This window comes from Rhinichthys klamathensis, unplaced genomic scaffold (genome assembly GCF_029890125.1).
Source record: "Rhinichthys klamathensis goyatoka isolate OS25496 unplaced genomic scaffold, OSU_Roscu_1.1 h1tg000003l_1, whole genome shotgun sequence".
Lineage (NCBI taxonomy): Eukaryota > Metazoa > Chordata > Actinopteri > Cypriniformes > Leuciscidae > Rhinichthys > Rhinichthys klamathensis.
The window spans coordinates 3,102,290-3,223,476 of NW_026606556.1; the positions used below are offsets into that span (position 1 = coordinate 3,102,290).

A 121,187-nucleotide genomic window follows, 5' to 3' on the forward strand; every position below is an offset into this window, starting at 1 on the left:
TTTCTTAAATATAATGTCATTTTTTTTTCTTTTGAAAGTTTTTGACAGGTTTTGTGATCTTCACCCCATTTCTTTTTCTTTTTACAGGCCTAGATTTATAAATAAAAAAAATTAAAATGTTTTGTTGAAGAATTTGTTGAAATATGCCCTATGTGTTATCTCTAATATTCTCTCCACTATATTTTTAGTCTGATATTAGCTTTGCTTAGCATTGAAAGAGGATATTTAGCTCTAAATTTGCAAATGTGTAAATGTGTGGTAGTTTTGGAGCTTTGTGCCTAATGGCAGCATGCAGTTGCAGATAATGCACATCTAAGCTCCTGCCACTGGAGGGCAGCACATGCATTCTGTCAAAGAAAAAAAAATAAGTACAATGATATTGTTTACATGTTGTTCACATGTAAGGAACAACATATGATGAATGGGCGATGGCATTTAATTACAGTTACCATTTGCACAAAATGTTCAGGTAAATAAACACTGTCTTTTTAACTTTTTTAACAGAATTATCAGATGATTTTTGTCAGATGCTGCTTTTATCCATCTGATGTTTACTTATCAAAAGAGCCATATCAGATATGGGCATTTTTGATTTGTTGCTTAGTTGGCAACACGGCATGTAAAAATCTGATCGTTCCTAGTTTGATTTTATACTGTTGTTGAGACTTTTATACTGCTGGTGAAAAACATTTTACAGGTTTGTTCCTTTTACAGCATGTAATACATGCCTTATTCACATAAACATGTCAGTAATTGAAGCTTTTTTGTAATGCAGTGTCAAATAAATAAATGTCCCTGCTGAACTGTCTTCATGTGACATTACTTACAGGACAATTCATGGTGTCAAATGATTGCAGCGTGTGGCCTTCAGTTTGTCTCACTGCTGTGTCCTTGTCTTGATAGAAACAACAATATAGATATTCTAGAATTTTTACAAGGCCATTTTGGTGTTTGTGGCTGCTGTGCCCAGTGCATTAGGGAATGTGATGAGAAGGACTTCTTCAATAACCTGTGCATGTCTCCTCATAGCCATATCTTGTTTTTGCAATGCAAGGTTGTTAAGATGCTACTAACTTGTTTGCTTGCTAGATGTTCGCTAATGATTTTCTCTCAGTTGGTATGTGTAAATAACCTGATGATTCTACATTACACTAACTATTTTCCCACATGAAGGAGCAAAGGTAAAAGAGGAAATATTTTGACAGAACTGCAAATAGAAGAATACACGTGGAATATGCGATTAAGAGGTTTAAATTATATAAGCCGTTGACATAAACCCTTCCAATCAGCCTGACACCAATCCTGACAATATGTGTGGCTCTGTAGTTTATTTGCACAGATCCATGGTGCAGAGAAATAAACCAAACTCTCTGTCATTTATTTGGCTGCCTATGAAAAATGCAGCATTTTCAACAAGCGCTTTTTTTGGCCAACTTCTCATGAAGCATTGCATTTATTTTTACATAGAAGACAATCCCATGATGCATTGTGACAAGTTCATTGAAATAAATCCATCATAGAAAGGAACTTAGAATTGGAAGGGGTTTTTTTTTCATCCTGATGCCGAAATGTATTGAAGTGTGAGGGGAGTCTCCCATGTGCTTTATATGTGGAGTGCTGTGTGATTTGCCTATAGAGTTCCAAATGAGCTCCATTAGGTTCTGACAGGATATTGTCAATATAGGGAATAGACAGCAAGACAACTCACTAGCATGATTTTGCAGTATGTTCGATCGGCCATCCCTTTTTTTGTTCATCAAAGTTCCACAATTGATTTGTAAGAATGTTTTTATTTTATTTTAAAGACAGGTGAATAGGGTAAAAAAAAAACTAATAGAAATCACCATACTTTTCCAGTTGATTGATTACATTAGGAATGGCAAAAAAAAGTTATATATGAACAAACCCCTCTGTAAAAACCTTCAGAATGTAGGAATAAAACTGTAAAGTTTGGTGTATGCAAGTGCTGCTGAAGTGGAGATTTCTTAGCCTGACTTCGTACTTCCACTCTATTTCAGTTCGCTTCTGTACTCAGTCTGAGACATCGACATGTCTCTTAGTTTTCCTTCCTGAAATCAGCCGGCCAATCAACGAAAAGAGGGCGGGCTGAGAGCCGTGACGTAGCATAAACTGACGTAAGCACCGAGTTTAAGATTGTAACCGCGGATATGGAGACACGGGATGCAATGCGCTCTGTTGTGGAGAATATTCCCGGCATTTGCAAACTGAAGCCCGAACAAAAAGAGTGTTTGTTAAACATTTTGAATGGAGGTGATGTTGTGGCCCTACTCCCGACAGGTTTTGGGAAAGTTTAATTTATCAACTATTACCGATCGTCAGCGAGAAACTGGGCAGGCCAAAGGCCGGCAAGGCGATAGTTGTGATTGTGTCCCCCTTGGTTGCACTCATGAGCCCCTTTCACACAGAGATTCCGGAAAATACACGGATAAAGTGACCCGGGATTTGACCCGGGTTCGTTTGATTTTGGTTCATTCACACTGCCAGTGATTTTCCAGAATCAGAGAGTGCGTTCACACACAACCCGTAAAAATCCCGTAAAGACACGTGACATCGATGTGACATGTAATGTCTCAGCAGCGTGTATAGTTTGCTTATGAGCTGCGATTTCTCTCTGGAGAAACCACGCTTGTGCATTTTTTTCTCTGATTCGATCATAAACTAGCCCATTACGTACCGTTTCACTAGCCTGCTTTCACATCACTTCAGCGTCATAATTACGACACGGCATTGGTTACGGCTTTTGTTCACACAGCGCGCGTTCCGGGACTGATCCCGTCAATGTTACTAAGTCCCCAACCTGGCATCGATCCCGGCATCAATCCCGGGTCGTGTTTGCGTTCACACAGAAGGCGTTCTGGCAATTTACCGGCAATTTACCGGGATCAACGCGCTGTGTGAAAGGGGCTATGGAGGATCAGTTTAAGGAGGCAGCAAAACTCGGTCAGCCATGTTCACTCCGGTATTTCGCTCGATGGTTTCGTTTTCGCATCATACATGTGTTTACAGTGGAAGTTCAATGCGGCGAGACACAGTGGGAACACCAATGCTGTGGACAATCAGTCCAATGGTATGACGAGACGTCATAGGCGGGTGACGTCACAGACCAGAGCTATAAAGCATACCCGAAAACAGACCGAGCTAGCTTCTGATGGGCTGAAGCAAGTTGACGACAGGCATGCAGGGAGTATAGCAAGGTGACGCAGTGTCTTGTTTCCTCTTCAGGGAACCAGTGTTACATACGTAACCTGAGAGGGAACTCGAGCTACGACGCCATAATAACCCATGCTTGTCTGTGTGAAATCATAACGCACGCTAAGATACAAGCACTCTAGACCCCAGAGTGTAGCCTAAATCTAGGTTATAAAATCTCACAAATGTGTGTGCTGAGGACTAGCCTGCCGCATCACAAAATGATGTTTTATTAACACAGTTCGGGAGAAGCACTTTCAGATAATTAACACGAGTGGAGAGCACTCAGCAATTAACGATAAGAGGTGTATATATATTCAGCAGTCTCACCTCAATTCATTGACAGTTTAGCAGCATCCCTCCACCACCCCTTCTCCACACTTCTAGTCCTAACCATTTACATACAGGGGAGTACTCTGGATTCGGGCCGAACTCCGAGCTCGGAGCCCTCCCCTGGACAGCATGCCAAATACGCATTAAACTTTACTCCCTCTAATTGTATGTAAGTGTGAACTTGTGAATGTCAAGAAGGGAAACCCCCGATAACAGAGCTTTAGAGGCAGCCATACTCCTAGTAGAATGGGCCCGGACAGCCATAGGTGAAGGCTGACCAGCCGCTTCATAAGCAATTGAGATAGCCTCAACCATCCACTTGCTCATTCTCTGCTTAGATGCAGGGTACCCTTTTCTGGGTGACCCGAAACAGACAAATAGTTGATCCGACTTTCGCCACAGGGCAGCTCTGTGGACATAGGCATCCAAAGTCTGAACAGGGCATAGCAGATTACGTTTTTCCTGATCTGAAGATAAGAAAGATGGAGGACAGAAGGCCTGCAGCATAATGGGACCCACAACAGTAGTAGGGACCTTAGGGACATAACCCGGCCTAGGGCGAAGGAAGGCTTTAACCATACCAGGTGCAAATTCCAGGCACGAAGGAGCAACCGACAGAGCTTGCAAATCTCCAATTCTATTTTTGTAAGAAATGGCAAGGAGAAATAAGAATTTTTCGGAAACCTCTTCAATAAGCTCGTAAGGAGCTAAAGTCAGGCCTTCCAGTACAATGGCCATATCCCATGCCGGTATGCTAGTGCGCAATGCAGGCCTCAGCCTCTGAGTGCCACGGAGAAAACGAGTAATAAGATGATCTCTAGCCAAAGATGCGCCACCCAAAGGAGTGTGGTAAGCAGATATAGCCGCCATGTACACCTTTAAGATGTAATCTAGCAGAGAAACGCTCTTGCAAAAGATCGAGAACTGAACCAACAGGGCAGTTGACAGCATTCAATTGATGTTCTCTACACCAAGAAGAGAATAGTCTCCACTTCAATGCATACAGTCTTCTCATGGAAGGGGCTCTGGCCTGGAGTATGGTCTCCACGACCTCGGTCGTGAGACCTGATTCTATAAGCTGGGCCCCCTCAGGGGCCAAGCCCACAGCTTCCATAACTCCAGGCGAGGGTGATAAACCGTGCCCCCTGCTTGGGACAATAGGTCCCTCCTGATCGGAATCTCCATCAGAGAGCCTTCTAGAAGGGACATCAGGTTCGAGAACCAGACTCAGGCCAGCCAGAACGGGCCTACTAACAAAAGACGGGGCCCCGTCCCAGCGAACCCTCTCCAGAACCCCCGGGAGCAAAGATATCGGGGGAAGCGTGAGGTATAGCCTTGGCCATTCCTGAACCATCGCATCCAACCCCAGTGGAGCTGGATGCATGAGGGAGAACCACATGGGACAGTGAGTTGTCTCTGAAGATGCAAATAGATCGACTTATGCTTGACCGAATTTCTCCCATAGGAGCTTCACCACCTCGGGGTGAAGTCTCCATTCCTGGGCATCAGCCCCTGTCTCGACAGGATATCCACTACCTGGTTTTGGTGCCCCGGAATATATACTGCAGTGAGAGACAGTAATTTCCCCAGGGCCCATAGGAGAATCTGATGGGCCAGCTTGCATCAGTGACGTGACCTCAGACCCCCCGAAGGTTATATAAGAGACCACCGATGTGTTGTCGGTGCGGACAAGCACATGATGGCCCCTCAGGTCTGGGAGGAAGTGTTTGACAGCCCAAAACACCGCCATCATTTCTAGACGATTTATGTGCCAAGAAAGTAGATGGTCCTCCCACAGACCTTTCGCCGAGCGACCACTCATGATCGCCCCCCAACCTGTGAGGGAAGCATCCGTCGTTAGTGTGACGCAGAGAAAACCCCTTGGTTCTGAGACACCACTGCAGGGGTCTCATGTACAGAAGGCCAAAAGTTATTACGTTGGACATAAGACAGCTCTCATAAGACCCAACAGTCTCTGGAACTGTTTCACAGTGAGTGACTGGCCTAGTTTTACCCCATTCACGGCTGAGAATCGATATTATACGAGCAGGGGACAGTTGTGCCTGCATCATCGCCAAATCCCAAACCACGCCTAGAAAAGTGGTCCTCTGAGATGGAAGGAGCACACTCTTTTTGGCATTCAGCCTCAAACCCAACTCTTTCATGTGGGACAGAACGACATCTCGATGCCGAACTGCCATTTGCTCGGATTGAGCTAAAATCATGCCCTGGAGTCTCAATGGAGCCAGAGCTGCATCCACGCATTTCGTGAAAGTGCAGGGTGATAAACCTAGGCCGAACGGAAGAACCCGATATTGGTACACTTCGCCCCCGAAAGCTAACCTCAGGAACTTCCTGTGATGAGGATGGATGGCTACATGGAAGTACGCATCCTTCAAGTCTATCGTGACAATGAATCTGTGACACGATCTGTTTGAGTGTAAGGGTGCTTTCACACCTGCCTCATTTAGTTCGGTTGAATCGCACTAGAGTTCGTTTTCCCCCTTGGTGCAGTTCGTTTGGGCTGGTGTGAATGCAGCAATCGCACTCGGGTGAGCACCAAAAGCGGACAAAACAAGCGTAGGAGGTCTCGGTACGCTTTCAAACGAACTCTGGAGCGGTTTGTTTGTGGTGAGAACGTGATCCGACCTTGAACAGACCCAGCTGCCAAAGAACTGCACATTTTTGGACTAAACCAGCGGCCGTAGTCAAACAAAATTATTATTTAGATTGTCAATAGCGCTCCCTTTAAGCCATGACTGACTTAATGCATTCTCCACTCTCACTCTCATCATAAACACTGAAGTTGTCACAGTGAATCTCTAATTTATATCGTGTCTAGACTTTGTTGTTTATGAGAGGATTTGCGAAAGGATAAAGTTCGTGCTGATTCTGAACATACATTGTAAGCGAATTCTCCGCATGTCTGCCAGATTTTCCTCCTCTTTGTTTACTTTCGGGAGTTCTGTTGGAATTTTCAGAATTTTCCCGCACGTTAATTCTGACCAATCGAAGTGTGGAAATATGTGTGATGTGTCAGCGTGCCAACGAGTGATGTGGATGTTGTCAGGTGACTGTATTTTGGTTCGTTTCATCAACTCATCAACTGATTCGGACCAGAGCAATCAGTGTGGTGTGAAAAGGAACCAAAACGCCTGAAATGATACAAAGTATAATTTTTCGCCCTTAGTCCAGACCAAATGAACCAAACTACAGATATGAAAGCACCCTAAGCATCTTGAACTTGAGTTTCTGAACCCTGTGGTTTAGTTGGCACAGGTCTAGAATAGGACGCAACTCTCCATCCTTCTTTGGAACAATGAAGTAACTGCTGTAAAACCCTGACTCCCTGCTGGGAAGAGGAACCCTTTCTATAGCCTCCTTTCGTAGAAGAGTCTCTACTTCTTGCTCCATAACCAGAGCCTGCTCGGGGTCCACCACCGTAGGGAGGACCCCTAGAAATCTGGGCGGACGAGAACCGAACTAAATTCTGTAACCCTTTTCTATTGTGAGTAGGACCCAGCGAGGTATATTTGGCAGTAGCTTCCACGCTGCCAGAAAATCTACTAAGGGAACCAGTCTCTCGAGATTGGCCACTGATCCTCAACAAACCTGTCTCCATACCGGCGTGATGAGTCCAATCTTAAACCAGATGGAACTGGATAATATTCTGATTGTCCCAATCCAATCTGACTTCTGACCTATAATGCTGCCTGAATCATAATCATACACTGTTCGTTCGTTGGCCAGAGGAGAACTGGCCCCTGACTGACCCTGGTTTTTCCCAAGGTTTTTTTCTCCATCCTGCCACATGATGGAGTTTTGGTTCCTTGCCTCTGTCGCCTTTTTTCACCTTTGTTGCCATTGGCAGGGAACAACCAAACTGACTGCTTTATGAACCTCCTTGGAGGATCGTTTGGGGATGCTGAGACCTCGGTGCCCTGAAGCGGCGAACCGGCAGGGAACAACCGAACTGGCAGCGCTGCGACTCTCCCGGTGACCGTGAGAAACGGTAACTGTGTTTTGATGAGGTGGAAGCAGTTTCTCCTCGGAGGGGACTGCCCTCAGAAGTCTGACGGGCTCGGTGTCAGGACTTCTTCTTAGTCGAAGCCTTCTTGGAGATAACGACAGTCCTCAGATCTTGTCTATCTTTAGATGGCTTCCGCCACACAGACCCCCCTGAATGTGGAGGAGCCCAGAGTGGCGACACTTTGTTTTTGTTGGACTCTGTGCTGTGAGGAGCTCGTAGACGGCCGAGACTGCTCCCGCCCAGTAGTCTCTGGGACCATAGATCGGCGAGAAAGAAACTTCTGAAACGCCGCTGCTTGTTTTTTCGCCTCCTGAAACCTCTCGACGACAGAAGAGGCCCGAAGAGTCAGATCTGTAGTGTGATGCACTTCCTCACTCTCATCCAGGTCCCTTAGCAGGTCAGCTTGATATGCTTGTAATATCGACATAGTGTGTAAGCAAGCCTGATCTGCTGCCGAATACGCTTTACCCACCAGCGTTGTTGCATGAATTGTTCTGTTGTTCCTAATTGTTTTACTCTGTACAGAAAATCACTTTTTAGTTGTTAAATAGCAATAATACATTTTATAAAACACTTTTCTTTAGCTATGTTTACAATAGTAGTCTACCATTGGTAGAAATTCCTAAAAGCGCCCTGTTGTCAAAAAAATTTTTGTTGTCAAGACATTCTATGTGCCTATATAGAAACTGACTTAACAATAAACCCACCCTGAAATATTCATTGGAGTAAAATGTGGATCAATGATTAATAACGATTGGTTTTATTAGTAACAAATACGATTTCTCTGACCCATGGGAGCAGATCTACTAGTGAAATAAGTAGTGCATTTACTTTGAACACAAATTAAGGCAATTTCTTTAAAAAAAACTACGAGTTCATTACACAGAGTTCCTGCCGATTCAGTGTGTCTTTTTGTTTTTAGGCAGATTACTTGCAAAATCAACTGGGTTCATAAAAACCTCTGTTTTATTGAATGTGTGGAACGATTTTATGTTATGGAATAACACCATAGACAATGTCTTTTTGCTCCAGATTTCACTGTTTCTGTCCTGCTGTAAAACCACAAACCCTTTAAACACTCAAATTCCATGAAATCTAGTTTACCTCACTTAATCCCTTAACATTAACGTCGGAGAGCTTTGAAGATTTTCAGACAAATCCTTGAACTAGACAAATGACAAAATAGAATTGTAAGGTAACTAGATGCAGTTTATAAAGCTCTACATCCATCACTTACATGTTCACAGTATTTATTTATAAATAAATTCACTGTTTTTTTATTTATTTATTTACTTATTTTTGTCAAGCCAACATTGTTTTTGTTTTTTTTATAACTGTAATATGTGATATCACAAAGAAAATAAGTTTTAGGATGAAAAAAACAGAATTAGGATGTACTTCACATCAAATATATTTTATTCTGAGTTTATATGGATAGAATGTGAAATTCAATTTGTATTCTACATTTGTATAGGCTACAGTAAAACAAACAATATATAAATATGTCTAATGTGTGTTAGTGTTAATTTATTTTGATGTGTTGTAAAAACATTATTTTCTATTATTTTATTTATTTTTTATTTATTTATTTAAAGATATACTCTATTTACATATTTTCTTATGAAGCATTGCTTATTATATGTTTGTGTTTATTATTAATTTACTCGTGTACTGTTTTTACATTTTTAAAGCCACTTATAAACTCATAGATGACTGAAGTTATGTTCCTCTTTGTAAAATTAAACAGACCTAAAAGGTACAAAACAATATCATGAAAGGTCCTCTATGTTTATGGTACGATTAATAGAAAGGGATAAATGTGTTCTTTGAAGTACAGGATTTGTCTACTTATGCACCTTTTGTTCTGAGAGAGCACACTTACTGACAAAATACATTGTTTTTGACCTCCTGAAACTGCAGATAAAAAATGTAACAGTGAGTGTCTGAGAATGAATGTCTGCTCTTGCATCCTGTCTCACTCTTTCACTCTCTGAGAGAGAGGGAAACAGAGATTATGTCAAAAAGACTGAATTAAACAGCTCTCTCCTGTCTGATGGATTACTTTCAATATGAATGGAATCTGCAGTGAACCTGTAAGATAACCCGGAGCAGTGACAGACACAGTGGGTGGAGTTCTTTCCGGGCCTTTATCTCATCTGCCAGAACACCATCACTCTCAGGGATGTGCAGCATTTTGAAATGAGAAGGCCTTTAAAGTTCCAGTTCAACTCCTGAATTTGAATTTAGAGAGCAAGCCAAATGCAGATTTGTAATTCAAATTTGAATTTAACTTTTTATTACAAAAATATTTCATGACAATTCTCTGAGAGTTTGGCATTGTAATGGATATGACAATCTTGATATGTTTGGTCTTGGCATAATTGATCTGCAACACTGCTGCTGCTGTTATTGCTGCTGCTGCTTCAGAGCAAGAACGGGTCTTGCTACTGCCAATACACACACGACATGCTGAATAATAAGATTACTATAAGACCCCCAGGGAAGGTACGTCCACGCGTGTCCTCATAACTGATTATATGAGGGAGCGAGGGTTGGTGCTCTGGAGGTGGATGAGCGGCCGCTGCAGAGCAGGAAACAGGCAGGTATGCTGACAGAAGAAACCAGGGTGGTTGGAGGTGCCATGGATGGAAGGACCCATGGAGGAGCACAGAGCGACACAGGAGACAGCCAGGAGGAAGGTGACCCAGGGCGGAACTGATGGAGGGAGGAGATATGGTGAACTCTCGATCCTAACCGACCGAGGTGACGCCGGGAGATGTGGAGACCTAGACAGGGTCCGATGGACCGAGAGACCAGGCGACACATATGGACCAGGGGCACTGGACGTAAAAAAGTGGGTGTAAGCTCTACGCTGGACTTAATTACAGCTTACCGATGAATATTTACACCTGTTGCACCATCTAAAACTACGATTAGGCGCAGCTACGCTTAGCGTAGACGATGCGCGTACACGCTGACATGTTCTACCACACTGATAGTTGAGATGCCGTTCGTGTTACTATGGTTACAAATTTGAATTTATTGGCTCCAACGAATAGATGACAAAATGACTGCTGAGCCCCAAAAAAGAAAATTCAAGTACTCAGATTGTAAAACAAGAAAAACGATTGAGCTATTCAATAAGTATATGCATATTTTTGGTATGCAAGCATTAAAATCGAAGAGAAATTAGCACCTGCAGCGTTGGGGACAGCGCTCCGTTCCCGTATGTTACGTACGTATTGTAACTGCGGTGATAACTCCTTAATTAATTCTAACAATTTAACCCTGCTGAAATGAATGTGGTGATGAGTGGCCTGAGGTAGAGCCACAGTACCAGAGGACTGAGGCAACGCCGGTGTAAGTGAGGACAGAGGCAGAGCCGGAGAAAATTAGGAGCCCAACGGAGCCACAGGGGTCGAGGGATAAGGCACAGCTGAAGACCCTGGAGTATGTAGCGATGGTAGAGCAATGACTGACCAAGGTGGAGCCAGTTGGAGCCGGAAGGACGATGGTTCCAGGTGGAGCCAAGGAGGCAAGAAGCTTAGGAGGAGCCGACTGGTCGAAGGGCCAAGGTTGAGCTGAAGGCTCAGAGACGAGGAGGAGCCAGGGAATCCCCATGCTATGGCAGAGCTGGTGACTGGAAACTCAAGGGCGGATTCGAGTTGCATGGCGGAGCCAATAGGGGAGCCTAAGGGCTGAAGGGAGCCAGCAGAGGAGAGGCTCACAGTTCCTTTTGGGGCTTCCTCATCGGGGCAACATTTATGGATGCTATATACATTTCATTCTTGGTCTGTTACGTTTTATGGTGTGTTCACACTTGGCATGTTTGGTTCGATTTAAACAAACCCTGGTGTGATGGCTCTGTTAGTGCGGTTCATTTGAACATGTGTGAACGCTGCCATCCGAACCTTGGTGCGCACCAAACACACAGAAAAGATGGGGCTCGGTCCGCTTCCAAACGAACTCTGCTGCGGTTCAAATGATTTATGAACACAACATGAACCAAATACATGTAAACAAACCAAAAACAGGAAGATGAGACCCTAAAAAGGTCAGAATGCTCACGCATATAATTTTTTTTCAGTCATAGTCACGAGTTTGCCCATCACAGTTCAGTACAGGCATCAGAACCGCATCTCTTCGCAGCAGATCATTGTTTGTGTGTGTGACAGAGGGATTCCTGCCACTGTTTTGACTCCTTTACACAGTTTATAAGCTCTTCACGAGTTCTCAGCTGGTCAAAATAACATCATATGCAGGCTACGCACACACAACAAGCGCATTTATCCACCACACAGCATTGTTTTGAATGTCCAGTAAGTTCAGTCTCAAAATAGGTAATATGTCATAAAAGCCGACCAATCAGGTTGTGAACATATCCCTATACCTTTAGGTTCGGTGTCTTTTGGTTCGGTGATAAAAATGACAATCTGAAAGCTAATCGGATCAGGACAATTAGTTTTGTCCGGACCAAACGAACCAAACTACAAGTGTGAACATACCCTTAGTCAGATGGGTTATTAACTAAATCAAAACTCAGGCAATCCAATATGATATAATACAAACGAACAGTGTGCATTGCACAAACAATACCAGACAATGAACTGAGAAAACTGCAGGGCTTAAATACACAGGGTGATAAACTGTGTAACAGGGTACAGACAGCTTTGCTAATTAAATAAATATCCATGGCAACTAAGGACTGACGAGAACAAAGGAACACAGTAAACAGATAACATAACTAAAAGAAACAAATGTAACAAAAGTCCATGAAAACAAAAGTAAAACACAGGCAGAACGTGAAATAAGAACTGTTCAGTAAAAGGTTATTTGGGGTTTTTAGGAAAATAATTTTTAAGAGTGTTAAAAAAAATAACAATGATCACGGAAGACCGTTCCCACCTCAGAATAAGAAATAAGAAAGTAATAGTGACATAATATGCATAATAATCAAAGTCACATTGTGTGACCCTGATACATAAAGTAGCATTTGTAGGCTACGATATAAAGTTGAAATGAGACAGGCAAGTTGGGAAATATTGGGAGAATTAAAGTCGTAATTGCGGGCAATAATGTTAATTTGTGAGATTTAAAGCCGAAATTACCCTTTTTTTTTTTTTTTTGACTGAAACGGTTTTCCATACAGTGTTTTTTTTTTTTTGTTTTTTTTTTTTTTTTTGTGCATAACAAAAATGATTATCTGCCCATCTGGCTACTGTTCTTTGTAGCCTAATGACATTTTGCAAAAATAATACATTTATGCACACTTATTTACAGTTACTGAGATTAATCAACACTGGAATTTTTCCCTGTGCTACCTTTGGAAAATAATAGAGATGGTCCTCACTGCAGAACATGAAATCCACGGGGAGGAGTCGGATCCAGATCCAACTCCTCCCACCTTACATATACCTAAACCTACCCATCTCCGCCCCCTGATCCCTAAACACACCCCTAATCCCTAAACCCACCCCTAATCCTACCCATCTCCACCCCTCGGATCTTGATCCGACTCCTCCCCGTGGATCTTATGTACTGCATTGAGGTGCTACTGAAATAATAAGCACACTGCCCTTGGTATAACCACACTACACATTATTGTTTGAGCAAATGTTGCGTTTTCATACGCAGCATTTCTTACATTTGCTGCTTGACTTCAGAGCTGAAGATAATTTACAGTATCCGTATCTTTAAACCTCAGAGCTATTACAGACAGACAGTGTACTTCCAGCCCCCACAGGCACATTATCCCACAGCAGGAGTTACACATCATTACACACATTAACGGCTATGAATGTGTGTGTGCTGCAGAATGGTCCACTTAGCGCAGGTGTTCTGTACAGATGCCTTTATGCAGCAACTTCACCAGGCAGAAGACTCCTGAAATTCCCCTGAAGGACCACTTCATGTCTCAAGCCTGATTTAACGGTGCTAATTGGCTTTTTTCTGCGATACATCAGGGCAAAGAGTTTACTCCGACAGGAACTCAAACAGTCATTTGCCCAACTTTTCAAACCTTTTTAAAAGTATGCATCCCCTTTCATGTACATTCTTAAATGTATCCAATGATAAATGTTGATGTTGGGAACTTTTGTTGGCGAAATAAAGCAAAAACAGTCAGTATTGACAATATTGTGTCTAAAATACATCAATATCAAACACTAAAACTCTTAATATCAACTTAATCAACCTATTAATTCATTCATTGTTCTAAACCATTGGATAAAGTATAAAATAGTGATGATCTTATAAAACAAGGACAAATGAGTGTCTGGCTCAAGGCTGCACCAGCAGGCGGACATGGTTTTTCAAAAACGACTGTCCGACCTAAATTAGGTCTTTTCTTGGAGAGAATTGGCTTCTTTGCTGCCTTTCTTGACACCAGGCCGTTGTCCAAATTATTCGCCTCACTTTGCTTGCAGATGCACTCAAAACCACCTGTTGATATTGAGCAAGCTCTGGTGACACGATTAGGAGATGGCTCTCTGCTTTTCATGATCCAGTTAATGGTTCTTTCAGGTGCAACATTCCGATTGCAAAGCATTGATGGCTGCATGTCTTACTTTGGAGGTAACATAAGGGGCCCTATGATACACCTGGCGCAATGCAGCGCCAGGAGCGACACAAGTGTTTTTTGCTAGTTTCAGCCTGATGCAATTATCATTTTCACGGTCTGCGCCACGTTGTTTAAATAGCAAATGCATTTGCGCCCATTTGTGCGGCCATGTCTGAAAACGAGCTGTGTTCAGGCGCATTGTTGGCGCGTTGCTATATTGAGCATTATTGTCCCCCATGTAAATAGCGAATCCGCCATGGCGCAAACACAAATGGTTTTTAAAGGGAATGGGAGATGAGACTGATTGTTTTTTTTTGCACGTTACGCCCAAAACACACCCATTACTCATTAATAGGGACAACCCTTTTAGACCACGGGCAGGGTGCCCAGACCTTTTTTTCCCGTTGTTAAACTAGCAGAAGTGGATTCGGACACGGCCTAAGTGCACTTGCCCCTTGCTCTTTAGACCATGAGCTTAGATCTATCTATCCATCCATCCATCCATCCATATATATATATATATATATACGTCTGTCTGTCTGTCTAATGTATTGTAATAATAATAATGTATTATTATAATTTTTTATTGTATTGTTTTTTACAAGAAATAGTCTTTCTATTAAACAAATGTATGTTTAATTATGTGTGTTACTTGTAGTTTCTTTGTGATCATTTCTGAAATGTACTAACAATTTCTTTAGTGAATATTATAAGTAAATCCTACACCATTTTCCCCCCTTTTTGCTACCTGAGGCTTTTACAAAGAGAGGTGTGATATGTGACACCTTATCTATCATGTTGTGATGATTTCTTTTAAAGAAAAGTTGCTTACAGCACCTTTAAGCATTGAGTATAATTCACAACTAAGGCTGCAAGTACCACCGGGCGTCTGAAGATGTCCCTGCTCAGCTTTTCAAAGCAAGATTAGCCCATGAAGCCAGGTCAGTCGTGTCTATTTATAGAGCACAGCCAGCTCTGTCTTCAGTGCCGCTGATGACTCAACTCCTCATTTAGACAGTCAATATAAAACTCACGAAACACATTCAATCAGTGTCATAAACTACTAATACAACTATGTTATATATATATATATATATATATATATATATATATATATATATTATATGACAAATTAGGTGTGATGAAAATTCAGCTGAATGCGGTTGAATAGGCCAATAAGGCTATTTTCTCATTTGTAATTGGCAAGAAAACCTCTTCTTATAAATTGACAAAACAATGTAAGTGCAGACATGTCTTTTATGCAGCTTGATAAAATACAGTCAAGTAAATGCCCAAAAAGCAACTAAATGAATGCAGGGTAAAATAAGCACCACTGTTATAAAACAACATGTTTTCACCTCTAAACTGTTCAAGGGGGGTTGTATCAATGCATTCTCTCCTTTGCTCTCAGCACAAAAACCCCCGCGGCTAAAAAGAGCTGCGGTCAGAGCACTTACCTCCTGGCATAAACGGTTTAAACACTCCAGGCATCACAGAAACACTGCTGCAATAAAAGAAAAATTCATTTCAATGGATTCACTTTGATTTTAGTGCACAAACTATTGCTGTATAGTTCGCAGTAGCACTAGCATATCATTTCATGTAATTTACACTGAGGTTTATCAAAGCTTTTGGGTTCTCTCGCAAAGATATTTGCGTTCTCTCGCAAAACCTTCCTGTTTAATGTCCCACTGGCAGTGTTTCATTCAGCTGCGTACGTTAACAATGGAGTGGTTTAGAGTTTTATTTTGATCTTGGACTTAAGTAGGCTATAAAGAAATACGGTCAGTGCTTAGTTCAAGGAGAGCAGTAAAGTTAGCAATATATTCACAGATTCGAACTTCCCGGATTAATAACTCGTGAGCTAAACGTTGTAAAAACACAAATGACTCCTCTTTCCAATCATAGTAATGTAGACACCAAGCTACAACCCAATTTTCCTTACAATGAGCATTATAATTGATCTCTATGAGCAGGCGGATGAGAGGCTACTACAAAAATAGTCATTAAAGGGGTCATATACATGCACTTTTACAAGTTGATTGTACTGAAATGTGTGTTGGCAGTGCCTGTGCACAACCATATGATAAAAATCCATCCAGTGTTTTTTTTTATTATCTCCTTATATGTTTTCCCCTGTCTTAAATTGAGCCGTTCGTTTTTGTGACGTCAATAAAACGGAAGCCCCTCCCACGATTGTTGATTGACAGCAGCGTTTCAACACAGACCCGCCCTCGCTCGTGAGCGAGCTGTCAATCATAATCCGCGCTGACCGGCGCGGTCATTGTTGATACGCTGGAGCACTGTCTATGAGCAGAATGGCGTCTAAGCGATTGTGGTGTTCTGTTCTTGGGTGTAATAACGAACACAGTCATTTTGATGTTCCTAAATCCGAACCGCTGAAGACACAGTGGCTGAGTTTGTTTTCGAAGGGAATATTCCCCACGAGCAACGTCAATGCTTTCATGTTTGCGCGAATCATTTCTCACCAGACTTCTTTATAAACGAGGGTCAGTATGAGCTGGTTTTGCTAAGAAGCTGCTCCTTAAAGTCCCTGTAAAGTCACAATTTTGTATGTGTTCTGAGTTTGTCACACCACAGAAAAATGTGTTATTAGCCACCCTGCCAAATTTGAATGATAAAAAAGCCAGCAAGTACATAAAATAAGCTATCAAAATCTTGAAAAAATGAGCAGTAGTCTCTGCTCTCAAACGCTGGGGGCGTGTCCGCTGGCTGCGCTGAAACCACGCCCACTCGCGGGAAAGCTGCCGTCGCCACACTCAACTCTACAGCCAGAATAGATGCTCGCACAGTGGGCACGCACTGCCGATGATGGCACCAGTTGTCGGCGCGACGGGAGGATGAAGGCTGAGGTGGAAGATAGTCGGTTCGGCCCCATTCACCAGTAACAGCGGATTATCAGTGAATGTCTCAATTGTCTTCGACGAAAGTTTATAAAACTATCCCGTGTAAAATGATAACTTACAGAGGCGGGTTTTGGCAGTGATCCTCAGCTCTCCATCAAGGTTGGCTCTTCACAAAATTAATCCACTTCTTCTTGATGTAATCGTTTTTCGGAAATTTAAATAAGGACACCGATCTGTTTTGTATGTGATCCGGTGATCGCATCCGGTACGCTTTTCTGTGACGAAGGCATAGCTAGCTAGCAATCTGTAGGCTGCTGTAGTAACTAATAGTACTGACCGTAACTCACGATTGAGCGGCAAAACTGATGTGAATGTGCTCTATATTGTTAGGGGAGCGGACAGCCTCAGTGGCTCCACTGCGTCATCAAGTAGGGGCGTGTCCAGGAGCTCAGGGGCTCCAGTGCGTCATCGAGCCCCATTTTAGCCCCGCCCAAAAAATCCGGAAAATATCAATGGTGAAAAACTGTTTAACGGTCTAACTCCACAATTCAGTACTTCACAGTTCACAGTCTTTGTAATATGTTTTAGCAATACATTTCTAACATTTATAATGTGTTTAGAAATGTTTTAATTGCCTTTACAGGGACTTTAATAAAGGATCGTTACCAACTATTCGTGTTCCTGCTGAACCTCCAGAAGAACTGAAGTGAGTGTAACGTTTTATTAACCGTTATATTAATACTTATATTAATCTTTGCAAATCGCTTGCACGCTTCACCATGAATGCGTCTAAATTACACTTAGGGTACATTACGGCATGTTTTCTATGTACGATGTTCTCAATATAATGCATAATCCCACGTTTATAATGAACAACGCGTTATGGTTATTGTGTTATTGTGTTACAAACGGTGTATGCACAGAACAGAGAGGTGGGGTGAGCAAAGCTCATTATCATTTAAAGTCATATGCACTGAAACGGCGTGCTGAAAACAGAGCTGTTTTTGACCAGGTAAAATAAGTGTTTTCTTACAATAATGATGAGAATTTTTAATTAAAGTATATTACAAACTTTTAATTTAGACCCTAACGAATCATATTAGCTTGTACAAAAATGGCATTATATGACCCCTTTAAAGGGATACTCCACTTTTTTTGGAAATAGGCTAATTTTACAACTCCCCCAGAGTTAAACTGTTGAGTTTTACCGTTTTTGAATCCATTCAGCCGATCTCCGGTTCTGGCGGTACCACTTTTAGCATAGCTTAGCATACATCATTGGAGTGGACAAGACCATTAGCATTTCTAAAAACAAAAATGACCAAAGAGTTTCGATATTTTTTCTATTTAAAACTTGACTCTTCTGTAGTTACATCGTGCACTAAGACCGACGGAAAATGTAAAGTTGCGATTTTCTAGGCTGATATGGCTAGGAACTATACTCTCATTCCTGCGTAATAATCAAGAAACTTCACTGCCGTACCATGAGTGCAGCAGGCGTAATGATATGACGCAGTGCCTGAAAATAGGCTACCTTCCGTCAACACAACGGAACTATTTTCAGGCGCTGCGTCATATCATTACGCCTGCTGCTCTCATGGTACTGCAGTGAAGTTTCTTGATTATTACGCAGGAATGAGAGTATAGTTCCTAGCCATATCAGCCTAGAAAATCGCAACTTTACATTTTCCGTCGGTCTTAGTGCACGATGTAACTACAGAAGAGTCAAGTATTAAATAGGAAAAATATCGAAACTCTTTGGTCATTTTTTTTTAGAAATGCTAATGGTCTTGTCCACTCCAATGATGTATGCTAAGCTATGCTAAAAGTGGTACCGCCAGAACCGGAGATCGGCTGAATGGATTCAAAAACGGTAAAACTCAACAGTTTAACTATGGGGGAGTTGTAAAATTAGCCTATTTCCAAAAAAAGTGGAGTATCCCTTTAACTTCAATGTTACACACTGTAGTGTCACCAAATTCAATGTACACATCAATGGTCTCCTACTGGTCATACTAGTCAAGTCAAGTCACGTTTATTTATATAGCGCTTTTAACAATATAGATTTCAATGCAGCTTTAGAGTGATAATAGGGAATTAAAGTAACAGAGATTGTTTTGGCTTTACATCAGCTCTAGAATAAAGTTAATTGTCTAGCTAAAATTAGTTTTGATTGATTCACTTCCGTTGCAAAGATCATTAGTTATTAACTTAGGGGCCGTAACTATTCTTTACACAAATGATATTGGTACGCAGCTAACATAATAGTTACAACCGTAGCTTTTGCATGATAATTGCTTACTGAATTTGATGGCATTACACTGTATAACAGTGAAGTTATTGAATATTTTTTCTAATAACAGTGAATTTATTGATTTTATTTCATAGATCAATTATAATACTCGTTTTGAGGAAAATTAGGTTGTAGCTCGTTGTGTTACTATGATTGGAAATATGTGTCATATGTGTTTTAAGTAAGGGATAATGTACATCATTGTTATCGCAGAATAAACCCTGACAGAGTGATCAGGATCTTGCATTTAGACACATTCACATTCGAAGGGTGCAATTAGACATATTCGAGACACATTTTTGGCGGAAGCGTTGTTAATTTAGAAATTATTTTGTGTAGGCTAATTTGTTTTTCTTGTAATTCTTTTATAAGTTTAATTTCTTTTGTAACTGATGTTCCAATGTAGGAGGGGACGTTCTCGCGAGCTTGCCTAAAAGTTGTCTAAAAGTGAAGAAAATCCAGAACCTTTACAGAACATTAGGGACGGTCCTAAAAATGTCTTCTTTTGGTTATAAAAGTGCTGCAGTTCAAGGTTCCTTTTATGACTTTATGGGGACATTACATGTTGGATATTTTATGATCACATAAGTACGTTACAAAGAGGACATTTGGGACGTTAACAGAACGTTCCCACATTGTCCTCTCTTGGTCATATAATAACGTTCCCGATACTTTAGGGGGATAAAAAAAGATAAAAAGAGTTAGTCTGGAGCCCTGCGCTTAGATAAACACGGAAGAGACTGAAAGCAGCTGCCTATTAGTGGGTACCGAATATACCCGGTACTCGGTACAGAAATGCTGGTATCGTCACATTTTCAAAATTTCAGTACCGACTTTGTCCCAAAGTACCAGTACTTTTGACAACCATAGTAGAGACCAATAGTAATAGTCCCCTAAACGTTTAGAGATCACCCTGAAGGTCCACCAAATAACGTCCCCCAACCATTAAAAGTGCACATTGTGACCGTCTCGGAACGTTCTGGGAATATTACCAGGTGACGTCGTTGACACTAGCGGGGACATTCTGAGAACGTTCGGGGAACATCAAAGTTCCAAATAAAATGTGCCCTAAATGTTCTGAGAACGTCCTGAATGTTCCGTGAAGATCCGCCAAATTACGTCCCCCAACCATTAAAAGTGCACATTGTGACCTTCTCGGAATGTTCCGGGAACGTTACTAGGCGACGTCCTTGACACCAGCGGGGACGTTCTGAGAACATTCTGGGAACGTAAAATTTCTATATACTTCTTTAATTGTTACTTTAATAAACATGTATTTTTGAGTTAATTTAATCTGTGTGTGGCATTAATTGTTAAACCACTCTGAGCCATGCGGGTTAACAAATGGTAATCAATCCGCCAAAAAAATAAACATGGTTACTATACTTTTATTATAAGACTTACTATAAGTTTAACATTCGTAAAGGAAAAATATGACTCAAGATAATGCAATAACATGTTCAGTATTAGGATCTGTGTATAAAGATACTGTCATGATGTATAGTTATTAGTATAGGCTACTTTGACATTTAGGCAATTTAGAAAATATAGTTTTGCTAAATCTAGAGTATTTAAGTCATTTTAAAATAAAACGATAACACGGTAGTAAATAATGTAATAGCCTACTTTAATTTTAACTAAAATAAATGTAATAATGTGCAAACAAGTTACAATGCGATGTGGTTGTTTTGCAGCAAGGTGGAGACAGTAACTGTTCATAACAGACATGCTAATGAAAAAGTGACATGTAGCACACAAGAAAAAAGTAAACACACACACACACACACACACACACACACACACACACGTGAGAGACAGAGATATCAGTGAAAATTAAGAGACTGAAAGGGAAATGGAAGTGAAGGTGCAGTCCAAGAGAAAACTTTTAATTAGCTATTTGCACAGCCCCATCCTAAGGATTTAAACCTTTTTTTATGTGATGGCCATACAATTTTTTTTTTTTTTTTTTTTTAAAGGGTTGTCCTGGTTTCAGAATTTGTTGTGGATGACCTGGAGTGTGAGATTTAAAAAAAAAAAAAAAAAAAAAAAAGATAGTTCTGCCCCAAACCCATTAATTGGTGTTTGTGACAATGTTAACATCAGAGCAATGTTTTTATAGCACAGAAGAGCCACAACAGTATTAAAAAAAATTCAAGGGAATTAACATGGCTTAGTTCCCTCAGCATATATTTAAACATATAGACCTATATAAAAAAAAAAAAAAAAAATTTGAACATAAAAACGACGCTTCAGCTTTAAGGATCTCAGTGATTGGGGAGGGTTCTTCAGGCTATACAGCTCGAGTGTGAAGGTGGTTCTGAGGAGGACAGCTCCCGTCATCTCTCCCGTGCACAACCGAACGAACGGGTCAGCGTCAGCAACCGTGACTGCATGCTTGGCTTGGTCATGGCCTCACCCCCTCATAATAAGTGAGCATTATGGATTAGGCTAGTGGAGGGGAGGCGACTGTAAATCCCCACTGTTGTGCTGATCTGGATTTAAACGCTGGACAGATAAATTGTCTTTTGAGTATAGCAGCCGAACCGGGACAATGGATACGAACATGCGCAAATTTACTGTTAGAAGATGGTTTTCCGTCTACCTGCGCAGAAAGTCGCGATCTAAAAGCTCGAGTTTATGCAAACTAGAGGTGGGTATCGCTTTATTTGTTTCGTATACTACCAACATGTGTGTTAAATCATTGAATTAAAGGTGCGGAGACAGACAGTGCATGTAAACAATGTCGAAATCTGACCGTTGCGGTGTAAAGTTGTGCTGAAGTGCGAAATGTGAAAACGCAACGGCAAATATTTCAGTTCAAGATTTAATAACAAACCTTCTTTTTTCAAACATGCGTTGTATTTTCCATCAGATTTTTAATTGCTTCGGTTGGAAATAGTCTGAACTAGTCAATAAAAGCATGCTATAGGAATGTGTCCAGGATTCCTGTTGGAATTTCTATCATAATTTGGAACCCATTCTATCCTAAAGGATCCTGGAATCAAATAATTCGATAAGAATAATAGTAATAAAAATCCACTGCAGTTTTTACAGTTTGATATTGTTTATCTTTGCACCCTGCACACGTTATATGGATAAATTGCTGCAGGACACTTTTGCAAAGCTGCAGAAGTTGTAAAATCTTAGAAGAGTTTCTTTACATTTTCTTTACATTTGTCCAGGATCATTTTATTGCTTTTTATATCTAGGCCTAGCGGTTATTAACCCGATATAGTGTGATTGGTGTTGGTACTTACACTGTATAAAAAGGAAAGAAGAATGCAAACAATAATAATTATATTATAAAAGCAGCATGTTTATTGTACATTTTTAACATAAAAGATTGGTAAACAAAAAGTTGTTTTTATAGGTAAAAATATGATTTGTGTCCTTAGTTTGAGAAATGGCTATTTCCCTGCACAAAACCCATCGCATTTGTTTATGGTGTATATTTAAAAAGCTTGTTTTTTTATTATTGTTATCATGTAAATTTAGAGTGTTTATGTTGTGTGTAGCATAGCCTACTCAGGTTTTTTATCTTCTTGTGGGCATTGCTTTTACACTCACTATAATATTATTATTGCCCTCAATTTCTGGGGAGTCTTTGTGTACCCTTTATCACCTTAACAGTACAATTTACTGTAAGAGGATTTTAACAGCTAAAATAACTTGTTCTACTTACATTATACAATTTAATAACAATTAGGATATTTACAGTATGCTCCTCAAAAGTATTTTCCATAATGTCTAACAATATCACTGTATTTTTATGGTGAAGTTCTGTGGGGTTTTTCTCCTACTGCACAAAATTTCCTTTAGCTAAAACATATGATAGATATTCTTGGACTATAATTCGGCTCAAGTCTAAACTGCTTTTTTATTGTACAATTTTAGAAGCACTGCAATATGAATCTCATCAGAGGCATTACACACTAACATCAGCAGTAAACATCAGCATATCTTGTTTGGTTTTCAAACAGCTGTGGACCTGTGTTGTTTTTGCTGAACCCTCAAATGTCTGCTGCCGGCAACAATGATCAAACCTGACATACCTGTCTCTCAGTATTAATGGTCAAGGCCTCAAAAGAGTTCCATTCTATGAAGCATCTGTGCCTCCAATGGATGATAAAATGGGCCTAACTTTTATTTCTGATGTCTCTAATACCTGTATGCTAAATTGATGAACGTGTAGTGTAATGTCAACAACAGAACATGTTTAGGCTAGCAGGTTGTTACAAATTGTGTACACTTTAGTATCTCTTAGAAAGGTTTTTCCTGCTGTCAGCTTAAAATAGGCTATAAGGACTTTTTAGTTTTTGTTACTTTATTGCAGAGGTGTATAAAGAGTACCTGAAAACTAGCCTAGAAATCTAGACGCACCCTAGCGGCAGCAAAAATTATTTTGCAGCAAAGTGTGGTCTAGCAACTCTCCATAGACTTTTGAGCTGGAAAAACCCAAAACTGGTCCGGCCAATCAGATCGTGTAGAGTTGGTGGGCGGGCTTAACATAATGACGGCAGAGTTATGACGGTTCCGCGTGATTTCCATAGGTGATTTGATTCCCTCTGCTTGAAAACAAAGAAGATGCTGCTGGCGAACAGCGGTCTTTCGAATCGGCTTTGCCCGCGACTCTGGATGACTTGGAGTTAAGAGAACGTCACTTAATTCATTCCTAAAAAAGGAAGATGTGTTCTGAGTTTTGACGACCGGATACGGCAAACGTTTAATATACCAACTAGCTGGTTCACTGGTGGAAAAACGCATGGGACTCACTCAGCCACAGCCGTTTGTTGCTCTGGTTGGTTATAGCGCTATCCTATTGCGTGCCGAGGGATATTGAAAGACAACCGTTTATCCCGCCCCTCGGATTGAGGTATGCCAATTGTGAGTTCCCAGACCTAACATCTTGATGTAGGTCTGGCTTGCCAGGCTACCTGAAAACCATACTTGAGTAAAAGTACAGATAGATACCTTACAGCGAAAATGACTCCATTGCAAATTACAAGTCACCAATTCCAGTACGACTTGAGTAAAAGTCTTAGAGTATCTGATTTTAACAGTACTTAAGTATGTTACTCATACTAAATGTAGACTCAAAGATACACTAGTCCTCAACACCTAAGAGACATGGCAGTCAAAAACAAAAACATTTTTGAGGAGAGAAATCACATTTATTTTCAAAGCCTACTTGCACTGTACGTGCTGGTTTCATCCTCATCTCATAAATTAAAAAACCTGCAATTCAGCAGCTACCTGCTAATGCACTAGCATTCACGTAAAGTAGCCTTGTTGACAAGTTTGGGTGAGTAAGGGCAAAAACGCACACGAACGATATAGTACCTTAAATTCCCTGTAGATGGCGATATCACTTCTTTTGTAGCAGAATAAACAATGCTATCTCACAACCGATTCGTACGAATGAGTATGAGGTGGCTAATTCGTACGATTTGTGGGTAGGTTTAGGGGCGGGGTCAGGGGTAGGTCATTCGTATGAATTAGCCACCTCGTAAAATACGTACGAATTGCCGTGAGATCGGGTTGGAATAAACTGCTGCAGAAAAGGTTAGGTGCCATGCAAAATGTAACGAGTAATTGCAATACTGATCATAAATGTGTTGGAGTAAAGAGTAGGCCGTGAGATTAGTCGACGAATTGGTCGCGAGATAGCGTTGTTAATTCTCATTCAACATGAGTACCAGATTATAATAATTAGATTAATATAACCATATGTCTTATTCAGATTTCTAGAAACTGGAATATTAATCAGGTTATGTATTTACAAGACACACTTAATACATAATATGAATATGACCAAATTGTTAAATTGCATGTTAACGTGTGATACTCAGTAAAGCTCAAAAGTAGCCAAAAAGATAATTAAGTACAGTAACTAACTTTATTTACTCAAATACTTTACACCCACTGCTTTATTGCTTAAAGTAACACCAGGTTACTTTTGCTCTCGGGGTGGGGTCCCCCTACAGTTGGGAAACAGTATTGTCCTCTAGACCTCTACTACTGTCGTAAACTCTGTCATCCTAAATGCACGTGCAATTGTTGACAAGACAACCATGATAGCCCTGAACACTGTAGGAGGAGGTCACATGCAGGTGTTCTGCTTGCGTCGCGTGTGAAATGTCTTCATCCCAGGTACAGTGGCATATATTTCAGCATGTCATATGAATATAATTTCATGGGTTTTATTTTTTTTCTAACGACAAATGATCGCGATGATCACGTTTACAAGCCAGCGTCATTATAGTAGCCTAGTCTATTGGTTACCGTTTTACTGAATCTATATGATACTTCAATGCAATGTTTGAGTGGTAGATAATAACCATATATCGTCAAAATTATAATATCAAGCTACCAATAAATGAATCTGCAAATTTTACAAATCGATTTGCATTATAGCTTGAAGCAAGACAAATAAACAAATATTACAGACATGTTAGGTATCCTAAAATATGTTTTTGTACATCTTATATATTTACTTGCAAGAATGTAGCCCCTACCAAACTTGTACACGCCGTTTAGACATAGGCTTTCATTTGATTTTTTTTTTGTTGTTGATTTTTTTGCCAAGTCGGCATCGGTCGGGCACCCCTCCTCCTCCTTCAGCTCACGCCAGCGAGAAAAGGCTGGCCCAATGTTGATCCTCGTTCTGCCTTTAACGCGATCACTTTCTCTTTTTCTCTTTTTGCTTTGCTCCGATAAAACCTTTGCTTTCTTGTTTTTCTGTGCTGCTTCGGCCTTGACTATAACATTTGGCTCGCACGTCCGATTTTAAGGAAGCGGGGGTGGTGGTGGAACTGACGTATAAGCCGTAAAGCAGTCGAATTTTGTAGTTCTCTTTGTTCGCCGGTTACTACCCGAAACCCGAAGTTTAAAAGTACGATTAAAAACGCTACAGACTCCGTCAGGCTATGGCAGACGTGTCATTCAACCTATTGTAAGTCGATGTACCATCACAAGAGACTTGGAAGTATATTATGAAGGTTGAAAAGTTACCTGGTGTTACTTTAACATTAGTCTGTCTTTTCGAAAGTATTTTTTTTTAAAGAGACAAGCTCTCTAAATCGAGTCAGCATGTTTTGTGTCCCTAAAGCAGTGTTGCAGCTAAATGCTGCCTCTGTTGTCAGAAATTCATTTGATGGACAGATAGCCCTCTTTTGATTTGATGGGAAAGGTTAAAGCTCTGTGAACCACTGAACCCAACAAAACATGGAAATGACAGGTCATGGAATGTACAATTGCCAGAACAGGATTGAAATATTGGAAATCCATATGCTGCTTATTTTTAGATTGGCAAAGTACTGCATGTAGGCTACTGTACGCTACAATCTCAATGATCACATTTACATGCACATCATTTTCATCAAGATCCATATTTTGAATGTTCTTTATTCTGAAAAGACATGTGCATGACAGTTTTCCGAATATTTCAAAGATTGGAGATCTGGATATTCCAAATAAAATACTTCACGCACATTCTTTCTCCACTAAATGTCTTCTTATTTTTAGTAATTCTGCACAGTAATTAAACCAACTCATTAATTCCAACCCGATCTCATGGCAATTCGTACGTATTTTACGAGGTGGCTATTTCCTCACTCGTACGATTTTTGCTCAATCTTACGTATTTTACGAGTTGCCCAATTCGTATGAATTCGTACGAATGACCTACCCCTGACCCGCCCCTAAACCTACCCATCACTGGGGTTTAGACAAACGAATTCGTACGAATTAGCCACCTCGTAAAATACGTACGAATTGGTCGTGAGATAGCGTTGTTAATTCTCATTCAACATGATACAGAAGTAGATTAATATAAGTCTTATTCAGATTTCTAGAATATTACTGGAATATTAATCAGGTTATGTATTTACAAGACACACTATACATAATATGAATATGACCAAATTGTTAAATGCATGTTAACGTGGTCATGACAGTGGATTTCCTCATACATCCAACAACCAAAACATTTTTTTTAAATAGAATCATCTGACTGCTCTAGGTTATTATCTTCAGGCTATAATAAATTCCCACTGTGTACAAAATATATTTTTCATAATAAATGTATTAATTGTAGATTTGAAGTTACAGTAATTCTGAGCATTATGAGTTTAGATGCTCATTCTCAGGGTTTTAAGAAGGTTCTGGTAACCTTTACTGCAGATAAATACAGTCTGCAGTCAGAGAGGCCCGGAGAGCTGATTTTATTTCAACACAGTGATAAGTGTAGTCAGCATAACAAAGGCCGGGAAATGAAATTGCTGGAGTAATTTAGTTAGTGCTAGCACAGGCCCAGCGTCACTAAGCTTAGCTTTGAAGTCATCAGGTTTGGCAAAAGCAGTCATGTGGGGGTAACCTGATAAAAAGACAAGTTTAATTAAATGTGAGATCAGTAATCAACATTGCACACTGCAAGAGGAAAAGATCAATGATGTCAGTCTGTGATGTCATTGCAAATAAAACGGCACAATGTGACGCTTAATACATGCAATATATTAAAGTTAGTGGTTTTTGATTAATGACTAAATAAAGGTCCGTAGTCAACTTTATCTATAAAAACATTCACGTTTTGTTGGTACATGGTCATACCTCAAATGTAAAGCCGAACAACATGAGGAAAAAATAAAATTATGTATTTAGTTTTTTTATTTTGTGCAAAGAGACTCCTGAGAGGATCCTAAGCAATCAAGAAGAGGTTCAATCTCTGAGTGCCTCATGTGGTTTCCATCAGACCTGCAAAAGCATCCAAAATATCAACCCAGCAATTTCAATGTGTGAGATAGCGTAGGCCGACTAAGTTTTTGAGGCAAGAGTGGTCACATATTTATCTCTGAAGATTGAATGATTGAAAATAATAGCAGCAACAGGTTTAGAACAACACGAAGGTGAGAACTAGCCCTGTATCAATAACAAAGCATAATGTTATAACGGCACATCATGTAATAAGTATTATATTATCAATATAATAGAAGGTTAATAATGTAATAATTTTCTTAGAACGTAATGAACATCTTTAGCTCATAATGCAATAAAATGTTTTCACATAATGTAATTGGTTATTGTATGAAAAATGTATTACATTATGAACACACTGTATAGCATTAGCAACTTATAATGTAATCACAGTTCATAAGGCAATACCAGCACATATAATAATAAATATACATTATACATAAAGTCAAACAATGCTTACAATATAATAATTATCGGTTACACTTTATTTTTACGTGATGTGGATTGTACTTAATCAAATAAGTACTGAATAATATTAATTAACTACATGTTACAGTTAGGGTTTGGTTTAGGTTTAGGGTCAGTTGTAATTATGCATAACTTACTGTTATTACTAGAGTAAGTACATGTAGTAACGTGTAACTACGTCACCTTAAAATAAAGTGCTTCCTAATTATCTTTCAACATACTAAATTTGAGCACATTGTAAAATCAAAATTTTCATAAAAATAGTAGCCTACTAATTTTGTGATAACGAAATGCTCCATCATTTTGAGTTGCTTGGACCCAGACACACATTTTTAGTTGTATGCACTAAATTAAAAAAGAAAGTTTCTAAAAAGTTCTACTTGTTGAAGTATAAGTTTTTAATAATGTTTGAGATATAGTCGTTTAAATGGTTGTCATAAAAACTTGCTTAGTTTACAAAAATGTATAATGTATGTGTCAGAATATGATTAGAGACGGTTTTGATTTTTCTAGATAACTAATTAACTAAAGACATGTCCGAGTCTTCCTGAGGTAAACGTAATGTTAGGTAACAAGTTCTTCACATTTCACAGTTTTTTACTTTTGCTATATTGATACTGTAATTTTTTTACAACATAGGCTATACTTTGTGCACAGTGTTGGTATTGTACACTGTCATTTAATAGTACCTTTTTGTTGTCAAATTGAAAAACATGTAACATTCTCGTTTAACTAAAGCCTACAAGTGTATCTGGCTTATGTATATTTAAGAAGTACTATAATAGTAGAAATATCAACATCAATAATAATACTAGTAGTAATAATAATGTCACGGCATGAGGGAAATGGGATGAGGAAGCAGGATCTAAATGCAGCAATATTTATTGATAACACAAAACAAAGAAGATAATCCAAAACAGGAGACATAGCAGGAGCAAACGTGTGGCAGTGCAAACAGCACAAGACAAAGAACGGAACAAACTGAGGGCCATATATAGTATACACACAAACTACACTGTAAAAAGTGATCAGTTGACTTTACTTTCAGATTTAGTAAACCCGTTGCCTTAAAATGATTAAGTAAATAAACTTCATGGTTAATCGAAAAAATTAAGGAATGTGGAATTGTCAAGTTCACATAACCTTTTAATTTTCAATTAAGCATTAGGTTTATTTAAGGCAATGGGGTTTCAAAAAAAAAATTAAGTAAGTGAACTGAACACTTTTTACAGTGAACAGCCTATTAACCTTACACAAACTTGTTTTCCTAATCTGTATTGATGATAGCTATTGACATATCACATGACTCCTAATAGACGATTGCATTACTTCTTTTTTTAAAGTACAGCCATGCATTTCTGCTCTCACCATTCTATATTCAGGGTTACGTACTCTACAGATTCATCAATAATTTGATAATTTGATGTTGAGTTTATTAATTCATCATATGGCTACTTAAATGCTGAAGTCAAATCTAAGATAAAGTCCTGGCATGTAGGTCTATGCAGGGATCTAACAGATCTATATCCATATCAGGTTATGTAATGCTGTCCAGGTTGTCACGTGTCAGATTTTCATCTATAGATTATGACACATGCGCTAGCCTGGAGTTACTTCAGTGCACCAAAATGTATCTACTTAAATCTGTACATGCCAAGAACTACTGGGAATGTTGTAAATATAATATGAAATAATAGTACTTAGGAGTGTATTTAATAATAAAAGCTCTAATTTGTCTGAAAGAGAGGATGAGCACAATGATTTTACAGTAATACACGTGTTGACTGAAAACAACTGTTTCGCTAAAATATGAGTGTTTGGATGGCAGTGCTTATTGATTTGAGAGCACTGTGTAAAAATAGAAATGTGTAAAATATATCCAGGACTACGTGAAAATATATCTTATAAAACAGATTTTTCCGACTGCAAATTCTGATTGGATAAAGCAGTGTTGATAAATGCATATACATACCACATTTAGATCACCACAAATTCTATATTAATGGTCAGCAGCTGTTAACAACCTAGTTAGACTAATGAAGTATATTTCTTGTCTGAAAAAAAACAACGTTTATTTCAGTTATTTGTGGTGTTTGCTAAGGTGTTTGACCTCAACATTTAATATTTAACCCCAAATATTACAATTTGTTGTATAACTTGTCCCACAACATGAATTATACCTCAAATTGTGCAGCTTGTTGAGGTGTGCTATTACTTTTCTACGCAATTAACATACGATTTTGAAATTAAAAACTGTATTGAATTGAAATGTTATGTTTTTTGCAAAATATGTATATTAAATTCACAAATATATACGTTTTTTTAGGAGGGAGACTGACTCTTAATCATTCGTGGTGCTTATGAGCGAGTGGGCTTTAAAGTGTTCTTTTGGCATGCATTTCTAATTGCAATTCTCTGATTGGTAGAGATTTATCTGCAGAATCATGGGTATTCTGCCAATGCATATAACATCGATTAACAACCTTATAGCTCACTGCAGGTCTTAAAGACTTAAAGGTTTATGTATATAGCTAAAATGATGCCACAAAGATTTGCATGCGCAGGTTTAAAAGGGTAAAAAAAAAAGAATCTGCAAAATAAATGAATCCAAAATAAATATGAGTTTTTTTTACAAAACAAAAATTGTTCATCACAAATCCTATTTATTTTTAGTTTACGATTGCCATCTTATGTACACTTTCACAAATTTTACCCTCTGCATGCAAATCTTTTAGGCATAATTTCTACTTCATATGTATAAGTTCCCTTATAAAATCAATTCCCTTATGGAGGGACTCAATGCCATGCATTACAGAGATTTTACCACAGTGAAGGAAGTTTTACCTTTACTTTGCGTTGTGCCAAAGACCTACTTTTGCCTGTGGAAAAATCATTGCGGCGCACAGAACGAATTATTGCTTCATTTTGACAAATTAAAAGGACATAAAGCAATGATCATTGAATATGTGTAATTAGAGTTATAGCTTGTTATAGCAATGTCATATTGCTTGTGCTGCAGAGCTCCATTCAAACACATTAAAGTGAGTTTACAATACTTTTTGTGGCAGATCGTGAGCTTTCATGTGCAGACAGAAGTCGTGTAGGCTGGTGTTGAGCATCTCTGATATTACGATACACTCACCTAAAGGATTATTAGGAACACCTGTTCAATTTCTCATTAATGCAATTATCTAATCAACCAATCGCATGGCAGTTGCTTCAATGCATTTAGGGGTGTGGTCCTGGTCAAGACAATCTCCTGAACTCCAAACTGAATGTCAGAATGGGAAAGAAAGGTGATTTAAGCAATTTTGAGCGTGGCATGGTTGTTGGTGCCAGACGGGCCGGTCTGAGTATTTGACAATCTGCTCAGTTACTGGGATTTTCATGCACAACCATTTCTAGGGTTTACAAAGAATGGTGTGAAAAGGGAAAAACATCCAGTATGCGGCAGTCCTGTGGGCGAAAATGTCTTGTTGATGCTAGAGGTCAGAGGAGAATGGGCCGACTGATTCAAGCTGATAGAAGAGCAACTTTGACTGAAATAACCACTCGTTACAACCGAGGTATGCAGCAAAGCATTTGTGAAGCCACAACACGCACAACCTTGAGGCGGATGGGCTACAACAGCAGAAGACCCCACCGGGTACCACTCATCTCCACTACAAATAGGAAAAAGAGGCTACAATTTGCAAGAACTCACCAAAATTAGACAGTTGAAGACTGGAAAAATGTTGCCTGGTCTGATGAGTCTCGATTTCTGTTGAGACATTCAGATGGCAGAGTCAGAATTTGGCGTAAACAAAATGAGAACATGGATCCATCATGCCTTGTTACCACTGTGCAGGCTGGTGGTGGTGGTGTAATGGTGTGGGGGAAGGTTTTCTTGGCACACTTTAGGCCCCTTAGTGCCAATTGGGCATCGTTTAAATGCCACGGCCTAGCTGAACATTGTTTCTGACCATGTCCATCCCTTTATGGCCACCATGTACCCATCCTCTGATGGCTACTTCCAGCAGGATAATGCACCATGTCACAAAGCTTGAATCATTTCAAATTGGTTTCTTGAACATGACAATGAGTTCACTGTACTAAAATGGCCCCCACAGTCACCAGATCTCAACCCAATAGAGCATCTTTGGGATGTGGTGGAACGGGAGCTTCGTGCCCTGGATGTGCATCCCACAAATCTCCATCAACTGCAAGATGCTATCCTAACAATATTTGCCAACATTTCTAAAGAATGCTTTCAGCACCTTGTTGAATCAATGCCACATAGAATTAAGGCAGTTCTGAAGGCGAAGGGGGGTCAAACACAGTATTAGTATGGTGTTCCTAATAATCCTTTAGGTGAGTGTACAGTTTGCCATATTTCAAGATCTTTATATTACGGTTTCATCACAGCAGTCGCATCAGCCGCAGACTTTTGACACCATCATTACACGAGAGCTAAAGAAAAAAACGTATTTACTAAGGGGATGTTTAAACAACAATGTAATAGTAAAAAAAAGTACAAAACGATCCCAATTCACACGGATCCACGAAAACGACTTAAAATGCTTTAATATTTATGCCAGGTCAGTAGCTGGCGATGCCACTTTGTAAAGAAACACTATGCGCCTATAGACTGAACGCATGTGCATGAATTCAGCATTTTCACAAATTCATGTTTTTGTAGTTTACACGGAAACGATAATGGTATCATATTGAAAAGCTAGCACTTTGAAACCCGTTTTCAAAAGTTTGTTTTCATGCCGCCAAAAGGTCATTGTCTTCATGTAAATCAACGACAAAAACGCCTAAAAAGTTTTCTATTCTAGGTGAAAAGGGCCCTAAACGGCCCCTAACAGTCACAAAACATAACAAAAAAAAGGAACCAGTGACATGAGTTAAGTGTTACCAAAATTAATATTTCCCCTCATTTGATCAAGCACCGCAGCAGATTTGAAATGCATGTCACACCAGCTCACTTTCATCATGGTGTTAATTTCCTGTAGTGTGTCTTGACAGGGTTCTGATTTACAGTGTTTACCATTTCTTCTCAGATATTTCATCTGGCCCCACTGAGTATGATTTATTCATATCATATTTCATCAAGACTTTCCAAAATGAGCCTTATGTGAAGGAAGTGTATTTATGCAGAAAATAACACCAGAAGTTTTCTTGGCTTTTAAGGCAGATTCTCGAAAATGAAATGGAACCTAATCGGTGACTAATTTTGAAAGATATAGGTAGCAGTTCTGTATTTCATACACACAAAGCACATGTTTATGTTGCTAAAGTATAGTACGTAGCATTTCAAAAAAATTTGTCACGACCACCTGACCAAAGAAAAACATAGAACGTGACTTAAAAATAAAGAAAAACTAACTATTTATTATAAAACATTGGACATTAACTGGATTTACATCATTTCATGTTCATGCAACTTTTTCTTTTGAATAATGCAATTTTTTATTGAAAAAAAGCATATACAGATGAAACATAAATATTGTGTAAAATCATCATCAGTTATATTGAATAAAGTATATATATAATCAAATGAAGCACTCTTTCTTTGTCTTGGATCCAATAAAGCCAAAAGCATTTATCTTTAGAAGGCGATGTCATAAAATTCACTCTAAGGGTTTGTATTACACCTCAGTTAGGGGAGCAAAATGAAATGAATTTAGTATTTATTTGCATATGATTGCTTTAGCACAGCTTTCACGCAATCAAAAAACAATTCTTTTGTGAGGAGGGTCTGAAAATGGAACCACTGAGGCCGAATCCTAAATTGAAAACTAAATCGAAAAGCCTGTTTGGTCTGTTGAAGGTTTTTTCTCTTAGAAGTGACAAATTCTTTGTAGATCATTTCCTTGCATTTCAATTGAATTCAGAATATAAGAGTCATGTTATTATATAAAGTGGAGACCAGGCCAAGTTGTCACACTTTTTACTCCAGTTAATATTTCTCAAGGTTATTTTATATATATATATATATATATACATATGTATAAAGAAAAAAGAAAAAAAAATGCTGTCATATTGGACCACAATTCAACCTTTCAGTTAAAATGTAGCCTATCTTAATTATTCTACGTATCATTAATGTTGAGACTTTTCTCAATGTTTGTCAGTTTGGTTTTATTTTTGTTAGCAAGAGCTATTAACAAAATAAGAGGATATTGGAGTTTTGATTTGAAGAATAAAATTCTCTAAAATATTATAAAATGTCCCACGTGACAACTAGCCCCAGCCTCTCCTCTATCAGAGACTGACACACCATCCCCATGATCTGAAGGTGAATTATCACCGAAGAAGAGTTTATAATTCTTCATCATATCCTGATGACGATCGTGTTGAGGTGTCATGCGGCTCTTTTGCTTGGCTCGGCTTTTATGCGCATATAGCTCAGCAAGAGCCGTCAGAATTGGTAACCAGGCCCCTGTGCTGAGGTTGAAGATTGTATATCCTCAGTGTACTCATCATCATGTCACAGGAGTGGCCTGGGCTGGACTTTGGTTATGTAACACGGCTGCACATTTATTTATTGGTTTGCATGGCATGCGTGACATAAGCTGGTTTAAGGGCTCTGAGCTGTGTCAGTCTCAGTGCGGGGTACATTATTCAGCTGTGATCAGCATTTGAGTTTACAGGCACGTGTCTGCAGTGTGGCAGTCCAGACTGGCAGAGAGAGAGAGAGAGAGAGAGAGAGAGAGAGAGAGAGAGAGAGAGAGAGAGAGAGAGAGAGAGAGAGAGAGAGAGAGAGAGAGAGAGAGAGAGAGAGAGAGAGAGAGAGAGAGAGAGAGAGAGAGAGAGAGAGAGAGAGAGAGAGAGAGAAGGCTATACTGCAAGATGATTGCATTTGGGACACAATTGACCCTTCACAACTTTACTGTAAAAAAACTATAGTAGCAACATTTTGTTTTACCTAAATTTACAGTAAAAAAAGACATAATTCATTAACTGAAATACTGTTAATATAACAACATACTTTGACAACCATCACACACCACAGGTGGTAATGAGAAAGCCACATGAATCAAAAGTTCATCACAAGTAGAGATTTTCCACAAGCTTGTTGTGTCAAACTTCAGATTGCTCCATGTAAACTATCACTAATTGTATTGTAAATCACTCACAGCCTGCTATTTACTTAATTTGAATATCTTTATTGATATTTAACACTGCTGTACACTGTAAAAAAATAGGTACCTGCATTTGTTATTTTAAAATAGGGAAGGCAATTTGTTTTATAAGCACTTTTTGTTATCCTTGTTAAAACTCTCTTCACATCCTGATAGCAATCAATAATAGAAGTGGTCTAAATATTAAAGGCACACTATGCAAGATTTGTACATTAATATAACAGCTTCGGAGTCATTTCGATGGTAAACAAACCAAAGCGGGGGGGTGTGGGGGATGCCAAATCTCGCCAAATCTCGCAAGAATCATGACTTGCTTTACGGCAGAGGCCTGCATTTCAGCCCGAGCCCGACGGGCCCCGACTTATTTATGCTCCTAGGGCCGGGCTTCGGGCCAATTTTCACGTCATAGTTCACACGCGGGCCCGGGCCTCGGGCCTGTTTTAGGCTTATCTTTTTTATAGCCTATTTTAGACATTAATTAAAATAAAACATGAGAAGATGACGATTGAAAAGCAAACATAGAAAGACGTTTTATAACCTATCACACTGACATATGACTGACACATGACAGTCTGCTCATGCTCACGCTCACGCACACACACACACACACACAGGTTTCCCGGCAGCGCGATCTGAGATTCGCGCGACCGGCTCGTTCTAGTGTCCCGCTATGGTAGCGAGCGTGACTTCAGCGCAGCTGGAAAAAGTACGACTGGATTAAAACCTTCCACTGTGGATGCTGTGCTTTTTCTTCACGATGATCTGAGACTGTTCTTAGCCATGTTAGGAGGAGGTTGTTTTTTGTTTGATTGGACTTTATTTTCATGAGTCTGTTGGAAACTATTGGAAATGGCCATGTTCTGTAGTGAAGACTTGATTTTTGAGGTAAGATAACCTGCATGTTTGTTTTAATGTAATTTATTTGATTTGTTTAGATTGCATTCTCTGTATTGTAGCCTATATTATAAATTCATTTAGTTTGCGAGCGCTGTTGCGACTGAGCAGCAGAGCAGTTTGCCTCAGCTTTTCAAAAATGACAATAAACGTTTAAACTAACGTTAACTGTCTGTGTGATATGCTTAAGTTGTTTTATATCTATGGATTTTATTGTAGCCAAGTAAAGTGTTGATTTGAGAGGCTATAAATCAATCAATGGATCAAACATGTTTAACTCGCTGTCGGCTGCTTGGTCGTCATAATTTTTTTTGTTGTTTTTTCTTAATTAACTTTATAAAGAAATGAAAATAAACTTACCGGTAAATACTTTGCCATTGAAAACAAAATATATCTGGTTTACTGACTGCAACATAGGTCAGGCTGTTTATCTTTCTTTTTTTTTCTTTTTTTTTTTACGGGCTCGGGTCGGACTCGGGCTGATCATTCTGATGAGCTGTCGGACACGGGCCGGGCTAGGGCCTGAGCGTCTCGGGGCAGGGCCGGGCTAGGGCCTAGATTTGAGGCCCGTGCAGGGCTCTACGGCACGATGTCACATACATCAACAACATATGAATCAGCCTCTATGGAAGACACTGTACAAGGGCAAAGAACTTATATTGTTCTTCTATACTCTTTGACAGGGGGGAGGGGATCAGGCCGTGAGTGCAGAGACGGCTTTGCATGAGTGGTATTTACGACAGTAACGTTAAATACAAGTACTCCACAGCGACTGTTATTAAGAGATGGTAACCTGTGACGTTCTATTTATGCATTTCTATAAACACTATCAATTCCGTACTATCAATGGTACAAATAAGAGCTCTGTAAGTTTAGATTCATTATTATTGTAATATTATGTGCTTTGAGACATGAGGTAATTTAACGCCGTCTCTCATCTCGTGGCGCTTTGCAAACTCTGTTGTGTGCGTTCATGTGTTTTGATGGAGGCGTGGCTTTGGAGACGCTCTGAAGGGAGGGTGGGATCTCATGCTTTCAAAGCTAGCTAGCTATTGCTAGCCGGTCCGAAATTACCTACCCTACCTTTAAAGGCCCCCTTGAAATCAAAATTTAAGTTTTTTAGCTTTTAGTATGAATATGTTAGGCTTAAGATTATGAATAAGCTGGTGTGTTTCAAAACAGTGTCAAAATGTGCATTTAGGAGGTATATCCATTTAAAACTTAGAGTCTCTCAATTCCGCTAAAATGGATCACAGATTTTTATGACATCACCACGGACTTCAGCTTTACATCACATCTTCTGTCCAATCAAATGCTCTCTAGAATCTAAAGCGTCCCGCCTCTATGCTATAAATACCACCTGGCCAAAGCGACCGTTGACACGTCACAGAGCAATATGGGTTGGAGATATGAGTTTTTTCCGTTTTTTTATTCCGTTTTCCAACAGAAAGGGTTAGGGTTAGTTTATTTTTTTAATTTATTCACACCTCTACTATTGAATCCAATATATTATCAGCGCTCGGATTCGCTTCCATGGTGCTGTCAAGTACTACTCGCAGTCTGTGAGGTAAACTAAACACTATTGGCTATTTGAAAAGGGGGAGGAGCCAATCAATATGTCCCTCCTTAGCTTCCTGTTTCAGTGGAAATTATGTCAACGCATCATACAAAGTTGCGCGTTCCAAGGCACTTCAGTGGGCCTTTAAGGGTCTATTTCTACCAGATATGAAGGTGTCATGTCATGTAAGACTTTTTTCTTTTGATGAACATGATCGAATGCCATTGTGCTTATGAAATTTCATAACTTTTCACCAGGCCCAGAAAAAAAAGAAAAAGCAGACTTTTGCTACATTTTCTATACCAAGTTTGAGGAAAAAATCTACTGAATACATTATGTGAAAGTGCCAATGAATCGAAAGCTGTGGTAGATCTTTTTTTCCTTACTGTCAAGTGCCTAGGAAATAAGATATGTCATTTATTGATCCACATTGTCTCCAGCTAAAAGAAAATCCCAATCCATTATTCAAGATCCTATAATCGTCCTGGCCATAAACTGTTCTGCCTTTCGGCCTTCAGGAAAGTGATATCATGTCATCAAATCTAACTGAAGAACAACTTCTACCCGACTGCAGTTTGAATTCTCATTATAATGAGCAATTGGCAATTGGTATATACTATAGTTTAGTCAGTTTTCCACACTGGCAGTGTATGTCACCATACTCTACAACTGTTGGTAGCTCAAAGTACTATCAAATTAGCCAAAATACTTGATAAAAACTGAAATTTCTACTGAAATCTGTGGATCTTTCTGCATTCCAGATGGATCTGCTTTTTGCACTCAGTAATTTCAAAGTACCTTGATTCTTATTATTTTTATATTGCACACTTTAATATTTGTCATTTGCTTTGTGAGAATTAGACTGCACTACTGATCACACCATCTGAACCTTTTTTCTTGACCTGTTTACTACTGTTATTCATAATCCCTGCTGGCATCATATTGCCAAATATGCTTAAGCATGGCAAAAGCATTTGTTTATTTCTCTCTGAGCTGTGCCATCTGTTGCCTTTGCAGGACGACAGCATCTTAAAGGAATTTGATATCAGCGATCATGTGAAAGAGGGCTTTGAGAAAGCAGACCCGTCGCAGTTCGAGCTGCTCAAGGTGTTGGGTCAAGGCTCCTATGGAAAGGTGAGCTTTAAAAATGCTGCATCTGATTGATCCTCTGTGTGTTACTGTTATGCAGACTGCTACCGATAACTGAGATTATGTGTGCCATTTGTTTGGATGTAATTTTGTTAATGCAAGTGGTGTTTAGGTTTGGGGTAATGGATGTAAACCCCCTTTCTGTGTCCTTATACTGTAAACCCTTCAGTTGACCCGAGTGTATTTTGGGATGTGAAAAGGTTTAGAAAGAGAGGATCAGTTGTTGCAGGATTTACATTGCATAGTTTAAAATTATTATCTCGTGTCCCGAAACTGAAATTTCCTGCCTGTTCTAAAACCTAAGCTTCATGTAGGCAGCATTAAAAAGTCATCATAATGACACTCTCGATACAAAGGCCTTACAATAAGATTGGCCGCATAATCAGAGATACCTTTGGAGAAAATTTAAGTCAGTATTGCATGTATTTTTAAGCAGAAAAGGCAAAGGAGGTGGACAACATGAGAAATTATGATTATGAATATACTTATAATTCATACAATACTGAAAAGTATCAACAGAAAAAAAAATTACCCAATATTTATGCATTTTGCTTAGTAGAATACTGAATTGTTAGCTTAGCAATATGCTAATGCCAAATTCCATTGAAATCAATTGTGAGTTGAGTCTATTTGCTTCCTATCTAGAATGTTTCAAATTGATCACTCATGTTCCATTTTAATTAGGATGTTGCCTTAGCTTACTAGTTTTTGGATAAAAAAATTCATACAGTCAGTATTTATACTCCCATTTAATCCCAAACCTGTTTTTTTTTTCTTCTTCCATGAACACAAAATATGTCAAGCATGTTCAAAATTGGAAAAATGACACAACAAAGTATCATACGACACATTTTCTAACACTATGTCCTAACCAGACAAGACTTGACACCCCAAACGTGATAAAAGGTATCTTTTCTGATTTTGTTAATCATAGTTTTTGTCCTAACCACAGCCTTGATGGCGATATGCAACAAATCTGTTTTAGAAACGGTTTCTATTTCTGTGATGTTGCAGCTGGAAAATCAACGTACAAATTATGACATGATAATCTCAGGTACTGATTATGTGCTTTATTTAATGTTGGATGGGAGTTTGAATGTCATTTTGCGTGATCTTTATAGCCATACTGAAAGCGATAATTGATAATTCATCACATCAGAACAAAAAGGTTCAAACTGTGTGAACTCAATGTGAACAAACAATATATTTAATGACAAAGATTGTATCATTATGTTTTTTTTATAATAATTTGTATGAATTTGATTATGTATTTACCCATTTTGTTGAGAGCGCAGTGCTCTTGCAGAGAGACTTCACCCACACACTCTTCTGATTACCTGTGATTTTTGATTGATTTTCACGAGTTCACACTTACATAATCAGATAGAGTGAAGGTTATGCGTATTTTTCGTGCTGTATGATGGGAGGGCTCCGAAATCGGAATTTGGCCCGAACCCAGAGTACATAAAATACAAAAATAAAGTGCCGGTACTCCCCCTCCCCTCACAAATCTTTGTTTCACAAAGATAACAAAATTGTATGTTATGTTCAGATAACATAATATTTTGAGTTTCTGTTGAATAAACGGTTTGTATAAACTCAAATTTTTTGTTTAAATGAACTCCAAATTTTAAGGCAACCAGGTAAGCCTACTTTAATTTAAACCAACAAATTGAAGTTTACAGTGTGATTGTGTCTTTTATCATTTCTATGCATGTTGTTAATCTAATGCCACATACACATTAATACGTTTTGATTAAAAAAATTAAATATTAAAAATATTTTTCAAATGAAAAAAACAATTTCTAAATAGTCTCTATTCTGTTGCCGCTTGAGGAAACATGTGAGAAGTGCCGGTATCGTACACAAGAAAAATGAGGGTATGCTACAGCTTAAAATATAGAAGTGCCTGTACTGCGTACCAGTGCATACCGGCCCACTTCGAGCTCTGCCTTTGTGTGAAGAAGACTGTTAAAATTTAAATGCTGGCTACATACTGTAAGCAGAACAGAGCAGGAATATCCCCCCATCCCCCCCCCCCCCCCCCCCCCCCCCCACCACACACAAAAAAAATGTCTGTCAGTCTTCACACAAAGCTGTCACATGGCTGAAGACAACTTCAGATGTACTGTAATGTTAGATATTTTTATATTTCCCTCTTTTTGGATCTTCACAGCCCCTGGACACAGACTTAGATGTGAATATTGTGGGGTGTTGACCTTACTTTTCATTTACAGGTGTTCTTGGTGAGAAAAATCAAAGGTTCAGATACAGGACAACTCTATGCCATGAAGGTCTTAAAAAAGGCAACACTAAAAGGTAAAAGATACTTCAGCCCTTATATTATTATTATATGATTCCTACTCTATAATTTACATTTACATTTCTCGATCTCTCCCTGGTATGTGCTGATGTAAAACCTGCAGTTATTATTTCAGCTCAGCATGACATCTAACCTGTGAGTCATAGCTAAGCTGATAGGAGGCCTGAAGTGCTCTTTGGTTGATTTTTTAAAGGGTGTCTGAATCATCAGATTGTTTAACATGGGGAAAAGGTCCCACTCAGACAGCCAGGTGATTTTTCGGAATGACAGTTTTTCAGTATGGGTATACTTAAGATCCATAGCAGCTTCCCTGGAAGAAAAAATAAATACATTAATCTCAGAAATGAACTAAGCAGATAAACCTGAAATCTTAAGCAGCTAACTGACTTTCCTCATCATTTATTCATTTTTGTGATTCATCCCATTGTTTTTACACAACAAACACAAATTTAAGCAGTTATCGTAGTGATTCACAATGCTCAGTTTGGAGTGGTAATCTATTTCACAACCCACATAACTTATTCACTCAATGTAACCATGGTTACTTACTAAAGTCTTTGCTCTCAGCGGATGATGTTGTGAAAGTTCTTCATGTACTTGTGAATGAAAATAACAGTATTAGTGACTGTGGCACCTCACTGTCAGACCACAGCAATGCTGCAGCTGTTACATAAGACAAACCATTCAGAGTGAAGGATCCTGTGTGAATACAACATCCATCATGCTGCTTTTGTTTTGAGACTTGTCAAAGATTTGTAGTTAAGTCCTGCTGGCTTAAAGGTGAAGTATGTATTTTTAGATGTTAAAATGTGCTGAGACAACTACTATATGAGTATTTAATTCATGTAACTTCATTCATTCATCAGGGCTCTCAAGTGTCACGCATTGAGCGTGACAGTCACTCATTTCGGTCTTTTGTCACGCTCTCCCGCCACACATTGTATTTCTCACGCTGAAAAACTATTTGTAATATATTTAATATGCCGCAGCGCCCAAAACTCTGGCCGCGCTGCTCTCACTGTGGAACCGGCATGAATCAAGCGCGTTTCCTCTGGTGTTGTTCGTCGAGCTACACAATAGCCAATCAGAAAATAGCACTATTGTATCTGGGTAAGATTTAACGCAACAACCAATGACAAAAATGGCTGGGTGTCACTCTTACCTGTCTTCAAAACTTGAGAGCCCTGATTCATTGACTTTATGAAGCTAACAAAGCTGTTTGTTTGAGTGTCCAGCCTGACAAAGTGGCAATGGCTCAACAAATGGCAGTCTGGAGTCGAACTACATGTTTGGCACAACAATAACAGATGTGTTTGAAACCTGTCATTCATTTTGTAATTATGTTGCTTTGGTGATGCTAGTGGAACAAAAACTACACACTTCACTGTTCAGATTACTATATAACTAAAAATCTTTCTTACACTGCCAACCAAAGTCCCTTTTTAAGTCCCTTTTGAATTGTATCTGGCACAGAGCATTTACATTACATTTTCATTTAGCATTTAGCAGACGCTTTTATTCGACTTACAAATGAGGAGAACAATAGAAGCAATCAAATCAACAAAATGGCAACAATATGTAAGTGCTGTGACTAGTCCCAGTTAGTCTAGCACAGTACACGTAGGATTTTTTTTTAAAAATAGATAGAAATAGAAATATAATAGAATAGCTGCTTGGAACAGACCAGGTAAAGACCTGTGAAAGTGATTTTGTGCCTCTTTGGGATGGTATCAGAAGGCGCCATTCACTTGCAGAACGCAAGCTTCTGGAGGGCATATTGAATTAGTGAGTTTAGGTATAGGGCTGCAGAGCCAGTGGTTGTTCTGTAGGCGAACATCAGTGCCTTGAATTTGATGCGAGCGGCTATTGGGAACCAGTGTAAATTGATGAAGAGATGTGACATGCGTTCTCTTCGGCTTGTTAAAGACCACTCTGGCTGCTGCATTCTGGATCAGTTGCAGATGTTTAACAGTGGATGCTGGAAGGCCTGCTAAGGGAGCATTACAATAGTCCAGTCTGGATAGAACAAGAGCTTGGACAAGGAGTTGTGTAGCATGCACCGATAGGAAGGGTCTGATATTCCAAATGTTGTATTAGGCAAATCTGCAAGACTGGGCAGTTCTAGCAATGTTGTTTGTGAAGCTTCATGGAATGGGTTTCCATGGCCGAGCAGCTGCATGTAAGCCTCACATCACCAAGTACAATGCCAAGTGTCGGATGGAGTGGTGTAAAACATGGCGCCACTGAACTCTAGAGCAGTGGAAATGTGTTATGCACAGTAACGAATCACACTCGTCTGTTTGGCAGTCTGATGGGCGAGACTGGGTATGACCATTGCAAGAAAACCGTTACCTTCCCGACTGTATTGTGCCAACTGTAATGTTTGGTGAAGGAGGGATAATGGTAATGGGGCTGTTTTTCAGGGGTTGATCTAGGCCCCTTACTTCCAAATCTTAAAGCTGCAGTCCGGTGTTTTTCCTCTTTGTCGCCATCTCTGTTTGAAATCTGCAATTGCAGTCATTCGCGGAATTATCAACTTTACGTGAGTTGTACTTTAACACCCTCGACACGGCACAGTTGAACACAATGTTTGAGGAGACTGTGAGGCTGTCAGTCACCGCCGGTGTAGAGACTGGCATTCAGAATCACAGATTCTCCTTTTTGGAAGTATGACCAACATAAGAATTTTCACCGGAAAATGTCATCTGAACTAGTAAGAAACATCCACTTTTGTTCTGGTTCTGACATTGCAGTAAATCGCGCTGATTAAATCTAACAATCGCTTATAAGTTATCATATCACGCAAAACCGTGCAAATTATACTTTGTTCTCAAATTGTTAATGTTAACAACGTCAGCATTGCGTGACTACATGTAATGTCCTTCCGATATGTATCCTTGTTTTCGCATGGGTCCGGTTGCAGTCTCTTTTTTTCTGTAGCCACTCCGAGGTCCGAACGAAGTCTTTTGTATTTTACAGCGGGTGAATCTCTAGTTGTCACTGGTGATTGTCGTTTGAACCTTTCTGGATCCGCCATCAAATTGATAAGTTTAATTATATCAAGTGCTGTGAGAAAAGGCCATTAATCTCCACCTCCAACATCCTCACTCGCAATATAGCCTACTAGCCGAGACTCCTTCTTTATGTGTACAGATGTGACGTAATGACTCAATATAGCTTATACTAGCCGAGACTCCTTCTTTATGTGTACAGATGTGACGTAATGACGCAAAGACATGCTCGAATCTCCCGCGGACATCCACCAGTACCACTGGAATTAAAAACATTATTACAAGCTTACCGCTTTGAATCGAGCTAAGGCAAGCAGAGAGTTTTGAACACTGGCTGGTTATGTATTTTCTCAAATATGTATTTTGGAAATTTTTTAACCCCAAAAAAGCTACGGACTGCAGCTTTAATGCTTCAGCATACCAAGACATTTTGCACAATGCTATGCTTCCAACAGTTTGGGGAAGGTACTTTTCTATTCCAGCATTACTGTGCCCCAGTACACAAAGCAAGGTCCATAAAGACATGGTTGGATGAGTTTGGTATGGAAGAACTTGATAGTTGCAACAAGGAGACCAATCATTATTAATTTTAGTTTTTCCACTTTGACATATTCAAATTTAAAAGTTAATATCAAAATGTGATTATATTCCAGTTATTTATGGTCAAATAAACCTGTAAACCCAATTGCCAATACTTGGTTAAGCCTGATCTGGTTATGTCCTAAGTAAATTATATTCACAAGGGTCACGGCACAAAAACACTTTTTTTGAAAAGCAGATTCTTCAGATTCTTTTCATCCACTTTTAAAAAAGAAATATCAATAGGAATATAAATCAATATGTATTTGTAATGAATTTTGCGATTCATTGTGCACTTTTATGCTTTTGCCAAGGGAATGAATGAGAATTAATGAGTTGAAACATTCACGTCTTTTTGTCTCTATGTTTTATCTCTATATATTTTAAGTGCGGGACAGAGTGAGATCGAAAATGGAACGAGACATTCTCGCAGAAGTGAATCATCCCTTCATTGTCAAACTCCACTATGGTGAGTTGTTCTCTCAGGAGATTGTAAACACAAACATTAACATCAATTTCTGAACCACCAATGCTCTATTTCAATGACAAACAGAAAACAAAATTCCTCATTTTTTACTTTTGATAGGTGAAAAATACTGCTTAAATGTAACCTTTGTTGCTTTTCCCCCACAGCATTTCAGACAGAAGGAAAGTTGTACCTTATATTGGACTTTCTCAGAGGGGGAGATCTTTTCACACGCCTCTCCAAAGAGGTCAGTTTTTATAAAACGAAATAACAGGCAACAGGCATAAATGGTGTGCTTGTTTAGTTAGCTTGTTTCTAATAGGAATAATTAACTAAAAATGATGTTGTCCCAAACCCAAAATACTTTCTTTTCTCTGTGGAACAAACAAGGAGATGTTTTTTAGAATGTTCATGCTGCTCTTTTCCGTGCAAAAGAAAGTGAAGGGGGAAAACGCTGTCATTCTCCAAAACTAACAATGTTCTCATGTTCCTCTAAACCAAATGCAACATGCTAAGTTTGAATATGCGAAAATGCAAAGGAGATTTAAGAGCACACAAGTTGAATGGACTTCTTTTATGATCATTTTATTGTACTTTTTTGAGGATTGACAACATTCTCATTCACATTCTATGCAAAAGAACACCTAAAAGGAGAGATTCTTCTAAATTTCTCCTTTTATGTTCTATGAGAGTCATATGGGTTTTGGGCGACATGAAAGTGAGTAAATGAGAAAAACAGATATAATACCAATATAGTTGTGTCCACTCATTGTACACTTGTGGTCTTCAGCTGAGTTGCAATTGCTTTCTGATTGATCATTTAGTAATTGCAAGACATCGACCTGCAATAACAGAGGTACATCCAGACTGAATTGTAATGGAGACGTCATTTTGGTCCAAATGCCTTGGTAATTAAAGGCATGTCTGGCATCTATTCTCTGACGGATGGTGTAATTGGTCCCTCTTAACACTCACTGTACTGTAATTCTCCTTAATGGAGTGTTTGGTTTTCTTGATCACATCACTTTCTAATCTCACAGACTCAATAAAAGCTTCCCTCGAGGATCTGTTCCCTTCGTACATGGGGAGCAAATCTCATTATTGATCTATTGACTGCAACTTTTGCTGAAGCCTGTAGTTTCTGAATCACACATTACAGCATCAGAGGTGATCAGTGGAAAAACAGTGGATAATACACTACTGTCTATGTCTTGGCAAGGATTAAGGGGAAATAATGTGTTTTATATTGATTAGCAACACAGTTTGTGTCTGGCGGTTGTGTTGAGTTTGAAAAAAAAAAACCTGAAACCAACGTCATTCTTTATTGTTGCTACTACAGAATAAAGGCAGGTTCACACCAAAAACAATAGCTATAAAGATAACTATAGCGACAACTATATTAGCGTCAGCACTAATGCACGATAATGTTCTGTTTATTATAAGCATGCTGCAGTTTTGTCGTCTGCCGCTTTAAATGCTCGAGCTCTTTAAAGCAGGATGGATTCTGATTGGCTGTCTGTTTTTATAGTTCATCAGCTGGAAGAAAATCATTCTGAAAGTGATTCCAACAATATCATTTCTCTGTGTCGTTATCGTTACAGTTGTGGTTTGGACTCTGCTATTCTTATATATTTAAAGGTTCTCTAAGCGATCCTGGGTGACGTCACTTCTTGTAGACGTTCGAACTATTGTCAAACAAAATGGAGGCTAGCTAGACCCTCCCTCCTCCTCATCCGCACACTAACCCCCCAAACCCTTCTTGTTGGTCATTGGCTGGAACAGTTTGTTATGTTTCGTGGTGCGGGTAAGCCCAGTTTATTTTTGTTGCCGTTTGTGGAGCCTGGGGTGTCTGCAGAGACCGCGTTTTTTTACAGTGTGTTCAGGGGACAGGCAGCTAGCGGATAGTGAGGAGATGTTTGCTGTATGTGACAAAAAAAGTTTTGGCCTAAAAAACGCGTGACATCGCTTAGAGCACCTTTAAAATGATTTTTAGAACTATCTTTATCGTTATCTTTATAGTTATCGTTCTTGGTGTGAACAGGACTTATTGCTGTTATTATCAATACACTAAGCTCTTCTGGATCTTTCCTGTTATCCAGTACCTTTCCCTTGGCCTATGTGCTTGTTGTATTTGGAGTATTTATATTAAACAAATAAAAAATACATTTTACATAAATGTACGCCTATTTTGACATTATTTTGATATTGTGATAAAAGAAAAATAACTCATGTTTAAACATTTTTATCCGTGAACATTTTATAATAACTGCATGGTTATTAATCATTAGTTAAGCAATAATAAACAGTTAATTTATCCTTTATAAAGCATTAACATTAATAAGCAGTTTATAAATACAGCTATAAATGCTTTATTCTTGATTTATAAGCATATCTATAATGTGTTTAATAATGATCAGTCTATCATTTCTAAATGAAGTATTGCATTATTTGTTAGTGATTCATAAGATCACTTAGAAAGTGTAAGTAAATGATTAATCAACTATTTAAATGTACATTCATACATCTTGTTATTCAGACATATAGTAATAGTTACTTAGTGTGTTAATAAATGCTTTATTAACATGTATTTCTACTCTAATTCATGGTTAATTCAGGTAGTTATAAAGCATTTAGTAGTGGTCAGTTAACTATTTTTGTGAGCTCATCTAAAGTGAGGACTATTTATGCCTTGTAAAGCATTAACAAAGGAGATTTAAAGGCTCATTTATCTTCTAAACAGAAAATGGGAACAAACAACACGGTGATACAGAACATAGAAATATTTAAGATGTATGAATATACATTTAAATAGTGTATTAATAATTTACTTACACTTTCTAAGTGATCTTATGAACCACTGACAACTAAATAACTGGTTTGTAAATAATGCTATACTTCATTTAGAAATGATAAATTGAGCATTAATAAAGTATGAAAATACAATTAAACTCATTATAGATATGCTTATAAATCAAGATTAAAGCATGTATAGCTGTATTTATAAACTGCGTATTAATGTCTATTAATGCTTTATAAATGATTAATTACTAATGCAAAGCAAATGATTAATACTGTGCAGTTATTATAAAGTGTTACCATTAAAGGCAATATATTAAGACATAAGAATTACCTTTCTTAAGTTTCACACTTAACATTATAACAGCCTCTGAGTTCTCTAACCGATAAGTGAGAGGTTTGAATCTATAAAAAGTACACGCAGCAAACCACCAAGAATAACTTTGTTGCTGTGGTGATCGGAAGAGAGATGGCAAGGATTATTTAAAAACGTAAAATTGGGCTTTTAAGATGTGACATCATTTCTTGTTCCTATACTGATCTAGGCTATATACTGTTTTATCCACTTTATCTATGCCTGTGCTACAAACATGTACAGTATTTGAAGTTTCAAAGCACAGAAAGAAAGAAGGAATTATGTATTCGCATTATCTATGACAAGACTGCTGTCTTATTCTAAAAAGCTCTACAGATGCTTCACATTAAGTGCATTTGCTTTATCTTGATGTAGCTTTTATGGAAATCCGTAGTTGTTGACTCACTCATGCACCATTATTACTGTTGCTCATCTTTACAGTTTGAACAAACCCATAAGCCTAATAAGCATGGAGGATACATCAAACCATGCGACTTACTGAGGAGAGATATGCTACTTCATTTACTAAGCAATCAGATTTGGGATTTTTGACTGGTGGATGATAAGAATATCATAGAGACTGGGCACTTTTGATTTCATTAGGCAGCAACCCCGTCAATTCTATAGAAACCACTCAGGGTGGAGTAGTACATAACAGAAAATATGATGCATATTTTAAAAATACGTCACATTAAACATTAAGGTCTATCGAATTTGTCTTCAAGTAACTTAAGTTAAACATTGGCTAACAAATTGTTTTAGTGAATTCGTTTTATCTTAAAGGCACACTATGTAAGATTTTTGGATCAAAATATCCAAAAACCACTAGAACAGTGTTATATATTTTGTTGATTTGTGTACTTACGTTATCCAAAATGTTTCTGATAATGTTTAAATCCAGAGAAATAAGCAGTTTTAACCAGGTCACTGTGTCAGTGTGTCGCCTATGAAATTATGGAAACACCAAAGACGCTTTAATATATTATGTGTTTTATTAGACAGGTGAGCAACTGTTTGAATATATTCGTCGACAGAAATCTAATCATTGTTATACAGCTCAACACAGTTAGTCTTTTTGTTTAAATCTCGTTTTCTTGATTTACTGCGAATACCATATTTACCATGCCTAATATCGATCTAGCTCACTGCAGTGTGCAACAAGTGTCTCATATAGTAGCCTTATGTAGTAGCATTATAACAACTTTCAACACACTCAAATGTATCTAAAATGATAATATTAAATCTAGGGATGTACGATATTGGATTTTGGCCGATATTCGATATGCCGATATTTTCAAACTAAATTTGCCCGATGCCGATACCGATATATTTGTATTTTTTTTAAGTGCAAAAAAAGCTTATTACAGCTTCTATTAAAGTTCTCAGTCAAGAGCAGTGAGTGATTTCCTCTTTGGGTTTTGTTGTTTTATTAACATTAAAGGGATAGTTCTCCCAAAAATTTTAATTGTCATCATTTACTCTCTCAGGTTGTTTTAAACCCAAATAAATTTCTTTCTTGTGTTGAAAATAAAAGTTATTTGGAAGAATGTGGCTAACCAAACAGTTGCTGTACTCCAGTGACTTCCATAGTATATTTAAGCACAAGAAAGAAATTAATACAGGTTTGGAACAACATTAGAGTGAGTAAATAATGACAGAATTTTTATTTCTGGGTGCAGTATCTCTTTAAGGACAAGCGGCAGCATATTATTACTGTCTCTTTAAGAGCTGCACGCGACGCGTCTAATATACACACAAGCAGATTTTCTCTGTTTGCTTTCACTTTAGACATAACCAACTTTGTTTATGTAAACCTTGTGTGTATTTGACAGTATTAGCGCAATAAGACTCGAAAGGCGCTGTGACAGGCTTTTAGTTCCTGTGAGCGTCGGGTGTACGCGCTCAGAAAAGCGCATGTTAGAACAGCGCATCAGCACGTGAATGACATGTTTAACTAGCAAGACTTTGACGAACATGCAAATAATGAACTTTTGTGAATTGCAGTGTCCCGTGAGTGTAACTCTACCTCTGCGTTTACATGTGATGTGAATGTACGTCGCGTTGTACAGTATGTTGAGATGAAGGCGCCAGAATTGAACTGATAGAATGCACGATACTATGATTTTTCTTCAAAAGCAGATCATGGAGACATTTTAATCATCCACGATCAAAAACTGTGAGACGCACACCCCTAGTTGAAAGTTTATGTTGCGGCGCTCATGCTTCGTTCACGGTCGTCACGTGCGCATAGGAAAGATGCCACCCTATCGGCAAGGCTCATCAGCAGTCATATTCATATCTGCCGATGCCGATGATGGTCATTTTCAGCTTTTATCGGCCGATACCGATGTTGTCCCGATATCATCGTACATCCCTAATTAAATCTAAATAAATATAATAAATATATTTTGAGAATATATATTAGTGCATTATGGCATGTAGTATTATAGCATTATGGCACATGCTCATATTTTCCTCCGAATATCTAAAAATCGAATTAATATTTTGTTTAGAAAACACTTCACATCAATCGATCTGTCAATCCTTAATGGCGATTCTAATGTGTTCTGTACCATCATGGATTCAGTTTAGATCATGTTCACACACATTATTCCTGTGCAACTCTCCCAGTCAGGTTGTGATGCTTTTATTGTTGCCTATATTTTTAAATCTTCTGCTAAGCTCCAGCACGTGATGCCTTCAACCCAGTAAAAGAGAGTTGAGATATCTGGACGCTCTGATGAAAACAGCCCCACACTTATCTGGAGCAGACTTTTCCTTCAGACTTTGATTAATGTCACTCATAGGCCATGCTCAGCTAAATAGCCCGTTTTTTCCACCTGTCTAGGATTTATTGCACACTTCATCTGTCACATTGTTCAGTCTTTATTCTGGTTGCGTAGATATAGTTGTTCTTATTAATTGCTTGTGGACCACTTTGTTTCATTGTACATCATATTGGTCACTTTGCTTTAGGATAACAAGATTATATAGAATCAGGGATGAATTGTTAAAACCACTTCTCTCCTCGGGGTGTCTTTCAGTGAATAATTAATTGCTGTAAATTTAGAAAGTGACAATTATGTGCCAAGTAATTGCACTCAGCAAAAGGTGACTGAATCACATCCACGATCACTCACAGGATATCAAGAACGTCTCGGTTATGTATGTAACCCTCGTTCCTTGAAGGAGGGAACGGAGATGTTACGTCAGTGACTGACGAAATGGGGGTTTCGCTAGAGAGCCCTATCACCTTAGAGTATTAGAAAACGAGCCAATGGTATGAAAACGAGCTTGCAGGGTGGAATGTTTCAACCTCGAGATGGCAAGAGGGGTCTTTCCGAGGGAAAGACACGTGCTCGGAGGAGACTTACCATGGAAATACACGTGGGGGTTGCTCAACCAGGGAACCATGCACATGGAGGCACCTAACCGATCACGAGGGCTGACCAACCGGGCATGCACTCTGGTGATGGCATCGACAGTGCAGGAGGAACTCAGGGTCTATGGAGAACTCATCTGAGTAGAATAGTGCACGTATCCAGTCCGTGGAGTGGAATGGCGCGGCAAGCGATGACACCGAGCAGGTCCTACTTACTGGCTACTTGAAGCGAGTACACGAGAGGACACTGGCTCTACACGGAGATTGTAGAATCTCGCAAAAGTGTTAAATGTCGCTCAGCCTTTCCCTTTAGCTTCCCACCGTAACAGACAAAGAGCTGGTCTGAGGTCCTGAAACACCATGTACTGTCTACATAAGCACGAAGGGCGCGTACTGGACAGAGCAGTGCCAAGGTTGGGTCTGCCTCACTGAGGGCAGCGCTTGCAGGTTCACCACCTGATCCCTGAAAGGAGTGGAGGGAACCTTGGGCACATATCCAGGCCGGGGTCTGAAGATGACGTGAGAGTTAGCCGGCCCGAATTCCAGGCACGCTTCGTCAACCGAAAATGCCTGCAGGTCCCCTACCATCTCGAAGGAGGCCAAAGCAGCAAGGAGCGCCGTCTTCATAGAGAGGTACATGAGCTCAACTGAGTGCAATGGCTCGAAGGGAGCTATCTGCAGTGCAGATAGAACCACTGCGAGGTCCCAAGAGGGCATATGAGGGGGGCGGGGAAGATTTAACCTCCTGGCCCCCCTAAGGAACCTGATGACCAGGTAATGCTGTCCTACCATCTTAGACTCCACAATGTCGTGGTGCGCAGAGATCGCAGCCACATAAACCTTTAGGTTGGAAGGAGCAGCCTTCGTTCCAACCCCTCTTGGAGGAAGGAGAGCACAGACCTGATTGGGCATTTTCTGGGATCTTCTCGGCGAGAAGAACACCAGGTGACGAAGAGGTTCCACTTCAGAGCGTAGGCTTGTCTCGTGGACAGGAATGGACAGCTCTCCCAGGAATGTGAATGGCGCAAAGCGACCTCAGATGCTTTTGACTCAATAAGAGGAGATGGTGTGCGAGTTGTGACATACGGCGGGAGCGCAGACCACCCTGATGGTTGATGTATGCTACTGTCGCCATGTTGTCTGAACGGACCAGTACGTGCTTGCCCTCCAGCAACGTCCGAAAACAGTGCAGAGCTAAACGTATGGCCAGCAACTCGAGGCAATTGACATGCCATAGGTGCTGGGGTCCCAGCCCATGGTGGAGGCATCTGTTGACACACAACATGCCAGGAAACCCGGTTTTCTCGAGAACTGAGCCCTAGCTCCGAGCTGCCCGTCTCAGGAGCGCCGCTTAGCCTGGCTTTTGGCAGGCTTAGGGCCGGAGACGGGCTGTGCCGCCTTCCTGCGACCACCTCCTTGCTTTGGCCCGGTGAAAGCTGCTGCTTGCGCCGAGCAGGAGGGGCGGGAGCCACAGGAGGGCAGCCCCAGCGGGAAGCAGACTGAGGGGGCTGCACCGATGGCTGGGTGGAGGCAGCAGCTGGCCGTCGGGGCAGGATATGCTTTATCGCCTCAGTCTGCTTCTGGGCGGACTAAAACTGTTGGGCGAAGCCCTCGACCGCACCGCCGAAGAGCCCAGCCTGGGATATGGGGGAGTTGAGAAAACGAGTTCTCTCAGCCTCCCGCATATCAGCCAGGTTGAGCCACAGATGACGTTCCTGGACCACACAGGTGGACACCTGACCCAGGGATCGCGCAATGACCTTCGTCGCCCGTGGAGCGAGGTCGGTGGCAGTGCCCTCATGCATGTCCCTGAGCACCTTTGCCTTGAAGGATGGTCATGGCATGCAGGGTGGAGGCACGAGAGTGGCGGAGAACCTACAGGCGTTGGATGGGTGCTTTGGGTCGCCACGCCTGATGGAGGCGCTCTGGGGACACAGTTGCATCGCCACAGCGCACTCCACCGGTGGGACCCCAGTGTACCCGTTGGCCGCCGCGCCATCGAGCGTAGAGAAGGCGAAGGACGCCGCCGGGCCGCGAGAAGTCAACTGGGACTTCCACGAGCTGGTGACCTCCTGATACAACTCCGGGAAGAAGGGCACTGGGGGGTGCCAGCACGTGCCGCCCCCAGGAACCAATCATCCAGCCATCCAACAGGCACCACTCCAACCCGATGCTTTCAGCTGCCCGGGCAAGCATGGCCGTCAGTTCTGCATCAGACTCGGCTAACGCTGGCACTCCCAAGGGAGGCAACGCAGCCGAATCCTGAATCAAGCCCGCCTTTTGACGCTGTGAGCGACATGGCGTCATCCGCCGGAGCCCCGAATGAAACACTGGGTCCCCGAGAGGAACCAGATTCACCCGGAAGCTCCAGGGTGTGCGATATGCAGGGAGGCTTGGCCCGAGGAAGACTCGTCGGGTTTTTCCACACCGTAACCCTCAGATCACCCTGGCCACCAGCCAAAGTATCCCCTCTCAAGGAAGAGATAGATTGGGGTGTGGTAGAGGGGACTCTACCCCCACGGAGGTCATTGAGTCTCGATCTTAACACCGCGATGGTCATGTTCCCGCAATGAGAACATGGCTCATCCACAAGCGCTGTCTGAGCGTGATTAAAGCCCAAACACGCTAGACAGCGCTCGTGACCGTCAGGCGGATGGATCATGTGCCCACATCCAGAAACACACGGGTGAGACATCTTTAAAAAGACATGCCCGTGCAGCTCTTTTAGAAAAGAGAAGCTCTCTCACTTAGCATGCAATTCCAAAGGATGAGAATGCGAACATTTCATCTATAATGTAAGACAATCTAAAAAAAAAACGAACAAATTAGAAACGTCATGCTCAAGCCGTTCTTCCGATTGGTTTAGGTTGATCAGCTACTTCTTCCAATGTTTCATTATGGTACTCTGACTCAAATTTATATGGTAGAATCGACACCATTGTGACTGTTCATGTCACTGTGTGTACACAAATGCTGAGGAAGTTTCCAGAGCTAAAATTCAGATATAGCAATGGGTGTTTCATTTCTGACATGTGCTGTAAGCTGTAGACCAATCACAGCAGACCGGGCCATCTGACCAATCAGAGCTGAGTAGGCGCTTGGAAAGGAGGGGTTTAGAGAGACCGGATCGATGATTGAAACGTTTCAGACAATGTGAGAAAAGATGCGATCCTGCAGTGTACAGAAAAAAGTGTTTTTGACCTTAAATGCATGCAAACCTATTGGAGGGGACCTCCAAAACAAAATTAGTAACTTTTAAAATAACATAATAGATGCACTTTAACATTTGCAGTCTTCATACAATACAATAAATACATACAATAAACATATAATGAATGTCTCTTTTGAACTGGTTTAAGGAATCAGTCAAAAAGACTCACAAGTATATGTTTAGACCCCATGAAAAGGCTTGACATGCACAGTTTTCTTTCCTGCATTGCAAAACATTCCAATTCAAACAGGAAGTTGAAATGGGATATATCAAAGAGCTTGTTATGGAGTGCAAAAGTCGGGTTCCGGAAGTAAAAATGCCATTTATTTTCTCTGTAGAGAAAGTGATTTTTAATGATAACTTAATTGAATCCATCAGCCTGCATTATTTCAACTTATTTTTTTAAATAATCATATTCAACAGTGGAAGTCCAGGAGAAAAACTACATTGCATGATTCTGCAAAGAAATTTTTACCAATCAGAGAATAGAAACAAGGAAATTATGCCGAAAGAAGCCCTGTGAATGATGAAATAGTCTCCCTTTGCTCTCAAACTAATTGAATAATTGTGTATATATTTGCATACTTTGCGATAAACAATACAGTATATACGTATATAATGTTTCTATATACATAATTAACATATCGTCACCTTCCTAAAATAATTGGCCAAGTCCTTTTCATTTTCAAATGACTTAGGCAATTATTTTAGGAAGGTGACGATATTTAAATCAATTGTTTTATCCATCGCTTTTGTTTTGATTGTCATTCGCAATGCTTCATGTGATTGTAGTTCTTAGCCTCACTAAAGCCATTAAGTTTACAGTCATGTACCTTTGACATTTTGTCCAATTTTCCAATACTTTTTTTTGCGTCAAATCAAAGGTAGTAATGTTATAATTCTTATAACGCTGGTTGGCGTGATACATGGCTTATAAGTCTTAAACAAAGACCTACAAAACAAAAATAAATGGGAAAAATTCCAGAAGCCCACAAAGTGGGTGGGCACTTTTGCACGCTATTTTTGTTTTTAAATAGTCAATAGCCTTTAAATAACAGCCATAAACTTTGATTGGCTATTTGCTAATGCTAGTCAATGGTATGTGGTTTTGAGGTGAGGGACATTCTCATCTCACTAGAGATTTCATTGGACAAAAAGGTTTATAGACCAATTACAGTTGCATTGCACTGTAAGAGCAACTCCTGCACATTTACTTCTAATCAGTCCCTCGGAATTAAAAAAAGAAACTGGAGCACTTCCACCTAGAGATTTGTGCTCTTGATTTAATCGTGATTCTCCGAGCAGAACCATGCTTGGGAAGTGAGACGTAAATTAATTACCGCTGGTGCTCAAATGTCTCATCTGGCTGCAACAGCTGCTGCTCTCCTGGCTGGAACTTGTTACGCCAATGTACGCTCCTCAATATGGCACTGTCTCTCCCCTGATGCTCTCTACGCAGTCTAAATAAATCTTCCCGTGATTAAAATTAGCTGTGAAAAGAGCAGTTTCTGGTCTTCCAAATACAATAACACTCTGTGTTCCTGTAGTTTTATTTAAGATCTGTCTCTGGGCAGGTCCTGCATTAAAGGAATATGCTGGGTTATTTGCAACCAGCTTTTGTTTTAAATTCTAAGTGTATTACCGTAAATATATTTCCCATTTTACAAACTGCAGGTTGAGTCTTGCTAAATAGTCATTAAGTTATAACTCAGAACATAGCGAATTGATAATACTATTTTAAGAAGTGATCTGGAATATTTTTAAAGCAATATCGCAATGACTGATCATCATTTCACATTGAGGTGAAAACTAGTGTTTGAGACAGACATTTATCTACAAAAGCCCAAGAGGATTGTCTTTGTAATAACCTTTACTGTAAGTTTTGAGGAAAAGCATCAGGTAATTGAAAAACTAGATTTTTATATCACAAGTGGTGTTGTGGATGGTTGCCAGGGAGTTGCTATGGGGTTGCTGGGTGTTTGCTTTACAAAATTCAAAAAGAGCCCACCCACAAGTCTGTAGTGTGTGGGATATTTTTCATCAGGCGAAAGTCATAAGTCTGATTTCTGAGAAAAAGTAATAACACACCTCCCCTCAATAAGCTGCATGGTTTGAGGTATCATTGATGTCCATAGCACAAACTGTGCCGGACGAGTTACATGACGAAATGTACTGGTCTTGTTCAAATCCCTAATCCTAAGAGGATTTGTATTTCTGTAAAAGCAACAGCTAAATGAAAAATTAGTTATGATATTTTTTTCTCTCTAGGTTATGTTTACCGAAGAAGATGTGAAGTTCTATTTGGCTGAGCTGGCCTTGGCTTTGGATCATCTTCATAGTCTGGGCATCATCTACCGAGATCTAAAACCAGAGAAGTAAGACCAAGCCCCATGTATATTATCAGTAAATAGCTATCATGTGTTCTAATTTACACTGTAGCCTATTTAAGTGCCCTAGCCTAGATAGTGACCTTATGCCTGTACGGTCACAAGAGTGACCTTGTGTTGATAACCTCAGCCGAACCTTGATAGGACGTGATGTTCAGGAGGGTTTAAGTCCTGTTTTTTCAAGCAGCAGTATAATCCACATCTGGATTAGAGTCAAAGAGATCTCTGTGAAACTCTCATGTAATTACAGTCATAATTCAGAGGTTCAAACTGGGTGATGCAACTAACCAGAGAGCTTCCTGTGCTGCTCCTGCTTTTATGCAGTTACATCTGTCTTCTGTCCTTCAGAGTGCTTGTCAAAGCTTTTCCCCTTACATTAGACTGAAATATGTACAGGGCTCAACAATAAGGATGACAGTGAGAGTGAGAGTTTTATTGGTGTTGAAGGTTATTGATCATACTTGTTTTTGATCCTTAAACATGTGTTCTGTAATCTGTATAATGTGTATGCCATCATTTACCTTCTTGAGTTACGAAAAAAAGGAAAAATGTTAAAAGAAAGTTATAGTATTTTTTTTTTCTGACAGATATACATAAATGTGGTAATAATGAAAAATAAACCTTTTGGTGAAAATGCTGTCAGGGCAAGTACATTCTTAGGAAATAACATTCTGAACTACTATTTTGTAGAAAAAAAAATGTATTGGGTTGTTTTAAATATTAAGCATTACAGCATTATAAAACTAGCAGCATTCACTACTGTTCAAAAGTTTGGGCTTAGTAAGATTTTTTTAAGTAATAACTATTAAATATAATGTTTATAATGTTACAAAGGATTACATTTCAAATTTGCTGTTCTTTTGAACTTTCTATTCATTAAAGAATCCTGAAAAAAATGTATCACAGTTTCCATTAAAATTGTATCACGGTTTCCATTAATTATTAAGCTGCACGACTGTTTTCAACATTGATAAAACAAAGAAATTTTCTTTGAGCACAAAATCAGCAGATTATAATGATTTTCTGAAGGATCGTGACTCTGAAGACTGGAGTAATGATGATCAAAATTCAGCCGTACTATCACAGGAATAAAATACATTTAAAATGTATTAAAAATAGAAAAAAAAAATTTAAATTCACAATATTACTGTTTTTACTGTATTTTTTGATTAACTAAATGCAGCCTTGGTGAGCAAAAGAGACTTGTTTCAAAAATGAACAAATCTTACATTCTAAACTTTAAAACTATTATATATAATGCATACTACTATAATATTTTATAATTTAGCACTCCTGTAGAAAAAAAAATTGTATTCAGCAGATAGAGAGCCTGAGAGAACTCTTAAAGAAAAGGATGAATTTATCATTAAGCTTTTACAGTGTTGAAGTATTGAATTTATTGTAATAGACAAGGCGACCACATGAGTAGGCTAGTATGTCAAATCATGTCATATTATTCTTATCAAGAATATTAAGATGTCCATAAGAAAGAAAATTTTACTTCCTCAGACTCTTATAATGTACCATTAGAACTTTCTTATTTTGAAGAACTTTTATTGCATCCAGCACCTACTGGCCTGGGGTGCGTTTCCCAAAGCCAACTGGTCGCAAGTTCCGTCGTTACCAATAGAGTTCAATGGAAATTGCGACCATATTGGCTAATGATGCTTTCGGTAAACGCACCCCTGACCGACCAGCGGGAAAAAATCCTTATTGTTGAGCCGTGTACGACTACTATCCCTTTAATATAATCCTTCCTATACAGTAATGCTCTTTCAGGGCTTGTCTCTCTCATATCTACTCAAAAATTGGACTAAAACCATGCTCACCTGCACACTGAATTGGCTCTTGTGGGAAATTCATTGTTGGGAATAATACAAGTCAGAATGATATAAGAGATATTCTGTCTGGTTCTCATCTTAGAAGTTGAAATGGAGGTGGCCTCAATGGAGGGCTCTATATTCCTTAAGGGCACGCTGTTCTGAGACCTGTCATAGGTGATTAATGGCAAATAGGCAAAGGCAATCCTAAAGACACTGCACCAGTACATTCATTAAGAACATATGGTCCCACTTTATATTAAGTGGCCCTAATACCTGTGAACTTACATGGTACCTAGATATGTACTTAGTATGTAACTACAGTGTAAATACACATTGGTACATAGTATTTACAACTGTAATATTTGTGTAACTACACATATGTAACAACCCACGGAAAGGTATGTGTAAGTACAAATGTGTAACAGGACATTGGTAACAACACTTTTTCCACTAAAGTAAGTACACATGTGTAACAGGCATTATGTAACTACATTTTGTAACAACAATATGTATTCACACAAGTTGTTCCACTTCCACAAGCAGTCTTCCATACTGTAGTTACCAGTTAAGAACACACTGAAACCATGATGATTCCAATGTGTATACCATGTATTTACTATATGACCGGCAGGACTTATGTTGAATTACAGCTAAAGTTTTCCCTTGTGGTACCAGTGTACATACATGGTCACTCCTCAGGCAACATCTTGATACAATGTGTTAAACTGTCATAACTTACTGTGTATTATGCAAAACCCAAACCTCTGTGCAACTGTACTAACAGTGTACTAACATGGTAACTCCTCAAGAACTGTCCACTTAATATAAAGTGTAAAATGGTCATAACTTACTGTGTATTATGCAAAACCCAAACCTCTGTGCAACTGTACTAACAGTGTACTTACATGGTAACTCCTCAGGAACTGTCCACTTAATATAAAGTGTAAAATGGTCATAACTTACTGTGTATTATGCAAAACCCAAACCTCTGTGCAACTGTACTAACAGTGTACTAACATGGTAACTCCTCAGGAACTGTCCACTTAATATAAAGTGTAAAATGGTCATTACTTACTGTGTATTATGCAAAACCCAAACCTCTGTGCAACTGTACTAACAGTGTACTAACATGGTAACTCCTCAGGAACTGTCCACTTAATATAAAGTGTAAAATGGTCATAACTTACTGTGTATTATGCAAAACCCAAACCTCTGTGCAACTGTACTAACAGTGTACTTACATGGTAACTCCTCAGGAACTGTCCACTTAATATAAAGTGTAAAACGGTCATAACTTACTGTGTTTTATGCAAAACCCAAACCTCTGTGCAACACTGTATTAACAGTGTATTTACATGGTAACTCCTCAGGAACTGTCCACTTAATTTAAAGTGTAAAACTGTCATAACAGAGACCATCTCAGCAAACCCAAACCTCTCATAGTTTTAATAGCATTAAACTATATTTTGAGCCACTAATCCTACTCATACCCCTAAACCTACCCATAACCATTCCTTAAAACTACGTAGGCTAACGTTACACTTATGAAGAAAATAAAAACATAACAGACAGACAAGTAACGTTATAAATTTCACAATAATTTGTTTATTGCGAAAATGTAAACAAACCGGTACCAAAAGTCGTTCACATGATGATGCGTTGCAGCCGCAGTCCTCTCTGGCAGTATTATAATAGTTGTGTATGAGGTACAGATCAGAGTATAAATTATTAATCCATGAAAATGTTAATCCGGTTTTGGTTCGCTCTGTGAAGGCAATGGTGAAGGCGCGCGCGCTTCTCCATTTCAAATGTACTACTACACCGACTGAAACACGGCATGTCGCAATCTGTGACGAAGCAGGCGAGAGCCAATGAGCGTTTGACATCACAGCCGTAAAACATGTCGTAACGCTTCTTGAAGGCGCATTTTTTTTATTTGAATTCATCACCAGCGCGCCTGAGCGCGGGATTTGACGTTTGCGGTCGCTGCTGAGAAATGGAGATGATTCAAGATCATAAAGGGCTGAATTTGGATCGGTTTCTTGCAAACAACGTATGGATTCTAAAGATTTGGATTACATCAGGCTAATACAATTTATGTTTTTTGTGAATTTATGTTGTGTTTTATTGGAGAAAACGCTTTTTGTGTCTCACGGTAAATGAACTAAATACTACAAAATGGTTAAACGATTAAACAAGGTATTTTTAAGGTTTTAAAGTGTAGGCTATTCTTGTTTATTGTTTACAGAACACTGTAATTTACTGTAAAGGCAAATAGGTCACCACAATGTCAAATAAAAAAAATCTAAAATAAAGAGTAATTCTTTAAAAGTGCTATGCCGTAATATCCCAGAATCTATCAAAGCATAACTATCACATTTATATTTCAGAGTTTAATATCCACTATGTAACCTTGTGTTTTGCATTTACTGTGGTACACAACAATGACCCTAACAATTACACTTTATATTAAGTGGACAGTTCCTGAGGAGTTACCATGTAAGTACACTGTTAGTACAGTTGCACAGGGTTGGGTTTTGCATAATACACAGTAAGTTATGACCATTTTACACTTTATATTAAGTGGACAGTTCCTGAGGAGTTACCATGTAAGTACACTGTTAGTACAGTTACACAGGGTTGGGTTTTGCATAATACACAGTAAGTAATGACCATTTTACACTTTATATTAAGTGGACAGTTCCTGAGGAGTTACCATGTAAGTACACTGTTAGTACAGTTGCACAGAGGTTTGGGTTTTGCATAATACACAGTAAGTAATGACCATTTTACACTTTATATTAAGTGGACAGTTCCTGAGGAGTTACCATGTAAGTACACTGTTAGTACAGTTGCACAGAGGTTTGGGTTTTGCATAATACACAGTAAGTTATGACCATTTTACACTTTATATTAAGTGGACAGTTCCTGAGGAGTTACCATGTAAGTACACTGTTAGTACAGTTGCACAGAGGTTTGGGTTTTGCATAATACACAGAAAGTTATGACCATTTTACACTTTATATTAAGTGGACAGTTCCTGAGGAGTTACCATGTAAGTACACTAGTACAGTTGCACAGAGGTTTGGGTTTTGCATAATACACAGTAAGTTATGACCATTTTACACTTTATATTAAGTGGACAGTTCCTGAGGAGTTATCATGGATGTACACTGGTACCACAAGGGAAAACTTTAGCTGCAATTCAACATAAGTCCTGCCGGTCATATAGTAAATACATGGTATACACATAGGAATCATCATGGTTTCAGTGTGTTCTTAACTGGTAACTACAGTATGGAAGACTGCGTGTGGAAGTGGAACAACTTGTGTGAATACATATTGTTGTTACAAAATGTAGTTACATAATGCCTGTTACACATGTGTACTTACTGTAGTGGAAAAAGTGTTGTTACCAATGTCCTGTTACACATTTGTACTTACACATACCTTTCCGTGGGTTGTTACATATGTGTAGTTACACAAATATTACAGTTGTAAATACTATGTACCAATGTGTATTTACACTGTAGTTACATACTAAGTACATATCTAGGTACCATGTAAGTTCGCAGGTATTAGGGCCACTTAATATAAAGTGGGACCGAACAGGGTCATCCTCAATCTTGTCTCCCCTGCAAAATTAAAAAGTGTAGCATTTACCTTGTTGAACTCTCATATCCTCTGATATTTACTTAAATGTATCATAATTCTTAATTGTATTCACTTATTTTTTAATAAGTGTCACTGTTTAATTGATTTCTTCTAAGGCAGTATGGTCTGGGTTAGTAGGGGAGACATTTAAATAAAAAAAATAAAAAAGCATGGTTTCTGTACAAAATAATATATTTGTTCTTGAAAATAAACATAATTATCAATAAAAGTCGGTGTAGCGGTAGGGATGGGCAGTTTGACCAAAATCTTATACAGTAGCAGACTAAATGGTTTATATTTTAATAATCAGTTTTAATGTCTTTTCATGGATAATTCAGTGAATCCAATATTTAATTTAATACTAAAGCATATTTCGAATATTCTGCATTATAATTCTTTCTTTATGTTATTGAATATAATTCCTTATTATAAATATTTATTACTATATTAATATGGCAAGTTGTGGCATTTCTGTGCATACATAAACAACTAAGTCTTTCTGAGATGTTATTGATATATAGAGGTTTGTACTTTTATAAATAACTAGTAAATGTCCTCTCTTTCTAATTTTAATTCTGTAGCTGCTCTCTATACAGTTATATAGAAATGAAATGTAATCGACTGTTGCTTCACCTTCCCAGCATTCTCCTTGATGAAGAAGGCCACATAAAGGTCACAGGTGAGCAAAATTTTGTTTATTTGCTTTCGCCACGATCCAACATTTGCCATCGACTAAAGGGGCCGTATGTTGATGGTTTAATATATTCTCTGCTCTCTCAGATTTTGGCCTGAGCAAAGAGGCAATTGACCATGACAAACGAGCGTACTCGTTCTGTGGGACGATCGAGTACATGGCCCCAGAGGTTGTCAATAGACGAGGTCACACTCAAAGTGCTGACTGGTGGTCCTTTGGAGTCTTAATGGTAAGTGTCCTTGCAGATTGTGAAGGATCATAGACGGCTATGTGAGCACTGCAGTGTTTAAGTGTTGAACACCTGAAGCCTAGGATGAAGGATAATGTGGTCGTAGATCTGTGGGGTTCTCACAGCAAAATTAAGCACATTTCATTAGTGTTAGACGATGGTTTTATGTTATTCTAATGCATTAACTAGCTTTGCTATGCTGCTTTCCATTCAACTCAGAAAGTCAATTTTTTACTTGAAAGTTTTTTTGTCACTTAAAGTGGCAATTAAATAATACAATTGAAGTATGCCCTGAAAAAATATATACTTTGGACCAACTTAAAAAAAAAACTTTAATTTGATTAAAGTGATTAAAGATTTATTAGTTTTTCTCTAATTATATTTATGGTTTGGATCAAACTTTAAATTTCGATTTAATATTGATCACAAATATTTCTTTTCCCAAAGACAATACATTATAACAATACATTGTTTATTTATTATAAAGAACATACCATACTTAATCAATATATTTTCTCAGATACAAGCCAAAATTGTATTAATATAGGTAAATGTTTTTTATTTGCGTTTTTTGGTTGCTTTTTTGCAACTTAATTTTACCATAAATAACAGCTACATTAGCTATAATATGAGTTCAACAAAAAAAAAATTTTATTGGTCAATGTTTAAGTTAGTTTACTTACTATAAGTAAAGACAACTTCAAAAACCATTTGATTATTGTGATGTATTTTTAAAATATACATAAATCTGTTATGCACAAAAAAAAAAAAAAAATCAATAACACCCACAATCATTTTTGAAGTCATTAAAGCTAGCCAATATGCGTTCTGCTCATCAACACTCTGGTGTCAAGCAAAAATACAATTTAAACAAAAAAAAAATTTCCTATCCACCTTATTCCCATGCCCCATGACGCTTTGCGTGAATTATGGATGTAACTTCCGCTAAGCTGTAAACAATCAGTGAAAGGCTCGCTTTATGAACGCAATTTTTTTTATATGTTTTTTTCTGTACGTTGGGTACAATGAGATGATATTATTCTACTCACCCTTCAACCATCGAACATTTAAAGGACATTTAAAAGTGTAAAATCAACAAGGTACTTTCAAAAAGAGACTATAAATAACCCCAATAACCGAGATTCTTTCCACGGCAATAACAGACGGGTATATAATTATACATATCTCTATTATGTAACATGCTGTGCCTTAATCACAAATGTTCATTAACTTCAGCATTGTGTGATACTATTTCAAAGTGATTTTCAGATTCCATTCCAGTGAATTATTAATGGGATAGGCCTATGTCGTAAACCAAATCGGGAGAACAGACCACAAATGTGCAGTATATGTTGTCATTCTTTCATACTATAACAGCGAAATGCAAAGGGAAAAAAGAAAATTATCACGAGGAAACGAATTCTTGTTATAACATGTCACGTTAAAATACCAAGTGTAACGTTATTCTCATGATGTCTGAAAATAAATCATGAAGGGAAATTGACAGCTCATCCAGTCAAACTGACGGATCAGCTTTATTTGTAGGGCAACCTTATGATTTGGAATTATTCGTTTCAGTCTTTTTGAATGGAAGTTCCCCAAACCGGAAGTGTGACCCATAATTCAAACCGCAGTAAACTCGTCAGGAATAAGGTGGATATTGAGTGTTATTTGCTGGACATGAATGTAACTGAACAAAACATGTGAAAACTAGAAACAATGATTTTCTTTTAAGACAGTATATTTTGCCAAATTTTGACCGGATATTAGTCTTAATATTTTTGCATTTGTTCTTGAAACATTTTTAAAAAGTGTATGTTTGTTTTTTTAAGACCTGGTCTTCCAAAAATTATCTGGATAGAACAGCTATTGTTACAAGGTACATAAACAAATTATTTACTTATATAATTATTAAAATCAACTACAATTAAATTATAATAATCTAGACCAGGGTTCTTCAAATTCAGCCCTGGAGGGCCACTGCCCTGCAGAATATAGCTCAAACACTGATGAAACTCACCTACCTGTAATTTTCTAGTAACTCTGAAGACCTTGATTAGCTTGCCCTGGTGTCTTTGATTTGGGTTGGTGCTAAACTCTGCAGGGATGTGGTCTTCCAGGGTTGAATTTGAGGAACCCTGATCTATACATGGTGACCATTTACTGCTTTCTTACTAAATTAACACAAAAGGAACATTTAAAATCATATTTACTATATGTGTCAGGGAACAGGAAATGGGGCCCAACCGCAAAGTATGCGGCTGAATAATGTTTATTGATTAGAAAAAAAGGAAAGAGGAACAACCAAACACAACCAAAGTTCCAACATCCCTCTTACAGAGTGTGTCCCTCCCAGTCCACCAAGTACTGGAATCCTCGCCTGCGCCATGTGGAATTCAAAATCCTCTAATGGTGAAGGCCAGGGGTATAGACGCAGGGGGCGAATGGGGTGAACGTAAGGCAGGTTTTACATGGGAGATATAAAAGACTGGGTGGACACAACAAAGACTGTAGGGTAGCCAAAGCTGTTGGACTGATGACCTTAGAGATTGGGTATGGCCCGATGAACCGTGGGGCCAGCTTGTGAGCAGGAAAAGCAGTGAGCAAGAAACCCCAAAGCAGGTATAGCAGAGTGCCACGGTCTGGCAACAAAGTGACGGCAGCTTCAGCTCCCTAGAGAGAAAACGGGAGGTTGAAAACCAAGGCAGCACAAGAAAGGGTAATGCCGATCTGCTGACAGAAGTCCCTCCAAAAGTGAGAGATTAATTGGGGCCCTCTTTCACGGAAGACTGTGAATCCGGATGGTGTGGTTCATGACCACCTGTGCAGTCTCTCTGGCAATGGGGAGTTTGAGGAGAGGAATGAAATGAAACACCTTAGAAAAGCGGTCCACCACGTTGTAGGATCACAGTATTGTTGCTGGATGGAGTGATGACTGGTGACAAATCCAGGGCATTATGTGACCAGGGTCGAGAGGGGATGGGGACGGGACTGAGCAGTCCAACAGGAGGGGAATTAAGAAGTCTTATTTTGAGCACAAACCGACACACAGTGACCTTCTCACTCCTGGATGCCAAGTAAGTTTGGAGGAATGGCCCCACTGGAAAACTGCGGGGCGGACTGATTTACGAACATACAGCAGACACACTGGACACGCCCTGGGCACCTCGCCTCTGTTCAAGGCCTGCCTGATACGATCCTTAACACCCCAAATAGTAATTAGCACAGGGATGTACTATCATCATGAGGGGATTTTTGGGAAAGCCACCAAAATGATAGATCCCTAGAACAGAACCAACCAGGCATGAAAGCAACCCTTCTCTGCCTTAATAAATTATTGGTTCTCCAACAGCCTCTTCAGCATCTGCCTAACGCACTGAATGTGCACCTAAAGAAAGGAAGCTTGGGACCAACTGAAGACCACAAGCAAATCTAGATAAACTGCAGGGACCTGGGAGATATCAACATCCTTCTTCTCCTGTAACACAAAAACAAGAGAATGCGGCAGAGGGGGCAATTTGTATGACAAGATGATTGATTACCAAGCAAGAATGGTGCCCTCTGCCCAGTTAACGTGAGGGTTGACAGAGCCAAGGATGCCCCAACACTATGGGCGACACCGGTGAGTCAAACAGGTAGAAAACCAGTTCTTCCCTGTGGTTGCCAGATGTAATAAGACTCACCAGCGCTGTGATGTGAGTGATAGTGAGTGACAGATGAGGATCAAAGCCAAATCAGTGAGCTGGACAGAAGACAGGGGAGAAAACAAGACATATAAGAGACCAAAACACGTACAAGGTGAGTTCACAAACGGTCTGGCATCGAGGAGATGCAGAACACTGGTATTTATTGTCCCCAATTTTAATTAATTGGTAATAACAAGTACGATTTTATTGATATTTAGACCACCAAATTAAGAAATGTCCCTGGTTTCCATGTTAGAAATCTGGTCACCTTATGTTAAGTAGGAATATCCCAAATCTTTGAATGGAACACAGCATTAGCAAGAGTTGATCAACTTTGGGGTTGCTAACAACACAATTAGCAATGAGTCTAAAAAAGTATATATTGATTGGACACTTCCTCACTAGATAAAAGACTTAAGTGGATATCTTCTTGCTGCTGCACTGGGCCACAGAATTTTCTATTAATGCTAATATTATTGCCTTGAGCTGTTGCCGGTAATTGCTTCTATATGAGGGTATGTCCTTTGAGAATTTCCATTTCCTCAGCAGCAAATGACTCACAGCCATTGTTGGAACAAATAACTTTTGAAGAGGTGCACACTTATAAGAGCTCAGATGGATATGACACCTGACTTTAAAAAGCAGTTTAAAGGAATTTGAAATGTTTAAAGGTGAAGGATGTAATTTCTGCTTAGCAGCCCGCACCAAACCTACCAATGGGGGGCTATTTGAGCCATGCTAAGCAGCCAAACCTTTGACCCATTGGGCTGACAAATCACAAATGGCTCTGCCAAAGGAGTGAGTTTAGAACAGGACAACCTGATGTGGGTGGCCTTTTGTGGTACAGAAATTACTCACCTAACCTAAAAAAGTTTATGAATGAATGCAGGACATACTGACTGTTGACTGGAACCAATTGATAAATTATTCTTGGATTAAAAGTTCTACTTTATTAACTATTCATAAACTGCAAAATGTGTATTGTGAAAAGCGCTATATAAATTTGACTTGATAAGCATGATTTGGACTAGTCTCAGTCGATGTTTTGTGGAATCTCACTTAAAAACTGCAGCCCATTTAACTAGCTGACTTACAAATATCATTGCCCTAAAATTAATTCACTCACATAAGCAATGTTACATAAGAGTAAGCATGCTGACTGGAGACAGATTTGGATTTAGTATGCGCTGATATTGTGAAGCAGTGCTGAACACACAATTATTGTACCATCCATAAATAAATTTGCTAGAGCAAAGCCTGATGCTTCTATTACTGTGCCTAGTTTGAAATGCTGACTGGATCCCTGCCATTTCAAGGCAAAGACCGCAAAGAGACCATGGCACTTATTCTCAAGTAAGAATTGTTGTTGTATTTGTGCATTTTTTTTTTGTAATAAATTGTCCTCATAAATGGATCTGTCAAGATGATTTATTATGTTTGTGGCTGTGCATCACAGTCTTATTTATTTTCAGAAATTAATAGCAGATTAAGTTTTTTTTTTTTTTTTTTTTCAGGGCAAAACTGGGCATGCCGCAGTTCCTTAGCCCTGAAGTCCAGAGTTTATTGCGGGCTCTCTTCAAAAGAAACCCTTCCAATAGATTAGGTAAGCAACCGTTCATAACTAAGAATACCAATATATTATTCACCTGCCCTCCATCCTTCCTCCAGAAGACCATCTTAGTCCAGCCATTGTAGTTTAGTAGTCTTAGTTTATCTATATTGGTTTAGTTGGTCTCTCAATCTGTTGTTCTGCTGAATGGTCATTCTTAAACCATTAAACTAGGCCAGCTAGCTGCCTAGGGGCCAGCTAAGACCAGCAAATCTCTGGTTTAAGCTATTTTTCCAGCAGGGATAGTGTAAATAATATGAAACGCTTAGCTCAATAAATGTATCAGATGTTGGTCACAGTGATACCTCTTTTAGTTGAACATAGTATTGTACATTGTTCTTATGACAGCAGCAGTGGGCATAAATCTCATTTTAGTCAGAGATGATTTCCTGTGTGAATGACTGCAGTCAGACTTCCAGACGCTGCTGCTGAATGTTTGTCAAGCTGAGATTGAATTTAGCTGGGTGAATCGTATCCATAATTTATAAGGCAGAGATAAATGCCATAGAGACGCGATGTTGACCGTGGCTTTGTATTCTTCTGATCCCCGTTAAGGTGTATACATCCAAATCAAGTCCTGACTCACTCGTGTATGACTATGACTACTAACATAGTTTGAATGCTAAAATGAAAGGTAACAATTTATATGCATGTTATCATGGAATAGTTAATGAGGTGGAAATGTGTTGCACGGTGGAGCGCAACAGTAGCCTATAGGTTTCCAGAACCAAAAATCCTATTCACTTATTTTTAGCGATAGCATATATTAACTTCTCAGGACACAAGGGGTAAATTACCACTGGCCAGATATGCTTTTAAAAAATTTGGCTGTCTATGCAGTAGAAACATGTGAGGAACAGAGAAAAATGCTTCTGTAGCCTTATTTCAGCTTAATTTTCAAAATGTGTTAATTGTTAAATTCCTGCTGAAAACTACCCACAACCCCCTCCCCCCCCCCCCCCCTGAGCTCACGTTTGGCTGTGATTCCCATTCTCATTGTAAGAGTGACTTCTCTGATTGGTGGATCTCTTTTTTTTGTGTGTGTGGGGGGGGGGGGGGGGGGGGGGGGGTTGTGGGTAGTTTTCAGCAGGAATTTAACAATTAACACATTTTGAAAATTAGACGCTGCTGCTGAATGTTTGTCAAGCTGAGATTGAATTTAGCTGGGTGAATCGTATCCATAATTTATAAGGCAGAGATAAATGCCATAGAGACGCAATGTTGACCGTGGCTTTGTATTCTTCTGATCCCCGTTAAGGTGTATACATCCAAATCAAGTCCTGACTCACTCGTGTATGACTATGACTACTAACATAGTTTGAATGCTAAAATGAAAGGTAACAATTTATATGCATGTTATCATGGAATAGTTAATGAGGTGGAAATGTGTTGCACGGTGGAGCGCAACAGTAGCCTATAGGTTTCCAGAACCAAAAATCCTATTCACTTATTTTTAGCGATAGCATATATTAACTTCTCAGGACACAAGGGGTAAATTACCACTGGCCAGATATGCTTTTAAAAAATTTGGCTGTCTATGCAGTAGAAACATGTGAGGAACAGAGAAAAATGCTTCTGTAGCCTTATTTCAGCTTAATTTTCAAAATGTGTTAATTGTTAAATTCCTGCTGAAAACTACCCACAACCCCCTCCCCCCCCCCCCCACAAAAAAAAGAGATCCACCAATCAGAGAAGTCACTCTTACAATGAGAATGGGAATCACAGCCAAACGTGAGCTCAGCCATGACCACCGTCAACAGTGGAAGATGCTTTTGCAGCCAGATGTTAGGCTAACTGGGAAATGCTAACCAGCAAGACATTGATCCCTTTGCTGTGCACTATAGCACAGCATTTTTAGATTCCTATTTGTTGGAGGTTAGCAACGTCAAACAGGATGGGAAACTGAGCTGCAGAGGATTTTCAAAGAGGATTTTTCAACACTTGTCTGACTTACAGATAGACTGATGTTTCATGGGAATCCCATCTGTTACCTGACTGGATGTTTGTCCTCTGGTTGTTCTGCAGGCGCAGGACCTGATGGAGTGGAAGAAATCAAAAGGCATATATTTTTTGCAACAATAGACTGGAATGTAAGTATATATATATATAACCCTTAGCATTAGCGTATGTATTCTAAATGGTGTAAATCGTGACCAGACCATGGGCTTTCTGTCTTCTTGGTTAACAGAAGTTGTACAGACGAGAAATCAAGCCTCCGTTCAAACCAGCAGTGGGCCGACCAGAGGACACCTTTCATTTTGATCCTGAGTTTACATCCCGCACACCAACAGGTGATGCAAATTGCAGTTGATTTTCAGATCAATACTCATTAATACAAAATATGCCGCTTTATTTAAAGAATGTCTGGAAGAATAATTTTAAGTGTTTGCTTTTGTTGTGTTAAGTGTTGTGATAGACAGCGAGCTGGAAACTATTCTTACATAACAGTCTGTGCCCAGCAAGCACAGGGAGAGTGCAAAAACAAATTAGAGTGAACTGAAACAGCAGAACCTGTTTACAAGAGCCCTCGGGTCCTGCCATTAGTACATACTATTCATACTGCTCAGATGGGATCAATTGTGTGATTCCATTCATAGATAGACTATGTCCTTGTTACCTTTCTAAATATATTTTTCTCTGTATGTGCCCACAGACTCACCCGGTGTTCCAGCCAGCGCTAACGCACACCAGCTCTTCCGCGGCTTCAGCTTTGTGGCCTCTAACCTGGGTCAAGAACAACCTTTGGTCGAGATCAAGCAAATCTCTGTAAACCCCATTGTACAGGTGAGCAGGACTCTGATAAAAGCTTTCTGGCAAGTTATGGCAACCATCCACAACCCCATAACAAAATACTAAAAACTGCTCCAAAAACCTTAACAATTGCATAATGTTATTCTAAAAATCCTTCTAACTACCTTAGCAAAGGGTAGCAACAAAATGGCATTCAAATTACTTTAGCAATCTCATAGTGGCATGCAAAAAAGAAAAAACACTCAAAGTTCCCCTGTAGTCAATAATTATATCCCTTAAAGCAACACTATGTAACTTTTCAACCTTCATAATATATTTCCAAGACCCTGGTACATGGTACATCGACTTAAAATAGGTTAAATGACACGTCTGCCATAGCCTGACGTGGTCTGTATCGCTTTTACTCGCACTATGTAACTTCGGGTTTCGGGTAGTAACCCGAGCACAAAAAGAACTACAAAACTCGACTGCTTTACGGCATACCTCACTTCCCCCATCACTTCCTCAAATGGTCTATGGCCATTGCAGACATCCCAAGTCTATAGCGTCTCCCTGATGCCCGCAAATTAGTTCAAATCTGCCGGAATCTAGAGCGCGCATGCGAGACAGAACATACTGCGTGCATTACATACATAGCGCGAGCACGGCAGAGAGGGAGAGAGCGAGAGACCTTGCGAGTGTGCCTCACGAAAGCTAGTCAACCCGCCACCCCCCCGTCAACAATCCAGTCACCAAGATATACCTCCCTGAAATGACTTCTTGCAGGTTGGGATGTCTGCCATTGTTGATTCCAAAGCCGGTGCTGGATAAACAGCGACAATTCTGCTTCCAACTTGTAGGGCGACCGCTGACGAAAAGTTCCTTGGTGTTGCTTTAAAACTATTCTTTGATCACCAAAGTGATTTTTTTTTAAACAAAATTTTCTTCATGCCTTAAAATAGCTTGAATGTAACTCTACACCCTTGCCTCATTTAGTATACGCAGTTCTATGAATATGCAAATTAGCCCCACCTCCACTCACTCACACCAGCTCAGAGATCCACTCGTTGACAATCACACGTTGATCTGATTGGTTACAAGGTAGTTTGTGACGTCAGAAACACCAGCGATTTCAAACCGTGTTTTTGAGACTGCCTTTAGTTCACTGCAGTTTTAAAGAGAAAATACTCAGCATTGGTTTGGACTCTTGAATTTGCTCATGGTTTGTCTTAAAGCATATTTAAAACACCACATAGACATATAAACAGCATTAAAAACTTGGATTTCACCACAGGGGGACTCAAACCCTACAGGGCATGAATTTCGGCGCGGGATTGCGGGTATTGCGCATAATTCTAATCATTCCCGCAGGTCTCCCATTTTTAATGCGGGAAATTCCCGCAATCGTAATCCACACAGATTGTAAAATCAAATCATTCTTTTAACAACTATCTGTCAGACGCAATTTCACAAACAGCGTGAGTGTTCAGCGGTGCCGCGTCTTCTATCTCTTCTCTCAAAATGTGTTGTGCAAGGCAAGCATTAAGCGCTGCGGCGATAAAACACACTCGCGTTTAGGAGTCGGGACATGACGGAATATTCACTCGCACAATCGGGCCAGCAGTGCATCGTGACTGAAGTTTACCATTTGCACGTCTTTTTAAGTCTTACCAGTTTAAACATTCAAGCGATTTTAAACTAATCAGTGCTCGCACGCTCTCTGAGATGATTTTCTATGCGCACATTCATAGAAAATCCGCCTAAAAAACAGCTGGCCAGTAACAAAAGTTATTTTTCACGGATTATATTGCCTGTATACCTTCGTGAGTATACTCTAAACATAGTCGCTTTTGTCTTTAATAAGCATAAAACGCATGCCAGTATAATGAACACAGGATCCGTGCACTAGCTCTTAAAGTGACGGCAGCCATATGTGTGTGTCATTAATTTTGTTGTCAAAACAACAAAAGATAGCTTTAAGTTAAAGGAATCAGGATGAATACCCTATGTATTTAATTTATTCAGGACTAAAATACTACCCAGTGTTATTTTCCATTTGATTACTTTATTCAGTTTCTTTATATGAATAGTGTTAGACCTATTCAAAAACGTTTGTCTTTATTTGTATCTTTATTCTATTGTATTTATTTGTGCTACTTTTTTTAATTTAATTAAACAATTTAAATCAAGCAAGTGTTGTGTAAATGTACAAACCCATTGTAAAAATGCAATGAGCGCAAACATTTAGGCAAGATAAATGTAATCATTTTGTTTGGAAAAAATGCCCCACCCTCCCTTCTCCCCCTCAAACAAAAAAAAAATCCCCCCATGAGAATCATCTAAGGGGGGATTTCCACCCCATTTTACAAAACGAAATTCAGGCCCTGCCCTAGTAAGAAAACCTATACCAAAATGTTTTTAAAAAACATTATTTTCATACTGTGGCGAGCAGCACGAGGTCGAGGGACGTGAGAGGATGGTGCGAGGCCGGTGGCGTGATTAATGATGAAAGACACCTGTGAGACGCACCGGTCTCGTATCTCTCAATGAGGAGCGGAAGCATAAAGGAGGAGCGAGGACTGTGAAGATACGAGACCGTATCTTGTATCACATACTAAGTATACTACAAATCCATTAACATATTTACTGAGATATCGCTTGATACATACTGATATAAATAATGTAATAAAATTTTTTATTTGGAGTACTTCCTTATTGCACAATGTACATTTCTTAATATTAAGCCTAAAATGTGTTTTAATATCCTTAAGGATAGTATGATCTTTGCATAATATCAGTCTTTAAATGCAAGATATTTAAAGTGCACCTAAAGTATACTTGCAATAGTTCCTCTTTAGCACAATCAAATATACTTAAGTATATCTTTAGTTGGACCTCAGAACTAAGTTCAAAATTAGTTGTTCCAATATAGCAGACTTTAAGTATACCAATTTAGTATACCAAAAGTACAATTGCAGAGTATTTATAATATGCAAATAAACATGTAAATGCATTTGTAGTATACTTAGCATAAAATAAATGTATTAATACATTTTAGTATATTTATTTTTTAACTGTAGCAACATGTTAAAACCGACTCAAAAACTGCAGCAACTGCACTGCGACTTGCAAAAAAACAGAATACCTTAGCAACTGAGCGACTCAAAATACCTCAGCAACTGCATAGCAGTGCCTTAGTAACCACCCACAACACTGGCAACAGTTTTGCACTGGCAAAAATCACTTCCATTCCTTCAGAAAATGCACAAATTATGTTTCTTTGGTCATGATGATTCATGTAAGTGATGAGAAGAACCAATCAATATTTCACTCAAGCATGCTGTGCTATATTGCCGGCTAGTCACTAACATACAGGAAATATTGCAGTCAGCCTAGCCAAAGTTGTTTTCTGTATTCGTTTAACATTGGTCTTCCTGTGCGCATTCAGTTGAATCAGACCTTTTCCTCAGGGAAGTACTGTTGTGTAGCACAGCACAAAAATGAGAAGAAATAGAAAGAAAAAAGGAGACCCATGTTACATAACCTGAACTAATTCTGCCAGATGGTTCATACCTGAAGAGCTGCTTTATTGAAGTGTCTGAGCTGACGTGGCAGTGACCGGAATGAGATGCATTGATTGGCGCGGGCACAATGGCACATGAGCAGATGTCTGTTCTGCGGTGCCGTCTTTCTGATCTGATCTGGCATCTGCCGAGCATACGATATTAACTTACTCTGATAGGGCTCATGAAGATGCATGAGTGCAGCTATTTGTGGAAGATTTCTAAACCTGTGCTGTGAATTGCTTTTGTTTTGGGGAGGCGTTTCGCACACCTGAACATGCCGTCGATTATTTGCATATTTGACGTATATATGTCAGTTTCACTTTTCACTTCTATCTCCATGCACTGTTACAAAGCATTGAAGACTAGATGTGTATTTCCCGAAGGAAAAAGCAGTGCTTGCAAGGCAGCAAAATAATGGTGTTAAAGTTTAGGTTCTGTGCATGTTCATCCACATGATTTTCGAAACATAGAGGTACAAAACTGAGCGTGCTCAGAATAATTTTGATTCCCCTGAGAAATATGTCCATTTTAAGATGTCTAGAGAGCAAATTTTGGATAACAATAGCTTTTAAAAAAAAAACATGTACCAATAGAGTTTTTTGTTGTTGTTGTTGTTGTCAGTGGGGGAAAAAAAAGTTCACAAAAAAGTTTTTAAAAATTCCTCAAAAGTTAAAGGGAGATTTCACTTTTGTTTTCTTTTTTTTTTTTTTTTGCTGAACTATCCATTTAAATTTTAAGCACAGACCAGCCATTGACATATTAATATGCAGACACATGTGGATTTCTTGTCAAAAAGAGAAAATTAAAGGAAGAAAGGAAAAATAGTTAGCAAATATACAGTACTGTTTTTTAATAGGCTAAATAACTGTCCTAAAAAAAACATTTAAGCCACTTTTTACCTGGTTCTATGCAGGTCTGAGGATGGTAAGTGAATTTACTGAAAGGCTATTTACTGAAAGGCTATCAAGAAACTGTATTATGCTGAAAACAGTTCCAAATGAGTTGTTTACATCCCTGGATATTACTGTTGGTCAAGATGTATTTGGCGTTTCAGTCATTGATGAGTGCTGTTAGACTGCTGATCAGCTCAGATGAGAAAGTCTTGGCATTTTATCTTTGCAGCACTCTAGTACAGTTATTAGTAGGCAATTATTTCACAACTTTTATTATACACTGGATCCGGATCTCTGGGAACTCAGTGGTGGGAAAGGCCATAGTTTTGATCATTCATTAAAAAAAGAAGAGGCCAAACTCAGTTTAGTATGTAAATGTTACAGTGATGTAATTGAACATTGTAACAAAGTCAATGGTACATTTTCAAATTATACATGAATGTCTGTACATTTGCATTTTTCTAAAAAATACAAATGCAAAGTCTTTTGAAAAATAAGAGGTGTTATGTGTTGCAGAAAACCAGATGGTGAAATGTTCAGTCAGTTTCAGATATATGGGGTGCTGTTAAAGATGTAGGCTGGTAAGTGAAAAGTTGTATGGTCAAACCCCCTCAAAGGAGATATGAATTGTCATCATTGTGCCCTTGAGCAAGACATTTAACCTCAGGTTACTCCTGGAGGACAGCTATTGTGTGCTGTAAAGTTGCTTGGGGTTAAATCGTCATCCACAGTGGACACTGGAGCCACACTTTAAAATGTATGAATGCCACTGGATTAGATTGCAATAAATCATCAATGAATAGACACGCTGTTCAAAATGAAGACACATTCTGGTTGTCAAAAGTTAATGGAACATTAATGTAATGTTGTCATTTCACTGTTAATATCAATTAAATAATCATTATTTTCATGTGTGTTGTTGTTTTATAATGCAGCAACTTCATGGCAACAACATTCATTTCACTGACGGCTATGAGTTGAAGGAGGATATTGGCATCGGAGCGTATTCGGTCTGCAAACGCTGTGTTCACAGAATCACCAGTGTGGAGTATGCTGTTAAAGTGAGTATAAAATCTACTCTTTAAAAGCACTGGGTTTCATTAAATGCTCTTTGATTGACAAAACACACAATGCAGAGTATTATTTAGTGAACCGCAGAGGCTGTTTCATAAGAGCCTCTTGATGAATTATCATATAGGACAGCATCATTCAGTGTCAGTCGAAGCTTTATCAGACACCGCTTTGACAAGCCCACTTCATTTCAGATTATTGACAGAGCCAAGAAGGACCCGTCTGAAGAGATTGAGATTCTTCTGCGATACGGCCAGCACCCAAACATCATTACTCTGAAAGATGTGAGTCACAATTTGAAAAAAGAAAGAAATGCTACTTTAGTTTTATGGAGACTAGTAGGCGACTGTTTTTGATCATTTATTCTCTGCCCACAGTTTTGTAATTTAAATTTAGTGTTTCTAAACTGTACTCATGGATTTTAACACTTTTTAACTTTTCTGTCTTTGGTTTATGTTGGATTGTATATCTAAAGAAGATATATAATTTTATAATGAAGAAGTTAATAGAGGATTACAGTTTCATAAAATGTAGTTTTCAATAATATTTTGCCCATTTTTATGTTTATTAAATTAACTTTTAAATAAAAAAATGGACCAAATAGAAGAATGCTTAATTTCCCAGAAAACTCTAATTGACTATATATTTTATATAGTCAATCGAAAGGGTATGCATTGATGTCACGTCCCCTCAGCCAGAATAAGTTGCAAAACATCCTGCAACATGACTGGCTTTAATAGGGGAAACTGCAAAAACGTGTATCTGCTCAAATTAAAGGCATTTGGACTTGACAGTGATCCTTGCAACAACTAACCAAAGAACCAGTGGTCCATGGACATCGACATGTGGCCAGGAATCGGGTTTCCTGACATTTATATGTACCTAATTTTGACACCAGGGGAAATACATAAACTGTGAACGCTTTATCTGTTAGACAACACTATAAATACGATAGGTAGATCTAAATCAGAATGATTACTTTTTTCATTGTTATATACACTGCCTGGCCAAAAATAAAATAGGCAAATGCTTAAGAGTCTATGATTGGATCATTATTGCAGTTATTATTATGTTTCTAGTAGTTATATGTTTGGCAACAGTTCTTCTAACCCTAATTGATGGAGTGTGTAGCTTTTCATTTCTTAACCAACCATGTACGAAGACTCATCATGGCCATATTCCAGTATGACATTGTCAAGATTCATCAGGCTCAAATTGTGAAAGAATGGTTGGGAGGGAGCATGAAGAATCATTTTCACACATTTTTTTTTTTTGGCAGTGTATCATATCGTTCATCTTGCTATGACTTTCTGTAAAGCTTCTTGGAAACGATGTGTATTGTGAAACGATATACAATTAAGTTTGACTTGACTTGACTTCAAGACAGGATTTGTTGGTGAAATTAAAGTGACGAGAACATCAATGAATTCTCTGGTTTTAAAGTTATCTGGATAACCGTCCGCTGTTATTGTCAGGCAGACGATACAGAGTTCTGCTGTGTAAACTGAATCCATTTTAGAAGTTCTTTGTGCTCCTATCTTTTTATCTATCCATCTAAACTTGTTTTGTAAGGGAAACTGGAGTTGTCAACATTATCTAACCATCCCTGTTTGTAGAACACAATGCTAATCATAATGTCTGTTTTTTAATACATGCTGACCAAAACTTTACAGTTATGCAGAATGTAAGATGGTAAATATTGAATTGATGAGTTGTCAATACATTATATAACCTTGGGTATGATTTTACCACAAAATTCAACATATCTGACACAAAACGGTAACTGCAAATTCACGTTTCACTGCCTGGAGGTCAGATGTTTCTGCAAATTGCATTTGCTGATCCATTTGCTTCTCTTTTCTGTTGCATTCGGCAGTCTGTAAAAATATAGCTCCGATCACTTGTTGAATCTATTTGTACAGTCAATTGTACAGCTCTTTCCCATTGTAGATGTGTTTTTGTGTGCTTTCACTGCATTCAAGCTGAACACCAAAGCTTCTACTCCGTCTTTTTGCCACTCAGTGGGTGTAACCGCAGTGACTCCGCCTACTGTGACATCATGTGCATACCCTCCATAGATTCCAATTTTGATATCAATATTCTGTCACTCTTTAGATCAGGGTCCAATTCTCACTATTAACTATGACTTTTCCCTCAATAAACACCGAATTACTGCTTATTAATAGTTAGTTAGGTAGTTGTTAAGTTAAGGTATTGGACAGGATTAAGGGATGTCGAATATGGCCATGCAGAATAAGCCATTAATATGTGATTTATAAGTACTAATAAACAGCCAATATCCTAGTAATATCCATGCTAATAACCAACTATAGTGAGAATTGGACCCTAAACTAAAGTGTTACCCGATATTCATTTTCATAAAGTTAGGTCTAAAAATGGTGCGATTAGCTTGGAGAGACTCTTTAGTTTAGAGAAATGTCTAATCAGTTGGGTAAAAATAAATGTTATTCTTCATATCAGGAAATAAGTAGACATAATTAGTCCAAATTAGCTAATGGACTAATGCAACTCTTCTGTTGTGTGTTGAAATTCTTCGAATTCCGTTTCAGATTCCTTTCTGTAATTCCAATTCAACATCCTGTGCAAAGTTGCCAAATCAATCTTAAATTCTTGGACGGAAAGGAATTCAGAATGTTTCCAAAACACTGCACCCCAATAACATAATTTGATTTTTTTTTTTTTACCAAGTTAACCTGCATTACCATTGATGAGCAAATGTCACCAGATCTTTTGTGGTTAGATAAGCTCATGTCTGTGAGTGAGAGCTGCATGAGTGCACTGTGATGCAGAGAGTGAGTGTGTTGTGCTGTGTGCTGCAGGTCTATGATGATGGCAAGTTTGTGTATCTGGTGATGGAGCTGATGAGAGGAGGAGAGCTGCTGGACCGGATCCTGCAGCAGAAGTGCTTCTCAGAGCGGGAGACCTCAGCCGTGCTCTGCACCATCACCAAGACTGTGGAGTATCTGCATTCACAGGGGGTCAGTTTGCGTGTGGTCACAGAGGGGACACTATTGTAAGGATCTAAAGCACAAGTGCACTTAAGTCGTGTCCGAAACTTTTGCTTGTTTAACGACGGGAAAAATGGTCTAAAAGGGTTGTCCCTATTCTCTTAATGAGTAATGGGTGTGTTTTGGGCGTAACGTGCAAAAAAACAATCAGAGTCTCATCTCCCATTCCCTTTAAAAGCCAGTTGCGCTCGTGCCATGGCGGATTAGCTATTTATATGACGGAATTTGCCAGTGGAAAAACTGAACGCTTCTCCAGAGAGGAAACGGATCTGCTTGTGCGTGAGGAAAGTGCGAGCAGACCATCTACGGGACAAGCCGGATTCCACCATATCTTTCTGTACACAATATTAATCTCTTACATTGTAATGCTTTTATTTTTAATATTTAATATATTTAATATTTGTAATAAGCAGAGTGTAAGCGCGTTGTGGACCCGCCTACAGGCTCATATTACTAATGTGCCCTATAACAAAATAAATATTGCGCCATTGACTTTAGACCAGGTTTCAGTCGGTCAATGGCGCAGTCTATTTCAGTTGCCTCAAAATAATGTGCCTGAACACACCTCGGTTTCAGACCAGCAGCCCATGGGCGCACAAATGGGCACAAATGCAATTGATATTTAAACAACGTGGCGCAGGACGTGAAAATGATAACTGCGTTTATGGCTGAAACTAGCAAAAAACACTTGCCTGTCGCTGCATTGCGCCGGGTGTATGATAGGGCCCTAAATAGTTAGTTGTTCAGTTGCTATGGTAAATGTACCATAAAAGTTGTAATCCAACAAATTACACAAATTTTGTTCACTTTTAAGTCACATTGTAGCATGTACTGCATCATTGTTTCTACTTCTGTGTTCAGGTTGTGCATCGAGACTTGAAGCCCAGTAACATCCTGTACGTGGATGAAACAGGCGACCCAGAGTCCATCAGAATCTGTGATTTTGGCTTTGCCAAACAGTTGAGGGCTGAAAATGGTCTGCTCATGACACCGTGCTACACTGCAAACTTTGTGGCTCCAGAGGTACTTTTGAATCCATTTATCTTTTTCTGTGGAGTTATGATGTATTAATCTAAAAAAAACCTGCATTTTTCAATGTTTGTAAATGTCATACACATTTAACCCTTCAATTATTTAATTATAAATTATTTAACCCTCTGGTGCTCTTTGGTCATTTTTGACCGAATTTTTTTTTTTATTATTCTAAATAGTATGAAACTTGTTAAAGTTTTGGCACTTGCAATGCGAACACACACACACACTCACACAAAAAATGTTTTTAAAAAGATTTTGCATTTATTGAAACAAGATGACAGAAGTAAATTCAGACATGAGAGAACAGAAAGTGGCAGCAACTGCACCCAATACTACCATAAATTAGCAACACTATTCAAAGAATATGGGAAACACTATGAGTATTTATACACAAGATTTAACAAGTATTTATACACAAGAGGGATGACTAGGGACAGGTGCCGGTGATTGGTTGTTATGGGTACTAATGAGGGTAACTGACACAAACAAGGGTAGCTATGGCAATAAACAAGGCAGGAAAGACCATAAGGGAAACAGGAACTGAACATAGATTCCTATGAACATAGAAACAATGGGAATGGAGAAAACAGTTCAAATTAAAAGTCCTAAAACAAAACAAAAGGCACACAAACAAAATCTTACTGAAAGCTCATTTTTTGAGACATTAAGATCAAATTGGCAATTTTCTCACAGTTTTACAGTAAACGTGTTTTGGAAAATGTACATTTCATATAAACATTGAAGAAACAATTTTTTGTGCATTTTTCATAACAATAAATGTAAAATTCTATAACTTTTTTTAAAGTTCACTTTTTCAAACTTTCACTTTAGCAATAATCTGCCAAGTGTCTTCTTTAAAAAGAGACCAAACTTAAGTCTGTGCTCCAAATAATTTAAGATTTATGAGAGTTTAAGTTAAATTTCATTTTCAGATCTATGCTCAAAATCTATGCCTAAACTCAAAAAGATACTGTATATGGATTATAACTACTGCATTAATATAATTTAGTACCATAAATCCCCTAAAATAAAACTAAGATATCGAACTATAATATAGTACATTCATTTAATAATAAAAAAAAAAAAAAAAAAAAAAAAAAAGCTGTGATTATTAGGGGTCAGGGTTAAAATAACAATTGTGTATGTGTATTGTTTAAACATTGAAAATATGCTGAAATGTTTGAAAAAAGTGTGTTTTTTATGATCTGTTTATGAGATTATGAGACAACAACAAACCTGTGATTCATACAGGTCCTGAAGAAACAGGGATATGATGCCGCCTGCGATATCTGGAGTCTGGGAATCTTACTTTACACCATGCTGGCAGGGTAAGTTGAGTCTTAACTGGATATATCTTATATATTACATATAAACTAAAGTTTAAAAGTTTGCAGTCAGTAAGAGCTTTTTTATTATTATTTAAATATATATACTCATACATATGAATTGATCAAAAGTGACAGTAAAGACTTTTAAATTGTTACAAAAAAATATTTTTAATTTTAATAATATTTAACAATATATAAACAATATTTTTGTTCAAATAAATGCAGCTTTGGTGAGCATGAGACACTTCTTACTTGAAGGGGTGTGCATAAGACTGACATGACACCTTCATAATCATGACATGACATGTCATGAATATGAAGGAGGTTTCATGCATGTTTATGACAACTGTCATTAAGTGTCATTCGCTCTTAGCTTTATGGGTTAACATTACATTAAACTGTCATGCGGTTGGTTTTGACATTGGCTGTCATGAGGCCATTATAACCTTTTAATGACAAATTCAATTTGTACCACTGTAGTTGAGGTCAAGAAAAATATTCATGACACAGTTCTAATGGCCTTATGACTGCCAATGTCAAAACCAACCACCTGACAGTTTAATGCAATGTTAACCCATAAAGCTAAGTGGTTTCTTAAGTTTGATAATTAATCTGCTATGTCATGTTTATGACATATTTATGACAATTTATGTTGTCTTGGTAATGTCAAGTTGTCATTACCAAGACACTGACAGGTTATGATGTATTGGTTTATGTCAAGTTGTCATAACAAAGACATCTCAAACAATGTCATATTTGCATTAAAAATGTCATAATTGAGCGAATGACACTTAATGACAGTTGTCATAAACATGCATGAAACCTCCTTCATATTCATGACATGTGTCATGTCATCATTATGAAGGTGTCATGTCAGTCTTATGCACACCCCTTCAAGTAAAGTGTTACCGAAACTTCTTTCAAAAACATCTTACAAATCTTACTAGCCCCAAAGTTTTGAACAGTAGTGTATGAAGTATAAATATACTGTATAATCGCTACCAGGCAAAAGTTTGTAAACATTTGACTGCATTTTTGTTTCTTATGATATGAAAACCTTCAGGTCTAATTAGTTTTGTAGACAAATATAAATTGTATCTACATATGTTCTAAAATAAACTATACAGTAGTTTTAATAAAGACGAGATAATGAAGAAGGAGTCGTTGTTTAGCATACATGTGAATCTTCAATAGTGTTAAAAAAAAGCATCCCAAAATGCACCTCATCTGCCCCAGCAGAGATGGAATCTAGAAAAAGATTGCAGAGGCTCGATGATGAAATATTTGATTGTTTTTTGTGGTCATTACATAATTCCCATGTGACTATTTTGTGACCTTTATTGTTATTCTGATATGTGGAAAAATAGTAATAATAAAGAATAAGTAGCTGTGCCAAAACCAGATAACAATGTTACACTACAGTAATATAGGTCACTTTCAAAAGTAGTAGAAAGAAAACCACTCCTAGTAAAATGATAATAATAAAAAAAACCTTCACCACCATCCTCACATACGTCCATTATACATGATTGATCTAATCTAACGGTCGCATGCACCCATTCATCATTAATAATAATCAAAATATGAACAGATTCTATTTGTTGCTCTCAATGAACTGACAGTATTAAGGCATGCTTTATTTAAGATAACCTTTAGAACCTTTAACCATCAGAATGATTTCAATAAAAATCATCTACACACATGACCTAAGAGCACAGCCTTAATTTTCTACAAAATTATGAGTGATTTATCAACACAAACAAATCAAAACCCTATGTAGAGCATCCTTTTCCCCATTGCCCGGATGAGGGGATTACTAGGTAAGCCGGGTCGAGTCACAGAGTAATTGTAACTGAACACAATGCTAGAGCTATCAGAAGCCAAGCAGCACTCTCAATTTAATGTTCCTGACTATGGATTGAGCTTTTAAACCTCTGTGTAATCAGAACATTTGAGAAAAAAAAAAAAAATTCATCTTGCTCTTCCATATGTGTTCGCTAAAAATAACTCAGTGGAAATGGGGGTATTACATTTTTTCTTTCTCTTCTCACCCTTTCTCTGAAAGGGCACATTCACAAGTTGTTTCACACACACTCAGCAGCACTCAATCTGTCCCACAGTTTCACGCCCTTCGCTAACGGCCCTGACGACACACCAGAGGAGATCTTGGCTCGCATTGGCAGTGGGAAGTTTGCCCTCTCAGGAGGCAACTGGGACACAGTGTCTGACGCAGCCAAGGTCAGCTTGCTTATTTCTGCATGTTGTGATTAGGCCTGCATGGGCAATATACTGTATATATAGCCCATAACCCAAAATGAGCATCTCAATATTATTCTGCCTTTTGACTATATTCAATATGTTTGTTAACGACATTATTTTTGTTGTTTAATATAAGAAGTAGAATCCAGTCAAAAATAATCAAGGCATGTATTTCACACTTCTTTTCACTAAATGAACATAAGTAACACTTGTAATCATTTTTAGATGTTTTTTTATTTTATTTACACTACCTGTCAAAAGTTTGGAATAATTAAGATTTTTGTAATGTAAAAAAAAAAAAAAAATATTGTGAAAAATTTTAAATAACTGTTTTCTATTTGAATATATTTCCAAATGTAATTCATTCCTGTTTATATATCTTCAGTCACATGATCCTTCAGAAATCATTCTAATATGCTGATTTGGTGCTCAAGAAAAAAATTATTATTGTTATCAATGTCGAAATCAGTTTTTGCTGCTTAATATTTCTGTATAATCCATGATACACTACCATTTAAAAGTTTAGAGTAAGATTAAAAATAAAAACAAATGAATACTCTTATTCAACAAGGACTCATTAAAACTTATCAAAAGTGACTGGAAAATAATGTTACAAAAGATTTCAAAAGATTTGAATTTTCATATTCATCAAATAATCTTGAAAAGTATTCACAAAAATATTAAGCAGCAAAAAATGTTTTCATTATTAGAAACATTATTAAGTACCAAAAGTAATTGATAATAATTGAGCAGCAAATCAGCATATTATGATTATAATGATTTCTGAAGTATCATTTGACACTGAAGAATGGAATAATGATGCTGAACATTTAGATTTGATCACAGGAATAGATTACATTTTACGATGTATTAAAATAGAAAACGGTTATTTTAAACTGTAATAATATTTCACAATATTGCTGTTTTTACTAAACTGTATTATTATTCACAAAATTAATGCTTTTAACTGTATTTTTGATCAAATACTGTCATTATTCAAAACTTTTGACTAGTATATCAATATTACTGTTCACAATTATTTAGGCATTGAAAATTCAATAAAAACCATGCAGGACGCCCATGATAATTTGAGCGATGACACAAACAAATAATTTTGTATTGTTTTATTGAATTTGATTTTAATTGATTTACAAAAATGAACTTAACCTATCAACTCGATACAATAAGGTTTCATTAGTTAGCATTAGTTAACTACTTTAGTTTACATAACTTAAGAATGAACAATACTTCTAAAGCATTTATTAATCTAAATTAATGTTAATTTAAACATTTACTTATACATTATTCAAATCAAAAGCTGTATTTATTAACATTAGTTAATCCACTGTGAACTAACATGAACAAACAACGAACAACTGTATTTTTAACTAACATTAACAAAGATTAAAGTCTTGCTTTGAAACAATCAGTATTGTCAATCACAATCACAGTTTTGTTCATTGTTAGTTCATGTTAGCTAATACAATGTTAACTAATGAAACTTTATTGTAAAGTGTTCCCATCAGCTCTTAAACCATATTGAGATGGTAAATGTAAACTATAAGTGAGACGATTGGTAAATTAAACGCTCTTTGGGAAACTTAATGACAAAATAAAAGCATGTTAACATCATCGCAATATTGCTTAATTTTATATTTCTATAATAGTGAATACATAATTGTATTTGATATACCGCCCAGCCCAAGTAATAATGTGCAAATTCAGTCTTTACTATCAGCTGTGAAGGCACTTCATCCTTTAATTCATCTTCATTAGGATCTGAATGATTTCAGCCTCAGAAAAAATAAAAATAGTAATACTTTTTTTTTGATCATCTTTGAACAGGACATTGTCACTAAAATGCTACACGTGGACCCTCATCAGCGGCTGACGGCACCTCTTGTTCTCAGACATCCCTGGATAGTGAACCGTGATGAGTTATCTCAGAGCCAGCTGATCAGACAGGACGTGCAACTGGTGAAGGTACAGTTCCTGTGACTATCATCCCATCTCTGCTGTGTTTCATCCGCTGCCAGATCCAGTCTCCACTGTCAAAGAGCGATACTGACACCTCATGTTTTCCTGTGAAACTGCATCTGATCCACTGAAAATAAACACACTTATAATAAATAGTTATTTTGACTTGGAATGGAAATAAACATTCTGATGATCTTTATAATCCTTAATGATACTTGATATCCTGGAGTCATACCTATAAATGAAAAATAATATTGTGAAACAAACTTCTTTGGCGATGTTTTTTATTTTTTATTTTAAGAAATACAGAAATAGAAATAGAGGATATCACATAAAGTAATTTGTTTTTAAATGTAATTTATTTATGTCATGACAAAGCAGAATATTCAGCATCATTTCTTTCCTATGAAACGTATGTACACAAAAATGTATGTAGCCTAATAACATAAGAACATACAACTTGAATTATTATGTTTATACATTAACTCAAACTCTCCCACTATCTGGCTTAAAAATTAATCGTGAGGATTCGCCACTGTCACACATGACCATTGCATGTACCCTTCGTGAAGGGATTCTGTAGTTCACTTTCATTTGGAACGCCCCTACAAATGGCGTTCCCTTTCCCGAAGTGCCCTTCAAAGGTGCAAAAATCGCCCATTATGGTGAGACCAATTGCTTGATTTTTTTTGTGGAAACTGATAAAAAAATTCAGGATGCTTTGATGAAGAGAAACTTAAATTGAACAGAATTTATGTTAAATAGAAATCTACAATGTAAAAGTAGGCCTACTGTCACTTTTGATTCATATTAGGCATCCTTGCTGAATAAATGTATTAATTCCTTTTAAAAAAAATCGTACTAAAGGCCCATTCACACCAAGAACGATAACTACAGTATAAGAATAACTATATTAGCGGCCACACCAGCGGACTTCGTTCTGTTTATTATAAGCGCGCTGCAGTTTTGTCGCCTGCCGCTTTAATTGCTCAAGCTCTCTAAAGCAGGATGGATTTTGATTAGCTGTCAATGTTATCATCATTCATCAGCTGGAAAAAATTATCCTGAAAGTGATTCCAACGATATCATCATGTCTCTGTTCCGTTATCATTATAGTTGTGGTGTGGACTCTCTTTTCTTTTATATTTAGAACGATTTTTAGAGCAATATCTTTAACCGTTATCGTTAGCTATCGTCCTTTGTGTGAATGGGCCTTAAAGGGATAGTTCACCAAAAAATATTTTTTTTTTTATTATTTTCTCACCCTCAAGTTGTTCCAAACATGTATGAATGTCTCTCTTCTGCTGAACACAAAATAATATATTTTGTAATCAAACAGTTGTGGGGCACCATTGACTTCCATAGTATTTTTTCCCTCCAGACTATGGAAGTCAATGGGATCCATCAACTTTTTGGTTACAAGCATTCTTCAAAATATCTTCTTTTGTGTTCAGCAGAAGAAATTAATTCTACAGGTTTGGAACAACTTGAGGGTAAGTAGATGATGACCGAATTTTCATATTTGGGTGAACTATCCTTTAAACCCTAAACTTTTGAACAATAATGCTACTGTCAACGTCAGGCAACTAACATTAAATATTGTTGCATACAAAATTGTAAATGTCACTTTGAATTGTCACAGATACTACTTGGCACTATTTGGGTTTCATCTAATGTTTTGACTGTATAATTCATGATATATTAATTCAATCTGACATCATTTTGTAGGGGGCGATGGCTGCCACATACTCCGCTCTGAATCGATCCCCTCAAGCCCCAAAACTGGAACCAGTGCTCTCTTCCAGTTTGGCTCAGAGAAGAGGCATGAAAAGACTAACATCCACTCGTCTATAGCACTTCAGCCAGACACAGGAGCGTCTACAGCTTTAAGAAATGTCAGAGCGTCCAGGCTTTTGGACAAGGTACCAGACGTGCATCCGGAGCAGAGTGGAAAAATATTGGATTGATCACGGAGTGTCACAGTGATCTCCAAAGAGAGACAAATGATCTGCCAAGTGACTCCGCTGATGTCGAGATTGATGAGGGCCAGATGCAAACATCACAGCTGTCAGTGCTCAAAAACTGATCTTTCAGAGCGCTGCGCTGTTTTGTGTGTGTGTGCCACCCCTGTGAACACTGGAGTGTAGCATCATGGAGTGTTTCGTTTTATAGCAAAGATCACAGTTATCTTTCCCAAAGGTGCGGTCAGTCGGAAATCCAGTCGTTCATAAAAGTTGCTACTTCTTGCTGCAGACACTTAAATTAGAGCCATGTAGAAGTTAGTCGAAGATGCTTTGGTCTTTTATGGTGACAGTGCTGCACCTTTAATGTGCCAGCACTATTAGCATCTTTTGAACATGCATGCCATGTACAGTATGTATTTTTATGACAAACAAATGGTTCTAACATGCTAATGAAAGCACAAAGAACATATTTTATGTCATTTTGGTTTTTGTTTTACTAGTTGATTGGGCTTATGTAATGCTGAGACGATTTACAAAAACAGCTGTTTATATTTTTTTCATCTTGCATATTTGGACCAAATTGGTTGATTTGTTTATTTATTTGCTTATTTATTTAATCTATTTGTTGATATGCATGTGTATCTTTATTTCTGTTTATTTACTTATTTATGTTTATTGAAGATAAAATGTTTTATCTAATTATTCTTAAGTGACCTTTATGCATAAGCACGAAACCTAAACAAGTGCCACACATTTGCACTAGATTGATTGAACAATGATAAAGAAATAAAGTTTAGAATATAAACATGTGCATGTATTTGAACTTTCATAGAAATGTTAAAATAAAAAAGTGAAAAAATATAGTTCGAACTAGACGAACAAAATGTATCCAACTTATTGTTAAGGATTTGCATCAATGATCTTGAAAAGCCGACATGCTTTATGTACTGAGGTCATCATCTATTACATAATATTACATTTATACATTATAATCTTCTGTTAGATGATGTGTGAGACGACCTTAACCATTATTCTTCCATCAGAAGTCATAACTTGCAGTTACACTTTATTTCGATGGCCCACTTTAGACATTCTACTAACTATAAGTAACTTTGCAACTTACATGTCAACTACCACCAGTAATTGGAGTATTCTACTTCATTATCTGCTAATACTTTATTTTGATGCTCTCCAACAGACATATACAGAATATTTGCAACTACATTTCAACTTAACCCGAACACTAACACCGAACAGTCTATACTCTAACGAGAGTTAGTTGATATGTAGTTGCAAAGTTACTAATAGTAGAATGTCTAATTTAGACTATCGAAATAAAGTGTAACCCAAGTTACCTATGCATTAGTTAATAACCATGTATTAGATCTGCTGTCCACACATAGCACTCTGCTTAATTAAGAATAATCTGACATTTTATTTGCATGCCATACACAATTTGTAGAAGCCTCTGAAAGTTAAATGATATCAGTACAGATGAAAAAAAAAAAAACTTAATTTTGTATGATAAAAAAAGACTCTCTAGAAGACCAGTCCTGTATTTTTTAATAAATATGATCAACGCCTTTTCCGAAATGAAGCTCTGCTAAAGGGATAGTTCACCCAAAAACGAAAATGTTGTCATCATTTACTCACCCTCAAGTTGTTCCAAAACTGTATGAGTTTATTTCTTCTGTTGAACACAAAAGACTATATTTCGAAGAATGTTGGTAACCACTGACAGTTGATGGTAGCAGTTATAAAGTACGTTACGCACATGCGCACGCTTCGAAAGCGACGCAAAATCTGACTAACTAAAAGACGTAACGTTAAATGACATTATGTAGGCCTATTCTAAATAAAAGATAGCCTACGGATTGTACTGAAGGTCAGCTTGCTTATTTGGCTCAATATGAGGATTTATTGAGCCCACATGTCATGCAAACATGAAACTAAAGCTTCTAACTAGGCTACAGGTCGAGACTTGTCCTTCCAACGACACTTTGCGATGCTCTTTGCACCGCCTCGTTAAACTATGCTGATAACGACGGAACTTGCGACCATAGTTGGCTAATGCTTTTGGGCAACGCAAACTTGGAGCAACATGTGGGTGAGTAAATGATGACAGAATTTTACATTTTGGGTGAACCGTCCCAGAGAAACACATTCTGGTCTGTGAGGTCCTTCAGCCAAACACTCGGTCTTTTGCCGGCTGATGTGGCTTATTTTTTTTACATGTGAAATATGAAGCTTTAGGTTTTTGTGGTGGACGTTTTTTGTTTTGTTTTGTTTTTTGACAAAACCCAGGAACGTTTATGTCAGTGCATCAGTGGTTCTACTAGCTAAACTAAACTAGCCTACACAGTTTATGCTGCTGATCATCAGGTGTAGAGACAGTGACTAGTGATAGCCTACCTACCAAACCGCAAAAGTATAGGATCTGTCCTTGCTAAAGAAATAATTACTTTATGCTCTGTGTTGGCTTGCATCTAGGCCTACCAAAAAAAAAATAATAATAAAGAAAGAAAATACATAAAAATGTGATCAAACTGGTGTAAATTTTATTGTGTGATATGCATGGACCGAATGTGGTCTTAGCCTACTGTAAATGAGGACCATGTCATTTCTTGAAATGTATGTGGTTATAGACTAGACTGTGTGCAACTGACCAGTCGTTCTGCATTAACATATTCATAACATGGTCGTGGAAGGGATATTTTCAAGTCTTGTGTCCATTTGAAAATGATTCCCTTACAAATGTGTCGTGAGCTTTTAATAGTGAAGGAATATAAAAAGAAAGACACCATATACCTACTTTCTCCATCCTGACGACTGGAGTCAAAAAACAAACGGTACAAAATCGAAAGCAATTAAATTGAGTAACGTTAATTGTTTGTCGATTTTAAATGTTTCAAACTCAATTCCAGGGGGGGCAGTGCAGAGTTTAGCCAAAGTCGTATAGCCAAGTTTTTGGTTCTTTGGTTTAGCTCCCTCGCTCCAACCCTAATTAAACACCTGATCCAGCTAAACAAGGTCTTCAGGATTACTAGAAACGTCCAAGCAGGCGAGTTGGTTGGGACTAAACCCTTGAGTTTGAGACCACTGCGCGAGCATGTCTTGTCCACACGGTCGAACACGTCAAAAAAGCGACAGATAAGATCATAAAATCTGCGGCTGCGCATGCACGTTCCACCTACATTTTTGCAATGCCCGCCTTCTGTATCAGGATTGGCTATCGATGTTCCAAATCTGTCTACGATTGGGTAGTTTAGAAGTCACTCATTATAGTACGCCCAACCATATCAGTCAGAAGTGCGATGAAGGGCGGAGCTCACGGAATACGGGCGGGGAAAAGTAACGTCTGATTTGTGTCAATGCTGAACTTCGAGGAAGTGTTGGATAATTTCAACTGAACGATATTTCATCTGACGAGCAACGATGGACAAGTTGCGTCGTGTATTGAGTGGTCGAGAGGAGAATGAAGAAGTGGGACTTACAGCTCAGGTATTAGGAGAGTAACGTTAAACGTGTGTTTATTTGTAGTTTTTCTGCGTCTGTAATCGAGAGGCCCCACAGAGTTTGTCTAGTACTGTAACTTGACAGCGTTGGTATTTTTAACTTCATTTTAGTTCTTACGAAAGTACTATGATGCTAGATGACCAGTAATACAATGGACGTGAATGATTAACTTACCATATCCATATAACATGATACTCTAGTGTCCTTCAAAGAATACTATGATTGATGGTATTACCATCATTAACGTTACGGAGTTAAAAAACAACAACATGATATCACCATGCTATAACAAATCATATAAATACCAGAGTACATTTTTGTTAGGCGTATTTGTCTACATAAAGTGATTGCATTGTAATGTTGCTCTTTTTTGAACATTACTGCTGCACCCATTTGTTTGCAAATGTTTATGTGATAATGATATTTGTTAACACTGCTGGTTTTACATGCTTCCTGAGGGAAAGGATCATGTGAGGTAAGGTCATGACCTCCGGATGTTGTTTTATTCTCTGAAATATCTGACACTGGGTTATAAACAGTTGCTTACCCTCTCTATAGTTGTTTTGTCCTTTTAAATGCAACTAGGTATGTTTTACATACAGTAGTAGTGTCTTAAAAAGAGTTCATATCATGACTAATCATATTTTCATTGATGAAACCATGATGAAACTTAATACTATGAAAACATCCTGTAACAGTAAAAATGCAGTGATGTGTTCTTTGTAGATATTCAGTTAAGCAAATCCTGTTAATTTAGTTTGATACATGCATGTGTCCATTTATATGGAAAAGCAAGAACAATAGCACATTTGATTCCTGTCTTGTTCTTCCTGTGGGTCAGTGGTATTTTAATGAATCAGATGCAGTCAGCATGCTAAAAGCATGATCTTATGGTCTTTGTTGGTGGGGCATTATGAACCATGTGACATCCTGTGATTCTTCTCTGTAGATCCTGGACGGCACAACACTCGGTTTCACCACACGGTTGAAGTGGTTCGTCATTTGTTTCGCATCAGGGATCTTGTGCTCAATACTTGTGAGTTAACTTTTCTCATTATTTCCCCATTAAGGTCTTTATCTGTCCAGTAATTTGTTCTTTCATCTGCCATGCTCTCATATTGGCCTAGTTGATTTCCAAGACCCACAGTCATTTCATTTGTTGTTACCTTAGTCTTTAAAGCTGACATATGATGCCTCTTTTCACAAGATGTAATATAAATCTATGGTGTCCCCAGAATGTGTCTGTGAAATCTTAGCCCAAAATACCCCCAGCCCAGATCATTTATTATAGCTTGTCAAATTTGCCCCTTTTTGGGTGTAAAACAAAACCGTGCAGTTTTGTGAGTGTCCCTTTAAATGCAAATGAGCTGCTGCTCCCCGCCCCGTTCAGAAGAGGGACAATACTTTACACGAGCTTCGGATACAATAACAAAACACGCAAATAATCTCACTCATCCACAATCTCAGAAATAACCCTTAGCTGAGTGCAGTCTTATGTAGAGACTCAGGAAGAGGTTGCAACTTTTAGACGCATCTGGACGTTTCTAAATGGTTAGTGGATACTTTTATGTAGTTGTTGTGGTTACATTGATTCATCTCATCGACTTTGCATGTACGCTCGCTCGTCATGTTTAAGTTTTACACAAGTTGATACAGTTCACTTTATAAGACAGCTGTGACATTTTTTGGTCAAATAGCGTTTAGTGCTCGTCTGTGCAGCCAACTACAGTACATGCTTTGCTCGAACTTTTGCCATTGCGTTAGAACTGGTTACACTGTTGTCGCTTGTGAAAACCAAATGGCGGCGCCATGGGTGGAAAGTGCAGATTATGTGGCGGTAATATTGTATTAATATCCTCTTCCTACGGTAGAAGGGGAGCGAAATCTGATCGGCTTATTTTTTGACATGCTTTCAGAGAAAGGCTCACCAAAACAAAGTTACTGGGTTGGCACTTTTCACGTTTTCTGGGTTGGTAGATGCACCGGGGACCCTATTATAGCTCTTAAACACGTGAAGCCATATTTTCATGATATGTCCCTTTTAAAGAATAGTTCACCCTAATGAAATTCATTTTCTCACCCTCATGGTGTTTCAACCCCAATTTATTTTCTTCTTTTTTCTTCTTTTCCAAACAACAAAATTGGATGGTTATTATTTGTACTGCCAAGCTCCAAAAAGAACAACAACAAAAAACACACACAATTTAAGTAGTCTATAAAGACATGTCCACTATATTTCTATTATATGTTTTTCTGAAGCCATACAATATTTTTGTTTGACTAAAAGCTAATCTTCCCAACAAATCTCATTCACGCTTGAGTTTAAGGCAAGTTGAGGCAAGTTTGTAAATACCTGATCATAAATAATATTTGAGAAGTTTGAATAACTGCTAAGATTTTGGTTTCTCACACACACACAAAAGATAGGCTAATTGACAGCAACACACCATTGGTTCTTGCATTTCATGCAATGCAACACATGTAAAACCATGATCACAAATGGGTGAACTGTGCGCCCTAATGACGCCACCCTGTTCCTACTTTCAGTTTGTATGTGGTCTGGCCTAGTGTTGTCACGATACTAGAATTTCTAACTTCGATACGATACCTTGAAAAATATCGATATTCGATACCATTTTCGATACCACGGAGAAAAAACTGCCACAATATTAAGGGGGTATTTTTTTAATTTAAAGCTAAATATAACAAGTCTAGAACATGACAATGAGGTATATTTTACATGAACAAAAATGTCCTGAGTTCTATTTGTTTATATTTTTTAATTGGACCAGAGCTAACATGATGTATTTTTATTACCTACTGTTATCAAAGATTAAAATATACTGTAACAAAAAAGCACTTAACAGTATCAAATTGGAGGATAGAGAGTCAGTAATGTATAATAATAAGATTAAACATTCAATTTTCAGTTAAAGGCATGTCATTATTGAATTCAGAGATGCCATTGTCTAGCTGTTTAGTTTAATTAATATCTGTGTAATCAAATTGATGATAATCGCTAATGAAGGAAAATTGCAGAATTAAATAATAATTTTTGAATAAAGTTAAATAGGCACCAGTTAATTTACATTTGACCACAGTTACAATATTTACTTGTCTAAGATTCCTCAGTCAGATTATGTTAACTTTAAGAATTAAAACGAGACAACACAGACTCTTATCAACAACAATACTAGGCCATCTTGGTTAATGTTTCAGAAAAGTTCAAATGAGAAGAGTTACAGTGTTTCCTTGAGGACTTTTTTTAGCAGTGGGGGCAGGTCTGTCCAAACAACAAACACCCCTGATGCTGAGCACATGCTGCTAAATAGTAGCCTACCCCTGGAGCCTGTTCCTTAAGTCTGTTTACACCTATACAATAATTTAAAAAAATGAGTGATGTGAGGGATTATTGATAGTCAAACAATCTGTTGGGTGCCCGCAGCCCGCTCGCGGTGTGTAGCGCGTGTCCACGCTATTCTCCGACTCCGACATGCCCGCTCGCGGTGTGTTTTTTACGCGTGTCCGCGCTATTCTCCGACATGCCCGCTCGCGGTGTTCTTTATCAATCAACCAAAGCCGGTCGCGGGGGCGCCGCCCTCGCCATCTTTCCATTCACTTCACTTTTGCTATTTAACCAGAGCGAATGAGACGAGTGCGTCACGTGTGGTGTTTGTCAACGCGCCTTTTGAGAGAAGTGAAAGTGACTGCTCGGCTAGTATCGATACTTCGGGAAATTAGTATTGGTACCGTTCAGATATTTCAGTATCGATATTTATCGAAATATCGATATTTTTGACAACACTAGTCTGGCCACAGTAGAGTAGAGTGATAACACTATTACTGATAACACCTACAGCAACGACCATAAACTACAAGTAGACTGCTGTACAATATACCAAGCTGCATGAATCATACATCCAGTAAAAATCCTTGACACCTGTTTCTAGACAAGTCAAAGCTCAAGAATCATTTAGCATGCCACTGTGTGTGATATTTTGTTGTCTGATGCAACAACATTCATTGTCAAATTTGCCCCTTTTTGGGTGTAAAACAAAACCGTGCAGTTTTGTGAGTGTCCCTTTAAATGCAAATGAGCTGCTGCTCCCCGCCCCGTTCAGAAGAGGGACAATACTTTACACGAGCTTCGGATACAATAACAAAACACGCAAATAATCTCACTCATCCACAATCTCAGAAATAACCCTTAGCTGAGTGCAGTCTTATGGAGAGACTCAGGAAGAGGTTGCAACTTTTAGACGCATCTGGACGTTTCTAAATGGTTAGTGGATACTTTTATGTAGTTGTTGTGGTTACATTGATTCATCTCATCGACTTTGCATGTACGCTCGCTCGTCATGTTTAAGTTTTACACAAGTTGATACAGTTCACTTTATAAGACAGCTGTGACATTTTTTGGTCAAATAGCGTTTAGTGCTCGTCTGTGCAGCCAACTACAGTACATGCTTTGCTCGAACTTTTGCCATTGCGTTAGAACTGGTTACACTGTTGTCGCTTGTGAAAACCAAATGGCGGCGCCATGGGTGGAAAGTGCAGATTATGTGGCGGTAATATTGTATTAATATCCTCTTCCTACGGTAGAAGGGGAGCGAAATCTGATCGGCTTATTTTTTGACATGCTTTCAGAGAAAGGCTCACCAAAACAAAGTTACTGGGTTGGCACTTTTCACGTTTTCTGGGTTGGTAGATGCACCGGGGACCCTATTATAGCTCTTAAACACGGGAAGCCAGATTTTCATGATATGTCCCTTTTAAAGAATAGTTCACCCTAATGAAATTCATTTTCTCACCCTCATGGTGTTTCAACCCCAATTTATTTTCTTCTTTTTTCTTCTTTTCCAAACAACAAAATTGTATGGTTATTATTTGTACTGCCAAGCTCCAAAAAGAACAACAACAGAAAACACACACAATTTAAGTAGTCTATAAAGACATGTCCACTATATTTCTATTAAATGTTTTCCTGAAGCCATACAATATTTTTGTTTGACTAAAAGCTAATCTTCCCAACAAATCTCATTCACGCTTGAGTTTAAGGCAAGTTGAGGCAAGTTTGTAAATACCTGATCATAAATAATATTTGAGAAGTTTGAATAACTGCTAAGATTTTGGTTTCTCACACACACACAAAAGATAGGGTAATTGACAGCAACACACCATTGGTTCTTGCATTTCATGCAATGCAACACATGTAAAACCATGATCACAAATGGGTGAACTGTGCGCCCTAATGACGCCACCCTGTTCCTACTTTCAGTTTGTATGTGGTCTGGCCGCAGTAGAGTAGAGTGATAACACTATTACTGATAACACCTACAGCAACGACCATAAACTACAAGTAGACTGCTGTACAATATACCAAGCTGCATGAATCATACATCCAGTAAAAATCCTTGACACCTGTTTCTAGACAAGTCAAAGCTCAAGAATCATTTAGCATGCCACTGTGTGTGATATTTTGTTGTCTGATGCAACAACATTCATACAGTTTTAAGTGTAATTAAGTGTCCTAACACTTTTTGGGCCCACTCTGTATTTTTATGTAGTCTAGTCAGTGCTCTATGCCAAAGCATTGTAACACCACTAGGTGGCACAACTGTTTAATGTGTTCATTTACAAACTCTGAATTTCTCTGAGTTTGTACATCAGAATGATTTTATTTTTTATAACAGACAAGACATTTTTGTTTGATTGAAATGTTTGGAAAAAGACTGACAAGCCACATTACATCTTCTGAAACAGGGAACTGCACTCCTTTTCTTGCCTAAAGCTGGCATGAACCTGTTTGCTGTATTCTACACCCTTGGAAACGTTGCAGCAATTTCAAGGTAAGTGTAATTATGGCTGCGTATAGGACATGCATACGATGACACGGTCTCTTAGATGTTGATTCAGTGTCATTATTTTGTGGGTGTGATTTACTGCATATTAAATACTACTAATGGAGCAGGTAATAGACACAAATCCCACATTTCTCTGGGAAAATGATTAGGTATGTTACATAAACTATTATCTAACATAAAATGAACAAATAGTGAAACTTTTTAATAATAAATAAATAGTAACAGTTTTGCAGACATAACATTTTAGTGTTTGCAAGCAGGCTCAACCATTCAAACTATCCAAGATTATCGTAGTAATCATATATATCTTTAATTTATGGGAATGTTAATCAATAACCACAACATTTGGTCCCAAACTGTTCAGCCGCTATTGAGTGACCGCTTAATTCTGGTTAAATCTGCAGTCCTGTTACCCTTTTCTCCGTATGCATAAAGTATACTCGTGTAAAGCGATATCTACCTTATAGCAAGTCTTAACTGCCTGACTTATTTTTTATTTCACTGCAAAATGTAACTGTTACTTATCGCACAGCTCTTTATATAAAATTGGATAGTATAGCATACATGCAGTATACTTTTGTAGGGCATACATACTATATAGCACATCTATAAATTGCTTGATTGCTTTATTGTTGCAGTGTATGCATTATCTCAATGCATTAACTAACATTAACTAATGGAACCTTGTTGTAAAGTGTTACCAAAATCATTTTGAAAGTAACAGCTCATTTGTTATTTCCTGAAGTTTCAGCACCTTCTTTCACAGACCATTTGGTGCAACAAAAAAAAAAACCTTTTTAGGCTCTATGTTCTATCCTTTTTGTGAAAATTGAATTATGCATGATCTGTTAGCGATTGCTGAATGCTTTGTCAATCCATCGGCTAAAAAGATGAGAATATAACACTTTTTTTTTCAGACACTTGTAACTTCCCTTCAAAAATGTTCTTTGGCTCCCATTGACATGCATTGTCTTTTCAGTGGGGCTCCTCTTACAATGTTGTTAAGTTGCCATGTGGCAAGATGTTCTATTCCCAAAGACTGAAACAGGTCTGTCTGGTTCTCTGAAATCACCAGCAGGCTGAACAGTGTCTGGAATTAGTGCAATATTTTAAGTGGAAAGGTTGAATTTTCTCTGCATGGTCTTTTTTTTTTTGATCAGCTGTTACGTCCCAGGTCTAGGGTCCAGGACAATAACATAAATAAAGTCTTTACAACAGGACTTCTTGTTTCTTTCTTTTTATTATTTTGAAACAAGTTGTTCAAATTAATACAATCAGCCCAAGACATCAAAAGGACGCAAATTAATTTCAGGGTTGGGTTGAAGCCAAAATAACGAAACTTGAGTCTACCTATTTTTAAAGAACTTATTATCCTAACAAAGAAAAACCTTTAAACAAAATTACAGAATCTAAACGGACTCCCTTACTAGACAAAACGAGAGGAAACATATGTTCACAACAAAGAAAAAGTGGCACCCCAACCCCTACGGCTTCCGTGCTGACGCGCAGTGACATTTACAATAATTATAATAACACTCAGCCACGTTGAGTGTTAAAAGAAAACCATTTACAGAAAACTTTACAAAATAAATGAGAAAAGAACAACAAACCAGGGGAAATAACGTAAGAGGAAAATAAATAACACAGTATTTATAAGTCACTACACGGAATTAGTTCTCTTTCCAACACAACAACAGTTTCAACGACAGCGCAATGAACAACATTCCTCTCTCTGCCAGATCCACGTCTCTTCCTTTTTTTTAAAGACGCGCAGTTCCATCTTGGCCAACCACGGGACACGTTACCGACACGTTCAATTAGGGCGTGCAGGAGTGAGAGAGAGAGAGAGAGACACACACACACCATACCCAACAGGCCTCATCATAACACAGCTGATGTTTAATTTTTCAGTGTTTAGTACAGGTGTCACCAACTTTTATTACTTACAGGAAAGATATAACACATTGAGAAAGAAACTAGGTCTTCTTGCATGAAGACGTCAAGGCCAGATGTATCCTGCTGCTCATACCATGGCCATCATGAATACAAAATCAAATATATAATAATAATATAATTGAAGGTACACTATGTAGCTTTTGGCCCTCTAGCGGTTAAAAAGAAACAACTGCATGCATTTAGCAAAAGAACATTGTTTTGGTTATGCTTCGGCTCTACTTGACTGCGGATGAATATGGCTCTTTCTCATAAAAATGAGAGAGATTATCCTACTGCTCATAAAACATTCACTACTAGGCTTAAGAAATATAACTAGTTTAGAAGGAAAGGATCTCAAGCTGACTAGCTGTAGATGTTACTGTAGCTTTACTCATTTAGCAGTATTACTGTAGCTTTAGACACGGTACTTCCTTGAAAATAAATTCCAACACAGCTCTACAACAATATGTTACCATGGCAGGTTATATCCAGGGTGGTGTGTTTACCGGGTTTTGCCGGTATTTTTTTCCTAATCAAACTGTTTTTGGAACTATAATGTTACAGAAGGAACACATGAACAGAAACGTTAAAATACTGATTCTGTTTGGAGTAATTTTTTATTTATTTATTTATTATTATTATTATTATTTTTTTTATAGCCTGCCACTCCCACACCATACACGTCAAAGTAGCCGGATCAACTTTTCTCTATTTACATATATGATAAGTCACGTACTGGCGAGTGACAAGTACGCAATTTCCCATGAAAACCATCCCGCGTGGTCTAAAATATTAGTGCTTATATTAAGCTTACCATAGTGTATCAGAGTAAAGCAGAAACGTGTGTTGGAAGAAGGATTGATGTATTGACTCATTATTTAAATTGTTAATTTTGAAGAAAAAAAAAGTTTGTGTAAATTTAATTTCTTTTTTCTTTTTCTTTTTTGCTTTTGAGTTTAGGGTGAAATACTGGAATGTTCTGGGTGTAAAATGTGTATAATGTAGTTAAAATTCCAGAAAAGCATGACATTGGTGTATCAATGTACTCTTGCGGTCAGCTATTTCCAATAATGATGTAGGAAGAAGGAAGAGACCCAGTTAGTAACCAGGGCAGTGAGATGTAAAAATGACCCAGAAGAATTCCCCTGGCGTTCTCCCATACCGCACCTCCGCATATCTGAAGATTGCTTTTTTACTTTGAAGGCCTTAACTCTGTAAGAAATGATTAAACTGAGCCATTCGGCCACTTAAGTAAAAATCCAGTCTAGTTTGATTAGTAACTAGACTCTGTCTTTATTCAGAGATTTGTCCTGACAGAGGTGAAGTCTTTAGTGTGACAGGTCATGCTGTCTGGGTTACCCGCTTTAAATACTCACAACATTGGTTCTGGTCATGGTAGCGGTTTGGAAGCCTACAGGGATGACATTAGCAGAAACTTCATTTAAAGGCTGTGACCCAGACTGAAAAGATGATTCAGATCATGATATTTATTTACAGCTCTGCATTTACATCGAAAAGACCTGTTGGTCTGAACTGAAGTTTGTCATTACTTGTGAAATATTACCTGGGCATGTTTTATCATTTATCATTTGAGTCTTCATTGTTTGCTTTTAGCTTGAAGTAACTCATACTGTAGATTAAAGGAGAAGCAAGACAGCAAGCCCTGTTTCTTCTTTGGAATGTTAGAAAATGTCAGATTATGGCTGCCCTAGATGCGTGTTCTCATAGGAGAGAGGATGACATCATGGCTGGCTCATGCATTAGTGTTTCTGTGATCTAATGAGTGTCCTGGTTAAGGTTGCTTGAGTAATGCAGGGTAGATGGGTTCAGCCCCCTGAGACCTGAGCACAGTCCATCTACGGTACTCTCAGTGAGTCTGCACCCCCTTCTGCGTCATTGCAATGCTAACTGATTTTACTGATGTCTCGCACCATAAATTAATAAAAGGGCTGTATGGATTTAGGAATTATGCTAATTTGTGCAGTTGGTGTCTTCCTGTCACTCAAATGAATATCAATAAGATTTTGCTTTTCTAAGGTCAGGAGATTAAATATTTGTAATGGTTAAAAACCAAGGTCTGGGTAATATTATATATTTGTGTTGATTTTGCTTGTGGTATAAAAATAAGCAACATTAATATCACAATGATTCTAATGTGTCTTAAATTTGCCTAGACATTAGATTATGCGTCCTTGACATGTTTTAACAGCGTCGAAAATGTCTTCGAGTTGTAAAGTAAATTTTTTGTCAATATGTGTTTTTATGCTACATTTGCTTTTATTAACACTATTGGGTATGTGTAGGGTTTAGTGTAGGTGGGACTTTATTTTCAAACGTGAAAGAGCATTAACCTTTTAGCGCCACTCACCAGACATTTCAATTCAGAACTGCCGATATACGTACAACAACCAACCAACGTATTAAAACATTTTATCGGATTCATGGTCATCTGGTTTTTTTAGCGCAGTTAAAAGTTAACTTTGAAAGTATTGTAACGTGCTGGACGCAATGTATTATCAGTTTGCAGAAATGCCGCTACAGACACGTTTATCCAGTGAGTCTGGGTTGGACTTTTCCCAGTAAACTTTTTACTACTGTTGAAATCTGTATCTAAAAAGCTCAGAGTGATACACAATAGCATAGACAGACAGAACAGTCATTATTGTGTAGTAAGCAGTCGGTATCTAGAAAAGTAGAACAAAAATTAAATTAAACATTGTCACTCTGGTTGGCTATAGAAATTGTTTGGTCAAAGTGATGTTAAAATGACACCTTTATGTCGTTTTGGAGGAAATGTATAAATATCAAGAAAGTCAACAAATGATTTTGCTTTTGTAAGTTATTAATGCACTTTTAGTGTTACTGTGAGCGATGGAAACACGTGTCCTCTTGCGAATTGAACTCATTCTGTGTCACTGTTTTTCCACAGCACCTGTTTTCTGATGGGTCCACTTAAACAGCTGAAGCGTATGTTTGAGCCCACCAGGATTATAGCCACCATTATGATGCTGGTAAGAAAGAGCCTCTGGCACACACCACACTGCGTCAGCACTGGAGAGATAATGAGAAAAGCCATTTTAGAAAGGCAAATTTAACCTCATAGCTAAAGAGTTGACTCATCCTTATTAGATATTCTCCTTATGTTCTTTTTACCTTGTCATTGTATTAGATAACAAAGTGTCAAACCAGGTGAAATGGGTTTAAATAGCACAAGCACACTTTTCAAACGAAACATTTAAAAAAAAAAGGTGATTAAATATTTGTATCTAATGAGTGTTAAACTGTATAATTGATTGTGTCAGGCATATAAATATGAGACGAGAGATATGACACCAGCATATACACACAGGAAACGGCTTGCTTGGGACATTACAGATATGCACACGCAGGTTAGCAGTGCTAAAGGAATGCTTCAGCCTTTTACAGTCACAAATCTGGATGGTCTTAAGGGGACTACGAGGCATTAAGAGATTCAAAGGACTGCTGTAGAAAATCACTTTCCGTTATAATCTGATTTGGTCTGAATCTGTTCACACTCAGTCACTCACTCAAGCACAGCACGATATAAAGCTGTTGTAACCAGACTATCAAATGATTGTTGCATTTTTCTGTGCTGAAAAGTATGATTGGCACTGTGTGGAGTCTTAGACCTTCTTAAAATGTTTTTTATCATTATTGTAATTCTCATTATAGATTTAAAATATGAAGTGCTTTACTAGCTATTTAATTACTCTGAATTACCACGACCTATGAAGAGAATAATGGATATTTGACTCATTTCACAAATATAATATTATCTGGGTTATTCCTATATTGTTTACACATCATCAGCTGTTTAAAGGGCACCTATTTATGCCCCTTTTCACAAGATGTAAAATAAGTCTCTGATGTCCCCCCAGAGTGTGTATGTGAAGTTTTAGCTCAAAATAGTTTTATTACGGTTATAACTTATTTTTCATCTTGCTTTTATCCACTATTAGTACAAGCCTGTTATAGCGGACCACGTCCGAATGATGGTCAAAAATATACTGATGAGTTTAATGAAGATTATTGTACATCACACAAAAGCTGAAGCGTTAGTTTAACTCCAGAGAGTCACAGTAAGAGCTGAATAAACAGAGTTTATGGATAAGACTTTAATGCGCACTTCTTATACTCTCTCTCCCTTTCATTATCATCAACATACACAGCGAATTACACAAAACACTTGTTACAACTAACAGTAAACAAATATATACACACCTTTTCTGTGTGTGCTTCTGTAAAAATCTGTAAAACGACTCATTGAGCTGTCACAAAATGCGCACTTTCATTTCTGCCGTGATCAGTAACGTCTGGCCTATCGCAACGGAGACTGTAAGCCGAGTCGCAACGAGAGTAAATGAAGACTGCTATGTTCATTCTTCTTACATCCAACAACAAAACACCTCAATCGCTTAGAAGACATTCTTGTCTACAGCTGCTCTGGCGTTGAAACACTGACGGACTGTGCACAAGCTCACTCAGGGCGGGTCTATGCTAAAGCTGCAGTGTCCATCAACAATCGTAGGCGTGGCTTGTGCAAAAGTACGTCACATTGCCCCGAATCTGAGAACGGCTCGTTCTGAGACAGTGCTTATGATTTATGGGGATTTAAAAAAAGCACTGGGTGGATTTTTTATCATTATAGGGTGGTTGTGTACACACACATTTGTACACACACATTTATGTTCAAACGCCATGTAAAAGTGAATTTTGCATAATAGGTGCACTTTAATAGGTCATTGTTTCCACATGTAATGCAAGTATATATCTATTAAAATGATTTTTGCTATGCCTCATGGGTATTTGATCACAGTCTCTTACCTTGTGTTTGCTCTTCCCCCAGCTATGCCTTGTGTTGACATTATGCGCAGTGTTTTGGGTAAGCTTCATACAAAAGAGGTTTATTGCTGATAATTAGTGTACTATTCACTTGAGAAAATGTACATTACTCATTTTTTTTCTCCCTGCAGTGGCACAAAAAGGGTCTGGCGATCCTTTTCTGCATTTTGCAATTCTTGGCCATGACATGGTAGGTGATAGACATTTGTCAACCATCCTTTAAAAAATGCTTGTTTCAAATAATAAAATAATTATTGTTTGAAACAAATACCATAAACTCTTTTATTTCTCTCTCTCTTTTTTATTTTTGTCAGAGATTTCAGATTAGTTTTTTTGTTCACTTTTTTTTTCTTTTTTTTCTTTTTTTGTGTGTGCTATCAGTGGAACTGATAGAAAGTTTTTCGAGACAAACTTGCAATGTTGTCTTGATAAAACCTTAAAGTCCAATTCACACTGCACCAATGTGGACAATCATCAGATTACAGTTAGGGGTGGGCAAAAAAATCGATATTGCAATATATTGTTGTGCTCTCTGTCGCAATAAATAATCGATACACTAACGCCCAATATCGATATTTTATTACAACACAAAATGATTAATTTACCCGTTGTCAGTGTCACTGTCACTACCCAATATCTACCATTCTGTTTGCGGGGGGCGCTGTTCGAGTAAATAGGGGTAAAGTGGCGCAAACAGCGGCCGGTGAAGAACACAAGTTAACTAACAACAACAGAGAGAAGCGAGAAGAATGGCGGAAAACAATATAAAACGAATCAAAGACCCACCCGCTAGTTTCCACTCTAAAGTGTGGAGACACTTCGGGTTTTACGAGCAGAGAGAGCGCAACGGCCGCGCGCGCGCACTCTCACGTCTTCAAACAACACGAGCGCTGTCTTGCTCTCTCTCCCTCGCGCATATTAATCAAAATCAATTGACACGATAGTAAAAGTTCGGAAGACCGCAGTTTCACGTGGAGCATTTCGAGATTTTTAGAGATTAGAGACTCGCCTAAACTCAATGAACAACAGCTCAACACTAAATTATAAAGGCCTGTCTCATATAGACGCCTGTCTCGAATACAAGCCGGTGCAGTTCGACGATTTGGGAAAATAAAAACCCGGGAAGTTTTACGGTATATTAATTCTCAATATGTACACATGCATTGTTAATCTTTCTTTTCAGTCACATATATCGTGATATATCGTTGATGAAATTTCTTCCAATATATTGAATATCGTAGATATCGCGAATCGTGATATTATCATATCGTGGACCACATATCGCCACAGAATTGAATCGTGAGGTACCTGTATCGTCCCACCCCTAATTACAGTACATCACTTCTCAAATATTCCATGACTCAACATGTTAAATCGGCAAAAACAAGCGGTGACCAATGCCAACAGGGACAACACTGATCCAACAAAACTTGACAAAGTCTGTTGCTACTGGTCTCCGTCTGTCGGTGCAGTGTGAATTGGCCTTTAAAAGTAACCAAATAAAATAAACATTGAGTTTTTAATGTGATATAGCATTAAAGAGTTGGTTCACCCAAAAATTAAAATTCTTTCATCATTTACTCTCCCTTATGTTTTTCCAAACCTGCATGTATGAGTTTATTTCTTAATTTTTTTGACTAAAAAGAAGATATTTTGAAGAATGTTAATTACCAGAGAGTTGACGGTCAATGGCTACGATCAACTGTTTGATTGATCGATATTCATTGTTAAAAGTAGTAATTTCTTCAATAATTAGAGATCCCATTCCCACCCCAAAACACTTTGTTGAAGACATTGACATGTCAGATGGATCTTACAAACAGAAAACCATTTTTAAAGCATTTACACTCTTTCGGAAGTAAGCCTATGATATAATCAATTTTAATATAATAGTTTTAATTATTATTGATTCTGCAGATTAAAGGTAGGAGAAAAAAAACACATTTGAGTCTGATTGGCATCTGAATTGTCATACAGTACTTCCTCATGTACATGCACAAGCCCAGCCTGTTAACCTTTCATCTCAAGATAAAGTTTCATTGTTCATGTGATCTCATGATATTTGTGTGACTGTGTGTTACATGTGTCATGAATGTGCCTGGAATCTGGAAAACTACTAGGCAAAAATCCTAAATCTCTCTAGCTTAAGACCTGAGCTGAGCACTTTTGGTAGCGCTGTGCATATGGCAGGGTTTCCGTTGTCCGGTAATTACCGGACATTGGCCGGGAAAAAAAGGAAATGTCCGACAAAATTAAATCTCTTCGGTCAAATTGTCCGATTAAAATTGCGTAATAATCCCGCCCCCCTAACACAATATGAATTTGAGAATAAGCCTAAAATGTATAAAGCAAAAATACACCGACCTTTGGCTATGTTATAAAGGAACAGGCTCTACCGTTTGAAAGTTATTAAACATTTAAGCATTTCAAATAAAGCGCACGCCTAGAACGGCTGTAATATAGACCTAAACAACGAACGATTGAGTGAGACGTTTCAAATATGGCCAGGCCCAGGCCCAGGCAGGCTAGCCTTAAAGGAACACTCCACCATTTCTTTTTTTAAATTGGGGTTATTCACGGTCTCCCCTACATTTAGATAGGTGGGCAAATGCATGTTTGGAAGCACAGGCGAAGCACTGATACTTGGGCGCAGAGATATCACGCAACACCTGAAATAAAGCTTGCCACAAATAACCGGCGAAAGTAATGATTATGCATGAAACATTTGAATTGTTCATAAATTGATAAAGTTGACGATGCAGACTCGCCATCTTCGCAGTAGCGAACGCGCCTATAGAGAGAAATGCACACTTCATAGTGTGCACGCGCCGGCGCCTCCGTGTCCTGCTATATTGTCCACTATATTTGCTTCTTATTTATTAATCCAGGCAAATTTGTTGATGAAACATTGATTAAAATTAAGATACAATTTATACAAAACGAAATTTTCAAGCAAAAATAATATTCGAAGATAGCTGGGTTGATTATTATTCGAAAATCGCACCCCTCCACCACATGCACGATCATGTATGTACATGACGGGTGTAAATCGGACAGTTAATCACGATCCGATACGATATCGATTCTCTCAGCCAGCGATACGATATTTGCCGATACCTCAAACAATTCTACGATTCGATTCGATTCAGGGCTATATCGATCGATTAATCGATATTTAGATATTATGTGCCAAGTGTACACAACCAGTTACGTTTATTAATTCACAATACATCCAAAAATATATAACAAGAAAGTTTATTTAAACTCTTTTAAAATTGCACACCCTCTCCCAATTGGGACATTTACAAGTTGTTTGTTACAAGTAAAAAAAAAAAAACATGATATATGAAAATGAACAAGAACGGAGTTATCTGTTTTTGAAATATTCTGTTATAAAGTTCATTGAAAGGATTTAAATATTTTATTGTGTGGCAAAAGCAGATAACTCCACATTTCATGTTTTAGAGTTAAACAAAGCCAAGTATTTGCTATGATACATAATAAAACACTTAGTTAATCTTTGTAACGTTAATCTCCTCAGCTGACATAGACGCCTGTCAAACTTTGTTGTTGTGATTAACATACACGCGATACAGAGAGCTTTTCACTCACCACTAAACGTGCTGTTTTAGCAAGCTTCCGTGACAAAGTTTCAGCTTTTATTTTACTTTTACGCCCCGACGAAGATATCACGGGTTCATCAAGTTCGCTGAAATCCATCCTCGATCACTTTTAGTCAGCTTTGACGAAACTCCTCTCAGCTAGCGCGTATTTTCAAAGTGACAAGCAGCCTTGTCACCTGACCTGAATACTGCGCACTGATTTGCTAAAACAGACTTTTCGGGGCTTGTTGTTTCTGCTGTGAAACATGAACTCGAGTCTCGAGATGACAGTGGAAAATACCGGCTTTTGTGACAAAGGGTTCAGTCAATCTTGTCAGGCGTCTATTTCAGCGGAGAAAAGTAACGTGAGGATGTGGAGTGTGTCAAAATAAAGGTACCGTACATCGATATTTTAGGTGTGGTATCGATGCATCGTATCGTTAGACGTTTGATCGATGCATCGTTACACCCCTAATGCACGCACACATGCATTAGGCTACACACCAGAGCATGTGAGCAAAGCGGAGCGGTGTGACGCTTATTATTAAAAAACTTAAACATACGTTTCATATTTATAAATAATATAATGTTATTATTTTTTTATTTCATCTATGTTGATTATATGAAAAGGGAACCGCATGAGATGAGTAAGATAGGATCATAAGATGAGCAATATATCGGAAAATATATGGAATGGGTCAGATTTTGACCACTTATTTAGTTTTGTAGAAAGCCTTTCTTTAAAGTTTATTTCGTTTTGTATAAATTGTATCTTCATTTTAATGAATGTTTCTTCAACAAATTTGCCTGGATTAATAAATAATAGAGTGTAGAGTCTCCGCAACGGCGATAGATTGAAACGCGCAACTCGCGCAGCGCGTCGTCCATGCAACTGATAGCAGCAGACACGAGCGCTCAGCTTGATTTCAAAAACAACTGATTTTAGCGCTAGTCACTTTGACCGGCACCATTTTTTTCTAGCGGAAACTCTGGCATATGGGCACCTCTGGCAGCTTGTTCAGCTCTTCTCTGGAACCTTTCTGCCTGGACATCTCAACTAGTGTAGGCTAATTACCTGTTCATTAAACCATGTGTGCCGTTTGTCATCAATGTCTGGCAGCAGATTTAGAGGCGGGGGGTTGAGTACTTGGCAAGGTGAGAAAATGGGACAAAAATAAACCCATGATCAGGGTGAGTGATGTGACAAATGAGACGAGTGATTATGTAGGTAGATTGTTGGTGTGATGACAAAATGTTTTTACTTTAGTCTTTATGAACACACATTTTCCAAGAAACAAACTAAAGAATGCAAGCATTTGATAATTATTTGTGGTGTATGCTAAGGTAACAGTAACAAAAAAGTCTGTTGTCAATAGTGTACCGATGTATGAAGCACAATTCGCACACAAGCTACTTTTAAACCAAGCAGTTTTCTGTTGGGAAACGCGGCATATACGTGTGACCAAATTGAACCTGTTGTGAAATCTGCGTCTGTAAATCTTTCACCCTCATACGCAAAATTCCTGATTGCGTGCAGCACAAGCTAATTAATATTCATGAGGCATGTCAATGTAGTGACATCACAACCCACTCACCTTTGACACCTTTAAGTTTGTTCACACTTGAAGACCTCTTAAAGGCTATTCGCTGCCCAGAATATAAGGTAGAGATGGGCAGATGGGCAGTATTGCCATGCCACTAAAGCAGCTAAGTGGAACTGGGAAGCAGAAATAATCTGATCCTCTAAGCGTGTCTTGACCCCTTCACTTGGCCTAGCAGTGCACAGGTGCAGAAGCAGGTGGACGGGGCTCAGTGCAGTAAACCCAAATGTCTAACTTTATATGCATCACACTCAGGGTTTCTCTCAGTTTGATCTAGAAAAGTTCTTCAAAAAAACCTAAATGTTGATTCGACAAAGCTTTGCATGAAAGTTTAAGAAAAGTTTCAAAAAGCCTAGGACATTGAAGCTTATATATTATTATATATATTATATATTGCACAGAAATAGGCTACTGGTTTGGTTTGATAGATAGACCGATGAATAGAGAGGGACAACACTGTGTGTGTGTTGGGGGGAGGGGGGGTTGTGTGTGTGTCCAGTTTTGCACGCGTCAATAGGCCAGGTTTTATTAGCCATGTAATTGCCGTCAGTTTCACTGTCAGGACATTCTCTTCTTTCACACTGTGACAGCCTTCCTCTGACAGCGATCACTCTGGCAACCTCCTGAACCACATGTGTATGATACTGAGAAATAGGAAAGAAAGATTCCTTAATGCTAGACATGTTTGAGAAGCTGTCAGCACATTAGCATTTCATTTGAAGTCAGTTATGTGTAACAAATCCCTAATCATTTTTTTAATAGTCGTTTGAAACATTAGGCTAAGCACACAACAGACTGTATACGGTGTCCTTTTGTATTTTAATATTATACAGTCTAAAAATGCATTCACACGTGCGTGTGTTTTTTAAAGAAATTAATAATAAATGCTTTTCTTTTAAACTCTCTTCATCAAAGAATCCTGAAACATGCATCACATTTTCATTTAAATAATAAGCAGCACAAATGTCCTTAACAGTGATAATAATACGAAGAAAGGTTTTTTGAGCTTGAAATCAGCATATTAGAATGAGTTCTGATGGATCAGTGACAACTGAAGTCTGGAGTAATGATGCTGAGAATTCAGCTTTTCCTTTACAAGAATAAATTCCTTTTCAAAGTATATTCAATGTAGCAAATTAGCTCAATGAAAATAGAATAATTAATTATTATTCGTTATAATTTCCATATGTAATATACTTTTTAATTAATATAGTTTATAATTTTCCATATATAAATGATCCAAATATTTATAACTCGTTATAATTCATTATAAATATTTGGATCAGTTAATAAAATGAACTTGATGTAGCAAAATACATTTTCAATCAATGAGCCTGTTCATTTTACACAACCCCAACCTTTATCTGAGCTCATGCACCTACATTTTTTTATTTAAAAAAAAAATTTGAATAAAATTTTAAAGCACACTAGTATGATAAATTGTACAGAATATCTTTAATGTTTAAACAGGAAGTTTGTTTTTAAATGCTTTTTTTATCAAAATGGGACAAAGTCACACTTGTTGTGTTAGCGGTCAAAAATGACCAGCCTACAAAAAAAAATGCTTATAAATCTCTCATTATGCTATGTTATCACCAATTATTGTTTTCAGCCTTTTTGTCTACTTGTTTTCTTTCAATTAGGACAGGTTTTGTATTTGATTTTTAAACTGATTGATTGTGGGCTTTATATTGGTATGGGGGAGATCAAAAATAAGAGAAACATTTAGTGTTCAGGAGGATATTGGCACTTAGTTTTGTTGTTGGGTTATTGGTCTGTTGGATTATTTATTAAATATAAAGAATTAATTGTGTGTCTGATTGGTCCAGCTGCTAAATCAAATAGAAAATGTATTTTTAATTGTGATAATATTTCACAATAATAATGTTTTTGCTTTATTTTTGGTCAAATAAATGCAGCATTTGTGAGCATAAGTGTCTTCTTTTAAAAACACTTTAATGAGCTCAATGTAAGCACATCTACTGTTACATCATTTCATTACTTTAAAAGCAAGCTGTAACTGACGTACTTATGGATTTACTCTTATTTTCAGATCATTTTGTTTATGAATCTATTCTAAGCCTTCAATGGGACATTAGGTATTAACACTGTGCATTTTTGTGTTTTTTTAGGTACAGTATCTCCTACATTCCATTTGCACGGTAAGTAAATACCTCCTTAATGTTTCATATTTACTTCCAATTTCATATAATTTTGCCTACATTTGATCTAAAATCTTAAATAAAATGAACTGATTGTTTTATTATTTTATAGAATAGATATGTCCAACACTGAAATCTGATTGGATGAGCTATGTTTGCAATGTGTGCTACAGTCTACTAGTAAAAAAGTTGCACAGAAGCGTCTAGTTAAACCTGATATAGCCTAGGCTTTACTGATGTGCAATACTTAACCGTTTTAGTCAGCTAAACTAGATTAGCTCAAATGCCAGTTTAAATCCCAGTTAACTTCAGTGGAAGTCAGAAGTTTGTCTTTAAATGGCAGCATGTCAGACTGTGACATGTGACTCTCTCAGTTCATGTTTGTTGGGTGGGATTGGGTTGTGTACATGGGGAGCTGAATTCCCTGAATGAAAACATGTTGTTATTTACTCATGGCCTTTCGGCTGTTGGCCTTCACCATATGGCTCTAATCCCCTACTGGAGCGTATTGCTCTCCCAGTGCCATGCAAATGGCTGCTTGTTTTTCATCTTGAGCCTGATAAAGGTCTTTATCTAATACCTTAAAGTCGTTTTGCTTCTGTTTCTTTGTTTGAGGCTTTTTTTGTGGCAACTTACTGAGAATGATTAAAGAATGTAGGCTCTCACCTTGTGGAAGTGTGCTATATCTTGGAAGAATGTTTGAGCTGCTCTTTTCCATACATTGAAGCAAATAGGGTTTCAAACTTCAAAAAGGACAGAAAAAAAGCACCATAAATGGACCGTTAAAGTAGTCCAACTTCAGTGGAGAGGAAATGTATCAGTGCATAATGAATGAGTTTTGGTCTGTTCATCAAAAAGCTAGCATATTGTTTTTGAAGGCTTGAAATATACAGTAGCACACACTGTAAGCTTTTGTTCAATGGAAAAGAGCAGCATGAACATTATACAAAATTTCTCTTTGTGTGTTACACTGAGAGTGTGTAAATTACAACAAGAATCTTTATTTTGGAATCAAACTCTGTTTACAGATATTAAAATCATTTTAGGGACTGGATGACAAAAAAAGTAGGGATGCACGATGATATCGGGACAACATCGGTATCGGACGATAAAAGCTTAAAATGACCATTATCGGCATCGGCAGATATGAATATTACTGCCGATGAGCCTTGCCGATAGGGTGGCGTGTTTTCTATGCGCACGTGACGACCGTGAACGGAGCGCGCCAGCAGGTTTTTGATCGTGGATGATTAAAATGTCTCCACGATCTGCTTTTGAAGAAAAATCATAGTATCGTGCATTCTATCAGTTCAATTCTGGCGCCTTCATCTCAACATACTGTACAACGTGACGTACATTCACATCACATCACATGTAAACGCAGAGGTAGAGTTACACTCACGGGACACTGCAATTCACAAAAGTTCATTATTTCCATGTGCGTCAAAGTCTTGCTAGTTAAACATGTCATTCACGTGCTGATGCGCTGTTCTAACATGCGCTTTTCTGAGCGCGTACACCCGACGCTCACAGGAACTAAAAGCCTGTCACAGCGCCTGCATACTGGACTAAGTTATCTTTCGAGTATTATTGCGCTAATACTGTCAAATACACACAAGGTTTACATAAACAAAGTCGGTTATGTCTAAAGTGAAAGCAAACAGAGAAAATCTGCTTGTCAAATGCGTGTATATTAACGCGTCGCGTGCAGTTCTTAAAGAGACAGTATCTATAATATGCTGCCGCTTGTCCTTAAAGAGATACTGCACCCAGAAATAAAAATTCTGTCATTATTTACTCACTCTAATGTTGTTCCAAACCTGTATTAATTTCTTTCTTGTGCTTAAATACACTATGGAAGTCACTGGAGTACAGCAACTGTTTGGTTGGCCACATTCTTCCAAATAACTTTTATTTTCAACAGAAGAAAGAAATTTATTTGGGTTTAAAACAACTTGAGAGAGTAAATGATGACAATTAAAATTTTTGGGAGAACTATCCCTTTAAATGTTAATAAAACAACACAACACAAAGAGGAAATCACTCACTGCTCTTGACTGAGAACTTTAATAGAAGCTGTAATAATTTTTTTTTGCACTTAAAAGAAATACAAATATATCGGCATCGGGCAAAATTAGTTTGAAAATATCGGCATATCGAATATCGGCCAAAATCCAATATCGTACATCCCTTAAAAAAAAGGAATCCAGAAGATTTAAAGGGGAGGTGCAAAAGAAATGAAAATAACAAAATGCAATCTAGCTTATGATAACACTCTAAACTAACTATCATAAACAAGAAGGCAACATAAACAACTTACGACACACATAATACATTCTAGGGCCGGCGGTCGCCTCATTCGCTGGAATCTTGAGCATTATTGGATCACCAAATATAAAAGAATCGTTAAAACGTTTTGCATCCCTTGCTGAACCCGGCGACCCCCCTTCTCTCCAGCCAGAGGTGCTCGTGCATGTTTCTGATGGATTCTGACAGCCAGGACACCCCCCACACGCGCACACACACACACACACACACACACACACAACCTGACACCTCCCTGCTTCAAGAACCTCTGAAACAATTCCTCTGAATTCCACCTGCTGCTTTCGTTTCATTTTAAGACCAAACCCTTGACTCATCTTTCCATTTATCAGAAGCCGGTTCATCTTTAGAAGCCCCTCTCACCATTGTTTCATTGTTGATTGTTTTCCCAGAAACAGCCGCACCCTTCAACAAGCTCAGTGATGCTGTTTTTGAGTGGCTTAAAACTGTGGGTTAGAGGGCTCTCCTCATTGTTTTTACTGGATTAGTATGAGCAGGCTCCACGTCATGAGCTGTTTATCCCACTGATCTCTGTTTTGAACATTGGGCTGTGCACATGTTTTTTCATGAGCATATCCACAATCTAATATTTTAATGCACTTTTTGAGCCATTAAGTTTCCAAGAGACCATGTCATTTGGTTAGTTTGATTGTTTTTTGTTTTTTTTTGTCTCGAATACGAGTGTTAAGATTATATTTATTAGTGATTTAAACGTAGTTTTCCCTCATGTTGTTTCAAACCTGTATGACTTTCTTTCGTCTTTATTCCATACAATGAAAGTCAATGAAGTTTGGATCCCAACATTCTTCAAAAAAATAAATATACAGTACAAATTAGGTAGGTTTGATTAATTCATTTCCTTGAATCAGACAGTCCATTTCAATCAATTCAAAACTATAATTATTAAATGATTTACAGTACATCCCTCAAAAATGCTCTGCGTGACTTTTTTTTTTATATTTAAAGTTTTAGTAAAAAAATAAATGAACTGAAGAGATAAATGTTGTTGTTATTATTATATATATATATATATATATAATGAATTACTGAATATTGACCATTGAATATTATTTTAGTATTTCGGATACAATAATAGTTGTTTCATTTTAATTTTAGGTAAAACAAATCGTATTTGTATAAGTTTGTCTATATAAAGGTTCAGTTTTAGTTTCATTTAAGTTATTTTAGTACTTATAGCTGAAATAAAACAACTGTTGTTTTTATTTTATTTCAGTTAATGTTTATTTTATCAAGTAAGGAAAATGCTTTATAGTTTTAGTTTAACGATAATAACCCTGTTTTGGGTTAAATGATGGTCCCTCTGACTGGGAAAAACAACTCTTTTTCCGAGCTGTTTCATAAATATTGTGATATTGAAAACATTAGGCTGAACATTAGGGTTTACTTAAAGCCCTTATGTATAATGCATTATAAAAGTATTTGTAATGCAGTAATTATGCCTTGTAATGCACCTTACAATGCATTGTATGGTCTCATGAATAATTGTAACCACAGTTATAATACATTATAATACTTATCTATTCATTGAACACACCTTTAGAAAGTATAATGCATTAAAACGCATGACAAACAACCAATTTCAGAATCTGCAAAAAAAAAAAAAAAAAGAGATCCAGCCCTAATATCTACCCCTCCTCGTCGGTTATCTCCCTATGTGTCAAGTAAAAACATAACACGTTTGTATTTTTGGAAATAATATGCTAATAATAATCCCATAATGTCTCTGCTGTTGTTTTAGCGCCCCCCCCCCCCCCCCCATAAGTTTTGGCTTATTCAGGTTTTTTTTTTTTGATGGAAATCCACCCGCTGTGCTGGAAAGCCGGGGCATCCGTTGCGCCGATATTTCATCAGAAAACAGGGGGAGTTAATCATCATTTATTTATGTGCTGTATGTGCAGTGCTTTTAAGGCTAAACACCAAACGCTCTCCCGATCGCCGCGTGGGTGCGTGTAATGCCAACGTTCCTCAGTCTCCCTTCTTTTTCTGTCCTTATTTCATTCTCTCTCTGATTCTATACTCTTCCTTTTAACCTTGACTGCTTTCACACCTCCTCCACTTCCTGTGAATTTTGAGCATGACAAAGTCTGCATAGCAACACATTTGGAGAGGGTGACAGAGGCGGAGGAGAGAGGGAAAAGGGTGGAGGCTGAGGCAAGGAAGGCACCGTGACCTTGTTCTGCTGTTGCCTTGGAGACCGTGATGGTTACCTCATCTTTTAGCTCCATATCAGGGCTGGGCGATATAGATACAAATATTTTTCGTCCTAATTTTTTCAGCATCTCAATATTTATTATTGAATTGCTCCTTTTCCTTAATCAGAGAGAACCAGCATTTTCAAACAAACAGCCACTATTGTAATTACTCTAAAAATAAAATGCAGCAAAAATATCATAAAAAATTGTCAAGTCATGATTTTTATTTTTATTTTATAATCAGGTTTTTCAGTAAATTAATGCAGAATGCGATTCACAATATTTATTTGAGTGATGACACAAAGCAATTTTCCAGTCGATTCATTTAAAGCCGGGCTCAGACTACAGGAGTTTTTAAATCTTAAGAGATTGTGAAATCTATTTGCATCGCGCACATAAGGAGAATCTTCACAGATTTTCTTTTCACACTTCAAGATTTGAAAATCGTGGCTCATCATACACTACAAGATATTCTTGAGATTATCATGCCAGATTTAGCACCTCACGGGGGAAGCGGATGTAAACAAAATGGATTCTGTGTCAGGTAACTTGCTGTTGATATTATACGAGGAGACATTATAGAGGCAGTCGTGTTGTTTCCACATTTCCACCAGCCGTTCCTCCTCTGTTGTCCACCGGACCCGTACAGCTGCTTGTTGTTTCGCTGTCGCCTTTTTAAAAGTTCCATCACTTCCGTCTCATTGCAATCATAGTCGTAATCATCCCAAATATAAAATCCTATATATCAGACATGTTTGATATTTTCGGGGCGGCCCCATGTGTCCACAAGCAGATCGAGAGGTTTAAGATTTGATCTGTAAACGCCTCACATTAACAGATAATCTGTGTCAAACGACGGAACCGATCAATGCCCTGGACGCATTGTTTTCGGGCATTAATCGGCCTGAAACTCCTGTACTGAGCCCGGCTTAAGGCAACCACACTATGTAGATTGTAATGTGGAACGAAACGATTTCCAATCAGAAAACGAGCTGACGGAAAAATAACACAACTTCATCCAAACCGCTTTTTTCCCCGCAAATTTTCTGTAAATAGCAGTCCAAACACTGTTAGCGCCATTTATTCTTGCCTGTCGTCTGCCATGTTTGTTTATTCTACTGTCACATTTGACCGCGAAAGATTTTGCAAGATTTCCCAGACGGGTCACATCGTGGCACTCCACACTTTAAGAACAAAATCAACATTTTGAAAATCTCATAAGATTTTAAGGGCCAGATTTACTAACAGCTTACGCCAGCACAAACCCTCTTTAGCCGTTATAAAACTACTGTCAGGTTTAAAGACACACAGTGGAAACATTTGCACTAAAAAGGCGTGGCCAGGGTTATATTTGCGGCTGATCTTATTGCATATTCGTTTGTAGGAGTTTCCCTTTCAGACGCAAAATATATGAGAGGAGAGTAATTGAATCATGCAAGTTGATTTACTAAGGTTTGCGCTAGTCAATTTACAAGGATTTGCGCCATTATTTAACTCAGAAAAAAAGCATGTTTTAAACCAGACGCTAATTTTCCGCTGCTCCTGGTTGGTCATTATTGGAAATGAAACGGCTGCGTCTGTGTTCTTTCATTTACTTGTCGTCACGTCGAAGTAGATCACGCAAAGAACTTTCCACTCCCATCTGCGCTTTTTTTGGAATTGCGCTCACGCTAATTTTCCCTGTTTAGTCAATCTGGGCCAGCCTTTAGGAGGTTTGAAATTAACTGAATCTACCAACTTCTTGTAATAGAAGTTTAAATCTGAAAAATATCAGAGAATCATACTCTCTGAATGAAACATTTAAGCTTTTTTTTTAGTTTCTAGACAAAACTAGTCTAATAAAATGATCTTTAGGAAAATGAATACCCTGAAAAGTGCATTACAATCATCATTATTTATAAACCGTACTCCGTACCTGGAAAATGAGGTTGATCTGCTTCTTTTCATGCAATGTATTCCCACCAAAACATAATCAAATATGCAAGAGCTCCACCCAGTCACAACAAAGGAAAAAAACAAGCCTTTTTTAGAACAAAGAATTAAATTGAATGTTGAGGTAATAAACCACATTAACAGCAAGCTATCGGTTTATTTAGGATTAAGTATGATTTTCATCATAGTATTTTCATTATCCATCTGTTTCTGTGGATTTTGCTGTGAGCCCCCACCCAGTATAATACTCCATTGAGCCGTCAGCCATAAACAAATGTCTTTTCATTATCACAGGGATGCTGTCATGAAGTGTTTCACCTCCTGTTTGAGCTGAAGTGTCCAGTATTCCTTCTGACGACAGGTCCTGCCTTGCAAGAGTGTTTTTCTCTTTCATTTCAGAACTTCTCCAAGACCTTAAAAAACGTTCATGTTTTGTCTTAATCATTTTTTTAAAATATTGTGTAATGTTAAGAGTGAATATGTAATATTTGCATTTCTTACAAGCCTTACTTTTTTTTTCTAAAGCTTTTGTTGTTTTTATTTTGTGTGTGGCGGATGATTACATGATAAACTGCCAGTTGAAACGGAGTGAAGTGCTTTATTACGTGTGATGTTTATGAATGAAATCTACTACTGCTCACTTTTGTACAGAAAAATACCTTTCTACCAAATATAATAACAAGAGAAAAACCCTATTCTTATGATGCAACATTCACACCAAATAAATAAATACAATACTCATGCTTTGTTCGTTGGATGTTTTGGAATCGTTTCGCCTGCTGAACAGGGAGTTAATGTGTCATATGTTATAATCTTCTGACTGATGTGTTCAGAATAATGATGGTTGTCTGTGCCCAGGGCAACAGAGACAGCTGTCTCCCCACACTGGATCTCAGGAGATGAGCTGATGGGATTCCAGGAGATGCCTCGCTTTCTTTTTGTGTGCTTAATCTACAAAACAATAGCTTTTTGTGCAATAAACCCTTATGATTGTCTCTTGCATGCTCAGATACAGGTTTGTTCATTACCTCCAGGCATCACATGTTCTTAACATGACCTAATAACCTAGAGTGGCTGGTCTGTTTTTAGACCGCACAAGCAAGGAGACGGATGCGGTTTCCATGACAACTGTGGGAGCCTCTGTTTTCTTGAGCATCCCTCCTCCACAGCACTCTTCTATGCACAATGCTGATCACGTGCTGATCGGTTCATTACTGTGGTGAGATACCGGGTACAGCTGTTGGTGGACCCTCCAGCTTATGGCTGAGAAAGATGCTTTACACTCCAAAACACATTCAGCCAGAACACTTTCATATTCAGTGAGAATATGTCGGCTGTTCATCTGATAGTGTACGGACGTCTGATGTAAATCTTTCCCAGTGCATATATGAAATCAGCTCTCGGAACATTCAGCACATCAGGTTGTAAACTCAACTGGAAATGGAATAAATTAAGGTCGTTTTTCGTTCTATGTCACAGATACTCTTCAGACAAAGCTACTGTCAAACCAAAATGTATTCAGACACCTTGAACATTTCTCACATTATCACAGTTTATTCGCTATAGTTTAGAAAATGGTAATAATATGACAAGAACTCAAGAGTTATCAAATGAGTTGATATGTCACTGTTTTGGCCATTCTTAGACTCTCACAAATGAATTAGGTTGAATAGCTGTTAAATTTAAGTACACAATTAGACAATACCAATTTAGGTCAACCAATTACCAAGCAATGCTTCATTTTGTTCAGTCTGTGGTGTAAAAGGGTCGCATTAGCAATTAAAGAAAAAAAACACTTAAAATATGGTCAGGTCAAAGTGTCTGGTTAATTTTTGGTCCCAAATATTTATACATTTTACTGGTAGTCCACTGTAT

The 121,187-nt window shown here is 38.1% G+C and overlaps 2 protein-coding genes across 3 annotated transcripts; both read left to right on the forward strand.

Moving 5' to 3' along the window:
* The first annotated feature begins 21,685 nt into the window (after positions 1–21,685).
* Positions 21,686–89,904, forward strand: rps6ka2 (ribosomal protein S6 kinase, polypeptide 2). Its single transcript, XM_056249439.1, has 21 exons — positions 21,686–21,942; positions 39,111–39,227; positions 41,480–41,561; positions 45,544–45,624; positions 45,789–45,868; positions 57,634–57,740; positions 63,871–63,908; positions 64,010–64,152; positions 69,121–69,191; positions 69,353–69,441; positions 71,473–71,537; positions 71,636–71,738; positions 72,101–72,231; positions 77,572–77,697; positions 77,902–77,991; positions 80,548–80,706; positions 81,598–81,759; positions 83,023–83,099; positions 85,220–85,337; positions 87,204–87,341; positions 89,064–89,904. Exons 1-21 carry the CDS (start codon positions 21,844–21,846, stop codon positions 89,187–89,189), a joined length of 2,202 nt encoding a protein of 733 aa, XP_056105414.1. The 5' UTR covers positions 21,686–21,843; the 3' UTR covers positions 89,190–89,904.
* A 1,476-nt stretch (positions 89,905–91,380) lies between these two features.
* On the forward strand, positions 91,381–120,053 carry sft2d1 (SFT2 domain containing 1). 2 transcript variants are annotated; one of them, XM_056249481.1, is made up of 8 exons: positions 91,381–91,406; positions 93,765–93,851; positions 98,579–98,664; positions 103,544–103,625; positions 105,482–105,517; positions 105,609–105,667; positions 112,813–112,842; positions 119,607–120,053. In XM_056249481.1, exons 1-8 carry the CDS (start codon positions 91,401–91,403, stop codon positions 119,644–119,646), a joined length of 426 nt encoding a protein of 141 aa, XP_056105456.1. In that variant the 5' UTR covers positions 91,381–91,400; the 3' UTR covers positions 119,647–120,053. The 2 variants fall into 2 exon arrangements, with proteins under 2 accessions (XP_056105456.1, XP_056105448.1); XM_056249473.1 differs by lacking the exon at positions 91,381–91,406 and adding an exon at positions 92,631–92,800.
* Positions 120,054–121,187: the final 1,134 nt, after the last annotated feature.

Excerpts from the sequence above, each read along its gene's own strand:
- rps6ka2 (XM_056249439.1), top strand. The coding sequence starts at position 21,844 with ATGGATACGAACATGCGCAAATTTACTGTTAGAAGATGGTTTTCCGTC. Across the intron at positions 39,228-41,479 it reads GTCAAGGCTCCTATGGAAAG|GTGTTCTTGGTGAGAAAAAT; the intron begins GTGAGCTTTAAA and ends TTTCATTTACAG. Across the intron at positions 77,698-77,901 it reads GTGTGGAGTATGCTGTTAAA|ATTATTGACAGAGCCAAGAA; the intron begins GTGAGTATAAAA and ends ACTTCATTTCAG.
- sft2d1 (XM_056249473.1), top strand. The coding sequence starts at position 92,735 with ATGGACAAGTTGCGTCGTGTATTGAGTGGTCGAGAGGAGAATGAAGAA. Across the intron at positions 93,852-98,578 it reads GGATCTTGTGCTCAATACTT|GGAACTGCACTCCTTTTCTT; the intron begins GTGAGTTAACTT and ends CTTCTGAAACAG. Across the intron at positions 103,626-105,481 it reads TAGCCACCATTATGATGCTG|CTATGCCTTGTGTTGACATT; the intron begins GTAAGAAAGAGC and ends CTCTTCCCCCAG.